This window comes from Podarcis gaigeae (genome assembly GCF_964106915.1).
Source record: "Podarcis gaigeae genome assembly, chromosome: 17".
Classification (NCBI taxonomy): Eukaryota; Metazoa; Chordata; class Lepidosauria; order Squamata; family Lacertidae; genus Podarcis; species Podarcis gaigeae.
In genome coordinates, this window is record NC_139694.1 from 32539496 (window position 1) to 32659924 (window position 120429).

The 120429-nt window shown below is 46.1% G+C and overlaps 3 protein-coding genes and 1 long non-coding RNA gene across 17 annotated transcripts in view; 1 reads left to right on the forward strand and 3 right to left on the reverse strand.

The window, feature by feature from the left end:
- The window catches only part of ELAVL3 (ELAV like RNA binding protein 3), an 85189-nt gene extending 65580 nt beyond the window's left edge, over positions 1-19609 (reverse strand). For 4 of the 7 annotated variants that reach the window (XM_083719527.1, XM_083719532.1, XM_083719529.1 and 1 more), the window contains exon 1: positions 18795-19609. In XM_083719527.1, the coding sequence (XP_083575653.1) occupies positions 18795-18803 (9 nt within the window). In that variant the 5' untranslated portion in view covers positions 18804-19609. The remainder of the gene's footprint in view (positions 1-18794) is intronic. The other 3 variants (XM_083719530.1, XM_083719528.1, XM_083719531.1) reach the window with 2 other exon arrangements.
- A 41188-nt stretch (positions 19610-60797) lies between these two features.
- On the reverse strand, positions 60798-64236 carry LOC310835391. Its single transcript, XR_014559629.1, has 2 exons — positions 64019-64236; positions 60798-61024 (listed from the first exon to the last, which is right to left on the reverse strand). It is a non-coding gene; the product is annotated as an uncharacterized lncRNA (long non-coding RNA).
- A 12141-nt stretch (positions 64237-76377) lies between these two features.
- Positions 76378-90938, reverse strand: ECSIT (ECSIT signaling integrator). 7 transcript variants are annotated; one of them, XM_083719354.1, is made up of 8 exons: positions 90877-90933; positions 88828-89038; positions 87350-87764; positions 85162-85385; positions 83551-83608; positions 80784-80932; positions 78929-79031; positions 76378-77336 (listed from the first exon to the last, which is right to left on the reverse strand). In XM_083719354.1, the coding sequence occupies exons 2-8, from the start codon at positions 89023-89025 to the stop codon at positions 77113-77115; spliced, it is 1371 nt and encodes a 456-aa protein (XP_083575480.1). In that variant the 5' UTR covers positions 89026-89038; positions 90877-90933; the 3' UTR covers positions 76378-77112. The 7 variants fall into 7 exon arrangements, with proteins under 7 accessions (XP_083575480.1, XP_083575479.1, XP_083575481.1 ...); XM_083719353.1 differs by having other exon boundaries at positions 76396-77336; positions 90868-90913; XM_083719355.1 differs by lacking the exon at positions 90877-90933 and adding an exon at positions 90288-90864 and having other exon boundaries at positions 76396-77336.
- A 5887-nt stretch (positions 90939-96825) lies between these two features.
- On the forward strand, positions 96826-118129 carry LOC310835092 (TLC domain-containing protein 4-like). Of its 2 annotated transcripts, none has more exons than XM_083719831.1 (7): positions 96826-97078; positions 105596-105766; positions 106478-106567; positions 109218-109276; positions 111812-111906; positions 115176-115249; positions 116483-118129. In XM_083719831.1, exons 2-7 carry the CDS (start codon positions 105612-105614, stop codon positions 116772-116774), a joined length of 765 nt encoding a protein of 254 aa, XP_083575957.1. In that variant the 5' UTR covers positions 96826-97078; positions 105596-105611; the 3' UTR covers positions 116775-118129. The 2 variants fall into 2 exon arrangements, with proteins under 2 accessions (XP_083575957.1, XP_083575958.1); XM_083719832.1 differs by lacking the exon at positions 96826-97078 and adding an exon at positions 103857-103928.
- Positions 118130-120429: the final 2300 nt, after the last annotated feature.

A 120429-nucleotide genomic window follows, 5' to 3' on the forward strand; every position in this document is an offset into this window, starting at 1 on the left:
AATCTGAGTTCAAGAGGATCCTTCACTCGTATGGTTTCCAGCAACTGGTATGTAGAAGCTACTAGCCATTACTACTATTCCAATGTCAACAATAGAGCATTATCCTCTAAGAATCTGTCTAATCCTCTTAAACAACCAGTCTGTGTTAAATGACCCTGACAATGCACTCCTCCTGAAAAATATTGAAGGGAATACCACATTACATTAATTTTAAAATAAATTAAAAAGAAAATCTAAACAGGACACTTGCATTTTGAAGACAAGCTGATCGGGAGCAAACTCCCAATCTGAATGGGGACCACATTTGCCATCTTCCTGCTGAAAATTGTCCTGTTCCTTTAAGGCACCCTAGTAGCAAGTACGTCAAGCCAAGAAGGTACCATCAACAGCACGTTCCAAATTAGGGGCCCATGTTTCCCTTTTCTTCAGATTAAAAGAAGCCAATTTAAATAGGCTTTTTAATAAAGTGTGAATAGCATGACATAGTCTAGCTCCCAAAGAACTCTGCAAGGCCCACTGCTGCTTCTGTTCCAGCAACCAAGTAGGGGATACGTTGTTGGCATCCGTCTGTCTTGAGAGACACTGGAGTGGGCCTCTGGGGATGAAGTCAAATCACTGTGTTAGCAGCACCAAAGTGACCTCTCCAGGGCGCAAGACGGGCCAGTGCGCGTGGAGGTCCTGGGCTGCCCAGAAGACAAGTCTCTCCTCTTGGCCTTTGCTGGAAGGTGGTGTACAAGCTGCTATCCAACCATCTTAGAGACTCCACTCCAGATTTGTGTAGGGTTTACTCTTTAAGCTTTTCTTCTCCCAAAGACATCCCACAAGCCAGTGGAAGTTTAGGACCAGAGTTTTCCTTCTCCAAAATGGGCAGGCTGGGAACCAAAGGTGGACAACCTACCCCAGAAGGAGCACAGTGTGTCCCCCAGCAGAGGTACTACCTTTCCCCCTAACATCACACATTCCACTAGGGAGTAAGTAAAAAGGTAAAGGGACCCCTGACCATTAGGTCCAGTCGTGGCCGACTCTGGGGTTGCAGCGCTCATCTCACTTTATTGGCCGAGGGAGCCGGCGTACAGCTTCCAGGTCATGTGGCCAGCATGACTAAGCCGCTTCTGGTGAACCAGAGAAGCGCACGAAAACGCCGTTTACCTTCCCGCCGGAGCGGTACCTATTTATCTACTTGCACTTTGATTTGCTTTCGAATTGCTAGGTTGGCAGGAGCAGCGACTGAGCTCACCCCTTCGCGGAGATTGGAACCGTGGCAAGTCCTAGGCTCTGTGGTTTAACCCACAGCACCACTCGTGTCCTTAGGGAGTAAGTAGCCCCCCGGAAACTTGCTAGTACAGTGGTACCTTGCTTGTCGAACTTAATCCGTTCCAGGAGTCCATTCGACTCCCGGAACCATTCGAAAACCAAGGCACGGCTTCCGATTGGCTGCAGGAGCTTCCTGAACTCAATTGGAAGCCACATCAAATGTTCGGCTTCCGAAAAACGTTCGCAAACTGCAACACTCACTTCCAGGTTAGCGGAGTTCAGGAGCCAATTTGCTTGGGAGCCAAGCCGTTCGAGAACCAAGGTACCGCTGTACTCTACTTTCTACCAACTCCTGCGTGTTTTTACCACCTGTTCAGTAGGCAAGGACCCACTGTGAGCATAGGTAGCTGTATCTAGTCCAAATACTGCCTCCTCTGACTGGCATCAGTTCTCCAGGAACTCAGGAAGAGGTTTCTCTCCTCTCCCTCCTTACCTGATAATTGTCACTGGAGATGTTAGGGATCAAAACTGGAGCTTTCTGCATGTGCTGTATCACTGAGCTGTGGTCCCTTCCCAAGCCCATGAGCTGGGCAGAGAATAACAGCTGCACTCCCAAGGAATAATCTATGCGGAGAGCATTGTCTGTGAGACTGAGGTGGCAACACACCCCTAAGCAGTCCCCCTGGAATCGCATCCTGGAAATCGCGACAGCACAGAGGTTAAAGCCAGGAAGGGGCCTGTGTTGACTCAACAACTTGACCGCCTACCACCTAAAAGTCTTCATGGGAAACATGGGGGAAAGCTTTCATGATATTATAAACACAGTTTTTGTTACTGCAAAGCCAGTCATTCCACCACTCCCTTCCCAACCTATTTCTGTGACAGAAGCCCACCGGTTGAACCACTTCAGAAACGTTTTGCCACTTTCCACACATTATTTAGGACCAGCACGTTTGTTCCAGTCTCTCTGTTTGTACAAATGAAGCTTCAGAAAACAACAATCTTCAGAAAACAAGGAAGCTTCAGCACATGACTGCATTCTTTGTGGGACTTTCAAACCAATGCTGCCATGGATAGGGACATGATTTGTGCGACTGGAATATGTGGGGATATTAGTGCCATGATTAGGACAAAAGAACACCAAGCTGGTGGGGACACAGAGGAATTTCTTACAGTGGACCCTCCAGATATGAATTAAATTCATTTCGGGGGTCCGTACTTAACCTTAAAAGTCCATAACTGGAGGTGCCGCTTCTGTGCGCACGAACGGCGTGATAGAGTGCTTCTGAGCATGTGCGCAGGGTGAAACCCGGAAGTATACACTTCTGCCGTGTTCGCAACCCAAAATTTACGTATCCAGAGTGGTACATAACTCAAGGGTCCACTGTACTTTGTTTTCTTTGGAAATTCAGGGTGGGTTCAACTAAGTTGTTGTGCAAGCAAAACGAGGCCTGCTCAATCAAAGGGCCTTTGTCCCCACCCTGGGTAACCATTAAAACTGCTCTGGAGGGTTAGGGGAATACCCCAGGACAGGTTTAGGAGGCGTGTGGGGAGGAGAGTGGGGAAGTACCCTACTTACTGCTATGTTGAATTCCACCCTCTGCATTTCTCCCCAAGCCAGCTTTGGTTCAAATTAAGAGAGTAACCTAGCTGCATTTCAAGCCAGCAATGTGTACACAACCTAAGTTCCTCCATTTCCATTTGAAAAGGATCCAACACTTATTCCAGCAAGGCAGGAAGAACCTGGGGCTATATCAGGCTTGCTCCCTTGTCGAACCGCACAACCTAATAGTTGCTTGGAGACGACAACCTTTGAGTGGCACCTCAAAGCAGAGTGTGTCAATGAAACTGGGGTGTAATGCCTGCTTCTGTCATGAATCTTAGACTCGTTCCATGTGCTTCAGTGGAATACAACAGCCATGTTTCTCTCTGCCCTAGTCAGTTCAATAGGTGACAAAAGAAGATACCAGCTGCTGCAGCCTAAATGTAGATTGGAACTAATTACCAACCTCCAATTATCTCTGGTTTGAGAATCGGGATGCCTGTCTGTGAAACACAAACCATCTTTTCCTGGCTGAGTCAGTCACACCTTTGTCAAAGGATCACCCAGCTCAGCCCTCTAACTGAGAAAACTTTCCCCTTTGGGGTTTGCAGCCAAAATCACAAATGCATATTATTTTACTGTAACTCAGAAGTATTTTTCTGCACACTGCTGTATTTGCTGCCTGCACTGAAATGTAAGTAAATCCTTTTTCTGTTTATCTTACAAAAACGTGGTTCATTCTCAAAACTTCCAAGTGTTTTTACTCTGCTAAAAAGGCTTTACTTTGCTTTAATACTTCTCCCACACACATGGGATAGAAGGTTCAGATTTACACCTACAGATTTAATCCTCAATTCATTTCCCACACCCTCAATCCCTGATATGACTCAGACTCTAAATGCAAAAACTGCATTTAAAAAATGTTTGTATGATTTTCACACTTGCACACATGCCTGTCTTGCCGTGTTTGGAGGCTGCAGCGTGGATGCGCTAATAACTGCAGCACTTTCGCAATGATTCCTCTCCTCCTCCAGTGCTTTCCGGGCTACAATTAACACTAGGGAAATCAAAGAATGGCTGCACTGCTTTTAGCAACGGGACAAGAGTCAAGTCTCCCCAAGCATGTTAACCTGGAGCTAGTGGCTTCTTGCCATTCATGTGCAGGTCCAAGCCACTTCAAAATGACGCCTTGAAATGTGGCCTCCTAAACCACAGCCTCCTAAACTATGCAAGATGGAAACAACTTCAAGACCAAGTCAGCATCTTTTAAAAGCTTCAAAATACATTCCATGGCCTCCCTAAAAAGTTGTGTTCCATTGCCAAATGGCTCTTGCAAATTAGGAATCTTTTACCTTGAACTTCCTCTGCTTGGCTCAGGTATTCTGCCCTTATCCTTTTCGATTTTGCTGGGATGTTTAAGTGCTTTGGCCTTCAGCTACCAAGTGTACTGTAAGCACTACCTGAAACTTAGTCAAATAAGTTTAGTCAAAACTATTCCAGTATAAAGTGGAGAGGGAAGATCCTCCACATTCATGCTCATCCCGTTGGGCTAAATCCCTCCTTGTAGTGTATAGTTCATGAGCAGCCTTGCAAGCCCTTGAATACATCTTACTGGACAACTGATGCAAAACAAATTCAAACAGACATGAGATTAAGCCAAATCTCATTTTACACGTTGCACACAAGGACTACCTATAATGAGCACATCCCATTATAATTTGGTAAATGCCTCAATATAGTACTTAGAGGCTATGCAGGGAGTGTGGAGAAGCTTCTTAGTACTATAAGGGGCCATGAAGCAATTTTTACATATGCAGAACCTTCAACACTTGTTTTCTCCTGCTCTGGAGGGTAGAAGACGGATCAATGGATTCAAGTTACAAGAAAAGAGATTCCAACTAAACATCAGGAAGAACTTTCTAGGACTGTGGGATGGACTCCCTTGGAAGGTAGTGGACCTCCTTCCTTGGAGGTTTTTAAGCAGAGGTTGGATGGCCATCTGTGAGGGATTCCTTAACTGTGATTCCTACAGAGTGTTGTATTAAATGACCACTGGGATCCCTTCCAACTCTACAATAATGAGCACTTGATGGGTGCTGTTGGTACCCAACTACAACATGAGAAGTTAGAACCAGCTCTTCACCACTTTCAAAAGTGGCCTACTGTTTCAGAGTGGCTGCCGAGACCATATAACACAAGTCCTGAAAGACCTTCACTAGCTCCCAGTACTTTTCCGAGCACAATTCAAAGTGTTGGTGCTGACCTTTAAAGCCCTAAACGGCCTCGGCCCAGTATACCTGAAGGAGTGTCTCCACCCCTATCGTTCTGCCCAGACACTGAGGTCCAGTGCCAAGGGCCTTCTGGTGGTTCCCTCGCTGCGAGAAGCCAACCCCCTCCCATCAGATGTCAAGGAAATAAACAACGATCTGACTTTTAGAAGACATCTGAAGGCAGGTCTGTTTAGGGAAATTTTTAATGTTTGATGGTTTATCGGGTTTTTAATATTCTGTTGGGAGCTGCCCAGAGTGGCTGGGGAAACCCAGCCAGATGGGCAGTGTATTATTATTATTATTATTATTATTATTATTATTATTTTATGTTATTTCAAAGCCAAACTAACCAATATGTTAAACGTATGCTTTAGAGCAGGCATAGGCTAACTTGGCCCTCCAGATGTTTTTGAGACTGCAGTTCCCATCATCCCTGACCACTGGTCCTGTTAGCTAGGGATGATGGAAGTTGTAGTCCTAAAACATCTGGAGGGCTGAGTTTGCCTATGCCTGCTTTAAAGTATGGGCATCAACTCTAAGGAACCCAGACCCCTCCACTGCCCCCCCAAATATTTGGGGGGCACCCCACCCCAAATTGACTGTGCCAAGCTGCCTCAGCCTCCTTCTCCACCGCTGCGGCATGATAGCACGGGTAAGGCCCCCAATTGCCTACCCTTCTCCCTTTCTCCCGGGGCTCCTTCCTTCCTCTCCTCTGACGGACTCAGCCTGGACCCAAGCGCCTCGCAAGCCCCCTGCCATGAAGGGGACTTGGATTCTTGCTGGTGTCCAGGAGTGGAGAGAAGGGAGTGTTCGCAGGCTGGGCTTGCCGTTGTCCACCAGTGAGACCCCTGGCTCAGCCTCTCAGCACCAGCCCCAGCCTGAGCAGTGCTGCCTCTCATGTCTGGAGCCAGGCGAGGAAGAAAGGTGGTTCAGCGTCTGCTGGGCCCAGAAAGGCCTCACCCCAAGGGCTGTGCTTGCTTGGCTCCGGCCTGCCTTGATTTCTGTCAGGGGAAGGCTTCCCCAATACAGTGGCACCTCAGGTTACATACGCTTCAGGTTACATTATGCTTCAGGTTACATACTCTGCCAGCCCAGAAATAGTGCTTCAGGTTAAGAACTTTGCTTCAGGATAAGAACAGAAATAGAGTTTCGGTGGCATGGCAGCAGTGAGAGGCCCCATTAGCTAAAGTGGTGCTTCAGGTTAAGAACAGTTTCAGGTTAAGAACGGACCTCCGGAACGAATTAAGTACTTAACCTGATGTACCACTGTATTTTGTTCAAGTTGGCACCACTGCTTTACGCTGTGGTGCTGCAACCATTATTTCCTCCAAAGGAACCTGCTATGGGGCCCGGATGTGCATTAGGACCACGCTATGTCTCCCCTGCCCCTCAGCATACACCATCACCACAATTGCCCTGACACTGCTGTTAACTACAAAGAGAACTTCTGGGGGCAAATCGAAGTACAGTGGTACCTCGGGTTAATAACTTAATTTGTTCTGGAGATCCGTTCTTAACCTGAAACTGTTCTGAATCTGAGGTACTACTTTAGCTAATGGGGCCTCCCACTGCCGCCGCGCCGCCACTGCACTATTTCTGTTCTCATCCTGAAGCAGAGTTCTTAACCCGAGGTACTGTTTCTGGGTTAGCGGAGTCTGTAACCTGAAGCGTCTGTAACCCGAGGTACCACTGTACTGGTGAGGTGATGCTCAGCAGGAAAATGGCATGGGAAGGAAATCCATCTCCTCTCCTCATAGGGTGGTGCTAGCCTGGATTGGGATCTTCCAGGGCTTGCTTTCTGCAACTGAAACATGGTGGCTCATTGCAAACGCACACTTTTATGATGTCCATTTCTGACCTGCAGTTTGACCCTCAGTGCTAATTCTTAGGTTTGGAATGACCAGCAGGAATTCTCATGGGTCTTTTAAAGCACAAGAAGCATCATCATTAATAATGAGACTGTGATCTCTATAGGCCAGGTAATCCCACAATGGATTAATGTGAGGAGGGTCTTCTGCGTTCTTCAATTTTGGTGAAGAGGAAAATAAGAAAGATGGATTTTCCTTCTGACGATGGCTGGCGGCTATTGTTAGCTAAATTATAAGATCTCGCAGTTGAGATGCTGTCGCGCTTCCTCCACAATCCAAGGAGGTTTTCCAGTGTGCAAATGTATTTAAATCTATTCATCGGTTCAAAAAATAGACCGCTGATCCATTTTAAAAAACCTTAATTGGTTGGCAACCAATTAGGATTTTTAAAAATGGATCAGCAGTCTTCGGAAAAAGAGCCATTTTCAAAATCTTCCTGCTGGAAACAAGAGTCAAGTTTTGCACTGTCCATGAGTATTAAACCACCACAGGCCCAAAGAGGTAGAAAAAAAACCACCAGATTATTTTCCCCCTTCCTCCACAAACAGCTCTGCTCAGTGAACTCTGTGCTGCTTCAGGATCCTCAGGAACAGTTTAAGATAATTTGCCGCCAAAGATGGGGAAATGAATGGTGATACTGCCTCCTTGTCAAAACAGGTATTACTAAAGAGGCTGCTCAAGTCATTTCAGCACTAAAGAAGGATAACCAGCCGCTGCCTTTACCCCTCTGCAGTAGTAAATAAATACAGTAATAAATTAAATTACTTGCTTTCATTTCATGAAACCCCAAAGCCTCACTGTTCCCAATGAATTGGCCAACCCAAAGGATTCTGTTCAGACCCACTGAAGTCTTAGCTCTCGGGCCCTGGATTAAGTAACCAGGAGGTTGCAGAAGGTCTGAAAAATGATTTATAGAAGCTTACAGAAATGTATTCCTTGCTGTCATATCTGGTCAGATCCCTTGATTGATTCCCAATTGTGCCCAGTCAACTGACCTTGGCCCAGTATACCTGAAGGAGCATCTCCACCCCCATCATTAAACCTGGATACTGAGGTCCGGCTCTGAGGGCCTTCTAGCGGTTCTCTCACCACGAGAAGTGAGATTATAGGGAACCAGGCAGAGGGCCTTCTCGGTAGTGGCGCCCACCCTGTGGAACACCCTCCCATCAGATGTCAAGGAAATAAACAACAATCTGACTTTTTAGAAGACATCTGAAGGCAACCCTGTATTGTTTTACAATTTTTTTATGTGCTGCAAGCTGCCTAGAGTGGCTGGGGAAACCCAGCCAGATGGGCAAGGTTATATTATTATTGTTATTATTAATGATCAGAAGCTGAACATAGGGTCTACAGTCCTAGTCATGGCAGCTACATTCCCTCCCCTTCCCTTCGTACTCCCAAGTTCTTTAAGGGAGGGAAACCCAACTTCCCTTCCCCCCCCCCACCTATCCTGGGGGAGGAAGTTTGAGCAATATGGGAACAGAGGTGTCAAACTGGGTGGACCATTTCCTTGTAGCATAGCATAAAATGGGGGAGTAGACACCCACTCACATATGGTTCCTGGGATCTTCACTAATCCAGAGTCTTTAAATCTATATAGTAAACAGATTTTTGCTCATCGCATCTGCACAGGAGGTAACTTTCTCAAATAAATTCTATATAGTATTGTTTGCCTTTCCGTCCTTCCACTGTGCTGCCCTTTGGAAAGTTCAATATTATTACACAAGCGGCACAAAAAAAGAGGGAAGGCTGTCTGCATTTTGTTAAGGGGAAATAGCTATGTAAATCTTCTCTTCCAGACCAGCACAAGTATCTGAAAGCAGAAGCAAGGATCTATTTTCCAAGCATACATACACTGGGGGGAGGGCGGACCTATCAATCTCACCTTACAAAGCACATGTGTGCATACATGAATATGGCTCTGAGATTATAATTTGAGAAAATGACATGCAAAACACACTCTCTCTAGGAAAGCTTAATGCCATGCTCAGCATTAGATTGTGCACTAACTTTGTTCATGAGCAAAGGTCTGCAATATGAAATTATAATGCAACCAGCAGCCCATAGATCTGCTCCATCTGAGAAACTTTAGACTGGTAAGAGCACTGACTAGCATTTCAGCTGCTGGACAGGGATTTCGGTAGAGTGTCGGTCAGGTCCCTAGCTTGACTGAAGGGCTTCCGCTCAGCCAAGCCTTTTTAACTTCTAAATATGCTCTCAGTAGGTCTGCAACAATAAACCAATTAACTGGTTGGGAGCAATTAAACCCCTTTCAAGTGACTGGAAAAGCAATGCCCACTTAATCATCTGTCAACACACTGCATATTTTTAAGTATTTAAAACCAAAAAGAAGACACCTTGCAATTTTCTTGTGACGTATTAGCAGACAACACGTATGTCGTCATCATAGCAGAAAGCGGAAGACTTTCACTGAACTTAATTTTTTTAAGAAGCACAAATTGTGCGGCATGCAGATTTTGGTGGGCACACCCCCACACGCTGCTTGTTCACAGCAGCAAAGGGATCATTAAGGCCTAGGCTTATTTGGCTGCATAAGGTTAGTTGCTGGAAGCCTCCGATACTGTGCTAGAAAAAAATGCAGAGTCTGCAATGCATTGTGAAGTTTCAGCCACATGTGCACTAAATGCTGCTTCTGATTCTATGTGCTGCTTTGTGGATACCTGGATTTGACTACAGGAAATGCAAATGGACACCTCATTACTCTCACATTCTGAGCAAAGATTAGTACCTCTCGGATCAGAACCTTCCTTTTCCACACCACCCACTTCTTGCTTTTTTTATTGACAGATCAGGAAGTGCTCTCACCACTGAAAAGTTTCAAAGCCTAGCAATTCTGGGGTCAGTAGAACTGGATTTGGCGCATGCCTGGATCGATATGAAGAGACTGGACATCACAACTGACAGTCTGTCAGGTTAACACACAAAATCACAACCTTGGGGTACATAAACATCTTGTAATGCAACAATGATGCACAAGTGTGTGCTGAGGTATGGTGCCTAACAAATCCTATAGAAATGAGGCATATGGAATTGTGTAGCATCCATGTGCTTCTTCTCTAAGAACTGGAAGCTATGCAGGGCCAATAGGGAACTGTCCTTCAGCACAGAAGAGAGCTCACCCACACACATAATCCATCAATCAGATAATGTACTGGACCCGAGACAGGAGAGTGCTGGGTTCATTCCCATTTGACCTCCAACCTCAGCAAATGACCTTGGGCCAGGCTCCATCTCAGCCTACCTATTTTACAGCCTACCTATTTTACAAGGTAGGAGGATTATATATATACCGCCTCTTATATAAAAGGAGGAGGATTATATATATACCGCCTGCCCTGATGTCCTTGGAGCACAACAAAGGTAGAGCGAATGTACGAGGAGCAAGAATGTAAGAGCATCGCCATTAAATGGACTGCACCCACATGCAGGGGATAGCGACCGCCATCGCTTGCACATCTGTCAACACTTGGGTTGCGATTTGGAGCAGATACCCGTGTTTCCTTACTGTTCAGAGAAGACAGCAGAAGGCAAGCTGCTGAGTCATTTCGATTTGTCCAGTGGAGCTTTGCAGCAGTTATATAACAAGCAGTGCTCTTTCCTTTCCTCTCCTCTCCTCCTAGAGCTGGCAGCAGAACTCAGAGGAGTTCTGGCCCCCAGCCTCGCTCCTGCCAGTGCCCGCCTCCTTGCCCACTGCTTCCAAGCATCCCCTTAGACCCCCCGCTCTCTTCCCTCAGGACACAACCGAGGAGCCCTGGTCACCAGAATTGGCCAGGTCGCTTGCCCTTTAGATTGCTGGTCGTTGCTGAAAGCACAAGGGAAGCCACTGTGATGGAACAGCTGGGGGCGGTAGGTGGGGGAGGAGAAAAGGGAAGAGATTTGAGGGCAGAAAGGAGGAGACCCCCCCCCTTTCTGCCTGTCTGTGAGGCAGGGCCAAGGGACCTGATGAAAGCCGCTGAATAATGGATAGGCAGAAGGCACAGCGGTGGGGGAGGAGAAACGGTGCGCCTGTTCCCTCTCACGCAAACATGGCAGCAAGCACTGAATATTTCATGCACAGCGTGAAATTGAGCATTCAGGGTGCTGTGAGGCCAGGCCGCGATGCTCCCTGCGTGATAAGGCCCAGCTGCCTTGCTCAGTCCGACGGTGCCCATTGAGTGGGTTTTAAAATGAAGGAGGGGCTGCAGGGGGGAGACGGTTTCCAGCTACGCCTCAGGAACCCCAGTCAGCGTCCATCGCCAACTTAGTAGTGCAACTGCCCAACGATGCATCCGTACAGCACCATGAGCATTATGGCCGTTGCACTGGGTGGGATGGGGCTCTCGAAAGCAGCTCTCTCATCACCCTCACTAACGATCTCCAAAGCCCCCAAGGGGGGCAAAATAAACTCTTGGGTCAAACTGGGGTCACGATGAACAATAAGGTATAAGCCTACATTTCTGGAATCTGAAGGTTTGAGTCTCTGGCTACGATCCCATGCACGCTTACCTGAGAGTTAAGCCCTGGAAGAGACTCTGAAAGACCCACGGGTTTATTGTGGCATCCGCTTTCAGGGGCTATGAGAGGCCAACCTGATAAAAAGTGTTGTGCTTGCTTGGAGTACAGAACACTTTGTGCATCTGGTTAAACTGCCTCCAAGCCCAGGGTAAGGGCAGGCTTCAGGCTTGTGGGCTCTACTTTGTTGTTGTTTTTATTCAAATCCTAAGGAGAACCAACCAGAGCCAGTTGCAAAATAGTGGCTCGCTGGTGAGGGCCCAACCAGCTGAACATGGTAGGTCAGGGGAAGGGTCTATTGGGACCCAAGCATTGAGATGATCTGCACATAAACATACAAATCTGTACCGGAGTGAGTTACTGCAGCTTAGGGGATTGGCCTACTTTAGAAGGCTGGAGGGATGCCATTTTGTTGTTGCTATTTAACAATTAAGAGTCAGAAACTCTTGCCAGTCGTTCTGCTGCAAATCATCCAGTGATCCATCAGAAGATCCAGATTTCCTTTATTGCCCTCCCCAGCTCTCGTCTATAAAAAGATAATCCTTCTTGATTCTTTTTATCTTTAAGTTGCCACAGATTTTGTTTTTAATGCAGCAAATATGGCTCTAGGTTTTCACTTAAAACCATGTGGGCAGGATCCAGTTAAACTAAACATCTGAAGCCAAAGGTGGAATGAGTTTCCAGCAGTCAGGGTTGGGTATCAATCAGTCCATCCGTTGCGTAGTCCTGATGCCCTCTATGTCCTTCATGCTTTCTGTTCCCCTGCTCGGCATCATATATAAATCCTGAACACCAAAATCCTGAGCACAGATCCTATTATGCAAAATAGACACATGTGAGCAACTTGATCTTCACGTCATTTGTTTCATTCTGAGAATCTGAGCTTTCATGGTGCTGAATCTGAAATGTTCTGGGACAGAACTTAATGAGTTGTGACTGAAAGCCATGGAACATGGCAGCCCAACGGCAGGGCCAGAGTGCTTTGAGTCGGACTTTAGAAAACCGACAAGGAAGGGAAGGAACAAGCAGTGATGCATCCAGGTGCAAGAGGAGTGAATGGCTTGAAGTTGCAGGGAAATCCCACCAAACAAAAGTTAGCAAGGGCATCCCTTCTGCAAGAGTTCCTGGCAGCTGCCCCCAAAAAGGAATGTGTTCTGGGGCACAATTGGAACAGGGGCACAGCAAGATGATGAGTTACGGGAAAAGACTAACTAGAAACAACTGCAAGTCCTGCAAGTCCATGCATATGTAAGCCCAGAATAGCAACCAAAGGCCAGAAGAAACAAGTGCCCTTTTCAGCCACCAAGACAATGATGCCAAAACACAAAGGGCTGCAATTTATTCATGGAGTACCTATAAGCAGGTAGCTTTAGAAGACACACAGACACAATGGGGGGAACTTCCTAGTGCATAATGGAACCAGCTGCCTATAATATTATTGAGCATATAAAGCACAGTGCTTTGTAGTATTCTGTGTCATATTTCTACAAAAATTGTAGAAACCTTTCAAGGAGAGGCTGAATGGGGCATCTGTTGGATTTGGTTTAGTTACAGAGTGGCCAATCCAGACTACATGGTCTATTGCGACTCTAGCTCCAGGACTGGAATTAACAAGACAACCCTCAGAAAACTGCATCTGCCAAGAACCATCACAACCACTGGAAATATGAGACAGGAGAAGATGATAATCAAAAGCCAACTGAAAAATGGCCCCAAAACACCACCCTGGGCTTGCATGAAACAACTAGAGAGCATGAAGAACTGAATTAAAGACCAGCTGCCCCAAGGAGAGGTGAAAATCACAGGCACATCATTCTCCCTAAGACAAAAAAAATTAAAAATGCACCACACAAAACAGCTAATGGCAACCACAATAATGTCTCAAGAAAGCACAGAGAACATAATCTCTGCACATGATCATGGGGTCCTTATTAGGTGTGGATATTTTTTAGTGGATGTGGAACATCGTCAAGATGTTGTAAGGGTGGAAGACCAGCAAATATATTAGGTTGCTGCAGTGCCAACCCCAAAAGCTCAAGGTGGTAGGCTATGGGGAAACAAGGAACGCTTAAAACCCAATGGCACACTAGGCAATCCAAGGGGTGTGGACCCTAAAATGCATTGTAATGTCACCAAGGAGGTTTCCCCAGTACTGCAGACAGTGCTACAAAACTCAGATATATAAACTAGGTGCCAAATGGTTACTTAAACCAGGTTACATTTGCCAAAACAGAGTGCCTAGTTGCCATTTGGGGGCCGGACAGCTCAAAGGTCATATTTTTTCCATTATGACTTTTCGGTTCTGATTATGCAGATAAAATAAAGGAATTCTACAGGATGTGTTGCTAGTGTGTGAAAACAGTCAAGATCCAAGGATCCTCAGGAACGCACCTCCAGATGGTGATGTCAGGCAGCATCCTGGCGCCTGAACTTGGTCGCAAGTGGTTGACAGGCAGGTGCAAAATGCACCTGCCAAATTTCGAATGCTGATTACAGGTGATGTGTTAAAATTAATCCTGGAGTGTGCGCTGCCTTCCTGTCTCCAAGCGACTTGCCTAGGTCACCTGTGGACTCCTGATGGTCTTAATCAGAAGATGGGGGACACTGCTAAAGAACCCCTCCAAATGTTGGATTACTACTCCCATCATCCCTAGTTGCTAGCCATACTGGCTGTGGATGATGGGAGTCAGAGTCCAACAACATCCAGAAGGCCACAGGTTCCTCACCTGATAATCAGATCCATCCATACTATGCACCAAGTATCCAGGTTCAGTGTGCAAATTTCACACACACAAATAAATTCCAAACTGGCACACTTTGCACTGAAACAAGTATTTGCTTTTGTAGACTTCTGTAGTTTTTGCTTTGTTTTTGCCAAGTGTTAGGAGGAGAAGCCTTAGGAGACATAGCCTAGAATCTAGAAGTAAGATAGCAACACTGGGATAACCAGCCAGGTCAGTGATACCAACTCCATGTTTCCATATGAAAGACCCTCCGAGATTTCAGTGGTGCATTTCTCAAGAACGTGCAGATTGTACCAGATCCAAGATATTGCACAAGATTATGTGCTCTTCTGGCATGTTGTAGTCTAGCCATATAAACCACAAGCAGCCCAGGTGACAAGGTCATTTGTTGGCTACTAATTACAAAGCCATTTGATAACACTGAGAAAATGTCAAGTTTATTCAGCTCAAGTCTTACCCAGAGCAGACCCACTGAAATTAATGGACATAGCTCACCCTGTGAGCTGCTGTGTTCTTCTCCCACCCCACGACACAGGAGCACTTCGTTGAATGCCACACTTTCCCTGCCTGTAGCCCTGATTTACTAGGGTCAGGAAGGGGGGGAGAATGGCGAGGCTGCTGCCACCTTGCGCCTTAAGACAGTGGAGAAACAAGGAAAGCGAGGAGTGAAAAACAGCATGTTTATTTACAGAGCCTGGGCCAGGCTTCAGCCACGCCAACTGGTGAAGCACAGCAGCTGCGACCATCTCACACAACACAATTAAGTCCCATTCCCCAAGCTGCGCATAACGACTCACAGAAACGAGGCGGTCTGGCTCCCAGCCGGCCGGCTGGCTCCTTCCTTGCGTAGAAACAGGGATGGAACCCCCAAAGGGCCAATTTCCTGTCTGAACTTGCTACTCGGGGGCATTCCTGCTCCACCCCACCCACCTGCCCCTGGCTGCTAGCACCACACTAAAAGCTTTGGATGAGGCCTTCTGCCGTGGGAAGGGATTAGGCCCTGGGCAGAGGAAGAACCAGCAAAGAGGCTGAAACATCCTAAGCTGTTTCCTGTGTCTCCTGTGATCTCCCCTTCTCCCTTTGCCTTTCCTTCCCATCCCAAGTGATCCAGGATTGGGTTGTGCCCCTAGGTGACGGGTGGGAGAAAAGACCCAAAAGGGGTCTTTCGGTGGGCAGCTAAAGGTGGGTAGCGGAGAGCCTTAGAAAGCATACGTGGCAAAGAAGAGCTGAAGAAGGAAGAGAGAGACAGAGAGAGCAGAGCAGAGCAGAGCCTTCTGGAATGACTGGCAGACTGCACACTCCTTGCCAGCTTAAAGGACAAGGCTTAGACCATGTACTGGTCAAAGCCATTTTAGCTACACCCTGCAGGATTTCAGTTCTGCTCTTTCCCTGGAGGTTTTAAAGCAGAGGTTGGGTGGCCATCTGTCATGTATGCTTTAGTTGAGGTTCCTGCATTGCAGGGGGGTTACACTAGATGACCCTGCTACTCTATGTTTCTACATGATCGGTATTTCATCTCACAGCCTTAGGAAGCCCAGGTGATAGAATTATTCGCCCAGAGGTTGACTGAAGACACAGAGCATGCAGCTCCATATTAAATAAAAACAACACACACAGCACAAAATCCAAGAGGAGCCGATTGGTTCCAATGGACTGCATGGTTGACCTTGGTTCGGGGTTCAAATCCCAGTCACCATCAGCTGATCAGAAACCAGACTCAGTTTAACCATCTGTGAAGTGGAAACAGCAATGGCCTTACATAAGAGGAAGACCAACCAATTTAAGATTTTGTTAGCCAAATCCCAAGGGGGGGGGGCAGCTGTGACAGTCTGATGGAACAAAAGACAACTAGAAGTCTTGGAAACTGATTTATGATGCCATAAGTTTTTTGTAGGGCAAATGTAATTAATAACTAGACATCACATGGACACCCACACAGAGGCATCACAACAGCGCTGCTTATTTTAAATATGGTGTTGGTAACCACGTTTGTGCCACGTTTGGGAAGACAATACTGCCACTAGCCAAATGTAGAAGTAGCTATTGCAGGTCTCTCTCCCTCTCCCTTTCCCTCACACAATGCCTCAAAATCTAAACCAGGGTGTGAAGGGTTGTAGATGAGTCTCTCTTTTCTGCCCTGTAATGCATATTGTGGAGATTGCTGGAGTTTCACCAGGAATAAGGGATGGTGGCTCAACCTGTCTGGCGTCAAGCTAAGGCCTTCCCCCTCCTGCTCCAGGCCCCACAGATCCCCATCTAAACTGCCTGCAGAAACAGTGTGCCCAACCTTGGCACAGATTAGCCTCCCTAGTGCAGAAGTCGACACTTTAACCTGCCTGAGCGAGTGGGGAAAGGCTATTCAAGCTGCCATTTTCTTGCACTGTAACTTTAAGAACCCAGTTCCCCCTCCTCTCCATCTCTCTCTCTCTCTGCTGCATTGCTGACCCTGTGGCTTTTCTCTCTCTCTCTCTACCACCCCCCTTTCTGCCTTTACACCCACAAGTGAGATGCGGTGCATACAGCTATTACAGAAAGAAAGCACACATGCATCTAAGCCACCACTCCAGCCCTACACACACACCCCACTCCTTTCTCCCTCCATGCCCATGCTTCCCAGAGGGTGGGGTGCACATTGCAGTACGGCAGGAATGCACAACTGAGCAATCGCTACAAGGTCAAAATGGCTTTGTGTCATCTACAAAGGCTGTTTTCCCCTTACGGTGGTCCCCGCCTTTTTAAACCCTAAATGTGGCATAAGCAGGCACTCATATCTGCCCCCACCCCGCCTACCTGCAACCAGGCGCATATTGCACAGAGGGAAGTCTGGTCACAGACCCACCCATGCCATGCTTCCCTTGCACGCGCGCGCACACACACACACACACACACGGAGCCCGCTGGGTCTTGCCACCTTCCTCCCTACTGCTCACCCAACCTCGCCATCTCACACCCCTATTCTCCCGCCGCCTGAGACACGCGCGCGTCCCCTCCATCCCTTTTCCGCATTTCCACCCCGTCTCCTCCTCCTCCTCCTCCTGGCAGCATTTGCAACAGCCTCAGTACAAGCCGATTGTGCGTCGGGGGAGGCACTTAAACCCCTCCCTGAAATGCTGCCGCCAGCTCCTTTTGTTCGCCTGCAATCCCCCTGCCAGCAGACTCGCTCTCCAGCTCGCGGGGGGTGGGTGGGTCGGTGGGTGGGGTGGGGCCCAGATGGGAACGTCTCTCTAGGAGAGAGGACGAGGCTGGGGGGGGGGGGGCGGGAGAGCGCGATGCTGCTTTTCAAAAGGATGGCATTTGCAAGCGCGCAACAAAATGCAACGCGCCAAGGAGGGCGGCGCGTCCCTCCCCCGCTTGCGTGCAGAGGGGCGGCGGCGGCAGCAGCAGCAGCAGCGGAGAAATGCAGGTTCTAGATAGACGAAGCCCCCTTGCAACGGCATCGTCGGCTCCCCCGCCCGTCCCGTGGCAAGCCGGATCGCTTTCATTTCGCCGCTTGCCCTCCCCCTCTCCAAGGCACCGTTGGCGGAGGCAGCGGGCTGCAGCAGCTCCTTCCTCGCCTCCGAGGAGCCGCTTGGAGATGCGCGCCCGAGGGCGGCATGCGGAGAGGGCCACCGCGCGCCTTCCCGGCCCCGTCGAGCACGAGGTGGCCCGCGGGCGGCGATCCCACCCAGCCGAGAAAGCGGCGTGCCTTACGCGCGCCTGCATGGCGGCAGCCAGACGTGCGCGAAGCACCAACGGTTGCCCGCGGCCAGCTCGAGAGAGACACACCCCGAAGCGACCGAGGCGCACAAAACCCCCAGACACCGCCTCCCCTCCCAATTCCTACGAGCAATATCTTTCGAAACCCGTCGGGTTGCATCCAAAATTGCAAACCGCTGAGCTAGAAATCTGGCTTAAGTTGGGCCACTCTGCGGAGGCAACGGGGGGGGGGGGAGCGCAAAATGTCCTTCTCTCCCCTTCTTGCACGACCTCCACGGTGATGGATGCGTGCAGGAAAGGACTGTTGTATCTGCATAACCGTTCCCCTCCAAGGGAAAAATCAACCACACGGATAGGAACCGCCCCCCCCCCATTATAATAGATGCTTTGATGTGTTATGGTCGATTCCATCGTCCTCCGAGACGCAGCTAGCTCCGCTTCGGCCGTGCACTCGAATACGCACACCCTCCCCAAGGAAAACCCGAGGGAGGCTCGCCCTTCTCTCGGACCTGCACAATGTACTATAGCTGACACAATCCAGATACGTGTGTTCGTGTGAACACGCTCTTTAGCCCTTCTCCGCCCGCCCGCAATCTTTGGGTGGAAGGAAGGGCGTCGTATGGATCCTTTCAGGCTCCCGAGTCTCCAAAGAGCCCCCCTTGCGCGCGCGCGTGTCCCTGGCGAAGGGGGCGAGTGCGCCCGCGGAGAGCCACCGCGGCAGAGATTTCGCCTTCCCTTTCACCTCCCCGTTCAAGGCCAAAGCTCCCCCAAACGAGCAGCGGGGAGGGGCAGGGCTCTCCGGAGCGCCGTCTCCGCTACATTTCCCCCTTCCCCCGTTTATCCATCCATCCAGCCCGCCGCCGCCCCCGAAACATACAAAGGAGCGCCGGAGCCGCGAAATACCTACAGTGACCATGCTTAGGGCGCGCCGGGATCCTGCCGGGCAGCGGCGGCGGCTCCGTGGGCGGCTCTAGAATCGGGCTTCTTCGCCCCCTTCTTCTTCCTCCTCCTCCTCCTCCTCGGGTGGGGCGGGTCGGAACGGATTGGCCCCGGGTGCGGGGCGGGGGTCGCCTTGCCTTCCCGATCGATGGCGAGTTGGACCCCCCGGCGACGGTGGCGCATACAAAATAAGGGGGGGGGACCGTCCGGGTGAGGTGGGGGGGAGGGAGGAAGCGAGGATAAATTGCTGTCCCGGGGGCGGGGGAGAAGCGGAGGGAAGAAAAACCCTTCTTTTTATAAAAACAGCTTCCCTCCCGAGGAGAAGGGAGGCGGGGAAGGAGCGGAAGAAGTGCAAAAGGAGAAAGGATGGGCGTCGAAGCGGGATTTAGCCCGGAGAAGGGAGCCGCGAGGAATGTTAAAAGGAGAGGAGAACGGAGCGGAGAAAACAGAAAAAGAAAAGAACGCGGGAGGGGGGGGGGAGTAGAACGAGAGAGAGAGAAATGGGCGGATTATTTTTTTTTAAGGGGGGGAATTAAAAAAGGGGGGAAACGGAGGAGGGACGGACGGGAGGCGAGCGACTCGCGGAGATACACACAATGGTCCTTTAAACGCCCTTGACTATTTACACCCGGGGATTTTGGCGGGGGGGGAGAGGGGGATGGGCGGGCGCTCTCTTCTCCGGGCCCCCCCTCGGGGCCTGTCCTTGGCCGTGAGCAAGGCGCTAGTCCGTCGGGGGCCCCGGCCGCCGCAGCTGGGCTTGCTCCGCCGCCCGCGCAGCCCCTCAGTGGCCCCCCACCTGCCGGGCCAGAAGCTTTTATGAGCCCCCCCCCCAAGACTGACAGGGCCCCCGCTCATTGGCTGGCGGCGGCGAGCCATCACGGAGGCGCGCTCCTCCCTGCTCCGCTTAGAACCCCCCCCCCCACCACACACGGTGGAGAGGCTGCGTGGGGAGGTAACGATGGGCAAAACGAAATGCGCGAAGGAGAGGAGACGAAGCGCCCCCCTCTGAATCTTTGCTTCTTCTCCCTTTCCTTTATCTCCCGATGGTGAACCCGCCCCCGCCCGTTGCAGACGCGCGTTCAGACGGGCATTTAGACCACCCACCAGCCCAGGGAGGAGATAAAGCGAGGAAGGCGCCATAGAAGGCCCATAGAACAGGTGGTAGAGAAATCTCTGCGCCTCCTGCCCCAGAAAGCGGGGTGGGGGGAGATAAGGGAGATGGTGGAAGGAGGAGGAAAGAGCTGGCATAGCTCCGACAGTACAGCATGGCAACTCTTAATCTCAGGGTCGTGGGTTCAAGCACCACGTTGGGCAAAAAAAATCCCTACATTGCAGCGGGTTGGGCTAGATGACCCTCGGGTCCCTTCCAACTCTGAAATTCTATGATTCTAAGAGAGAGAGAGAGAGAGAGAAGACACCCCCCCCCACATACGCACACTAGCTTCCTTGGAACAATGAAGAAAGTGCTGGAGCAGAACTATCAAACCATGTGAAGCTGCACGGGATCGCAAGTTGCCCCCCACAGCAGCATCCCTGCAGCAGTGGTGGACAATTCTTTAGTTACCCTCCAACATCCTCTGCAATATTGGCAAGGGACACTTGGAATAAGAGCCATCCATGCCAGGTAAACTGATTCTGGTTGCAAAGGAAATTGCTCCAACTGAAATCCAGAATGTATATTCCAGACTCCGGTTCTCTTGCAGGGCTTTGAGGTGGCGCCCATACACGCATGCTGAATTGGCCAAAGGGAGAAAGGGCAGATATCTCTCACGAGGGAGCCACGCTTAGATCTGAAGCTGAAAGTTGATTCCCTGGTATTCAAGAATCAGTGGGCACAGACAGCAAGATGGCGTCTGTGGAGTAAGCAAGTGTTCACAGCTAGGTCAGGGAACTCAAAAATAGCTGTCCTCACAACTGAACTTTCGCTTGCCCATTTTGCATGTAAAAGCATTACATTGGAAGTTGCACACCCCGGTGCACAAATCTGAGTTATTTAATGGCATATCATACCCAATCAGGGTAGAATCATAGAATCAGAGAGTTGGAAGACACCACAAGGGCCATCGAGTCCAACCCCCTGCCAAGCAGGAAACACCATCAGAGCACTCCTGACATGGTTGTCAAGCCTCTGCTTAAAGACCTCCAAAGAAGGAGACTCCACCACACACCTTGGCAGCAAATTCCACTGTCGAACAGCTCTTACTGCCAGGAAGTTCTTCCTAATGTTTAGGTGGAATCTTCTTCTAGTTTGGAACCATTGCTCCGTGTCCGCTTCTCTGGAGCAGCAGAAAACAACCTTTCTCCCTCCTCTATGTGACATCCTTTTATTTATTTGAACATGGCTATCATATCATCCCTTAACCTCCTCTTCTCCAGGCTAAACATGCCCAGCTCCCTTAGCCGTTCCTCATAAGGCATCGTTTCCAGGCCTTTGACCATTTTGGTTGCCCTCCTCTGGACACGTTCCAGTTTGTCAGTGCCCTTCTTGAACTGTGGTGCCCAGAACTGGACACAGTACTCCAGGTGAGGTCTGACCAGAGCAGAATACAGTGGCACTATGACTTCCCTTGATCTAGATGCTATACTCCTATTGATGCGGCCCAGAATTGCATTGGCTTTTTAAGAATATGCATTGGTGTCATATTCCTGTACAGTTCAACTTAGACTCTAGTGTCCTGGGTGATCTCTTGGCACCAGCTTGGTAAACCCCCAGACAGAATTACTCATCCAACTAAAAAACAACTGAGCTCCTTCTATTATAAAGAGACCCACAGTTTCTCCAACACTGAGGGCTTCTAAATGAAACATACCTGATAGCTGTTTGTTTGCCTGAGGCAAGTCTGAACTTGGCTTTGTTTTTTAAAAAATATATAACTGAGAATATTTTTTTTGTCACAGAGGTCCTGAACATTATTATTTCCCTACTCTAGCAAGTATCCCAGAGATGCGTTGTGCACCTGAGAATCCATTCAGGTATATTAGAACTAAGGTAGGGTTACCAGATGTCCCTGGTTCCCAGAATGTCCCCAGATTTGCAAATCTGTCCCTGGGAAACATGGCAATGGCACCCACAGCAGCCCAGAGCCAGCCTGGTACTGTAGTGCAGTTGGCTCTGGCTAGCTCCAGGAGCTGCTCGCTGCCGTGGTGCCCGCCATTTTTCCTTGGTGGAAGTCCCCATATGATGTATCTTGTGCGCGACACATCATATGGGGACTTCCAGTAAGGAAAAATGGCTCCAGGCTGCTGATTGCCCCTGCTGCCACCACTGCCAAAGGGGAACTGAGGATGTCCAGCGGTACAGATCTCCTGCCCCCTTCCCCCTTTGTTTTGACTGATTGGGGGAGGCTTGGGAGTTGCGGGTTTTTTAAAAACTCTGCACATTTATTTTTCACAGGGTGCGAAAGAAGAGCTTTGCACCTTTATACAATATGCATGTGTGCTTGGGCCCAGGGTCTTTTGCCTCACCATCCCCACTACTGACTCCCTGTTGCTACTCAGCTTAAAAAATAATAATTAAAGAATGTCCCCGGAATCATTGAAAAAAATCTGGTAACCATAAACTAAGTGGGGGGGGGGGCAGACTGGGCAGCTACTGCTTAAGGATCCTACCTGCCTAGACAGCTCCCCCCAGAAGAAGCCCACCCTCAAGCAATTTCTTGGTCTTCCCTTAAATAATCTTGAAATTTGTAGTTTGGTGAAGATGCTGATGATTTCCTTCTTGGTGGGGTTGCTAACCCCCTTCACACAAAACTATCATTCCCAGGGCTCCCCATGGTGAGGGAATAGCTATTGAACCCATTGAAATCTGTAGTGTAAATACACTTCTCTTGGCTCCATGTGAAACAAGGGTTTCCCAGCCCCTTAACCTCTGCACTCCAATAAAAATATGGAAGTGTAGGAAATACCACTGATTGAATCCATCTAGCTTAATATTGACTTGCAGCATCACTCAGAGGGGTGGGATCATTCCTTGACCTACCTGAAGATCCTGAGGATTGAACCTGGATCTTCTGCATGCCCTTGGTGCCATGGCCCCTCCTATCAGTGTACTTTGTTAGAGTGCATGAGAACCATCCAGACTTGGGGATTGTCCTTAACAGCCCTTTCCTAATCTTCCAATTGACTAATTTCTCTTACAGCGTCAGAATTTTGCTGCCAAATTTTGATCCTGGGTAATGTCCTGGACACAAGTATTCACCAAACTGGAGTCGAGCATGTGGAATTGCAGGGACTGCAGAATTTCTAATTTCAGCAAGGGGGATGCATGTGTTTTCATCTCTCTGTGTGCCTCTTGTCACTTTTCCATTGGCCTTGGTACTGCCGTGTTTCACCAGGCGAGGTCGTCTGTTTGCAAATGTGTCCCAGAAATTTGTTGGTAGGCTTGTTTTAGGGTGGCTTTTTTTTTGTCTTTTCAATGTGTTGTTTGTTGCTGTTCAGTTTGATGAGTTAAAAACGTGGCTATTTGTAGACTCAGTTGCTTGTTCCAGGATTGGCCAGCTCTTGCATTTTTTATCTTTAGAGGTGGCCTGTGTTTTTACTTTAACTTGTCTCAGCCTCTCTTTCTTTGACTTGTGATGTTTTGATTTGGGTAGCACTAGATAACACTAATCCTTTTTATTTACAAGGAGTCGGCAGGAGGGAAGGGCACATCCCAGTTCTGCAGCCCTTGTAGATGGGGTGCATACAGAAAAATCTGTGGCAGAACATTAGCAAGATTTGTACAATATGATCTCTAGTTCTTTGTAGAATAACAACCATGTGCTGATTGGGTTTCTAGTAGTTCTACCGTATTAAGCCTTTGAAATCATGTTCTCAGTAGGTCTGCTGTACAATTATTCTGTCGTGGTTCTGTCATTTTGTTTTTGCCAGCATGGCCTTACCTGCAATTTTCTCTTCTGCAGGCCATGCATACATATTTCTACCATCTCTTGCTTGTATTATTTACCTTCCAGTACCCAATGACCTTGGAAATCTCTGAATTTATCCCAATATGACCACCCTTGCTTGTCATTCAACCTACCGCTAAGTGGGTCTGAAAGAGGGCCTCAGTGTTTGCCATGATCAGCAGACCAAATTGTACAAATCGAAAAATGGAAAGCCACTGCCCGCCGCCATCAAAGTCTTCCCTCAAAGAGCAGAAGGTTAATAACTGTTGAGAGAGCCATAATGAATCTAGGCTGGCTGGCACTGACCAGATTCATTCTACCAGACCTGCAGACCTGCAGTCAGGGCTTCTTTTTCTAGAAAAATAGGTGCTGGTTCTCACCATGAAGTTGTTACATTAAGTGCCACATTTTTGTACATAATGGAAGATCTTGCTCCATACTCACACTTATAGGGTGTGGCTTCTGGCTCCCTTACCCCATCCTTTATCATAGTGCCTACACAACATCACCTTAGTCCTACTACCAGCCAATTGCTATCACTCTTTATATAGCACTTCAAGAAGAAACCAAAAAGTTCTACTGCAATAAACTCAATTTCCCCATGCTGTGGAAGGCAATGGGTGCTTTGTTCCCATTTCCACAAATGGGAAAACTGAGGCAGGTTGGAAAACAGGCTGCCAAGGTAGTTCTGCAAGTGGGAGTTGAACATAGCTCTTCCACCAAGTCGTGATTCTGAAACTGCTGGACCGTATTGTCCTTCTCCATGGCCCATCATGCAGTTCCTTCTCACGCAAGAGAAGGTTGAACTGGGATGGAAGAGAGACCATGGCTGTAGGTCAGAACACAGGGCCTTTCGCAGATCTTTGCTCCTTCCCCTATAAGTACTCATTTAAACCACAAGGAGAACAATCACCCCAGACTCAGGAGCGTGTTCCAGAAGTCCTGCACCCCGAAACGTCCTTCCCTATTATCATGTGACTTCCCTCCAAAAGTAGCCTCTCCCTGTATCGGTAGATCAGACTCCACATTCTGAGCTGTGGTTGAGAAAGGAACGAAAACAAGGCTCCCTGCTGCTCTCTTCCACAGACACACACACCTTGCCAAACTGAGATCAGCACCCAGGAGTCATGTTCCAGCAGAAACAGCCTATCGGACCTCTGGAGAGCTTTTGTTTTGAAATCTCTCTCTCTCTCTCTCTCTCTCTCTCTCTCTCTCTCTCTTCTGTTTCTTGGAAGCATCTTTAGAGGTAGGTCACCCTGCTCCTCCTTCTTGCCCTGTCTTCTGCTTTGCTATGCAACATTGGTCAGACTGTTGAGGAGGGTTACACATAACAACATCCTTTCACCAAAAACCAACAGCTGTTTTCTCCATCTAGCTTCCCTGTGGTCGGTCTCTTCAATCCTCTGAGCCTGTGTAGCCCTGTGATTCCTCTGTGGTGATCAACAGATCTCCCTCCCTCCCCACCCTCGCCCTGCCAACTTCCACCTACCAGAGGAACTCCTGTGTAGAGAAAGCAGCCAGCAAAAATGTCAAGCTCTCATCTGCAAAATTCACTGCTTCCCACCATTTTGGCGCCCTGCAGCTGAGCTTCTAGCCACTCGGAGGATCAATGTGAACCATTTTAAACAGATGCCATCTCTGGCACCCCCTGAGTCCCGACCTCTGCCCCTCCAGCCCCTCTATCTTCCCCCCTCCCCAGCTTTCAAGTGGGTGGGGACATTTGCCACAACTAAGGGAAGAGGATTGGTTTTCAGTGAAGCCCCCTACCTCATTTGCACTCAAGAGGTATCGTGCTGTGTCTTGTGGGCATCTGCTCATTTTCAGCAGCATCGCCATTTCTGATGGAGGGTGAGAGAGAAGAGAAGATTACAGTTAGTCTCAGCGGAGGGAGGGAGGGAAGGGAGAGACACACACACACACACACACACACACACACACACACACATAACTAGGTAACGGTTTTGTATCCACGTCCGGTGATTTATAGCTGTGCCGGGCCTATTCCACTGGGGAGATCTGCAAACCACACAGCTTGCGCTGCAGATGAGAGGAACCCAAACCAACCACGCCCACCCACCCTCTTCTCGCATGTTTTTTGCTTTCATGTAGGAAGAGAGGCATTCAACAGAGTCCTTTAAAGGGAAACTCCAAGGGGGAAATCAAGGAGAGAGGACTGTCAGCAGGAACCCCTTACCATCCACCCAGCAGAGGCCTGGAAAATCACTTTCAGTTTCAAGTGAGAAGGTTAGAGCAGTTGCCAAGATGCAGCTGGAGCTGGAGTGGGTTCTGTCAGTGATGCTAACAATCCAAACACCTCTGGGGAGCAAGGTAGTTGCAGAGCATCTCACCTGCTCATCATGGAGGAGAGTGATCCCTTTGCTGCAGAGGGCAGGGAGTTGTGGAGTGGGCACAAGGAAAGGTAGCTTTCTGTGCAAACATGTCACCAGGGCCCTTGTCGACCAACCTCCCACCTCCATGATAGGCTTAGCAACCATCATCTTGGCTGCTCACCTGGGTTCCTTATCAGCTTAAAGCTGACGGGCAATTTGTAAGAAGCTGTAGCTGAGTGACAAAGCTTATGCCTTGCATGTAGAAGGTACCAAGCTCAACTGAAGCGGCTTCACTTAAAGGCATATCAAGTGACATTGCTCAGAAAGAAGTCTACTGGAGACCCTAGAGAGCCATTGCCAATCAGAGAAGACAGCACTGTGTCCTAGAGTGACTCCATATAGCTTCAAATGACCAGATCCCAGAAAGTTCAGTAGGACTCCTCCTTTAACTATGTTCCACCAATTAGTGTAAATGTTTCTATTCTGAAAAGCTTTTGTCTTCCCTAGCACATGACATGACAAACTCCGTTTAGGTTTTTTTTATCTGCTGAGCTTGTTTCCGTTGTTATGTCGTTGTTGTATTTTTTATTGATTCTTCATCATCTTCGTTGGACCGGTCATGTTGTGTGGATGCCTGATTATCGTCTTCCAAAGCAGCTACTCTAGTCCAAATTTAAAAATGGGAAACGTAATGCTGGTGGTCAACAAAAGAGGTTTAAAGACTCTCAAGGCAAATCTTTAAAAATGTAGTATAAACACTGACAATTGGGAAACACTGGCCTGCGAGAGCTCCAATTGGAGAACAGCCTTTACCAAAGGTGTCATGGGCTTTGAACTCAGGATGAAACTCAGAATGAAAGGGAGAAGCGTGCTAAGAGGAAGGCACGTTTGGCAAACTCTCACCGTGATCAACACCTGCCTGGAGACCTATGTCCCCACAGTGGAAGGACGTGTGGATCCAGAAATGGCCTCCACAGTCACTTACGGACTCACCATTAAGACCATGGTAGTTCATGGAAGTTCATGGAAGACAATCTTACTTGACAACAAGTGATCACAGGAGGAGGAGGAGGAGGAGGGATGTATTTTTTATGTAAAATCACTGCATTTTAATTGTTGTAAGCTGCAATGTGAATGCATTAGGAAGGTGGGATACAAATTTTCTAAAGAAAAAGAAAGATGAAACCCAAGTTTTATGAATCAACAGAGGGATTTTGGAATACTGAATTTCTCTGTGAACGCTCTGCTGCATATTCTCCAGATCATGAGTCACCCCAACATGAAAGCATCTTCTACAATGCAGATGGATCAGGACATTTGCTCGGTCTTAACAGCTACTTCCATGGCTGTCATTCCTAACGGGGATGCGGGTTGCTTCTCTGATCTTCAAACCCGAGTGGGATTTTAGCCAGTTACCATATTTTTTGCTCTATAAGACTCACTTTTCCCCTCCTAAAAAGTAAGGGGAAATGTGTGTGCATCTTATGGAGTGAATGCAGGCTGCGCAGCTATCCCAGAAGCCAGAACAGCAAGAGGGATTGCTGCTTTCACTGCGCAGCAGATGATCCCTCTTGCTGTTCTGACTTCTGAGATTCAGAATATTTTTTTTTCTTGTTTTTCTCCTCCAAAAACTAGGTGCATCTTGTGGTCTGGTGCATCTTATAGAGTGAAAAATACGATAAATCACTAAGCCTCCACATCTTCGGGACAAGTAACAGCACTATGTCATACCTCACAGAACCATTAAGTAAAAATCTCCCTTTTTGTGTATTTATAAAAATATTTGATATTGGCCATAGAAATAATGCTTGATTTATACTGAATTGCCAAGCTGAGTCCTCTTATTTTCAGTTCACCAAGGGTTTTGCATGCATTCCACAGCCATTATCTTCTGTAGTTGGACCAGACAACTCCCTTCAGGTATCCCCAGTAATGATGATCACTTTCTCTTCTTTCAGACCATAATGACTCAGCTGCATAGTCTCTTTGTCTAATTTGAAATGTAACTGGCCTGCTTTGTTTGGTTTCCAAAAATAACTTGACTTAGGAGGTCATTCACTGTACCTGAAATCATGTGTTTCTTCCATGAGTGATGGTGTGATTTTTCCTTTTGGGAAATGCCAAGCTGAGAATGTCCAGAGATGTCAATGCCTGGAACCCCAAGTTGCCCTTGCTTTTACTCAAATAAGCAAGGCATGGCAAAAATGAGATGATATCTTCTGCTGGTCAGCATAACTGTTCAGTAAAAGATAAAGGTAAAGGACCCCTGGATGGTTAAGTCCAGTCAAAGGCGACTATGGTGTGCAGTGCACATCTTTGCTTTCAGGCCAAGGGAGTCGGCGTTTGTCCACAGACAGCATGACTAAACCGCTTCTGTCACAACAGAACACCATGGCGAAAACCAGAGCACACGGAAACACCGTTTACCTTCCTGCCACAGCTGCCACACCGTTTACCTTCCTGCCACATTTATCTACTCGCCTTGGTGTGCTTTCAAACTGCTAGGTTGGAAGAAGCTGGGACAGAGCAACGGGAGCTCATCCCGTCGTGCAAATTCAAACCGCAAACCTTACTATTGGCAATCCCAAGAGGCTCAATGGTTTAGACCACAGTGCCACTCACTCCCTAACCTTTATCTATTCAGTATCCTTCAAGTGACTGAAGTGAATGCTTGGGTGTGCTACTCTAGCCTGACAGCTTTCTTATAAATCCTACTTCTCCTATCTGTTTATCTTTTCACTTGTGTTCTCCTTCCTTCCTTCCTTCCTTCCTTCCTTCCTTCCTTCCTTCCTTCCTTCCTTCCTTCCTCTTTCTCCCTCTGTCCTTCAGTCAATCCTTGTCCCTAGTTGTACCCTCAGCCTTCTGCTACTTGTTGGTAACACCATGGCACCATAGCGCCTCTCTTCCCTCCCCTCCCACTTCCATTCTCTGTCTAGGACTGCCATTCTCTCACTCAGCAAAATTCTGTGTTCTGTGTTCTCTTGCTTGCTGCAGCTCCTCACCTTTACTGAAGCCCAGCTTGTCTTCCTCTGACATGGTTACTTCTCTCTCTTCATTTGAATCACTTTTCCTTTCCAGAGGGGTAGCTGTGTTATTCTGTTGCAGCGGAATCAATCCTGAGCCTTGCAGCATCTTAAAAACTAACAAATGGCATAAGCTTTCATGGACCAGAGTCCAGTTCATCAGAACTTCTACTTTTAGTGTTCGTTCTCATATGGCTTTCTTACACTGCTGCACTATTATTCGAAGAGCTGTGAATGCATCAATGAATTGGATAGATGTACCCAGAAAAGAAGGACATTATGAGAAGCCCCAAAGCACCTGCTTTAACATACAAAAAAAATGTATCATGGTGGTTAATGAATCCCTGCCTCCCAGTGCATAACATCTGGAAGAACCTATGTCTCAAGAGGAGCTCAGGCATCTCTCTGTCTTGAACCCAGTGCCAACCAAGTGTTACCAGCTCATACCTATTTAGGTAAGTAAACCAAGTGGGTAGGGCAAGAGTGGGGAACATGGACATCTGGACATAGCCAGTGGTCAGGGATGGTGGGAGTTGCAGTCCAATAACATCTGGATAGCCAGAGGTTCCCACCCCATGGGGCAGGGCTTGTATATACCCCATTGTCATCAAGCAAAAGCTCTATTGGAATGCATGGTCTGACCACATCCCTCAGCAGAACAGGAGCCTACGCTGCTCCCCAACACATCAAAATATGGGTGTTTATTCCCTAAGCACATGACACTTAGCATTTGTGGCACAAGCACCCAGTTCCACACTTGTAGGTAAAGTTATAGTGCAGCTAACTTTCCCTGCACAATGTTGAGTAACTTAACCTGTTGTAACATACTTAAAACAGGGGGCAGGTGATGCCTCTCTGCTACTTGCTCCTATGGCTCTGGGAATTGAAGAAGAGGATGGAGTGGGGCACATGAATCAACAATGTCTGGGGCTTCCAAACATGATTCAGCTTAACTCAGGGTGCCCATGGGGGTTTCTGAGCAACAAACATGCCTTGAGAGGAGGGGGAGAGAAGAGGGTCCCAGTGGTGCCCCCTCCCCCAGCTGCTGCCATAGGGGCTTCTGAAGGACCACCTCTCCTCCACCCACCTCAGAGCAAGGATAGAACCAGAGGCGATGGGTCCTCTGCCATTTTCTTGCTCACAATCAATTTCAGCACCAGAGACAGCTCCCAGTCTTTGGTTTATCCCTTGTTTCTTCTTGTGCAGGTAATCTATTTCTCACTGAATAATAGGCACTCTGCTGTTGCAGAATTCTGACTTCCTTTCCATGCTTCTTGGCAAAGGGGTGGGGTGTAGACCCCCCCTCCCAAATCTGCTGCTGCTGTAGTTAACTAGATCACTTACGGGTATTCCATGGATTCTGACTCTCCCTCTCTTGGAGAAGTTTGGAGCTTAATTCTGTAGCAGCAGCTTGCTGGGTTTGGGATGAGCTTTACCTGTTTTGATGATTAATTTGCCCGCAAGGCTCATACTGAAGCAAAGTAACACATTAAAGAAATCGATAGAAGTAAGCCTCTGATGTAACTCTTCTGCCTGAGATGAGAACAAAACTCAGTAACATTCTACTTCTACTTCCCATGTTTCTAAAGGAGCCCACTCAAGATAATTTCACGCAGAATAGCTACACTCACAGTGCAGTCTTAGATCTAGAAGTGGGGTGGCTAACCAGCCTCACTCCGTATGTTCTTGGGCTTGACTCCCATCGGCTCCAGCCAGCATGGTCAATTGCTAGCGATGGCAGGAGCTGCAGTCCAAGAATGTCTGTTGAGCCACAGGCTCCTCACCCCTGCTCCAGCTAGAACTTATGACAATACGTGGAGCAGGTGGGGAGAGAGGATCTCTCCCTCTCTCTTCCAGTCAACAGTTTATAATTTTCTAACCTTCGATTGTGATAGATCTGCAGTGTGTGTGTGTGTAACTATACTTAGCTCACAGGGAAGAAGAAGAAGAGGAGGAGGATGAGTTTGGATTTGATATCCCACTTTATCACTACCCTAAGGAGCCTCAAAGCAGTTAACATTCTCCTTTCCCTTCCTCCCCCACAACAAACACTCTGTGAGGTGAGTGAGGCTGAGAGACTTCAGAGAAGTGTGATTAGCCCAAGGTCACTCAGCCGCTGCATGTGGAGGAGTGGGGATGCGAACCTGGTTCACCAGATTACAAGTCAACTGCTCTTAACCACTACACCACAATAGGTGCTCCAAATCCTCAATCTTTTCTCTGTTCTGCACCTTTCCAAGCTCTATATCCTTTTGTTGATGGTTCCACCAGAACTGTACAGTATATTGTACCCAAAGTGACCATAGCATAGTTTTCTTGGCATTGCAGTTTTATTTTCACTTGCAGTTTCACTTTCCATCTTCTAATAATCCCAGCATTTAGCATGCCTGTTTCGTAGCCACAGCAGATTGACACAGCATGTTTTCAGTTAGTTTCCCACCACGATTCCAATACCTCTTTCATTGATAGAAGTGGGGATATTTTCTCCAAGACTCCCATCACTTTGTGAATCACAACTGCCTTTTAGTTGCCTCTTGGAAGAGGGGGCTTGCCTCTTATTCCTTTCCCTCCCCTTGCTATGGGCCCCAATTTCATCCTTAACACACGGGAACCTTTCCTCCTTGAGACCAGAGTCTAAACATCCATGTTTTCCTTCTTTGGGGGCAGCGGTGTGGGCTTCCAATTCCAGGCTTATTGTATTCTGTCTATGGGATGCTGACTTTGTTTCTTCCCTCTGAAGCCTGGATGTTGGAGAGAGGAAAACATATGCCAGCAATTATCCCAGCAAGGGTTCATCTGCCCCTAACTCTTGGGGCTTCTCTAGCCAAACTGGGGGCAGGAACATGTCTTTTCTCTAATGAGGAGGCTGGGCCTGTGCCCCTTGGGTCATGTCAAGGAGTCAGGTGCTAGCTGTGACCCCAGAAACTGGCTTGGGGAAAGGTGTATATTCCACAAGGAGCCATATGGCTAGACTGGGGAATATTACAGGGGATGGTTGGGTTAAGGAACAATGGAGAAGCAGCCCTACCTGCAATGGGGCAGGGAATGGAGAGGATATAAGAGATGGGAGTGAGGGCAGTCAAATTTCAGAGCTGTTGCAAACTAGCCTTTCTCGGTGGGTTAGCGAGTGACCTTACTTTAATGTCTAAATGGTCATTTTCACACATTTACTTGCTTAAAGAATCATATGTCACACCTTCAATGCAGGTTTATGTTCCCAAGGGTGGCTTATAGAGCAATAAGAAACAAAACAAAAAACCCAGCAGTGAGCAGACAACAACAATATACAAACTAATGCTGCAAACTAACCAAATATAACAAGACCAGCCAAATTAAATAGGCAGTCAAATAAATCTAAGTCAAAGAATGCTTTAACTTAGCTTAATTTGACTGCCTATTTAAAGTTAAAGAACACTTTAACATAGAGTCCTGGAAAACATACATGATTTGCCTAGCACTGAAGTGATAACAATGAGGTCTCCGGGCTGGTGCCCCTTCTGCGTTCGGCAAAAAGCTTGGCAGCATCTATAGTTCAGCTGACACAGTGGTCAGAAAGGGTTCCTTCTCCAGTTTCCCCTTGCTACACTTCAGGACAAAAATGACATGGAAAGCATGTGCTGTGTTTCCCCCTTCCATGATGTCAATGTAAAACCTGTTAAAAAGGCTGGAAATTGGTTTGTGTGATGTGATCTAGTTCAATATTCTGTTTCTCAAAGTGGCCGCCTTGATAGCCCCAGGAGGCTTTCCTTCCCCTGCTCATCTCCTTCATAGACCTGGCTCTTTCCCCTGTCCCAACAACAACAAATAATAGAATTGCAGAGTTGGAAGGGACCTTGGAGGGCATGTAGCACAACCCTAACCCTGCCCCTGCTGAAAGCAGGGTTCTCCAGGGCTGAAGGATGCCAGGTGTACATCTAGCCTCTGCTGTAAATACCACTTGCCTTTCTAGTCCCCTGTGGTTGGGTTAGATCATGCGAGGGATTTCCCTGCCTGGCCATCTGCCACAGAGTGTGGGAGGTCAGGCAAATCCTGAGTTAGGTTACTGAGCCCCTCAGGGAAGCACAAGAAATGGGAATGGGGGGGGGCAGCAGGCCTCCCCCTCTCACTGTCTATGCATCATAGTAAAAGGTAAAGGGACCCCTGACCATTAGGTCCAGTCGTGACCGACTCTGGGGTTGCGACGCTCATCTCGCTTTATTGGCTGGGGGAGCCGATGTACAGCTTCCGGGTCATGTGGCCGGCATGACTAAGCCGCTTCTGGCGAACCAGAGCAGCGCACGGAAACACCGTTAACCTGGAGCGGTACCTATTTATCTACTTGCACTTTGACGTGCTTTCGAACTGCTAGGTTGGCAGGAGCTGGGACTGAGCAACGGGAGCTCACCCCGTCGCGGGGATTCAAACCGCCGACCTTCTGATCGGCAAGCCCTAGGCTCTGTGGTTTAACCCACAGCGCCACCCGCACCCCTATGCATCATAGTAGGGACAGCTTTTCCTTTTGACATGCAAAGTCTTTTACCAACCACTGGACTCGTGTGTGAGAGGGGGTGGGCTGGAGTCAGGAGTAGGTCAGCAATAAAACACCTGGTGTCAGTGGAGTTAACCAAAACAGTGCAGGCCTAGTGATCACAGCAACTCTTTCTAGTAGGTCTTATCCCAGGAGGCAGCTGCAAGGATTGAAGGTCCCCCACTTCCCACTGCTCTCTGAGACTCCTCCCTAGGTTCGTTCCCCAGCAGCCTATGGCTATGTTTTCTTGTCTCTCTTTGCTCCTCTCTCTTCATTCCTCTCCATGTTCTGGGAGACCAAGCAGGAGGGGAGCTGATCATAGCAGAAGGGGGGAGATTCCTTGACTTCTCAGCAGCCTGCCTCCTCTCTGCCTCTTGATACACACACCCTCTGCTTCTGCCTCCAATTCCGGACTGCCTTCTGCCACAGCCTCTTCCTGCTCACTAAACCCTGTTATCTCTTCAGCTTCTGATACCTCCTCCTCCCAGTCTGCTCCTTCTTCTCCCTCTGACCACTCATTGTCATTTCACCACCAATCCCCTGGCTCTGAGCCACCTTCTCCTGGGGGTTTCCCTTCTTGCTTGCCTAGCTAGTTCCTCCCAGTATTCCTCTGCATCCAGCCAGGCCATGGCAGTGTGGTACAGGAGCTAGTGCTTGTGTAGGAATGGCTGTTCATTGGTTTCAGTTTCTTATCTGAACATAACCCACATTTGCCAATGCATCCAATTATGAACGTTAGACCATTTTACTAACATCAGCTGGGAGACCATTACTGGTCAGGTGTCTGAGATAACTACCCATAATCTTTCTTCATCTCTGGCTCTGTTAATGAATTCCAGTTCTGCAGCTTGCTGTTTCAACTGTCCCTTCAACCTACGTTAACATGCACTAGAAAATTTGTGGTGCTGCAGAAGCTAGTGACTGTGGTTGGCTGAGCTGCCCTAAAGTCACAGAGAGGTGGGGCAGACAGAGGGGTCTCTGCCTTTCACTGCCTGAGCTGCTCAGATCTTGGAGAATAGATAGAAGGACCTGGGAAGATGGGGAGAAAGGGGTTGCAGGGGCTTGCAAAGGCAGAACTGCAAAGGAAGGGGGGCTGATCCGGAGGAATGAGGCAGCAGTCTGGGAGGAAAAAGGAACCTGGAAGTGAAAATGGTCAGAGAGGCGACGGGCACATGGCCAGGAGCTGCAGAGGTCCATGCATTGATTCAAAATAACCAGCCAAATCTTTGACTGCAGGACTTTGATGTACAGGACTATACATTACTATGGCAACCTTCAGGTCAAAGGCAGAATACCCAAGGAGATGTTACTGCTCTCCTCCTGCTATTAAAATCTGAAATGTATGTATGCTCACCTTCTCATGGCAGAGGGTGTTCTGCCTATGCATGGGGCAGAAGAGAGCTTTGTTAGCAGGTGAGGGCTTGCACGACCTCACCTTGAGTAAGCCCAAGTTGTGACTATTGTGGATAGTGATAGGTTTCTTTATGGAACTGTGAGCAGAGTTAAGCTGGCTTGTTGGTTTTAGTTTTGTTTTGTTTTAGTTTGCATTCAGTTGCACCACTGTAGGTTTTAATTTGTTTTGTCTTTAATGACATCACGTAGAGAATTTATTTCAGAGATGACAAAGAGATGTAAATACTTGATTGACAGCTAGCTGCATGTCAGCTCTTGTGGGTAACCAGCCTCCCACAGCTGTCCTGATCACAGCCCTAGCCAGCACACGTAGGTGAACACTGTCACCAAGATCAAAGGAAGGTGACTCAAGAATCCCTGCTTTTGCCAGGGCTTGCCAACTCTCTTTCCACTTGCTTCACCCCCTTGAACATGAAAATAAATGAGAATAACTCAGAGGTGTGATCAGGTGGTGTTCAGCACCCTGGACAGGGGGCCCCTGATCTGGCCTGCGCATCATCCAGCACAGGTGCTTAGTCCATGCTTGAAAACTAAGCACATTTTAAAGCACATCAAGGCTGAAGATTCCCACCAGCATGAATCTGGTCTTGGCTGAATCCTCAGCAGCAGAAGCAGCAGCAGCAGCAGCCCCTCCTCCAGGGCCATTTTCGATTGCACAGGGAATCCAGCTAGAACTGCCTCTTGTGGAAAAAGCCCAGCATCCTCCTTCAGCTTTGTCAGCAGACTGTGGTTTAACATTAGCGTCTGGCACTAGCACTGGGGCCTAATTTCCATACAAAGCTGTCCATGTTTATTCTTCCGCTGGCAAAGATGAGCAGGCTGAGCTGAGGGCTAGCGGAGCAAAACCGCCAGGAAGGGCTGGGATGCAACGGAGGCTGCAGCACACTGCAAGCGGGCCGAGAGGGAGGCACCATGGCCCCAAGCCTGCAGATCTGCAGGGAGGCATAAAGGGGTGCAGCAGAAACCTGAAACAGGCTAGCCTGAGGGGAATGAGGTTAAACTGTTTCCTTGCCACCACCCCTAACCCCTGCCAATCACTCCTGGATGATGTTATTTCAGCACAAGTTGGGAGCCTGCTCTGCATATTTTTATGAGACATACCTGCAGCACATCTACCACACACACTAGTAATTAACAACAACAACTGGTACCCAAGGATTCCATTCAGTCAGAGCTGCAGGGTGCTGCGCATTGAAACGCAGGTCGTGTCACACAGTCAAGGAGAAAGGTGATGCATCAGGAGGTAATTGATCAAGGCTTGCTGAGAAGGTGGTGGCTACATTAGGGAGACTGTGCATGGGAAGATGCTAAAGCAGTAGAACAGTGGAAGGGGGAAGCCTCATGAGATTCATGCTACTGACACAAAGGCAGAGCTGCAAAGGGCAGCTGAAGAATTGGCATCCAGACTCTTGCTGGGTGGCGGCATAGCAAGCACTCTATCAGAGCACCTTGGGAGGCTGCGAGACCATGCCCAGGTCTTCAGGGACAAAAAGACCTTTGGTTCTGCAACAGACCTAAGAAAGGGTGTTGTCAATTGGCTTTGAGTCAGATGGACTTTGACCTCTTAGCCAAGTCTCTCTCCTTTTTCTTCTTCTAAAGTTAGCCTTGACAATAGGCCCCGACATCTCTCACGGAGGTAAAGGAAAGGCTACTTTGTCATTTGCCTTCATCGTGCCATTTATAATGTTTAATTAATCAGCTAATATCTCTTCAATTGGGTGAGTGCTTGAGAAAGAATTTAAAAAACAACACTTGCTCTATGCTTTTGCTCTAAAACATCACACACACACACACACAAACAAACACACACACACACATTTCCCTCCTTTCACAGCAGTTGCAGCAGGATGCCACAGAATCTTGGTTCAACCAGCAGTCAAAGGGATGATGTCCCACCAACACATTCTCCAACTGGCCTAATGTTCTGCAGTCTGGACCTGAACTCCTCCATAGATCAGACAATCTCCACTTCTTCCTTGGGGGTGCAGATCAACTAATAATGGAAAAACAACCACCAAGACTCTACTTCTGTACAATACCAACTACAGGTGAATCAATCTTCCACACCCAGGCAGCTGCTGCTACAGCATCACCCATCACCTGTATTCTCCCATCACTGCAACCGTGCATTCAAAAGGGTAGCCAAACTGTGCAGTGGGAGGGAGGCATGCAAATACATCAGGGACCTCTCTCCTGGCTGGGCTGTCCTCCTTTCCTACCAGAGGCAGGCAAAGGCACCAAAGAAAGCAAAAGAGGCAAGGAGAGAAGGCCTGTTTGGGCTGCTGGTGACTGTGGCTTGCTTAGCTGCAGTTGTCAAAGCAACCAGGATGCAGCACTGAAAAGGCAGAGGCTGTCAGAGGAGGAGAAAGGCTGGGCAGAGGCTTCCATTCCCTGCAAGGGGTGGTGCTCATCCTGCACACACACCCTGGAACCCCAGCCCTGGCCACTAAGTGGTTCTGACAGCTGCAGCTCCAGCACTGATGTTCGGAGACTTAAAATAGTCACAGGCAGCCCAATTCTGTGCCTGGGGTTCTCTGCCACCGACCCCCTCCTTTCTCTCCTCCCGGGGACCAGGGCGAAGGGTGGGCCTCTGCTCAGGCCTGCCAAATACGCTAGCTCTCAAAAGTACTGGCTCCTAACATGACAGACTTATTATTTATATCTAAAGGAAAAAGGGCATGACATTTTCGGCTGGAGTGAAAGTTGTGGACCATGCACATCATCCGCAGTGTGGGCAGAGCCACTGGGGCGCTTGTCCTGGGCGCAAAATTCTTAGGGGCGCAAAATTTCAAAAGGAAAACGAGAGGAGTAGTAATAAATTTAAAAATAGCACGCCCTCCCCCTAGCACAGAAAACCTCCCAATGTTTGCGTGGGAGGACTAAGGAGCGGATTTGGGTGACAGCCAGTTGCCAGGGTGCCCTCTGCATGGATTTAGAAAGATACCTGTTCGTGACGAATCCTGTCTCAGTCTCTGTCATGCTCAGTGCTCATAGGACGCCACAGCTGCCACTTGGGTAGGTCACCGAGCTATTGCCCCTTTGTTCTTGCCAATCAGTTGGCGGTGCCATGGAGTCTTGCCACTTGAGCCCACCCCCACCATCCTATGGTGGCTCCAGAGTGTGACAGCTTTTAATATCTGATTATAAGAGTGGGTAGTAGGGATGAGGGGGTCCATGCTGGGGGGGTCCATCCTTTGTTAAGCTAATTGTTCACTATCCAGGAAGAGTGATGGGTGTTTCTATATTACTGGGAGCTAATGAATTAATAGCTGTCCTTATGCTGAGGATTAAGATTGTTATATGGAATGTTTCTATTTTTCTTCTTTTTTTTCTCCAAGGTGCTCATCTCTTGGCACAACTCACAACTGATTTCAGAAGGGTACCACACTTAAACCTCTGAGAGGTCCATGAGAATCAACAAGGTTGCACTGCTTCCAGGAGATTTCAGGGCACACCTGTGGCAGAAGCTGAGTTAAAGTCAATCCAGATGAGAACAGGAAGCGCCATCGCCTCCCCCGCATATTGAAGGGTAGTCCAATAGGATTCCAGGGGGCGTGGCCCTGTCCAAAGCCTATGGAGGTGAGGGCCTAAGGCACGCCCCTGAGCGGTGATCCCAAGGGAGTTCCTAGTTGATATGCATCAGCAGGACTCCCCCTACTGGTGGTTAACCCTTCCTGGACTTCAAGCAGACGGGCTGAAGCCAGATAGTAGGTTAGGACCAATGCCTAAGCCAATACCGCTCATCACCTGTAACCAATAAAGTTGTGGCCATATTTAGCTCATTAACCTTAAATAATTGTGTCAGGTGTCTTTATTTCCACGGGGGTGGGGGGTGGGAACTCGCCGCGCAATGGCCAGCCAGATGCATATGGGAAGCAGGCAAGCAGGATTCTGCCCTCTTACAGTTTTGGGCAACCGGTATTCCAAAGTATACTGCCTCCAACAGTGAAGGTAGTAATCACTGGCTGTCAACCAAGTGTGCCTGGAGTTGATCCCAGCCCACCTCCTTGCACACCTTGCCTTAATGGATTTTCACCACTGGCTGATATTTGGAAGAACGATCTGGATCCAATGAGGGCTTCTTGGAAGTGGCTAGCAAACACCTAATCCCCCCTTTTTTATTTGCATCTTCAAAAACAGGAACAAAGAGCATATTTAACCCCCCTCCCCTCTCCCTGTCCCATTTACAACTTTGTACCAAATACAGCCTGTATACTTATACCATACGACTTCCCTTCCACCCTTTTCCTGGTTCCTTTTGCTTTTCTACTACTCCACGTAAGCCACATCATTTTAATCATCCAATTTGTTATCTATTGAAAACTCTTATCTATTTCAACTCTGCTGGATTTACTCAAGGACTGCTAAGCTATGTATTTGTTTTAAAATATTTGATAAACAAATTAGCAAATGCCTAATTCAAGGCTGCTGGGACCATATCCACTTTCATCTTCAGACATGCAGGTGGTAGACTGCACCTCGCCAAGGACATTGTCTTTGTCCTCAGGCCAGAAGAACTGAAAGAAATTCAAGCAATAGTGATGAGATGCCTCTAGTGGGCCATCTAGCAATTGTACCGTCACTGAGGTGGTGCTCAAGCTGGAATGGATGCAAGCGATTTTATCTGCAAAGTGCCAAGCAAGTAGATCACAGCAAGCTGCCAACAGTTCATTAAGATCACCCCAGGGGGGCCAACATAAAGCAGAGTGTGTAGCACTCTTAAAGAGTGCTGCTGGACAGCACTGTGGGGGGGGGGGAGTGCTTTCTCTTTGCCACCTTCAGTTCAGCAGAATTAGGAGGGACCCCAATGCAGCAAGGCATAGCACATCTTGGAAGTAAGTAATACACATTGCATCTAAAAAGTGGGTAGGACCATGAGGTCCAGAGTCCAACGTGGCCTGCATGCAGTACTGGTAGGGTCCCAAATGAACATTTGCACCTAAGAAAAAAGAATACAGTTGGACCTTGGATACTGAACGCCTTGGTACTCAGACGTTTTGGCTCCTGAATGCCGCAAAACCAGAAGTGAAGTTTGCAAACGTTCTTTGGAACCTGAACGTCCGACGGGGCTTCTGTGGCTTCCTGCACCGAATCAGAAGCCGTGCTTTGGTTTCTGAACATTTTGGAAGTCAAACGGACTTGCAGAACGGATTCCATTTGACTTCCAAGGTACGACTGTATGTTGCACGACATGGATGGGGAAATTGCCTCATGTGATGTTGTTACAACACAACTCCCATAATCCTTGGCCACTGGCCATGCTTGTTGGGACTGTCGGGAGTCCAGCAGGTCCGTGTTGCCTCATGAAAGTACTAGCTGGGGTGATCGGGCCTTCTCTCACCTCCACCGCTTCCCTTTTCCAACCAGCAGCCTGACACTTGGGCCCTCATGCTCAGGAAGCAAATCATTCACTCTAGAAGGGAAGAGTCCCTGTTACACACATGCAGAATCAGAGACTTGTAGAATTGGAAGTGACCCTGAGGTTTCACCTAGTCCTGCGATGCAGGAATCTGTGGATCTGATGCTCATTTTGTGAGCATGGGCAAGGCAGGAAATGAGCCCCACCCTCTCACCCACTGAGAGCCAGTGTGGTGTAGTGGTTAAGAGCGGTGGACTCGTAATCTGGTGAACCGGGTTCGCTTCCCCGCTCCTCCACATGCAGCTGCTGGGTGACCTTGGGCCAGTCACACTTCTTTGAAGTCTCTCAGCCCCACTCACCTCACAGAGTGTTTGTTGTGGGGGAGGAAGGGAAAGGAGAATGTTAGCCGCTTTGAGACTCCTGCGGGTAGTGATAAAGCAGGATATCTAATCCAAACTCTTCTTCTTCTTCTTCCACCCCCTGCTCCCACCTTGCAAAGATGTCATTCCTCTTCTGGGTTGAGAGAAGCAACCGTCTTCCAATACAGGGTCTCAGTTGTCATTCCATCCCCCATCCAGCTCTTCATTTCCACTTCAAAGAACCACTTTGCCGGTTCAAAAACCCATTGAGGGCTGAACAGGCCTTCCCAAGCTCTGCTGTGAATGGTTGCTGGCTACTTAGGGCTATCAATCAGGATTAAGGGAGGTCTGCACCAGCCAAGGGCAAGTGGTTCTGGAGCACCTGCTGGTGGGGCTGGGAAAGGAGTAGGGAAAGGAGAGGATGGGATTATGGCCAAGGGGATGTTGTCATGCTTTTGTTTTGATCTCTGTAGCTGAGCCCAGCAGTTCAGAGTGAGCTATGTACATATTTCAAACTGCGTGTTCATAAAATGCTGTTGTCTACCAAGCAGTCTTGTAAAATCAATATATTTAGGGGCTTTCTAAACATCACATAGATTGGGGGAGATTGAGGGAGACGCATAATCTTCTCCCTAATGTACTGAGCTGCTGCAGGCAAGGAACTCTTTGCATGGAGAAGATTACACCCCCTCACACAATGCAGTATGAAGTGGATCAGTCCAGAATCCTGCCCCACTCAATCTACCTGTGATGGCCTGGGATTCGGACTCGGAGGCAGAACCTGAGGAATCCCAGCCTGCACAGGATTCCCCGCCTCCAGAACCAGCTGAGCCAGGGCTGGGGCTTGAGCCTGAAAGGTCCTCACCTGTGCTGGATCCTCAGGTGCAGGCACCAGCTCTGGCTCCTGAGGTGATGGAGGACCCATTGCCTGCAGGTGCTCCACTCTCAGCCCCGTCAAGGGAAGAGGAGGTTGCCTCTGGGTCCGGTAACCCTCCAGCCTCTCCTGAGCTGCAGAGGCTCAGGGCAGAGAGGCGGAGGGAACTAAGTTCCCGCAGGAGGAGTGCTTGCCTCCAGGCCAGGAGAGGCGAGTCACCTGTGGACCGGGGCCGCCCTATGCCTCGGGGCAGATAAAAGCCAGCCAGCCCCAGTCCCAGGTTGCGGGAGCAACATTGTTGGTAGCTCGTTCCTGCCTGCACCCTGTCCTGCTCTCCTGTCGGAGTTCCTGACCTCACCCGACTCCCTGCCTTGGACCCCACTTCAGCTTTGACGGACAGCCTCCATACCTCATCTTCGACCTCAGACTGGACTCAGACCTTGACGCACGGTTAACCCTCGGGACCAGCACACTACCCCACCCTATTGTACATCTCAATGCACATCTTCTGTAAGAATGATTCCAAAGCACATCTGCAGGGAGGAGGGGTGGGGACAGCAATTGGGCCAATCCTGTCCTGACAGTCATAGGCTCTGTGCTATGGTCACCGACATGGAGCCCAAAGAGTCCTCTTAGTTTGAGTTGTCTCAGGAGCTAAAGCTCATCTGGAAACTGAGCAGGTCGGGGGATGTGGCTTCCCACCCCCTATGCAACACAGGGAATAACTAGGACAATTTCTTTTCTGTATTGCCGCATTTATGTCTCACTTTCCCTCCAAGGAGCTCATGGTGAACTACATGGCTCTCACATTCCAGTGGCATACTTTGGGCTTTCAGTTTTCAGCGGTGCCTTGTGTGATGCCAAAATCCAGAGGAGAATGCAAAAATATAGTATATCAAGGTTAACCTTTTTTTTAGGATGGAAAGGATTTGCTGAAATTTCTAATCGAACTAGAATACAAAAAAGGGAGGTGTGAGGAGGTCAAGGAAATAAGCAAAGGAAAGAAAGTTATGTAAAGGTTGGATTTGTGTGTTTTTTCTTTTTCTTTTTTCTTTTTTCTTTCTTTTTCTCTTGGATTGTTTGTCTTTTTTGTAATCTTCAAAATTGGAATAAATATTATTTAAAAAAACAAAAACAAAATCTAGCACCTCCTCAACCTCTTGCCCTTCATTGTTGTAGCCCCCCTCTCCCGCAGCACTCTCTCGACTCGGTGCCCAGTACGGGTGAACCAGTTGCACTCCCCTAAATCCTCCTTTGCCCACTGAAAGCTAGACTGAGCTAGAGACTGGCCCCAGGTCCCCCTGTGAGCTTCAGGGCTAAATCAGGATTTCAGCCCTGGTCTCCCAGATCCTAGTCCATTGCTCTAACCACTACATCGTATCGTTTCCCTTTGCTGTAACCTGCCCAAATAAATAAATAAATAAATAAATAAATAAATAAATAAATAAATTTTTATTTATATCCTGCCCTCCCCAGCCAAAGCCAGGCTCAGAGCAGCTAACAACAGTAAAAATAGCACAGTTTACATAAAATCGCAGTCAGTTAATTGAAATACAGTGGTACCTCGGGTTAAAGACACTTCAGGTTACAGACTCTGCTAACCCAGAAATAGTACCTCGTGTTAAGAACGTTGCTTCAGGATGAGAACAGAAATCGTGTGGCGGCATCAGTGGGAAGCCCCTTTAGCTAAAGTGGTACCTCAGGTTAAGAACAGTTTCAGGTTAAGAACAGACCTCCAGAATGAATTAAGTTCTTAACCCGAGGTACCACTGTACATTCTAAAATCAGTTCAGAATCAAATTAATGGCAACCACTGGGCTAGAGTTCTATGAAGATTACAGAAGGAGAGAGAGGGTCAAACTGTGCCTTGGCCAAAGGCCTGGTGGAACAGCTCTGTCTTGCAGGCCCTGAGGAAAGATATCAAGTCCTGCAGGGTCCTAGTCTCTTTTGACAGAGCGTTCCTCCAGATGGGGGCCACGGCCGAAAAAGCCCTGGCTCTGGTTGAGGCCAGCCTAACCTCCCTGTGGCCCGGGTTCTCCAAGATGTTTTTATTTGAAGACCGTAAGGTCCTCTGTGGGACATACCAGGAGAGGCGGTCCTGTAGGTACGAGGTGGTCCCAGAGTTGTTAAGGATCAATGGCACGTCCTGCTGAAGACAAGGCCCACCTGGTGCCTGTCCCAGTTTCCAGAGCTGTGTTAGCCTGATGCAGCACTGGGGGTTCCAACTTGAATAAAATATTGGGGGGCTCAGGTAAGCCACACCCCACATAATCCATCACAAAATATGGCACACGCATACTATTTGAATGGCAGTGCCCATCATCTTTGGCGGGGAGGAACAGCTCCCTCAAATATTTTAGGGGGGGGGCTGAAGAGACCTCAGCCCCTAGGCCTTTGGCTTGGAATCAAATTGATCCCCCCCTTCCTTTTTCCTTTCCCCTTCTATGATGGAACTCCTATTTAGGGACTTCCTTGGCATTTTTCTGGCCCACGTAGGACCAGACTGGATAGTTGGCCTTGGTGAAGACTTGACGTTTTTATCCCCCAAAGAAGTTTTTGATTTGAGTTCCTACTGAAATGAGGCTGCATTTTCATGTTGTACAGTCATATCTCGGGTTGAATGTGCTTCAGGTTGAGAGTTTTCAAGTTACACTCCGTGGCAACCGAGAAGTAACAGAGGGCGTTACTTCCGGGTTCCACCGCTCACGCATAAGCAGATGCTCAAAATGACGTCATGCGCATGTGTGGAAGCGGCAAAATGCAACCCACGCAGTCGCATCTTACATTCTATTCAGGATGTGAACGGGGCTCCAGAACGGATTCTGTTCGCATCCTGAGGTACCACTGTATTTTAAATTTGTTTTTACATTGTATTTCAATTGATTGTTTTATACCAGTGTCAGCCGCCCTGAGCCCGGTCTTGGCTGGGGAGGGCAGGGTATAAATAAAATTTAATAATAATAATAAGCATTGGTTCCTATGTGGAGCACAAACAACTAAGACTTGGCGGCTTGTGTCAAAGGGAGAGTTTGCAAGGTTTCCTTACAGCTTCCATACATTTCAATGGGCCTTGCACCAAAGAGCTTTCCAGAGGCTTGTGCAAATGAGATTTTGGGGCAGGGAGCTGGGGTTTCAGCCTGAGGTTCTGAAACACTCCAGACTGCTCCCAATCTCAAGGAAGCGGAAGGCGGAGATGGCCAGAGGAGGGCTAACTCTCCGCAGCTGTCGCGGTGGGTGAATTATTGATAGTGGCTAATGACCGGGTAATTGAGGCTGAGCCGAGAGCAGCAGGTATCAATTATACATGGGGGAGTGGGCAGCTGGGATTGAGAGGGCGAGGAAGATGGACTTTGGCGCTTAGCACCGGCCGATGATCACCTTAGAGGAGCCAGGAAAGCCATCTAGCCTAACCTCTCTCTCGGAGGCAAGAGATGCCCGTCTGCCATTCACAATATAAAAACAAAACAAAAGTACATAACATGGTAGCAAACAAAAACTAAAGCCCCTGCCCCAGTTTAAAAGGCCACAGATAGTTTGATTTCTATTCTGAAGGAAATCAGCCCTGAGTGCTCACTGGAAGGACAGATCCTGAAGCTGAGGCTCCAATACTTTGGCCACCTCATGAGAAGAGAAGACTCCCTGGAAAAGACCCTGATGCTGGGAAAGATTGAGGGCACAAGGAGAAGGGGATGACAGAGGACAAGATGGTTGGACAGTGTTCTCGAAGCTACCAGCATGAGTCTGACCAAACTGCGGGAGGCAGTGGAAGACAGGAGTGCCTGGCCTGCTCTGGTCCATGGGGTCACGAAGAGTTGGACACGACTAAACGACTAAACAACAAAGTTTGATTAGCCAAAGGCCTGGGAGAAGAGAAATGTTTTGGCCTGGCACCTAAAGATATGTACCGTAAGTAATGAAGGTGCCAGGAAAGTCTCTCTGGAGAGAGCATTCCACAAGCAGGGAGTCGGTGCAGAAAAGGCCTGTTGTCACCCTCTAGACCTCTTGTGGAGGAGGCACACGAAGAAGGGCTTCAGAAGATGATCGCAGGGTTTGGGTTGGCTCATATGGGGAGAGGTGGTCCTTGATACTTCAGAGCCATAGCCATGCCTGAAGCCAGACTAGAATGGGTCCAGATAATCAGTGTTCGTTCTCCCAGCATACCTAGAGTGCCACCACCCTCTCATACACTTTGCCCTCAAATTAGATGTTCACCCACTGAGCTATAATAGCCTACTACATCTGGATCCCCCTAAGGCAGATGTTTTCAACCTTTTTGAGTCCATGTCTCCCTTGACCAACTCCATTCTTTCTGCAGCACCCCTGTGGGGCTCAGGAGCCCAGTTATGTCACCCCTTGTCAGCAGCCCCGCACTGTTTTTCGAACACCCTCCCTTGTGGAGGGTTCCCTCAGCCTCCTCTCCTCTCCCCTCTCCTTGGGGTCCTTCAGGCAGCTGCTGCTGCTGCCGGTCCTGGTCTCTGAGCTGCCCCGCCCTGCCCCAAAGAAAGGTGCCTCCTCACACTGCCCCACAGGGGCCTGGGAAGCTGGGAAGAGGATGCCCCCAGCCTTAGTGGCCCAACGGAGACTTGCCAAAGATGAACATGAGGCCAGCAACTTACCTACGGAGGCAACAGTGGGCACTGCCAGGCCTATATGGTGGAAAGCCTAGCCTTCAGCACTGGGCACTCAGCTCCCAGGCAGGCCTTGCACACAGCAAGCACAAGAAAGGCCAGCACAGAGCCTGCCTGCCTGCCTGGCCTCCCACTTGTCTGTCCACTCCCAACAGCAAGCGCTGGTGGACTGACTGGCTGGCTGGGCTTGCTCACCTGCTTGCTTGCTTACTCCTGGCACCTCCTGACCAGCTCCAGAGGCACCATTTGCCTGCAGAGCTTGTAGTCAGGGTTGCAACAAAACTGTGCAAGCCTTTGTGAGTGTCAGGTGTGCGTGCAGGAGCCAGGTGCTGTGACTAGAACTGGGGCTTTCCTAAGTTTGTTCTGAAGAGGCAAGGTGCAGCCTCACAGGTGAGGCCGATTGGTAACTCACAGCACCTAGTGGCAAGAGCTGGGAAGAGATATAAGGTCAGCATTTCCCTTCAGCTCTTTGCCACAGCAACACGTTCCCTACCTTGCTGCGTTTGATTCCTTGACTCCTTGCTCCTTGGACCCTTGACTTTGGACTCCTTGCTTCCTGACCCTCGGACCCTTGGCTTCTTGACTCCCAGCTCTCTGACCCTCGGAGTCCTGGCTTCCCGACTCCCGTTCCTGCTCCCACCCCGCCATCTTGCCCCCAGTCCCGACGTCCCCAGCTGGGACTTTGATCACCCATGAACCAGACCATGACAGTGAGGCAAAGATGTGAGAGGGCATCAGAGGAGGGAGGGAAGGAAAGAGGGACAGAGGCCAGTGTTGCCCACGGCACCCTTGACCATCATTCAAGGCATCCCAGGGTGCCATGGCACAGTGGTTGAAAACCATTGCCTTAAGGAGCAAGGGACACCACCGCCATCTCCTTCAAGGTGGGTGGTTCCTTCTCCTCCTCCAACAAAACATTCTTCACTCCCTGGACTCACCCAGCCTAACACAGGACTGGTTCTAAAGTCACAGCATGTCAGGCACACAACTGCCCCAACTGCGCAAGCAATTCACATGCTTGCTTTGGGCAATAGTATTGTCAGAGACATCAGCGAATCAGCTGCATCCTCTGCAAGACTGCAAAGATACCAAAGCCCGCCTTTCAGGTTGACCAGAGCAACCACTTTCAGGGGAGGAGAGAGTACAAAATACTTGTGCCAGCTTTGAAACTTCACAGCTGTGTGTGTGCACAATAGACTGCAATTTTTTTGTGCCTATCAAATTATAGGACGATGCTCACCACAGTCTCCAAAGGAAGTTCAGCCTCCTCTGAGCACCACAGAGAGGTGTGTTCCACATACGGAAACAAGATGGAACCCATAAGATCACAGACACGAGTGAGGCAAGACCCACATGATATGGGGAACCGGAATGGGCCGGCCCTAGCATTAGGCAATGAGACAGTCAGCACAGGCAGTTCATTTTGGGTGTAATGAAAAGGCAGCTAATTGCTACTTGTTTGATTTATTATGCTTCTTTTGTTTACTGTATTTAATTTATCATGATTGTCTTTGTTAATGTTACTGCATTTAATTACTTACGGTTGTATTTTTGACTGTATTTTTAGGACCTTGTGAGATTTTCTACTGCAGATAACAAAATAACTTGACTGCCCTTGGGTGCACCTTACTGAGAGGAGCAATGTGTGTGAGAGAGAGCAGAGGCATTTGCTGTTCCAACAAACAAAGTGTCTAGACTTTGGTAGGGTTGCCATATTTCAAATTCTGGACACAAAAGTTGTTGACCGATTCTTCAGGTAAATCACCAAAAATCAACCCTGCTCTTGGGACAACCCTAAGCAATCCCACTGTCATGTGCCAACCTAGCCTAGGGACTATTTGTATACTTTTGTCCAAAATCCAACAATGGAGTAACTTAAAAAAGAAACCGCTCAATCCCTTTTATTTATTAAAAGATTTCTACCCTGCTTTCTCTGACCATATAAAGAACCCTCCTGCCTAAGAAGAATGGCAGACAAAATTAATGGAGTACGCAGAACTGGATAAAATGACAGGAAGGATTCGAAACCTGCAGGACCAGAGATTTGCAGAAGATTGGAAAAAAATATACGAACTATTTGAAAAGCAACTGTAATCAACAAATTACGTTAGTAGGACTACAAGAAGTTTTGTAAGGAAAAATATATGAAATATTGCAAAATAGAGAAAGAAGAGAGATTAGTTATGAGATTTAAAGGTAATAGTGAAAGTAAGAAATGTATATTAAGTGATTAGATTGGAAAATTTTCAGATGTGATTGATGGAAGTCCAAAAATATTGTATAAGATGTAAAAGTACTTGTTTGAAAATGATATGTGAAAAAACACACACACACACACACACACACACACACACACAGTGGTACCTCGGGTTAAGAACTTAATTCATTCTGGAGGTCTGTTCTTAACCTGAAACTATTCTTAACCTGAAGCACCACTTTAGCTAATGGGGTCTCCTGCTGCCACCGCACCGCCAAAGCACGATTTCTGTTCTCATCCTGAAGCAAAGTTCGTAACCCGAGGTAATATTTCTGGGTTAGCGGAGTCTGTAACCTGAAGCATCTGTAACCTGAAGTGTATGTAACCCAAGGTACCTCTCTCTCTCTCTCTCTCTCTCTCTCTCTCTCTCTGTGTGTGTGTGTGTGTGTGTGTAGGCAATCATAATTGAAACAATAGAGACAGCATCACAATAAAATAAAGAACAGGCTTTAAATGGAAGACAACAGTCAAAACTCAACAGCAGCTGACAGAAAGCAAAAGGAGACACCTCTCTCTCTTTCTCTCTCTTGCCTGTGTCAGAAGAACACTGAGGTAGCAGCTTTTTGACCTGGCACCTGAAATGAGATTCCCCCTCAGGGATGAGGGGACTAAGTGGGGCTGGAGAGGAAGTTTTCTGATGACACCAGATTGTTCAGTGTGGCAAAAGCAAAAAGGGATTGTAAATCACTGCCAAAGGATCTCTTCAGCTCTTAGCCTGGCAAATATGATTCAATGTAAGCGAGTATCATTTGATGCACAACGGGGCAACCCCCAACTTCTAATATAACTAATGGGGCCTGAATGGGTGGTGACTGACCAGGATAGCTGCTGGATATGCTTGCTGAAAATGTTATCGCAGGCAGTAGCAGCTATGAAAAAAGGTTATTTCCATGTTTGGGATCTTTAGGGGAGGGATTTAAAATAAAACTGCCGATACAGTGGTACCTCAGGTTAAGTACTTACTTCGTTCTGGAGGTCTGTTCTTAACCTGAAACTGTTCTTAACCTGAAGCACCACTTTAGCTAATGGGGCCTCCTGCTGCTGCCGCGCTGCCAGAGCACGATTTCTGTTCTCACCCTGAAGCAAAGTTCTTAACCTGAAGCACTATTTCTGGGTTAGCGGAGTGTGTAACCTGAAGCGTATGTAACCTGAGGTACCACTGTACTGTAATGCTGCTTCTGAATACCTTGAGGAGTTATGGTTGCCCACGCCTCAAACAAATATTCTGTAGAGCTAGAAAATGTTCAGAAAAGCACGATCCAAATGATCCAGCTGCTGGAGCAACTTCCCTCTGAGGAAAGTGTGGGAATGTTCTGGGGTGCAGGAGAGGATATATTGACTAATTATATCCTTATCTAACTTGTGCTAACAAGTTCCCAAAATATCAGTTTATATACATTCCCCTTTATATACATTCCCCTTTAAGTTCGCAACGGTAACGCTTGCACAGGTTCGCTAGAACCTCTATAATAATTACTCTGGTAATTTCCCCTTTTGTTCCCTCTTAAAATACAAGACACGACACAGTCTTTATAAAAGTATAAAAGAGTTTACTCATGTTCTGTTCACAATATGATCCCAGAAGGCATACAGCTTTAAAAAGGTTACATACACTTAGAATCTATCTTATAGGAAGATAGTACTGTCCTCTCTTGGCTGAGAGCCAAGAGGGCATGTTGCTCCTTCAGAAGATGAAGATGAGAGAGAGGCAAGAGAGAATTGCTGCCTGCCCTGTGCTTTTATCATTACCTGCACAGGTGAGGCCACACCCACCTCTGGTCACATGCGGAGGAAGTCCGTCCCCAGGAAGTTTACCTGCTTGCTGGACAGACATCCCTCCCCATGTTCTAACATGTGCACTCTAGGAATGTTGTCATTGACTGCTCCTGTGTTTACATCCCACAGAAAGGTTGTGATGTATGGGGCTTTTTAGTTTAGAAAAACTGCAGTTGGAGATGTGACAAGAGGCTTGTAAAATTAAGCACAATGTAGATGCTGCACCGTGAACAGACAAAAGGGTCTCCCCAATCTTTCATAGTATTAGAACTCAGGGTGAGATTCAGGACAGACAAAAGGAGGCACTTACTCACACAGTCCAATAGTTCATCAATGAAATTCACTACCGCAGGTGGTGGGGATGACCACCAACTCAGGTACTTTAAAAGACAACTTTGTGAAGGATAATATTATCAAAGGTTGGTAGTCATGATGGCCATTTCAACTCCATCATCAGAGACAGTGTGACCCTGTACCTGTCGCTGAGGTTCAGGAGTTGGACAGTTGCGCTGCATTCATGTCCTGCTTGTTCTGATTGGCATCCGATTGGTCGCTGTGAAAACAAGGTGCAAGACTAGACAGGCCTCGGGTCTCTTCTTATGCTCCTGGAGGAGAAAGTTCCACAGCCTCCTAGGTGCCACGTCCAAGGAATCTTGGGACTCTTTTGCCCAAATGTTGGTGGTAGGGCACAGAGCAGGGCTCCGTTAGGGGGACCCAAGTGATAAGGTAGGTTCATATAGGGGAATAGTCTTTAAATGTTCCAGCCTCAACACTGTTTAGGGGCTTTAAGAGTAAAAAACAACAGATTGTACAAGATCAGAGTAACAGAATTTGGAAAATGAGCCCATCAAATAGAACGGAGAGAATTTAGTGGTTTGGTCTGGTTTTAGACCCCTCTAGCTGTCTAATTCTGCAGCACCTGGAATTATCGTGATGTGGGATTGCCCTTGGAGTGCCCTGCAGTAATGCAGTGTACCTGTGACCAAGGTATTTGCAACATTTCTTCAGGAAACAGTGCAGCCAGCCGATTAAGGTGGGCAAAGGCACTCCAGGACACAGCAACCGCTCGAGCACCAAAGACCAGTGCTGGATCCAGGAGATTTCCCAAGCTGTGGAACTGGTTCTTAAGAAGAACTGTCTGGAGGGCACGCATCTATTTCACACTCAGAGCTGTGCCTCGATAGCTCCAGGGGAAAGAGAAAAACTCCTTCATGCATGGAGGTTTATTCCTTCTGGCCCAATGGACCCCGACTAGCACAGAACAGCATGAATTACAATGAACGGGGTCTTTGACTAGGGCAGACGCAGACCTTAGCCTGGGGACTGGGGCAACTTGGTGAAGACTTTGCAATGGCCACCCCCTGCAGGTTTCTTTGTCAATGAACCCAAAGCAATATGCTGCTCCTGTCTGAAGAGGCTTCCCTAGTATGCAGCACTCCAGAGACTCACTCAGCTTGCCTCCAGTTGCCTCCAGCTGGGGTAAGATCATAAGGGGCTGGTGGCCTGCTTTATCCCGTCTCCTGGCCTGGCACTCAGAGCCAGTCGATTCTAACGCTCCTCCTCTGGGAACGATGAGCCATCTCCCTACCCTGGTCCATCCTATTGCTCAGCATCCACAAAGCTGCCAGGCTGAATCAGGAGGTGATCGAATGCCCTTCATTCGCCCGCTGCCACGTCTCTACTCTCTTGCTCACTGCCTCCTCCCCTTCCCTCCTCGCTCTTCCCTGCAAAGGAAATTACAATTGTGATTTATTCAAACTCACCCACCCACTGCCTCTAATCTCTGAGCCTGCAGCACTGGGAGTAAATTCAGTCAGGGGAATGTTTTATAACCAAGGAGAGGCTCTTGGCTAGGCGGCAGCGGCAGCAACAACTCGGAAGCCTCTCCACCCTATGGGACATGGGAAAACGAAACCCACATCTTTGCCTATAGGCCTCAAACCCTATGGAGCTCAGCCGTTCATTCTGCGCAGCCAGGAGCATGGAAAGCACAGGGATGGAAAGAGTGCCTCAGTCCCGCGACCGCAGCTAATTCCCTTCTCTAGTGTGGACCGTCAAAGATAGGGCTGGTGTGGTCAGTGTGTCTGGATAGGAACCCTGCATTATCCACATGTGTGTCCCATTCATCAGCTGTGCTTTCAAAGCCTCCGGGAAGATTAATGCTCTGGGTCACTGCATGCAGTGTGCCAAAGAGAACTGCAGGATCCAGCCCAAGCCCGGAAGACGTCCTCCTCCAGTTGGGACTCTGGAGCCTCAACTCCCAGCTCTGTACATGGAGCAGCAACAGTGAGGTCATCCACAAGCCAAGGAGCAGATGCCTCTACCTTCCGGCCTGGTCCATTTCCCCTTCTCAGCCTCTTGAAAGCATCCAGCAGATCGGAAGGTGGGGAGCAGAAACATCCGCTGGGAGGTGGAAATCATCTCCATTTTCTCATCCTCTGATCCAATTTCCTCCCAGAAGAGGCAGCGTCTGGTATTCACTAATGGCCCAATCCGTCTTAATTAGCTAAAGGGGAGGGGAACCAGCGAGGGGAGGGGAGCGTGCAGTTCTCCCTTCATAAAAGAGGGAGACAAAGGAGAGTTCCTTGCCCATTGCCGGCTGGAATTTGTGTTCTGCGTTTATGAATGAATAGGCGAGGGCAGCACCTGCTTGTTCTTTGTTCCCTTAACAGATTTACTTTCTCCTTGACAGAAGCCTGAACAGGATGAGGCTGGCCAGTAATTTGGAGGAGAGGCTGTGGATGTGGGGAGGGAAAGGCAGCTTCAAAGTGACGCCACCGTACCACACTATGGGATGATGCACTGCAAGAGTGTAAAAGGAGCCCTGGCGGATCACAGCGAGACCAGTAACAGCCAGTCATATACTTCTGGGAATCCCACAAGCAGGCCATGGAGACAGCAGCTCTCTTCTGCTGCTTACCTCCAGCAATTATTATTTGGACGTATCCTGCATCCAAACATAAGAGATTCCATTTGGTTGCCATAGGAGCTAGCCACTGACAGGGTTATCCCTCCACAAAGGTGTCTACTTAGCTGTCCAAGCCAACTGCCAACACAGTCTATGGTAGTGCATTCCACATACTGTGTTTCATTTGAAAAAGACCTTTCTTCTAAGTGCCCAGAATTTACCACCAGCTATTATGGGGGGGCGGTGGCCCTGCATTCTATAAATTTTCTCTGCACACTGCAAAATTCTGCCTCCTGCCCCCCCCCCCAAAACTTGATCTCAGTGAGAACAAACAAACTCTGGACATGCTCCAAAGTCTCCAGCCCCCAGCAGAAGAAAAAGTCAAGCTCTTATTTGGAATGGATAACCTTCTAACCTAGCTGGCCCCCAACTTGAGGGGGGGGGGAGCCATCTTCAAAGGCTACAAAATACTGATCTGATTTCCAGTCAACGTGGTCCACCAAACACAGTTCCAATACAGCACTGGTTGTTCATACACTAGTGTATGTACGTATGAGATGCTTGTGTAGCTTGGGTTCCTCTCTTTTTTCAAACGAGAAAGCTACGAGTTTAGATTTCTTTTTGTTCACCCCAGGGAGGTGAGTGTTTGCTTGCAACAGGTGCCTGCTTCCCCTTTGGTTGCTATAAAGGCTCAATCACAGAGAATCAGTGCTGGGTTCCCCTACTGGTAGCACAGGTAGATATGCACTACAAAGCGTGGTGGGTACTTGCTCTATTGTACCTGCTAGCGAGCTGACAATGTATTTGGCATTTCCTTTGTAACTACTGTCTCCTTTGTTTCACTTCACCCTCATTGGGAAAGTCTCACCAGGGGCAACACAGAGCCCTTGCAGTCAGGATTCCACAATGCTGTGGGAGTTGGTGTGGCTGCATCTTCAACCAGAGCTTTCCTTCAGGAAGAATAAAACCAACAGCCCCACCTGCCGGCTGGCAACAAAATATGTAGGCTAGCACATGCAATTAACTCTAATGTACATTGAATGAAGGAAGCCATGAAGTCTAGAAGGGGAGTAGGGAAGTGTTTACTAGGCCTTCCATTTAAAGTCTCCAAGGAAGAGTACTGCTTTTGAGTTGCTAACAAGGTGTTAATAGCTTTGGAAGAGTAAGTGGCTGCTAAAAAGCTCTTTAACTAGGATGCAGCATACCAGCCCCTCCAACTGCAATAATTGCACACTATTCTGCTCATCACTGCATCCCCAAACCTTCCTATAATGAATACCAACGCAAATCTGGGCGCTGTTTCAACTGAGCTGAAGTGCCTTCTCCGTTTGGCTACAGAATGCCAACAGTCACTACTGCCAAGCCAGTCAGAGACTGCAGCTGAAAAACTCCAAAGATACCCATCGACACAAGGGTAAGGCTGGTGTTGTTGCTGTTGTTTAGTCGTTTAGTCGTGTCCAACTCTTAGTGACCCCGTGGACCAGAGCACGCCAGGCACTTCTGTCTTCCACTGCCTCCCGCAGTTTGGTCAAACTCATGCTGGTAGCTTCAAGAACACTGTCCAACCATCTCGTCCTCTGTCATCCCCTTCTCCTTGTGCCCTCCATCTTTCCCAACATCAGGGTCTTTTCCAGGGAGTCTTCTCTTCTCATGAGGTGGCCAAAATATTGGAGCCTCAGCTTCATAATCTGTCCTTCCAGTGAGCACTCTGGGCTGATTTCCTTCAGAATGGATAGGTTTGATCTTCTTGCAGTCCATGGGCCTTTCAAGAGTCTCCTCCAGCACCATAATTCAAAAGCATCAATTCTTCAGCGATCAGCCTTCTTTATGGTCCAGCTTTCACTTCCATACATCACTACTGGGAAAAACATAGCTTTTACTATACGGACTTTTGTTGGCAAGAAGGCTGGTGTTACCAGGGAGGAAACAGCTTAGGCATTGGGGCAACGGACCCATAAGCCAGTTCTGTTAGAGATAGGGCATTTCCACATGTTCCCACTCCCTTTTGCATCATTCAGCTTGCTACCATAAAACATGCAGGACACATTTTCCTTTAGCAGAGATTTTTTTGGATGTGATGCTTGCGGCGTCCAAACACCAGAACTAGACTTCTTCCCCGAGCGTGAATCAAAGCTGCAATTGCATCTTGGTTCATGGAAAAGGGGGCAGGTGCCGTGAACTGGAGGCAGAGCCTGACACTCTGCAAGAGGGAGAGAATCCAGTTTGCGGCCAAAGGAGAGCAGCTTTTGAGGTGCCCTTGGTGCTGAGAGCAGCAGTTCCCTGAGCCTGCATTATTCATGTGGCCTTGTCCGGTAGTGAATTATTTATTCAGCACTATTTGCAGGGAGTGGCGAGAGGCACCAAGGTGCTTTTAAAGCAGAAAGTGGGTGGGAGGGGAGAGAGAAGGGATGGCATGGGCTATTAACCCCATCCCTGCAGGAAAACACTGCGCAGGAGGCGAGAAGAAGGATGGAACCGGTTAACTTTCAGGACCACTGCAGAGAGGATGAGAGAATAGCTGGCAAGCACGAAGCTCGGAAAGCAAACCGCTAGCAGCCCTGGAACAGTGGCACATGGGAAGGAGCAATACCTAGTGGTTAGCCTCCACAAGAGGCCTTATAAAGCCTGCTATAAGGGACAAAATACGTCTCATGAGCTCACTTATCAACAGCATACCAGGAAGCCTCTCTTGCCCAGCCCATCAGGTGAAAGGATTTATACAGGTTGCTTGCTGAAAGGACAATTAAGGGTGCAGAAATGCCCTCTTAGCCTGGAAGTGGAATGAAGTTGGTACAGCCCAGCAGGCACACGCTACATGCCACAGCTCATCTATGGAGCTGCGGGGTGACCTCCGCTTTGTAACATGAGGGTTAATAATACAAGCCTGCCTCGGGACTGTTGTTAATGTTGCTGAGATAATGAATACAAAGTGCTGAGAGCACTTAGGGGGAAATGCTGTGTAAAGTTTATTATTCATAGAAACCACTCTGTTCCTCCATTCCAGTTGAGAACAGGCTCAGGGCTGTGGCCAGGTTTGGAGTAGAGAAGCGCCATGATCACCCAGGCTGGTCTAGACAAACACTCAAGAAAGGGGATTTGAAGGGCAGCAAAACGGGCCATATCCAAGTATTGCCCTATATGAAAGTTACTGGGGTCTAAAGACAGGGGTGCTTTCCTTTCCAGACGCAGGGGTTTCACCAAAGAACAATCATTTGCTACAGCTCAGGGCTTCCAAAAGTTTGGAGCCTTCCCAAAGGGAACAGAATGAGGAGACTGAAGAAGAAGAAGAAGAAGAAGAAGAGGAGGAGGAGGAGGAGGAGGAGGAGGAGGAGGAGGAGGAGGAATCTGGATTTGATACCCCACTTTATCACTACCCAAAGGAGTCTCAAAATGGCTAACATTCTCCTTTCCCTTCCTCCTCACAACAAACACTCTGTGAGGTGAGTGGGGCTGAGAGACTTCAGAGAAGTGTGACTAGCCGGGCAGCTCCACCCAACATGGCGACGAAGGTAGTTACCAAGTAATTTTGCTTACCCTTATCAAAGTTTTAAGTGGTTTTAAGCGGTTTTTACCCTCCCCTGTTTTTATCCGAGAGTTTTAATGATCTGCTGGCTGTGCTGGCTTTTATCCGAGTGTGACTAGCCCAAGGTCACCCAGCAGCTGCATGTGGAGGAGCGGAGACGCGAACCCGGTTCCCCAGATTATGAGTCCACTGCTCTTAACCACTACACCACACTGGCTCTCTAAATACCCCCAAGGTCAACTGCAACACCAAAAAGGCAGGAAGGTGGCAGAGGGCCTTACATGATGAATGGGTTTTAGAAAGGGGTGGGGAACACATGCAAAGAACACTTCAAAAAAGAATTGTGGCGAGGGATAGGGAAACCTGTGCTTGGACTCCAGCTCCCCCTGGCCTCAGGCAATGATGGGAGGTGTAGTCCTGCAATATCTGGAGGGCCCAGATTCCTTGTCCTGGGTGTCAAGGTTCCGTCATAGAAAAGCTCAGCCCCAAAGGAAAAGGAGGAAGCTATGCAAAAAAAATCAGAACCCATGCCTAAAGAGCACAGCAGTGCTCAATCCACAATTCCCAGGCCGGGTGGGTGGGTAACTGGGGATAGTGGAATTCCTTATCCACTTCTCTTGCTAGCATCTTTTCTTAGCAAAGCAGCTGTTGCTCTGACTCCCCCAGCTGGACAAGACTTGAATTACACAGGAAGAGCCGCTTGCTGTCCTCCTTGACTGAAATAGGATGGAGACTGCTGAGAACTACGGGGATACAAACTTGACTTCCAGAATTGGGGGGAGGAGGCAGGATATAAATGCAGACTGCGGCTGCTGACACACATGTTCCATTGACATGCAACTGCTGACTTGCAGTCCCGAAGGGGGCAGAACAGACTTACACACACAAAGACCCAGAATGCAACCCCTGAACAAATGGGGAGTTGCCTGTACAACATAGAAAGTACCGGTAGCTTTGAGAATTCAACAGAGCAAAAAGGCCTAGTCTGGCAAGGTCACTTTTCTCCTGCTGGAAACTGGGGGTGGGGAAAACCTGAAGGGTAACCAATCAAGGCCCTGAACCATTAGATTCAAGGTACAAGAAAGGAGATTCCAACTAAACATCAAGATGAACTTTCTGAAAGCAAGAAAGTGTCTGTTTGACGGTGGAATGGACTCCCTTGGAAAGTGGTGGACTCTCCTTCCTCGGAGGTTTTTAAGCACAGGTTGGAGGGCCACCTGTTGCTGATGTTTCACTTGAGACACCTGCATTGCAGGGGGCTGGTAAAAGGTAAAGGGTCCCCTGACCATTAGGTCCAGTCGTGGCCGACTCTGGGGTTGCGGCGCTCATCTCGCTTTACTGGCCGAGGGAGCCGGCGTACAGCTTCCGAGTCATGTGGCCAGCATGACTAAGTCGCTTCTGGCGAACCAGAGCAACACACAGAAACACCGTTTACCTTCCTGCTGGAGCGGTGCCTATTTATCTACTTGCACTTTGACGTGCTTTCGAACTGCTAGGTTGGCAGGAGCAGGGACCGAGCTCACCCCATCGTGGGGATTCGAACCCGCCGACCTTCTGATCGGCAAGTCCTAGGCTCTGTGGTTTAACCCACAGCGCCACCCATGCAGGGGGCTGGACTAGATAACAATTGGGGTCCCTTCCAACTCTACAGTTCTATGAATCTTATAATTCTATCCCACTCGAGTACAGGGAATAACACAGCTGTATGTGCAGGAAAACACAGGGAGAAATGATACCTGAGTCACAGATACCAAAGTGGAGTTGCAGTACTGTCATGAACAGGGTGGTGTGAAAATGACCACAAGCCAGGCAGTTTTGTTTCCTCCAGAAACAGGCTTTTCCATCTACAGCCAAGGACCAGAACTGGGACACTATGGAAATATATTATATGGCACTTAGTCTGCATCCAAAATATGGGGTTTTTAATCAGACATGTGGGAATCTGTGTTTTGGTAAAGGAAGAGTTGAGGACCTCCCATCAACCCCAGCCAGTATGGCCAGTATGGCCAAATGATGGGAGTTGTTGTCCAACACACCAGGAACAACTTTTCCAGACACTCTGCCATGCTCATGAGTACATACAAATAGGTACTACTAAAGAGTTTCTCCATGTGAATACCAGACCTTGAGAGAGACCCCTAACGAGCTTTATTATTTAAAAACCTATCACCAACCTTTCCACCTTTTTCATATTTTTACTGAGGGTTAAAAGTGGATTTTTCAAAAAACGATGGCTGAGATTCTCAATACATGCAAATTCCTACAGCTCCTATTCACAAAGGAGACTCTGAATATAGCAACCCACAGTGCATGGGTACAGAGGCCCACAAGTCAAGGGTCTGTCTTGTGAAAAGCTGAAGCATGAGCATATACATCAGGAAAAACCTGTGCTTTAGCGGGTGCTACAATTCCAGAGAAAGGGGGATACGAAGGCCAAATCTGGCTTGCCTTCCAATGCAAGAGCCCTGAAGGATAAGGAAGAGGCAGTCTCCAACAGCAGATTTATGACTCTTTTTATCAACCCACTTTTGGCAAGATATGACCTTTCACGAGAATGGTTCAAAAAATGCAGATCAGCCGAAGAGTCATCTTGAATTGTAGTCAATAGATACAAACCGGTCATGTGAATCCAGTATAGTTTTCCCACTGAAATTAGCCTCTCTGTAAATAGTGGTAGGCGAATAGACCCTCAAACCAAGCATCAAATTGCCAGACAAGCAAAGGTGCTGTTTAGCAGTAAACAAAGTACTGGTAGTTTAATTGGCTAAGACTCTTCTTGCTATTAATACAGCATCATTCCTTCTCCCTTGGAGAGATGGACAGCTGTAGCACCACAATCTCCAGTTACAAGATGAGCTGATTTGATGCTGTTTTGAACAATTCCCCACCGCTCTGCCCTGATACCTGAGAACACCTGCACAACAGAACTAAAACTTGTTGAAGTCTGTCGCCATCTGCTCTTAAAAAGCTGAGGCACAACACACCGATGATGGGCTGCAACCCTCTGCTGCAGGCAGCACACATCACAACTCCAGCTGTGAATGTGCAAGTAGTGCCCTTCGTTGGTTAGGAACCTGTAATGGGGCAACTTTTTATCATATGTGGTGGGATTGTAGTAAAATTTTAAAAATTTGGGAAATGATATATAATGGGTTGAAGAAAATGTTCCAATTAACATTTGTAAAAAAGCCTGAAGCTTTCTTGTTAGGGATTGTAGGAAAAGACCTGCCAAGGAAATGAAAAAACATTTTCATGTATGCAACAATGGTGGCAAGAGTCTTAATAGCACAAGGATGGAAGAATGAGGAAATCCCGACTAAAGAACTGTGGCAAGAGAAACTGATGGATTATGCGGAATTGGCAAAATTGACACATAAACTACATGACAAGGATAACTGTGACTTTAAAGAAGAATGGGAACCTTTTACGAAGTCCTTAAAGAAACAACAAAATGAACTGGGCTTCTTGGCAGGTTTTGAATAAACATTCACAAATTCTTTATTGGTAATATAAAGGTACCCCTGCCCGTATGGGCCAGTCTTGACAGACTCTGGGGTTGTGCGCCCATCTCACTTAAGAGGCCAGGGGCCAGCGCTGTCCGGAGACACTTCCGGGTCACGTGGCCAGCATGACATAGTTGCATCTGGCAAGCCAGAGCCGCACACGGAAACGCCGTTTACCTTCCCGCTGGTAAGCGGTCCCTATTTATCTACTTGCACCCGGAGGTGCTTTTGAACTGCTAGGTTGGCAGGCGCTGGGACCGAGCAGCGGGAGCGCACCCCGCCGCAGGGATTCGAACCGCCGACCTTTCAATCGGCAAGTCCTAGGCGCTGAGGCTTTAACCCACAGCGCCACCTGCGTCCCTTATTGGTAATATACTGATAGATAAATTGAGGATCTTTACAACTCTATAACATGGAGAGAATAATATGTGTTGAAAAACCAGAGAGAGGTGCTGAGGGAAGTCTGGGTTTTTGTTTTTGTTTTTTTAGGGGAGGGGGAGGGGGGAAATGGGGGGAATGAGGATGATGTATTTTTGATAAATTGTTTGTTTGTTTTTTCAAAAAAAATATTTTTGATAAATTGTTAATTGTTGAAATTCCTAATGAAAATGTTTTTTTTTTTTAAAAAAAGGAACCTGTAATGGGGCATTCAGTAAAGAGGATCATAGTCAGGATCAGGCAGCTTTGTGATCCGGGTGGCTCTTTAGCATGTGGAACTTGACACTGTCCAGTTTCTCAAAGCGCTTTCCGCAGTGCTCACGAGTGAAGTTGTACTGGGCTTATGAGGTATGCTTCCTCATGTGCCAGTTGAGAGCAGCTCGCTGCCGGCATTGGTATCCACAGATCTCACACCTGTAGAGAGAAGCCGTCATCACCTCGCTGCATTCAGGAACATGGCAGCAGCAGAGAGCCCACAGGCAAGGCAATATGCCATCACCGCTTACTGCCAACCTTTCACACTGCATGCACACAGCACCCTTGAAAATCAGAGACTGGGTGTCAACCAGTTACTGTGTCTGACTTCAGGTGTAGCCAAAGAGGGAGCTGTGTCCACAAGAGGGAGCTTTTGCCAGCAGTTTCCATCAAGAGGTGGGACTGTTATCATACCCAGACACCGTCCTGTGCTACCTCTCCAAGGCACCTTTAACATTACGTTCTTAACAAGGTTGAAAGGAAACAGCCATTCAGGTTAATTCATTGCTTACATCCAGCCCCAGATTTTAGCTAGCGCTGCCCTTTGTAGAGGGATGTGGGTGGCGCTGTGGGTTAAACCACAGACACTAGGACTTGCCAAGCAGAAGGTAGGCGGTTCGAATCCCTGCGACGGGGTGAGCTCCCGTTGTTCGGTCCCTGCTCCTGCCAACCTAGCAGTTCAAAAGCATGTCAAAGTGCAAGTAGATAAAAAGGTACCGCCCCGGCGGGAAGGTAAACGGTGTTTCTGTGCGTTGCTCTGGTTCGCCAAAAGCGGCTTAGTCATGCTGGTCACATGACCCGGAAGCTGTACGCCGGCTCCCTCGGCTAATAAAGCAAGATGAGCGCCGCAACCCCAGAGTCGAGCACGACTGGACCTAATGGTCAGGGGTCCCTTTACCTAATTGGACTCCATTAGGCTTGTATATGTCTTTGCTACAGATGTGGTAAGGACAATGCCTCCATGATATATATGCTTGTGCAGTCGTACCTTGGGAGTCGAACATTTTGGCTCCTGAACGCCGCAAACCTGGAAGTGAATGTTCCGGTTTGCGAACGTTCTTTGGAAGCCAAACCTCCATTGCGGCTTCCGACTGCATACAGGAACCTCTTGCAGTCAATCGGAAGCCACGCCTTGGTTGTTGAACGTTTTCAGAAGTCGAAAGGACTTCCGGAACGGATTCTGTTTGACAACCAAGGTACGACTGTAACGTGTTCTATACTTACTAAGAAAATACTGAACTGTATAACTATGACTGTGCAGAAAAAGCTAAAACTTTCAGCGTAGAATATTTGTTTGAACTATACACCTATTGTATGGAAATTAAGAACAGGACAACAAAAATGGATTCTATGTGCCCTAATGGTGGCCAGGAGACTGATACTGATGAATTGGAAGAATAAAGATATGATCCCCTTCAGTCAATGGATTGACAATACGACAACACTCACAACTTATGAACAAACTACGTATAGATGCAGACTTCGTTTGCGTAGATATGACATTTGGAATGAATTTTTTAAAAATGTAGTAGGCTATTAATATTTACATATGTATTAGGATAATAACATCATGTCTATTTAGGTAAGAATGTATGGGACTATATTACATTTTATCTTTGTATATTGCTTCTTTCTACACATTTTTGTTCATCCCTCCCCCACTTCTTTTCTTTTCTCTGTATCACTTTATTTCTTTATAATTGAATTCTTTCAGTAAATTATTAATACCAAAAGATCCTGTAATAATGATTATGTGGTTTGCTCAGATTTCATTTAGCAATACAGTCGTGCCTTGGCAGAGACGTGGGAAGGTCAGGTGGTACCCAGTGTGGAAAATTTCTTGTTACCCCCCCCCCCCACACACACACACATTGATTTTTTTTTTGCCTGCAAAAATGGTTTTTGTTGTTGTTTAGTCGTGTCTGACTCTTCGTGACCCCATGGACCAGAGCACGCCAGGCACTCCTGTCTTCCACTGCCTCCCGCAGTTTGGTCAAACTCATGCTGGTGGCTTCAAGAACACTGTCCAACCATCTCGTCCTCTGTCGTCCCCTTCTCCTTGTGCCCTCCATCTTTCCCAACTTCAGGGTCTTTTCCAGGGAGTCTTCTCTTCTCATCAGGTGGCCAAAGTATTGGCACCTCAGCTTCACGATCTGTCCTTCCAGTGAGCACTCAGGGCTGATTTCCTTAAGAATGGAGAGGTTTGATCTTCTTGCAGTCCATGGGATTCTCAAGAGTCTCCTCCAGCACCATAATTCAAAAGCATCAATTCTTCGGCGATCAGCCTTCTTGATGGTCCAGCTCTCACTTCCATACATCACTACTGGGAAAACCATAGCTTTTACTATACGGACCTTTGTTGGCAAGGTGATGTCTCTACTTTTTAAGATGCTGGAAAAATGGTTTTAGGTTATTTCATATTTTCTTACAAAGGAATGTGGATTCTGGGCCTCTGATAACAAGTAGGTGACTGTGGACAGATACTTAAATCTACAGGATGGATTGTGTTTTGGCTCCACTGAATTGAGGTGCCTGGCGTTCTCTGGTCCATGGGGTCACGAAGAGTCGGACACGACTAAACGACTAAACAACAACAACAAGAATGATGTTGGACAGAAACTAAGTGGTTTCCAGCTGTAATGCTTAAGAGACATGAAAAAAAAAGGTTTAGAAACAAGTAAAAAGTAATGGTTAGGATTTGCTGAACTAACAATACAAGAGAGGAAGGTATACAAGAGAGGGAGGTATGAGGAATACAAGAGAGGGAGGTATGAGGAGGTCTGGAAAACAAGAGAGGGAGGTATGAGGAGGTCTGGAAAATAAGTTAAAAGAAAATAAGTTATGGAAATTTTGTTTGTTTTTAAATGTTTTTATTTTTGTTATTTTTTTCCTCTTTTTTGTATTATCTTTGAAAACTTTAATAAATATATCATAAAAAAGATAATTTGTTACCCCCTCTATGATGGCACCCAGGGCACACATCCCTGCCTCCCTTCCCACGCCCCTGTACCTTGGTTCTCGAGTTTTTGGAATTCCACAATTAAAAACAGCTGGCTGCATGTGGCAGTGATTAGTAGAAATTTATTTCTTTTCATGGGTACAGCTAGTAGCCTTTAGGTCACAGAAGGAGGTGCCAGATCTCCCAACACTCACCACTGTCACACTCATTCTCAGAGTCACTGAGCGGCTTAAGAAGCAAGCGCAGTGTTCCTGGAAACAGTGGTGCCCTGCTTCACACTGCCACATAGCTGTTGTGTACATCTCAAAGGTGGGGTCCAGCTCTGAGAGATGGGGCTCACAGGGACAGCGGTTTTTGTGGTCTCCATACCAGATTACTATGTTGTTCAAGCAGTTCACATTCCGCCTTCTTTCTTGTGACACGGGAAGGGGGTTAGGGAGGAGGAGAAGAACATAAGTTTGAGAAGCAGAGAACAGAAGGTCCCTTCAAACAATTGAAATAAAAAGCACACGACACCAACCCCTGAAGAAAGACTCCAGCAGTCACCCATGTAATATTTGTTAAATACTCATTCATTTTAAATGCAAGGAAGGCTATAAGGAGCCCTAAGAAAGTCATTTTAATTCAAATAAATTAACTTCAAAGATGCTGAGACTTACATGTTCACCTGTCAGGGGACTGCCATCGGAACAGGGGAGGGAGGCAAGGGGGCCTGCTGGGATACAGAGAGCCTCCAAAGCTCCTGAGGAGCAGTACCTCTTCCAGCAGTAGAAAAAGCCACACCTCCAGTGGAGAAGAGAGGGAAGGGGCCAGCCAAGCGAGGAGAGGGCTCAAAGATGCTGCTGAGAGCCCCAGCGCCTCACCTCGCCAGGCTGGCCAGGAGGGACGCATGCCACTTCCATCGCCCAGCTTGCGCAGAGGCGTGAAACACAAGGAGGGGAGGAGGAGGCTTGGGGTGCCGAAGATTATGTTGGGGGAGAAGCCGGAAGGGGCCCCTCCTGGATTCTGCAAGTGACTGAGACAGTCCTGAACTTGGTAGATCTGCACTGTTAATAGTTTGCACAATAAAACCTTTAAATGCCAGGTCGGAGTCCTGTCTAGTTACTCACAAGCAACCAGCACCAGCATCTGACATCACCTCTTGAACATGAAGCTTTTAAAATAATATAACTGAACACCACATCAAAATACCAGTTTATTACCATACCACAGGCTGCACTGTTAATGACAATAAAATGTGGGGTGCCTACAGGCACCTCTGTGAGATATTTCCATATCACAGGCAGCAGTAGCAGCTAAGCCAAGACATGCTCCTTGGTCTCCCTTGCAACATTAGTAGTCTTGGAGCAACAAGTACAGTTATACCTTGGAAGTCGAATGGAATCCGTTCCGGAAGTCCGTTCAACTTCCAAAACGTTCGAAAACCAAATTGCAGCTTCTGATTGGCTGCAGGAAGCTGTGGAAGCCCTGTCAGACGTTCAGCTTCCAAAAATAGTTGCAAACCGGAAGGAACAGTCATTTCTGGGTTTGTGACATTCGGGAGCCAAAATGACACGGTATGATACGATAATCTTTATTGTCATTGTCCCATACAGAACAACGAAATTGAAAACATTTACATCAGACATTCAAAAGCCAACAAGCCTCCTATCCCAGCTATCCCAGCCTGGTTAACCCCAAAAACTCTGATACCCCATAATTAAATACAATATACTCCCACAGAGACTACCTTATACAGTACTGTGTTTAAAGCCAGAATTGTATTTGGGTAGAAACTGTTTCTCAGGCGGCTAGTCCTAGTCTTAATAACCCTCTACCTTCTTCCAGAAGGCAGAAGCTGAAAGAGATCATTTCCGGGGTGCGTACTATCCTGCGCTATCTCTGCAGCTTTCTTATGGCACTTGGAAGCATAGATTTGATCCAAGGTAGGGAGAGTGCACCCAATTATTCTCTTCACAGTCTTTACAACCCTGGACAGCGTTATTTTTCCCCTGGCCGTTCGGCTCCCAAATCACACACACAGACCGTAAGTTAATGCACTCTCAACAGTACAATGGTAAAATGCCATCAACAGGTCCTTTGAGAGATTGTTTTTCCAGAGGGTTTTCAGAAAATATAACCTCTACTGTGCTCTCTTCATCAGGTCTGTACTGTTTTCTCCCCAGGTTATGTCATACAGTAATACCTCCACAAAACATTCAGGAACTAAGCTGTTCGAAAACCAAGGTACAGCGTACCTTGTTTTGCGACCGGGATCCATTCCGGGTCCCATACCTTGGGTTACATACGCTTCAGGTGACAGACGTTTCAGGTTACAGACTCCGCTAACCCAGAAATAGTGCTTCAGGTTAAGAACTTTGCTTCAGTATAAGAACAGAAATCGTGCTCCGGCAGCGCAGCAGCAGCAGGAGGCCCCATTAACTAAAGTGGTGCTTCAGGTTAAGAACAGTTTCAGGTTAAGAACGGACCTCCGGAACGAATTAAGTACTTAACCCAAGGTACCACTGTACTTCATCATCCTGCCAAACTCTGTATATCAGCACTTCTTCCAATAATAACCCATTTTGCTGTCAAGCCTTTCTTTGGCCCAAAATATTATACAGAGAACTAGAGGCTATCTACCACCCCACAGTTAACTATTGGCAAGCAACTATTGGCAAGCAACTCTAGAATACAGACTTCAAGCTTTCGTAAATGAATAAAGGAATTACCTACTCCTTTTGGTTTCCATGGTAATTTTGAAGCATGAGAACAATGTGCCAAGCTATCTTTAGGGCAAATAAAAGGTCTAATGCAGCATTTCTCAAACCACACAATTTGCTAAGGCCAATTCATGGCATTAGAACAATTTTTTAAATTTTTGTTTTTAAAGAAAGAAGAACCACACAATTTTAGGATTAGAACATCAGCTAATGTGCCACATTTTCTATCTATTTCAGCTTGGCGTTTACCTCTTTAACATTAGGCATCATAATTAATGTAAAATATAAAGAGGTATTTGTAAAGCATACTCGCCTCAAATTATTTTTGAAATTTGTATATAGCCATCATCTACTATAATCAGAGAAGACTCAAAGCAGGCACATTCTGTTTCAATTTTTAAATGTCAGCAGAAAACCTTTCTAATCTGTCAGGCCAATGTAGGCCTACTGTTAAATATATCTTTCCGCAATAGTTGGCTGATTTCTGATTTTAACATTTTTATGTGGTTTTTATTCTATGACTTTACATACAATTGTTGTGAACTGCTCTGATTTCTTCTATGAATAGCAATACAGTGGCACCTTGGTTCTCAAACGCAATCCATTCTGGAAGTCTGTTCGATTTCCAAAACATTCGAAAACCAAGGGGCTGCTTCTGATTGGCCCCAGAAACAATGCCAACAGCCAAAATAGATGTTCAGCTTCTGAAAAACGTTCACAAACCGGAACACTTACTTCCGGGTTTGCAGCCGATTTGTTCATCAACTAAACTGTTCAGGAACCAAGGTACCACTGTATATAAATATATTTTGTTAATAAATTATAAGCCTACAAGCAGGAATAGTTAAATATTTTTTTATATATAAAATTTTATTAATTTTCCAATTTTAACAACAAAACAACACCAAACAATGCAAACAACAACAAACACAGACACAGACATACATTTTGCTTTCTTAACCTCATTTTCATAAGCCTCTTTTCTCGGACTTTCCCGTACCTTCCCCTTTTTGCATCCTAGTTTCAAAATTTTTCAGCAACCCTTTTAGCCAATTATAGTTTAACTTATTCTCCTTTCAATTACCCTTTGAATCAAAAGATATATAAAGCTGTAATTATACATCTTCCTTTCCCTTAACACTTTAACACTCCTCAATTTTATAGCAATTTTAAAGATATGCTTTAAACTTCTTCCAATCTTCCTCCACAGTCTCTTTCTCTTGGTCACGGATTCTGCCGGTCATTTCTGCCAATCCCATAAAGTCGATCACTTTCGCCTGCCACTCTTCCAGCGTGGGTAACTCTTGTGTCTTCCAATACTTTGCTAGAAGAATCCTTGCTGCCCTTGTGGCGTACATAAAAAAGATCTTATCCCTCCTCGGCACCAATTGGCCGACCATACCCAAAAGAAATGCCTCTGGTTTCTTATGAAAAGTACATTTAAGTACTTTCTTAATTTCATTATAAATCAGTTCCCAGAAGGCCTTGATCTTTGGGCAGGTCCACCAAAGGTGGAAAAAGGTACCTTCGGTCTCATTACATTTCCAGCATTTATTATTGGGCAAATGGTAAATCTTCGCGAGCTTGGCTGGGGTCATGTACCACCTGTAAATCATTTTCATAATGTTTTCTCTTAAGGCATTACAAGCCGTAAATTTAATACCTGTGGTCCACAACTGTTCCCAGTCAGCAAACATAATGTCATGACCTAAGTCCTGTGCCCATCTAATCATGGCTGATTTTACTGTCTCATCAATTGTATTCCACTTCAACAGCAAGTTATACATCCTTGATAAATTCTTCGTATTGGGTTCTAGCAATTCAGTTTCTAATTTCGATTTTTCCACCTGGAATCCAATTTTCCTGTCTTGTTTAAAGGCCTCCATTATTTGAAAATAATGGAGCCAATCTCGTACCTTGGACTTTATCTTCTCAAAGCTCTGTAATTTAAATTCACCACTTTCTAGTTCTAAGATCTCAAAATATTTTGGCCAATTAGTTCTCATATTAAGTTTCTTCACCTCTTTAGCCTCCATTGGTGATAGCCACCTGGGCGTTTTGTTTTCCAACAAATCCTTATACCGAATCCAAACATTATATAGTGCTTTCCTGACAATATGGTTTTTAAAACCCTTGTGCACTTTAACCTTGTCATACCAGATATATGCATGCCAACCAAACATATTGTTAAAACCTTCCAAATCCAGAATGTCTGCATTTTCAAGTAGTAGCCAATCTTTCAACCAGCAGAAAGCTGCCGCTTCATAATACAGTCTTAAGTCCGGCAGGGCAAAACCCCCTCTTTCTTTTGCGTCAGTAAGTATCTTAAACTTTATTCTGGGCTTTTTGCCCTGCCAGACAAATTTAGATATATCTTTCTGCCACTTCTTGAAACAATTTAATTTATCCACAATTTGTAGTGTCTGAAACAAAAATAACATTCTAGGCAACACATTCATTTTAATCACTGCAATTCGGCCTAACAAGGAAAGCTTCAGGTTCGACCATATCTCTAAGTCTTTCTTTATCTCTGTCCAGCACTTATCATAATTGTCTTTAAATAAATCCACATTTTTAGATGTCATATTAATTCCCAGATATTTCACTCTTTTTGCCATAGTTAATCCAGTTTCCTCTTGGAACCTCTCTCTTTCCACATTTGTTAATTTTTTCCCCAAAACCTTAGTTTTTTGCTTATTCAATTTAAATCCTGCAACCTGACCAAAAACTCGAATTAATTCTAAAACTCTTTTTGTACTAGTGTCTGGCTCTTGTAAAGTCAAAACTAAGTCATCTGCAAAAGCCTTCAATTTGTACTCTCTGGCTCCGACCTGGACCCCTTTCACCAGCTGGTCCCCCCTTATCATATTCAACAAAACCTCCAGGACTGATATAAAAAGTAACGGGGAAATTGGGCATCCTTGCCGTGTCCCTTTTTCTATGGAAAGTTCATCAGTAACCACATTATTTACAATTAGTTTTGCCTTTTGTTCCGAATATATTGCACCTATACCATTTTCAAACCTCTGGCCTACCCCCATCCCATGGAGATTCTTCTTCATAAAATTCCAAGAGATATTGTCAAAGGCTTTCTCCGCATCCACAAAAATCAAAACTGCCTTTGTATTAGTATTAACTGTCAGCATTTCTATAATGTCAATTATATTCCTTACATTATCTGATAAATGTCTACCCGGGACATTTTAGATCTCAAAGTTATCAGGCAACAAGCAGGAATAGTTAAATAGAAGGGGGCATTACACCCTGAAAATGTAGCTACCGTATTTCTATCTCAGTGTCAACTTTATGCTATTAAACAGAGGTGGACAAATGTTATAGAGCAAGGACGATTATTGATTATAATATAGGTACCATCCAACTCCTTGGCTTCTTTTATTGGATCATGTAAAGGACCTTATAGCCAAGAAGGATACATGTTTGGGGTTTTGAGTTCAGTGAGCAAAAACAGAGATTATGGGAAATGCTAACATCCCAACAAAAACATAACACTATGGGAAATATAAACAGCATCGTTTAACAAAATTAACGAATGCAGTTTGGTTCAAAGTGGGGAAATTCTGAATTTTCATTTTATTTTTGAAAACTGGAAGCCATCTATCAATGGGAAATATTCTATGTAGACCTACCTACTGAAATTAGTGAACCTACTCACTCATGTTCATTAATTTCAATGGGCGAGTAAAACGTCATTGAGCGCCAGCCAATAGAGGAATCTGCAAGCGCATGTAAAGCATGATTCTATGCTGGTTCAGTGAAATTTACTCTGTTAAGAAATACTATCAGAATTCATTTCTTTGATTTCTTTTTGGAATATGTTAAGTTGTGGGTGAACATATCAGACGACACAGTGATTCTTCAAACAGCTCTTGTTTATTCACAGGCCAGAACAGAACTGAACTGAAGGATTCAGCCAGCCTGCTTATATATAGCTCCACTAGAACGCAACAGTAACCATTTTCTGTAACTATCCAATCACTGAACATCACTTTCAATCCCTTATTTGCATATGTGGACCTGAGTGAAAACTATCTACAGTATCCCCCTGCTAGCCCAGGGTGAGAACTTCCGTACATAACAGAATATTGTATCTGTAATTTGCAGAGTTTACTGCAGTAACAAGTAACTGAAAGTAAGAACTCATTGCAATTCACTAGCTTCTGACATTGGCACACACTTGTGTTCAACAAGCTGCATTTTCCCTGCTCAGGATTTCCAAGCATTGTAATCCTCAAGTCTCAATCTGTCACCAGACACCCTTGACCAGCAAGGAGCACGGGCTCCAAACAGTGGGCTAGACATTCCTGCAGTCATTCGTTTCTGTTCTTTGCTCAGAAAACAATTCAGCCAATGTAACAGAGCAAGCAAAACACACCACTACAAACATATTTACATACTTTTCTTCCTTTGTGGCTCATAAGGCATCTGCTCCCAAAGCTTCCTGGAAGAAAATATAATAGCCTATCACAACATGCACTCAGAATCTTAGAAGTGGATACCATTATTTGTTTGTTAAAAGAAAGCCTAATCCAAAGAAGATGATTTTCAAATGGTCCCAAGCAAGATAAATAACTGAGACTCTGAAGATTAGATAGATAGATGATAGATAGAGATAGATAGATATGGATAGATATAGTTTATTAATTAAGTTTACCAATTTAATTAATAAATAAACTACCTATATCTATATAGATATATATTGCCCTTCATCCAAAGGCCACAAGGCAGTTTACAACATAAAAATACAAAACGAGAACACAAAATACACAATAAACTAAAAACAAACCAGTAACACCCCTCCCTAACACATAAGAGTCAGTTTGCTCTTCGGTCCCTCTCAGAAAGTCAAGAGCTAAAGTACCACAAAATTCAATCATCTTAATCATGTTTCCTCAGCCACAGAAATCACTACCACTGGGAAACTGAGGATCCCATCAAGAACACCAACAAATGCATTGATTTCTTAATCATAATTATGACCTCTTAACATCTAAGCTCAGATGGATACTGTGAAATGTGATTTCTGGTCTCTTAATGCAGAGAAATACAGCAACTGTCTCAAGCTTTCTGTTTGAGATTTCTGAAAATCTTGAGGTTTTTTAAAAAAAGTTTTACATTAGGCAATTGCCTGTCTTGATTCTGTTAAATCTTTCTGTAATAGTGTTCACCATAGTAAAGGTAAAGGGACCCCTGACCATTAGGTCCAGTCGTGACCAACTCGCTATTGTGATAACTTGGCTGTGGAACCAAACGGATATTGAAAAAGCTGCCCCTCATCACTTCAGAAGTTCACAGAAAAATGTGATGGACAAATGCTCACCCTTCACTCTAAGACCATTCCTGAGTTTCATCTTATCCTCACCACCTGTCCAGTATATATGAAGCCACTAGCTATGGTTAAACAGAAGTTTGATATCAATAGACCTAGTTTTGAGTAGCAAGAAGAGTAACCCTTCCATATATTATCTCCTTTGCCTGATCCTTCAAAGGTGCAAGACTATGATCATATGCACATTTATTCAGAAATACCATCTCTGAAGGGGCTTACTCCTGTTTTTGTTGTGATTGTCTGCAAGGTTTTAATTGTTCTTGTTGGTATCCATCTGTCTTGAGAGACAATGGAGTGCACCTGGGTGCGGGGAGTCAAACTGTGGCGTTAGCGACACCAAAGTGACCAGGGGAGTGTGTATGGAGGTCCTGGGCTCCCTCTTGGCCTTGCTGATGTGGTCCAAAGGAAAGCAGAGCAATATGCTTAGCACCAATTGGCAAAAGTTACCGGAAGTAGACATACAAGGCACCAGCCAACTGTCTTAGGGACTCCACTCTGGGTTCACACCTTAGCCTTTCCTTCTCTCGAAGACATCTCGCAAGGCAGTGGAGCCTTGGGATCAGAGTTTTCTTTCTCCCTAGATGGGCTACCTTCCTGGGTTGAGGAGTCCCATCTTTCCCTCACGCCCCTCTACAGCATGTGCAGAAGCCACCTTTTTTGAGCACGGGCCCCACTCTTGGTTTCATCCGCTCCATCTGCTGGAGCTGCCTTCACATGCAGTGGGACTGCATAACGCAGGGTTTGAGGTCCATTGGCTACCCTCACCTGGTTTAGCCGGCCAGTTGAAGCCATTTCCCACAGTGTGGCTGCTGTCACATGCTGACAGCTTCTGGCAGCCACAGGTGAGAGCCAAGTGGAAGGTGGGGACCAAAGGTGGACAAACTACTGCAGAAGGAGCATGACGTGTGTGTCCCCCCCCCTCATTGTGTACTATCCCTCCCCAAACACCCCAATTTGATGATTTAATAGATCTCATGGATATATTAATGTGTTGTTTTTTTTAAAAAAAAGTTAGGTGGCTATTTTTCTATGTTTTACCTGTTCTTATTTTATTTTTATTTTTTTATAAGATATTTATTAAAGTTTAACAATTACAAAGAAAGAAAAACAGACAATAACAATAAAAAAGATTACAATACTTCAAAAATACAATGCTAAAAAAGGGAAAAAAAGAGAAAAAAAGAAAAGGAAAAAGAAGAAGAAGAAGAGTTTGGATTTGATGCCCCACTTTATCACTACCCTTCAGGAGTCTCAAAGCGGCTAACATTCTCCTTTCCCTTCCTCCCCACAACAAACACTCTGAGGTGAGTGGGGCTGAGAGACTTCAAAGAAGTGTGACTGGCCCAAGGTCACCCAGCAGCTGCAGGTGGAGGAGCAGGGAAGCGAACCCAGTTCACCAGATTACGAGTCCACCACTCTGAACCACTACACCACACTGGCTCTCCAGTGTGGTGTAGTGGTTAAGGGTTTTTGAGAAAACCCAAAAACAATACAGTTAAACAATAACATTTAAAAACAATAACATCCAATATTTTCATATCTTTGTCTTTCATTTACTTATTTCCATGACTTCCTCACACCTCCCTTTTTGTATTCTTAATTCATAATTGTTTCAGCAAGTCCTTTCCCTCTTTCTCAGATTTTATTCCATAATTTATCTTAACGCAATTTAACCTTAAATTTTACACTTTAACCCATTAACAATCCATTTTAACTTAATTTTTATAACCTTTCTGCTAAGACCATGTAGGTTCATTCCAGCATCTTTCTAACATTCATTAATTTTACAATACTTTTTTAAATATACCGTATTTTTTGCACCATAACACTCACTTTTTTCCGCCTAGAAAGTAAGGGGAAATGTCTGTGCGTGTTATGGAGGAAATGCCTACGGGTGGCATGCCTACGGATTTTCCTCCTCTAAAAACTACGTGCATGTTATGGTCGGGTGCGTGTTATAGAGCGAAAAATACGGGTACTTTAAATTTTTTCCAATCTTCTTCCATCGACTCTTCTCCCTGGTCTCGGATTCTGCCAGTCATTTCCGCCATTTCCATGTACTCCATCAGTTTCATCTGCCATTCTACCTGTTCTTATTTTAACCTGTATGCTGACTCGAGTCCCGCATCAAGGAAAGAAAAGGCAGGCTCAGATTCCTCCCCTTGTGTAGAATGTGAGGTGAAATAAATATCTAAATAAATACCCACATTCCTCCCCTTGGGAAGAATGTGTGTGAGAGAGAGAAAGGATGAGCTCCTCGGAGCAGACTAAGACCGGCCACCTTCCCTCTATAAATCATTTAATGTGTCCACACGAATAGAAGTTATTAATATTGCATCAGTTGTATAAGGGATTATTATTTTGACTGAAATGTAACTGAAATGAATAAGATTTTGGAACGCAGAAATAAATAAAATCATCAAGCCATCAAATGTAGCACGTGGGAGAGGTGCACCAAAATTATATAATTTGGTATTTGAACGATTGGCAATAGTAACTGTATTATAATTTGGTATTCTTATAATGAGGATATTATTGGACTGTAATTGAAAATAAATAAAAATTATTGCCGTACTTTTCTGTGTATAAGACTGTTTTTTTACTTTAAAATTATGTGGAAAACTGTGAGTCATCTTATACCCATATAGTGAATGGTGAGGATTTCTTAAATTGGAGTCCCTAAAAATAAGGGGCATCTTATACATTGGGGCGTGTTATACGAACCTTCTCAATTTTGCCTTTTAGTCCAGTGTTTCCCAACCTTGTGCCTCCAGATGTTTTTGGCCTACAACTCCCATCATCCCTAGCTAGCAAGACCAGTGGTCAGGGATGATGGGAGTTGTAGGCCAAAAACATCTGGAGGCACAAGGTTGGGAAACACTGTTTTAGTCTGCTCTCCTTTTAATTCGTTTCTCCCGTTATTCCCCTCCTTCGAATCCCTTCTTTGCTTTCTGTCAAATAAAGCATTTTTCTTTCTTCCTTGCAATGCCCATTACCCCATTTCCTGAATTTACCCTATCTCTATAATTGTATCCAAGTATTTCCTTGTCTGGGGTTTTAAATCAACACTGCTACTTTATAATTGCCCTCCTCCTCTCCTGCCACACTAGTGTGGCAACACCACATCCTTAGGAGAACCACTGCATTTAGGGTGTGATTATGCAACAGGCGTGATTCTCTCCCCCCCCCCTACTTGCCCCCCCCTGCCCCCTACTTGCAAAAAGAGGAGTTTTGCTGGGTCTCATTTTCCTGTGAAATTTGTGTTTTTAATGATATTTCTAAACAATTAAACAACAGTATGTTTGCAATTGGGATGCAGGTGGCGCTGTGGAGCCTAGGACTTGCCGATCAAAAGGTCGGCGGTTCGAATCCCCGCAACGAGGTGAGCTCCCGTTGAGTCCCTGCTCCTGCCAACCTAGCAGTTCGAAAGCATGTTAAAGTGCAAGTAGATAAACAGGGACCACTCTGGCGGGAAGGTAAACAGCGTTTCCGTGCGCTGCTCTGGTTCGCCAGAAGCGGCTTAGTTAAGCTGGCCACATGACCTGGAAGCTGTACGCCGACTCCCTCGGCCAATAAAGTGAGATGAGCACTGCAACTCCAGAGTTGGTCACGACTGGACCTAATGGTCAGGGGTCCCTTTACCTTTACCTATGTAGAGGGGGCATGAGGGAGATGGGGCTGCCAAGGAGATGCCTACCCATGGGGTAAAGTGAGACGACTTCCTCAGTCCGCAGGATCCACAAATTATCCATTTATGAATGTTGTAAATAGCTATTTTAAACTGTTTTTACTGAAAACATTCTTGTTTTATTCTTTTTGTAAACATCTTGGAGGTTTTTCTACAATCAAGCGATGTATACATTTTATTAAATAAAGTAATAAATCACAATTCACATCCATGCTCATTTAAAAGCCGTGACTTATAGTCTACACCTGACTTTTATCCAGTTGAATATTAAATTAATGTCCTTTCCTCTCCTGGGGCTGGAGCTGTTGCTTTACAACAGGGTTTTAACTTGTGTGGCTTCTTGTTCATTGATCCCTAGGGTCTCTTCCACTATTCTTACTCCATATGGTAGAGTTTTCTGAAAACTGAAACTGAAATGGAAGTGACTCTGTATTAGGGTCACTTGCTTGTGGTCAAAAGCCTTGCTCAAACCAACAACTACAGTCGTACCTTGGATCTCAAATGCCTTGGCTCCCGAAAAAATTGGCTCTCAAACGACTGAAACCTAGAAGTGAGTGTTTCAGGTTTCGAACGATTTTCGGAAGCTGGATGTCCAGCGTGGCTTCTGATTGGCCGCAGAAGCTTCCTGCAGCCAATCAGAAGCCGTGCTTTGGTTTCCAAACGTTTTGGAAGTCAAACGGACTTCCGGAACGGATTCTGTTCAACTTCCAAGGTACAACTATACAGGCATTTACACACGTTCCACTCATGCCCGACCACGTGTACACGAGGTGCTAGGAAATAATAAAATAAAATAAACATAACCAGCCTGTATTAAAGCTTTAAATTAAATTCTACACACACATGAGATTTGACTTTTTTTTTTTAATGCTAGCATATATTACACAAAGACAGTGGTGCTGGGAGGGAGGTACAAAAGCAGCATCACATCAGGAAAAACAACCCACAGACTTTTTATCCTTACCACTGACAAATACTCATAGAGTACCAAACCTTCTAATTCCAGCATCAGGTCAATGAGAGGAAGAAAAGCTCAGTTCATCTAACTGCCAGGGCTGCAGTGATAAGGAAGTGAAGAATTGTAGTCAAAGAATGGAGGCTCTGTCACTTAAAACGCTGTTACAAAACCATCAGAAAGAACTCAAGGAAAGTGGATTTCTAAAAAGAAAACGCCACAGAAGGGAACACAGGGAAGCTCACTGCAGCCTCTCAGACAATTGAAAGAACAGCAGCGATTTTTAAAGGTATCAACTTTTGATCTGAAAGTTTATCTGGGGGAAAACTTTTCCAAAAGGGGATGCAACATTCCTCTGCTGCTGTTATAGCAAAGGTGTCAACTCTGTCCACAGGTGTTTGATGTTAAGTGTTGCAGCTGAGAGGAGAGGTGCTTTGTTGAAGAGCAGGTGCCCTCAATACACCAAGCAATCAAGACTGAACCCAAAATTCCTCCGATCATTTGTAGGAATGATTGCACTAGCATCCTGGGATTTAAAGCACGAAGTTAAATGAATTAATAAATTAAAGACCTCTGTTGAAAACTAAAACATGTGCTCAAAGATCTCTGTTGAGGCGTTGAGCTTCCGCCATCTCCTCTTCACTATCGTCATCCAAGTTGGTGCCTGACTGTAGCTCCCGGGGCCCAGGGGTGAGACGGAAGACAACCGGCGTCTGACGCAAAACTGGGTTTGTTTTCTGAAGACCCACAATCCACTTGGCCAAGGTGGCCTGGTCTCCTGCCCCTGCCATACACATGGCAAATACAGGGCCCTCTTCAACTACGGGGAAAGCACAAAGAACAGCGTCATTATTTTGAAACAGGAAAAGAAATAAGAAGTGAAAGCAAAGAATCTCAGCAGTGATCTTGCATACATTGGGTAGAACGAGAAGCCCTGCTCAGCAACCAGACGTGAGACTCCAAACATCCCTAGCTCTGTTCTTTATCCAGCCCAAATGCCTTAGTTACTTTCCTATCTGAGCACCTACCTTTCAAATTAATTCGCCATGTATTGCCTCCAGATGTCTCAAGTGTGCTGCCAAATCACCACCAGGCTGCAAAATTCATCTGGTACAGCTGCTTGAAAAACGTCAATGCAGACGCCGACTCTTTTCTAATATGTACTGCTGCAAGACTGTCCCACATTTCTTTGGCATTTTTCTTATTCCTTATACAGTGGTACCTCGGGTTACATACGCTTCAGGTTACAGACTCCGCTAACCCAGAAACAGTGCTTCAGGTTAAGAACTTTGCTCCAGGATAAGAACAGATATCTTGCTCTGGCGGCGCAGCAGGAGGCCCCATTAGCTAAAGTGGTGCTTCAGGTTAAGAACAGTTTCAAATTAAGAACGGACCTCCGGAACAAATTAAGTTCTTAACCAAAGGTACCACTGTATAGACTACTTGCTGGTCGCTGACTGCCAAATTAATTATAGCTCTGCCCAATCAAAGACTGTAACAAGATTGTAGCCTCCTACAGTGCCACGTGCATGGGAGTCTGTGCAGAATTTGACCCCATGTTTTCATTAGAGCCAACATAAGATGAGAGGTTGAGCAACTTCAACAGAATACAAAAGGGAGGAATTTGCACGGCTGGCAATAGCTCCTGTTTTCAAGTCCACTAGCTCCCAATCAACACCATGTTCCAAGATAATCTCAGAAAATGTTGGCAGCATATGGAAGATTGGCAGATGAAGATGATGGACTTTTCGGAGCTGGCCGACCTGACTGGAAGAGTCCGCGGCCAGAAGGAGGAGGAGTATCAGGAAGAATGGATGAAATTTAAAGACTATTTAGCTAAATATGTTACGATAACTTAACTGGAAAAGCTTGCAAATAATAGATAGGCTTAGGATTCAAATATGTAAGGATAAGATTTAAGTTTAAAGTTAAATTAGAAAGAATGAAAGATGTTAAGTGATCAAGTTAATTTTTTGAGAAAATGGATTTTGGAAAACTGTTATGCTGATATAAAATGAAATTCAACCAAGGGGATTTGGGGAAGTCACTTAATAATGTTACCAAGATTTAAACAGGATGTATGTATGTCTGTTTGTCTGTTTTGAAATTCTGAAAAACAATTTAAAAATTTGGGGGGGGAAAGAAAAAAGAAAATGTCAGCAACACGGCTAGCTGTGATGGTGTTGCAGGTAGTATGACACTGAATACCAGTTGCAAGAACTCACAAGTAGGAAGAGTGGTGTTGCACTCATGCCTGCTTGGAGGCTTCCAGTAAGCATCTCATTAAGTCACTTCTGGTCTGATCCAGCAGGGCAAATTCTTATGGAATGGCCCAAATTGTCTCCTCTTACCCTGGAGCGCTTCTACCACATTAATGATAAAAAAGAATAAAACGACAGGAACGGCAACTACCTTCATCTATGTCAAATTCATAATCATCCCAAAGATCCCGTTCCAGATCAATATCCAGGTGCATAGGGTAGTAGAAATTCCTTTCTGGGTCAATCACTTCTTCCTTTTGTGAAAAGAAGCAGGGGGAGAGAGAGACTGTATTACTTTCATAGCCAACAAATTGACCTAGCTGCAAAGAACACGAACCCTGGCGTTTCGAATTAGCACCCACACCCCAACAAGACATATTCCATAGAAGAGCAGGATCAGGCCTACTTGTGCATAACATATCTATGCACAGCTTCTGAGGATACTACAGTGCAGTTAAGAGTGATATGTTTCTTTCTCATTCACTTCCAATGGTCAACTTGCCCAGCCCAAACCTTACTTGACTGGCAGTGCTTGAACTGTCCTTGCTGAAGTCTGTATAACTCCTCAAATATGCTCTCTCAGTACAGTGGTACCTCGGGTTACACAGGCTTCAGGTTATATACGCTTCAAGTTACAGACTCCACTAACCCAGAAATAGTACCTCAGGTTAAGAACTTTGCTTCAGGATGAGAACAGAAATTGCATGGCGGCAGCATCAGGAAGCCCCATTAGCTAAAATGGTGCTTCAGGTTAAGAACAGTTTCAGGTTAAGAACGGACCTCCAGAACAAATTAAGTACTTAACCCAAGGTACCACCTTATTCTGTATTATGAGGGGAGGGAATCTTCTCTGCATTAAGCAAGCAGCAACTCCCCATTTGCTTTCTCTAGATCACAAGACTTTCCCTTGTTAAACTAAGTTTGCAAAGTCAGGCTTCTTGTTCCTCTTCTGCTCCTGCAAGTGGAAACCCTCCTTTCCCCACACAGCCAAGATTTCTCTGTCTCTTTCTGTTCCTTCCCGCTGCCATATGCACCAGCACTTTTGGCTGTGCTTGCTCCAGTGCATATTCAATGCACATTCCACCGTGCAGTGAACACAAATGTAGAGATGGCTTATTAAACAGGGCTAGACTTAATAATACAGTATTTGTTTAACGTGTTCAATTTCTGAAAAGTCCCATTGACGATCTTGTCTGGTTCCTTAAATTCAGCAAAAGCACCCAATACCCAATTTCCTTTAAAGATGCCTCAAGTGAGATTACAACCATTTCTTAAATCCTTTCTAAGCTGCAGAAAGTCTAAAGCACTAGGAATATATTATCCATTTTATCCATTATCCTTGTACCTACGGGACCGCCTCTCCTGGTATGCCCCATGGAGGACCTTAAGGACCTTAGCAACACCCTAGAGGTCCCGGGCCCTAAGGAAGTTAGATTAGCCTCAACCAGAGCCAGGGCCTTCTCAACACTGGCTCCAGCCTGGTGGAATGCTCTGTCTCTTGAGACCAGGGCTCTGCGGTATCTGATCTCTTTCCGCAGGGCCTGTAAGACAGAGTTGTTCCACCTGGCCTTTGGCTTAGAATCAGTTTCATTCCCTCCCCCACTTTCTTTTCCCTTTCTCCTCCTATGAAGAGATTGCACCCTAATATTTTAATGTTGTATCTTAATCTTTTAAATTGTATTTTAATCAACTCGTTTTTATTACTGGTTGTTAGCCGCCCTGAGGCCGGTCTTGGCTGGGGAGAGCGGGGTATAAATAATTTTTTTTAATTATTATTATTATTATTATTATTATATTATTATTTTAAATGTTCTGAATCACCAACCTCCCCAACCCACAGACATATCACCATCTCTCCCCCCAAAACAAAATACAAACAGTACTATCCCAGCTCTCAGTTTTCCCAAGGCAAGTTCCTTTTCTGCTGAAGCACTACAGCACAGTGATCTTACAGGTCCTCCAACAGGCCTACAAAGGGGAGTTGGGAGAAAGGACATGCCATTTACCCTTTCTTCTCGAGGCAACAGCTCTGCCCTGAGCACATAGTAATAAACACACATCTCCTTCAGCCACAAGCGGAAGGGGCCTTCAACAAAAACAGGCCTGTCTGTATTGTGGTGAGCCAGGAGCGATTGCTGGTCAGGGCTCTGGATTCCTAAAAGGGGAAAAGTATAGATAAAGGAAAAGGTTATAAACCAATGGTTAGGTATCACAGTAATATCAAAAATAATGCTTGAAAAGGACATGGTTTCACTGGAGGGAAAGGTGGATCTGATATGCACATCTGTTATGAACTAAACAATAGCAAAGAGTCACCGCATGGCTTTTTTTGGTGTTGTTTCTGATGAAGAATGGAAAGCAGGGAGATGGAAGCAGAAGCCAAGGAACTTGGGCAGGACTCCTACAGGTTAAAGGGTGGAATTTCTAGACCCAGGACTCTTAAAACTATTTCCACCAATAACCAAACGCTGGGCCCATCCCTCCCTTTGGGGTTCTTTACCATGCTTACTGTTACTAAAGTATTCTGGCAGGCCAAGTATTGTAGTTTGAAGAAATTTTGTAAACTTACTTTTTTCCCTCCTTAACACAGCACTTTTGCAATAGAATGAAAGAACAATACCCCCATCTCTCTCCCCCCCCCCAACTGTCTATGACAAAAATGTCTCACACCAAATGTAAACGAACTGCGAAAAAAGCTATGAATTGAAAGTGGAGACAACAGAGGCACTGGTCCCTGTTTATCTGTTTGCTTTGTAACACAAAAACCCCCAATAAAAACTAATTTAAAAAACAGACAGCACTTTTGCCATCAAACAAAATGTTGTATTCACTTGGGTTTTTGATCCTAGTTCACTGGGAGAAGAGAAGTTGCTGAGATAGCTAGAAAGCTTAGAAGGATTTCCCCAAGTGTTAAGTTGTCTAATGTCATAGCAGTAAGAAGTGGAGACATGGGATGCATGTAAATGACAATAATATTCTATGATGACCATCTTGGCTGCGAGACTTGGAATACCTGTTCCCTGCCTTGCTGGCCTTTTCCCACCTGGTCTGGGAGGATGTGGCTCTGACTCCAACTACAAAAGCTGAGATTACTGAAGAGGCCAGAGACCCTTTTGATGGTCTCTCAGATCATTGAGCCTCCACTGGCAGGTATGGCAGCAACAACAGCAGCAGCTATGTTCTATGCTTATAATACTTTATTCTCTTGCTAATTATGCTGTTTTAAATGTGCATTTTATATCTGATTTCTTTTGATAATGTTTGCTTTGAAAATCTTTAAGATAAAATTTATTGCTAACTTTGCAGCATTAAATGTGCATTCTGTAGCTGACCTCTTTTGTAATGTTTTATTTTGAAATCTTTAAGATAATATTTTAGTCTCCTGTTAAATTATGTTGCTTTGAATGTGCACTTGACTTTCTTCAGTAATGTTTTATTCTGGATTTTTTTTTATTTGATGTTTTAATGTAGGTTGCAAACTGCTCTGAGATTTAAAAAAACAACTATAAAGTGATATAGAAATGAAATAAACGATGATGATTCTAAAGTTGATTTATTACCCTCCCAAGCTTTGGAATTTCATGCCCTTCAAGATACAGAAGTCACTCAGTGCATAAAAGGATATCACACAGCCCCAAGGAGTCAAGTGATGGTCTATATGAAGACAACGGGCAACACTTTGGCTGGTCCACCCTTTGTTCAATTCTGAGTTACCGTATTTTAAGGCGCACCTGACCATAAGCCGCACCTAGTTTTAGATATGGACAAAACAGTGGATGTATGATTTTTGTGGTTCATGCTGTGGCTACAGACATGTGATTTGACGGTGAGTTTGGGGTAGCCCAGTCCTGAGAATCCATGTGGATCCGTGTTTGTAACCACGTTTTTGCGCCATTGCGGCCCCACAAAACAGTGGACGCATGATTTTTTGATGCAGGCTGTAGTCATGGTCATGCTATGTGATCTGATGGTGAACTTGGGGTGACCCAATGCAAAAACCCTGAGGATCATAGGATCCATGTGGATCCGTGCTTTGTAACCACGTTTTAAGTGGGGAGGGAAGGAAAAACACTGAAGGGACAAAGAGCATGTGTGGGGTGTGTGGAGAAGGAGCTTTTCAGCTTGCTGAGTCGGGGAGGAAGAGAGGGAAAGAGAGCACGGTTGCTTTAAAGGAGCCAACCGGACAGGAGCAGCTTACACCTGTGTAAGTGGCTCCTCTCCTCTCCTGCTTTGCACCTTTAAAGCAAGCAGGCTCTCCTTCTCTCCCTCCTCCCCGGCTCAGCGAGCTGAAAAGCTTTGCTGCTATTCAGCCAGCTGAGCGGGGAGCAAAGTAGGGAAAGAGAGCATGCTTGCTTTAAAGCAGCCAACCAGACAGGAGCCACTTACACTCATGTAAGCCGCTCCTCTCCCGCTTCGCTGCTTCAATGCAAGCGACAGAGGAGGGAAGGAAGGGGAACCATGGATCCTCTGCTCGCGACGGCAGCAGATCCCCCCGCCATCCGTAGGCATCCGCTCCATAAGACGCACAGACATTTCCCCTTACTTTTTAGGAGAAAAAAGTGCGTCCTATGGAACGAAAAATACGGTAAATATTAAGATAGCATAATTCACACCAGAAACACCTGCTCTTCACAACCCTGTTCAACTGAAGCATACCATAGCCCTATGAGTGCATCCATTTCTGCCTCCTTTATAGCTTGCCTGCTCCCTTCCGCTCCAGAACACAGCTATTATCCACTCAACATAAAGGAATAATGGAAAGGGGTTAAGTACCTACAATATGCGGGTGGTCAATTGTTTTTCCAGAGTCCAAAATCTCTGAATGAGGCAGCTGAAAACATTAAGATAGCTTTATTATTAATTGGCCATTTCCTCCTCCAGCCAAGAACCCTCCCCAAACCAGGAATTATACAAACAGTCTGCCCTCACTGCTCTAACAAATTAAGTGTTTAACAGCCAAACCCCAAGTTTACGAGCTCTAAATTAACAGAGACATTTTTAAAACTTCTAATTCTGCAGTGAAGAGGAGAGTGGGAATTCCACCGCCTATCCAGCAGAAATACAGCCAGGTATTTTGTGGTTAGGGATATGGAAATATCAGCAGAGTGGGTTAAGCATACACTATAGTGAGGTTTCAAAGTGAGTACGAAACAGGAAAACCTAAAAACACAACTCATCCAATGTGTTTAAAAATAAAATAAAATATTAATTTAATTTATATACATCAAGAGATCCCAGGGCGGTTCACAGAATAAAATACAGAGATATATAATTAAATTTAACATTAAAAAAAAAATCAGTGCCTAAGACTTCAGTTTTTTGACACTCATTGAATGGAGCAGGTTTATTTCTTACTAAGAAACCAGGAGAAGAGGAATACTGGCTGCATGGCTTTCCTTACCCCTTTGTAAGCAGACTGACAAGAAACTTTTTTTAAAAAAATGAAACCACAAACATTCTCACAAAACTCCTTTGGGAATCTGTGCAAAACATTAAGAGGAAAGTGCTTCAAATAAAAGGTGTCAACTAGAGAAAGCCTAACCAACCCTTTTGAAATAACGTGTTCCAAGTCTCACTGGTTTCAATGTGATGCAAACACACAGCATATTTTTTTCCCAGGAGGGAGAAACAAGACATAGACTCCTTCGCCAAGTTACTTTTTGCAAATGCTTCCTGAATATTTTTTTTTCAAATTTAGTGCCCAAAGGACTGGACCTGCACTATTAGCCTGATAGACCACAAATGCCAAAGGTCTGCCCGAGTTTGAGGAATCCAGCTGCACAGAAAGAGATGGGGATGTAGTTACAGTGTTGCCTCGCAAGATGAAAAGAATCCGTTCCGCGAGTCTCTTTGTCTTGCGGTTTTTTCGTCTTGCGAAGCAAGCCCATTAGCGGCTTAGCGGATCAGCTGATAAGCGGCTTAACGGATCAGCTGATAAGCGGATCAGCTGATAAGCGGCTTAGCGGATCAGCTGATAAGCGGCTTAGCGGCTTAGAAAAAGGGGGGAAGGGGGGGAACCGCAGGAACTCGCAAGACATTTTCATCTTACGAAGCAAGCCCATAGGAAATTTGTTTTGCGAAGCACCTCCAAAACGGAAAACCCTTTCGTCTAGCGGGTTTTCCGTCTTGCGAGGCGTTCATCTTGCGGGGCACCACTGTATTACAAAACGCCAAGATCCTAACTCACAAGATTCTGTGTTTTCCTATTACAAAATTCGGAAGCACTGGCACACAATTATAGGGACACCTCATCCAAAGGAACCAGTGCTGGAATGAGATGAGCTGATACAGCTTTCCATTCTTCCCTCGCAATGCTATCATCATTTCAGGCTGCAGAGCATAGGGTCTCTTGCGCTGCCAGGATCTCAGAGTGCCTCAACCTACCTGGTATACGGTCACCTTGCCATCCAAGTCAGCTGCAATTCTCTGCAGGCCCAGCCTTGCCAGGTCTACAGGGTCCTTTGGCAGAGGATCTGGAACTGGGTGAGGGTTGATGTGCTTGAATTTCGGAAACCAGTACATGATCCTCTGGTATTTCCTCACCGGGTGGCTCTTGTCCCCAAAGATCCGGAGGAGCAGAAGCTTTGTCTCCTTGTTCGGCATGATACCTTCAGAGCAAGAAGAATGACAAGCCTGTGATGAGTGTGGCAGGATCTCCCTTCCCCACTCACGAAATATGACTCCAAGTGTCTGGACCCCGGACTGGAGGCTGTACTTAGCGATTCAGCGGGGGACCATTTTAATTGCTGAAGCTGAAACTTAAGGGCACATGATCTATACTGCTTGGTCCTTCAGAGCTCACTATGAGACACAAGCGCCACTTCCCCACCACTCTCACCCCATAATGTTCCAGTACCACACATTAACAGTATAAAGAATTACACTGGGCTATGGAGACTTTGCACCTGCCCATTAGGGGAAATAGGAAGCCTGGAACATATATTTTTTTAGCTGTCCTTTTTATGTTGAGATTCTTAGAGACACCATTGATCCTTTGCTGAAAAGGCTCGCCGATCTTTCGGACAAGTCTAAACTTAATTCTCTCCTCTTAGGCAAAGATCATAAGACGATCTGGCTGGTAGCCAGATTCTGTGCCCAGATTTGTAGGCACATCCTCTGGAATAAAATAGCTTACTAGGGAAATGCTGAAGTTGCTATTGAGCTATTGCTGCAATCTGTATATTTTATCTTTATGAACACTGTTTTTATTGCGTTATGTTATGTGAGCTGGTCTTTGACCGTAATAAATTATCTACTCAGAGTAGACCCACTGGGCCATGTGTGGTTCCCATACCATCACACTATGTTGTCCACAATCCCTCCAAAGTAAAAAGACGGGACTCCTTCAAGTGAAGGAAAATCTCTCTGCTAAGTTCTCCAGCTATGTTTGTTCGGATGGCGGTGTTTGACACTAGTTCAGCAGGCTCTGCTGATTGTGTAGAAAACCTATGCGGCATTTTGAAAATATTTATGATCACCCTAGGCTGATGGAAAGGTCCATGTTTTCATTATTTAAGGGACTTAAATGTCCTCACTATCCCTAACTTTTCCATTTGTATTCCATTGCCCTCAAAGTCATTCAGAGTATCAAACAGAAATAAATTCCAAGTACTACCAAAAATAATACTGATTTGCTAACCAATAATTGTCAGGAGTAACAAGAAGAAACCTGATGAGGAGATAACTGTTTCTTTTATAGGACTAGTAAAAGATAGCTTTGAGATGTGCATGATTATTCATCATAAATACAGAATGTATACATAACTTAAAATGTACATCCCTTCACTAATAGCTCCCTTCCTACAATGTGTTGACAATATTTGAGATTCATGCAACACAAAACTATTGCCAAGTTCTTCAGCCAACTCATAGGAGTCTCAACATCACAAACAGCTATTCTATCTTTAAAAGACATCTGAAGGCAGCCCTGTTTAGGGAAGTTTTTAATATTTAATGCTGTATTGTTTTTAACACTCAATGGGGTGGCTGGGGAAACTCAGCCAGATGGGTGGGGAATAAATAATTAAGAAGAAGAAGAAGAAGAAGAAGAAGAAGAAGAAGAAGAAGAAGTCCATATAGTTAAAGCTATGATTTTCCCAGTAGTGATGTATGGAAGTGAGAGCTGGTCCATAAAGAAGGCTAATCGCCGAAGAATTGATGCTTTTGAATTATGGTGCTGGAGGAGACTCTTGAGAGTCCCATGGACTGCAAGAAGATCAAACCTATCCATTCTTAAGGAAATTAGCCCTGAGTGCTCACTGGAAGGACAGATCCTGAAGCTGAGGCTCCAATACTTTGGTCACCTCATGAGAAGAGAAGACTCCCTGGAAAAGACCCTGATGTTGGGAAAGATGGAGGGCACAAGGAGAAGGGGACGACAGAGGACGAGATGGTTGGATAGTGTTCTCGAAGCTACCAGCATGAGTTTGACCAAACTGTGGGAGGCAGTGGAAGACAGGAGTGCCTGGCGGGCTCTGGTTCATGGGGTCACGAAGAGTTGGACACGACTAAACAACCACATTATTATTATTAACACACCCCTTGGAAACTACTGACACTCTTGCATGCCTACCATAGGTCTCCATCTGCTCAAGCACCTGGACACCACACTCCTGTTGTCGAGGGTAGTGATTGAACATCCTCTGGATGAAATTGCGAGGCACAAATACTTCCTTGGGGAAGACATCCAAGATTTTGTTGTAGACATTAATGTCCTTCTCTACCCCATACTCTGGCATCTTCTTCAGCGCTGCATAGATGAATTCCACGTGCCCCCTGTGGCGAATGTCCCGCTTGCAGAAGATGTCCACAGCTTCCTGAAACGTGGCTTTAGTCTTTGCAGTTTCAGTAGTGCTCTCAAAGATATCTTCAACAGTCACCAAGGCTCGTTGGGTGGATTCTTTGTCATTGTCTCCGTCGCCCTTTGAAGGGGTGGTAGTGCAAAGTGCTGTGCTTACCTGAATGCTCCTCACGGTACCCAACCTGTTCTAAGAAAGAGAAACAAACAAAGGGCTTAGCCACACTTACCTTTCCTCCATGCTTTCTAGCAGAGTGGATTTGATTTAAACCAAATCGTTTTAAATCACGATTTAAATCACTACTCAGTAAGATTTGATTGAAATCTTCTTTTTTAACAGGAAGACTCATTCTTGCTGGTATAATCTTAATATGATGAAGGTTTCATTTTTGGAATAATAAATTTTCAGAGTAGTTTTTACAGTTATATCAAAAATTATTGATTTGGTTATACAATTAGAAAGCCAGTGACAGATAATTATGAAATTATTGTGAGGTTTAATAACTGTTTATATTTGGACAACTTCTCAGCTGTATTTTATTGGAAGGAGAAAAATAATCATTTCCTTAATAATAATTTAAACCATTTATTTAACTAAAACAATAACATTATAACATATGTATTTATGTTTGTTAACTGATGTGGTTAAATGATTTTTAAAAAAGACTTTTAGCACACATGAAAAACTTTTTAAAAATTATTATTTCCTGATGAATTGCTTTGGACTATAATGTAACTTAAATAAAAAACTATCTTTAGAAAGATTTTCCCTCCAAAAGCATTTTATTTTAAAAATCCAATTTAAATTTAAAAAAAAATCTGATTTATTTATTTATTTTTAAAAATCATTGATTTTTATCCACCCTGCTTTCCAGGCACGATTCACACTTTAAAATTTCAATGTCTGAGTGCTTTGTTTGGGGGCTTTTTTGCTCTGAAACCTTCCCTGTGAAAACCCACTCTTTACCCCTGAATGCTTCAGCTTTAAAGAGTGGGTTTTAGTGGGGAAACCTCCAGGGCAGAAAAAAGAGCACTCAGAAACTGAGCTTAAAAGTCCAGACCTGTGTCTAGAAAGCGAGGACAAAAGGGAAGTGTGGATAAGTCCAAAGAATTATGAGTCGGGAAACTTCACAGAATCACAGGCATCAGACCCCAAACAAATTAACCCAGAACCTAGGAAGCGGCACAGATTTCTGTGAATCTGAAGTATACCGTCAAGAAGGCAAAAGGGAACTGCTTAGATACACTTTTACCTGGAGACAGTCGCTTCTCAGAAGCTGTCGGAGATCCCTCTTAGAAGCAGCCTTCATCAGCAAAGTGCCCCTTCCTGCAGAGAGCTTCTGGGCCAGCAATAACGTCCACAAGCAGTTCATGGCGGCAGCCTGTCTTCCCTGAACTGGGCAGCAAAATACAGCAAAATGCTGCTTCTGACAAAAGGCTACAGCCCACATCCATCAGCTACACCTGAAACACAGAGTTTGGGAAGGACAGGAATCTGCTCAGTGTCAGAGATCGTAGGATAAAAACATTACTGGGAAAATAACTTTCTTTTACTCTCATCTACCACAGTTACCCCCTTCATGGATCACTGCCTTGCCGTGGCGAAGGGGCTTGAATAACTCAGAGAAGCTATGAACTATGCCAAGCAGGGCACCCAAGAAGAACAGGTCATAGTGGAGAGTTTTGACCAAACGTGATCCACCTGGAGGAGGAACCGGCAAGCCACTCCAGTATCCCTGCCAAGAAAACTCCATGGACAAAGACAACAGGCATATAAAAGTTATGAGGCTGGAAGATGAGCCCCTCAGGGCGGAAGGCGTCCAACATGCTACTGAGGAAGAGCGGAGGACAAGTACAAGTAGATTCAGAGCTGATGAAGTGGCTGGGCCAAAGCCGAAATGACGCTCAGTTGCGGATATGCCTGGAATGTAAGTAATGCTGTAAAGAAAAATATTGCATAGGAACCTGGAATGTAAGAACCATGAACCCGGGTAAGTTAGATGAGGTCAAAAATGAGATGGCAAGAAGCTACCAGCATGAGTTTGACCAAACTGTGGGAGGCAGTGGAAGACAGAAGTGCCTGGCGTGCTCTGGTCCATGGGGTCACAAAGAGTTGGACATGACTAAACGACTAAACAACAAACCACAGTTACAGAGCTAGACTACATTATGTTATGACAGCATGCCAACATGTACAAAACTTTCCCATCTGATATGCACCCCTCTTTAAACATGTCAAGTGTAGGTAGCTTGATATGTTAGGCACCTTCCGATACGATATCTTTATTGTCATTGTCCAATACAGATCAATGAAATTGAAAATCTACATAAGACATTCAAAAACCCCTAAAAACTCTGAAACCCCATTTTAAAATACAATATACTCCTACAGAGACTCCTCTGCAGCTTTCTTATGGCACCTGGAAGCACAGATTTGATCCAAGGTGGGAAGAGCGCACCCAATTATTCTCTCTGCAGTCTTTACAACCTTGAACAGCACTGTTTTTTCCCTGGCCATGCTGCTCCCAAACCACACACACAGACCATAAGTTAATACACTCTCCACAGTACAATGGGAAAATGCCATCAACAGGTCCTTTGAGAGATTGTTTTTCTTCTTGCTAGAAGACAGCTGGAATTCATTAGTGTACTATACACATTCAAAGCTAACTGGGGCAAACATTTATTTATTTACCTTCCTACCTCTCCTTACCTCCTGAGAGGAGCCACAGGGCATTCACAGGCCAAGTTTGATAATATGAGGAAGCAACCAAGCAGACAGGAATATTCAAAGACAGTTAAATAGCTCCCACCGTTATCATTACTTATCCATTTACAGGTCTGTATAAACTCAGCCTCCCACAACTTTGGGTTCCCCACGTGTCACTGAATGACAACTCCCACCATCCCTGACTATCCTGCTATCTGGGGGTGATGCGAGTCGGTAGCCCAAAACCACTTGGAGGACCCCAAGGTTGAGAAAGGCTGGTCTTCACTTGTGCAAGGCCACTATTCTCATTTTTAAAACCGGGGTATTGAGATTTGAGGTCAGTTTCTGCAGAAGCGCTGCCACATACGAGGGGGATTCGAAGCCGCTGCAACACACGTGATCACAAACACGTGTTTGACATTCACACACTACTTTAAAAAAACGAACCCCAACAACCCGGTAATGACATGGTAGGACATAATCTATGGGGATAACCGCCACGGCTGTCAATTATTCGGAGCTTCCTGCTTTCTCCTTCCCCGGAGCCACCCCCCTACCCAGTAGCCCCTCACCCACAACTGACCTCCCTTACCGGGCAGCGCCATCTTGAAAAGCTCTCCGTGTGACGTAGAGTTCGCAAGCTGCCCAATCAGCGGGAGAGGGCGGGGCCTCGCCCTCAAGCTCCTCCCTGAACGAAGCAGCTGGTTCGAGGCGAGCGAGGGAGCGAGCGGCGAAATCTGGGGTTCCTTAGGACCTGCGCGGTCGGCGGTGCTGCCCCGCGCGCCGCATCCGAAGGGGCCCCAATTCAGCTGCGGCAAGATACCCCTGCGCCTTTCCCGCAAGGTGCATGCAAGGCGGGAAGCCAGCCGCTGATGCCGGGTTAGCGATGGGGGAAAGAAGCTCCCAGTGCTGGTCCCACGCTATTTTGCGCCCCAGTCCAGGCGAACTATTTGCACGCACACGAACTTCTCCCCCCAAAAATGGCTAAAATCAGGTATCCTGTTGTTGTTGTTGTTTAGTCGTTTAGTCGTGTCCGACTCTTCGTGACCCCCTGGACCAGAGCACGCCAGGCCCTCCTGTCTTCCACTGCCTCCCGCAGTTTGGTCAAACTCATGCTGGTAGCTTCGAGAACACTGTCCAACCATCTCGTCCTCTGTCATCCCCTTCTCCTTGTGCCCTCCATCTTTCCCAACATCAGGGTCTTTTCCAGGGAGTCTCCTCTTCTCATGAGGTGGCCAAAGTCCTGGAGCCTCAGCTTCAGGATCTGTCCTTCCAGTGAGCACTCAGGGCTGATTTCCTTAAGAATGGATGTGTTTGATCTTCTTGCAGTCCATGGGACTCTCAAGAGTTTCCTCCAGCCCCAGAATTCAAAAGCATCAATTCTTTGGCGATCAGCCTTCTTTATGGTGCAGCTCTCACTTCCATACATCACTACTGGGAAAACCATAGTTTTAACTATACGGACCTTTGTTGGCAAGGTGATGTCTCTGCTTTTTAAGATGCGGTCTAGGTTTGTCATTGCTTTTCTCGCAAGGAACGGGAGTCTTTTAATTTCGTGACTGCGCCCTAGTCCAGGCTAACTATTTGCACGCACACGAACCTCAGCCCCAAAGATGGCTGACTTCGATTTCTAAAAGCAGGTATCCTGTAGGGGGGGGGGGGGAGACGACAATCACGAAACTGGAAAGCACTGCACTTATTTTAAATTGCAATCACAAGTAATGCAACTATCTTTGACTGCCTTTCTCAAATACTATAAAAGAAAACGTTTTCGTGCGCAAACGTTTTGAACAATCTTGCGAATGTTAGTGTTAAAATGTAAAGTCTCTGAAAAGTTCTGATTTCAGGCATTTCCCTTTGCAAATTTTGTCAGCGATTCCTTCAGGTGTGTTCCTTCCTTCTCAGGGTATGTTCCGAGTTCTCCAAGCCAGCTGGTCTCTTTGGCAACATTGTTGAGCTTACGTAAGTTTTATAACCCCCAAATGAGAAATGGATAACTCAAACTGGGAATACAAACTGACACCCCAAAATCCAACTTTGTATGTGATATAAAACACTTCTTTGGAAAAGGGTCCTTTAAAAAAAGAAATGGACCTTTCCTTTCTCTCATTTGTTAAGTTATTTTGGCCATTGAGGCAGGGCTGGCCCAATACATTTTGGCACCTGAGGTTTGCCCACCACCACCAGGGAAGAAGGAGATCTACTGAAGATCTAAACCAGGAATAAAGGGCAGTACAGTTATACTCGGCCTCAGTCCAGTATACCTGAAGGAGTGTCTCCACCTCCATTGTTCTGCCCAGACACTGAGGTCCAGTTCTGAGGGCCTTCTGGGCATCCCCTCGCTGCGAGAAGCCAAGTTACAGGGAACCAGGCAGAGGGCCTTCTCGGTAGTGGCGCCCGCCCTGTGGAACGCCCTCCCACCAGATGTCAAAGAGAAAAATAACTACCAAACTTTTAGAAGACACCTGAAGGCAGCCCTATTTAGGGAAGCTTTTAATGTTTAATAGGTTATTGTATTTTAGTGTTTCGTTGGAAGCGGCCCAGAGTGGCTGGTGAAACCCAGCCAGATGGGTGGGGTATAAATAATTTATTATTATTATTATTATTATTATTATTATTATTATTATTATTATTATTACAACATTGGGAATAAGGGTGGGAAAAGACCAGCAGCAGCTCCTCTTGGCCATAAGGCCAATGGCAAGTGCGGGGGGGGGGGGCGCTTACAAAGAGGAGGTGGATCTAGCCTCCATTGAATGTGCCACAGACTGTGTGGATGTCTCTATGGCTGTAGCAATAACTGAGGCAGTGGGAGATAAATTCCTTACAGCCCAGATTTGTTGTCTCTGTGGATCCAGCTGCCCAAGGCCTCGCTTTGCTGACCCTGCAATTAAGGCAACCACTCAGAGTTGTCCGCACCACTCTTCCCTTAAATTACAGTTTACCTGTCTCCAGTGTTTTGCTATCATTAGCTCTTAGGAAGAATGAAAGCTTTCGAAATGTGTTTTTGTTAGGAATAGTACTCCTGCTTTAGTCCTCCAGCTATTGTATTGTATTGTTTTATATACTGTGGCTTGTCGTTGTTTTATTGATTATGGTTTATTGTAACTGTTGAGTGGATTTCTGTTTAACTTTTATATGTTAATGTTATTTTATACTATTCTAATGATTGTTACTTTTTTATGTAGGTTGCCTATTTTAAAGTTATGTTTTATTATCACATTTTTGTATTGCATTAGATTGTTACAGGGGACGCGGGTGGCGCTGTGGGTAAAACCTCAGCACCTAGGACTTGCCAATCGCATGGTCGGCAGTTCAAATCCCCGCGGCGGGGTGCGCTCCCGTCGTTCGGTCCCAGCGCCTGCCAACCTAGCAGTTCGAAAGCACCCCCGGGTGCAAGTAGATAAATAGGGACCGCTTACTAGTGGAAAAGTAAACAGCGTTTCTGTGTGCTGTGCTGGCTCGCCAGATGCAGCTTGTCACGGTGGCCACGTGACCTGGAAGTGTCTCCGGACAGCGCTGGCCCCCGGCCTATAGAGTGAGATGAGCGCACAACCCTAGAGTCTGTCAAGACTGGCCCGTACGGGCAGGGGTACCTTTACCTTTAGATTGTTACAAGATGTACATTTTTTGTTTCTTCAGCTTGAGTATTGTAAGTTAGAAAGACGGTATACAAATTAAAAATGATGATGATGATTAAACATGGCTTGTGTAAATCTATTTTGCACGTGTATTCCTGGTCTAAATGTCATGCTTCAAAAAGGGGTGCACTGTTAATGGGATCCCCTCCACAGTGTCCACCAGCTCCCAGGCTGCAAAGGCACCGTGAGGACACCCAGGGAGTAGGGGTGTCACCAGGATTTTTGTTGGGGGGGATCGTCAGGACTTTGTGGGGGGGGGGGCAAAGCCGCTGTGATTGGTCAGTTAAGTATTTCTATTGTTTTACTTGATGGGGGGCAGCTGCCCCTCTTTGCCCCCCTCCCCTTGGCTATGCCCATGCCAAGGAGAGAGGAAGGGAGGGGTAATGCAGGGCAAATGATCTCCCTTCCCACCACCCCAGCAAGCCAGGTGCCCTTGGAGGAAGTGAGCAGTGATAGCTGAGCTGCTTATATGGCCGGGCATCGGTGCCTTCATTCCCCCATGGCAAGAGTGCCAACTAGGCCCTGCGACCGTGGGTGCCATGCACTGTGCATGGCCCTTGCACCAAAATTTGTGGATGCCTAGCCCCTTCATCTCCTGCCAACCTAGCAATTCGAAAGCACATCAAAGTGCAAGTAGATAAATAGGTACCACTCCGGTGGGAAGGTAAACAGTGTTTTCATGTGCTGCTCTGATTCGCCAGAAGCAGCTTAGTCATGCTGGCCACATGACCCGGCCAATAAAGTGAGATGAGCGCTGCAACCCCAGAGTCAGCCATGACTGGACCTAATGGTCAGGCGTCCCTTTACCTTTAGCTCCTTCATGGGGAATTTTGTGGGTGTTCAGGCACCCAAGTCCCCAGGGAGTTAGCACCTATGCCCCGTGGGCTGAGGCAGCAGGGGTGCTTGGGAGAGCCTGAGGGCGCAACTGGCATGCGAAGGGGCTTGCTCATCTACTTCTTAAACTTTCACCTTGAAATAGAAGCACGTTTTAATGACACAAGCTTTCATGGAGCAGGGGCCCACTTTGTCAGCATGTTCTGACAGTTGATAAATCTCTGCATATATAATAAAATTCCCCACAACAGCCAGTGTGGTGAGCCAGTGTAGTGTTGGACTAGGACCTGGGAGAGAGAGACCCGGGTTCAAATCTGCTCAGCCCCAGGGAAGCTTCCTGGGTGAACTTGGGCCTGTCACTCACTTCCCAGCCCAAACTACCTCACAAGGTTGCCGTTATGATAAAATGGGGAGGAGCAGGAGAAGGACTATGTCTGCCACCTTGAGTTTCTCGGTGGAAATTTAGTACTGTAATTTAGTACAGTATGTAATGAAATAAATAGAGAAATGCCTGAGGGAGATTGTCTACGTATGAGATCAGAGGCCAATGCAATGCAATGAAAGCAAATGGAGACGATTCCTTGGGAACTAAGCAATTTGCCTTACTTCTTAAGCCCGTTCCTTGTAATTGCTACTTATGCTATTTTAAAGATCCTTTCCCATTCATTATCTATCATTTCAATTCATTATACAGTGGTACCTCAGGTTAAGTACTTAATTCGTACTGGAGGTCCGTAGTCAACCTGAAACTATTCTTAACCTGAAGCACCACTTTAGCTAATGGGGCCTCCTGGTTCCGTGCCGCCGGAGCACGATTTCTGTTCTTATCCTGAAGCAAAGTTCTTAACCTGAAGCACTATTTCTGGGTTAGCAGAGTCTGTAACCTGAAGCGTATGTAACCTGAAGCGTATGTAACCCGAGGTACCCCTGTATATCATTTTATCATTTGAAAAACAAACCAAAAGCCTTTCTTTTGGCAATTATAGGGACAGAACTACCGAAACTGTATAGAAACTTATTCATGTACAGTGGCAAGAATGTTACTTGCCCCAAAATGGAAAGAAGCAGAAGTCCCAGCAAAGGAAGAATGGATACAAAAACTTACAGAATATGCAGAAATGGCGAAACTTACTAGAAGAATAAGAAATCAAGATAACAAACTTTTTTATATAAAAGAATGGAAATGGTTTATTAAATATTTACAGATAAATTGTAAGCAGATAACAACATGGGCAGGATTATCGGCAGTTTGAAAGTAGATGAATAAGTGAGCAAATTAAGTTAACTTGGATATGTAGAAGATATCAAAAATAAATTTAAGGAACCGCAGAGAGAGGAGGAAAGAAGTCAAGTTCTGAAATGTTCATTTTAAAAAAAATAATATTTATTACTTTTAAAGCTTACAAGAAAAAGAAGAAGAAAAAAGACGAGAAGAAAAAACAAAAGAGAGAAAAAAAGACAATACAATACAATATATAAACAATACAAAACACAACCTTAACACTAAACAAAACAAAACAACAACAGTTTAAAAACATACATCATACCATTTCAATACTCTATCTTTCATTCCCTTGTTTCATCGACCTCCTCTCACCTCCCTTTTTGTATTCCACTTCTGTTAATTGTTTCAGAAGTTCTGAAATGTTCAAACGACTGTAAAATTAGTGAAATGTATAAATCTGAAAAGTATAAATAGAATTTAATAATAATAATAATAATAATAATAATAATAATAATAATAATAATAATAATAATAATTGGTACTCATGCTGTGGATTTACTACTAACAAGCTGCGTGGGGAGGCTTATTTGCTGGTAAAGTAAAATAAAACACCGCCAGCCTCAGCTGATTGACTAGGCTGGCCTCGGAGAGCTGCTTTCCCTCCGGGTTCGTGGCACCGCGCGCCCGGCCGGGTGCAACGACCTCGCGCCCCCGCTCGCTTTGGTCTGCCCGCTTCCCACGCCCCTTCGCGGCGTCCGCGGGGCGGATCTGGGCGGGAGCGAGGGCGGCGCGGAGGCCGCCGGTTGGAAGAGGCCGGGGGAGCGGGCGGCGCTGGCCTCCTGTGGTCCGGCTGGAGGAGGAGGAGGAGCCCGGGAGGGGGGGAGTGTCGCCTGCCTGGGGCCCCCGCCGCGTCGCGGGCGTCTCGGTGTCCCTGCGCCAAGCAGCAGGCGCGGCCGGAGGGAGGTGCGTGCGCCTTTGCGCGTGGCGCCCGAGGCTGAGGCGCGAGACCCCGGGCAAGCGGGGACCTCCAAGCGGCCGGACTGAAGCTCGGACGTCGGGCAAGCGGGAGCTGGAGGGGCTCGGCTGGGTGTCAGGTGGGTCCCGCGAGCTGTTCGCCCCGGCGGGGCGCGAGCAGAACCGGCTTTTGGAGAGGCTCTGTCCGTCGCCAACCGTCCTGCTTTGGGGACGAAGCGTCTCCAAGGTCCCTCTTGGAACGGGCAGCGTTTAGTGGGGAATCCAGGCTGAAGCGGAGCTCCCCTTTCCCCCAAAGCGAAGGACATTTTGTTTTCTCGTTATTGCGCAAGGAAGGCAAAGCGTTGCTGCGACATGCTGTGCGTTTCCGTGGCTGTCGAGGGCTACCGGTGGCTACGGTGGCTGGTTGGGGGGCTGTGCGCTCCGCCTCCTCCACAGCTGGAGGCGCACGGGCAGCTGTGCGTCTGAATACCAGTTGCTGGAAACCGCGGGAAGGGTCTCTCGGGTTCGGATCCTGTTCGCTAGTTTCCCATAATGGGCATTTGGTTGGCCACGGTGAGAACAGTGGGTTAGGTGGGCCATTGGCCTGATCCAGCACACTCTTCTTAGGGAGTCCAGTTAACGATCCTTCACCGGCCCGGGGGCATATTTCTTTGGTTCTACGATAATATCTCCTACCTCCCCATCCCGTTTGAATGAAGAGAAGCCGGAGATCTGGCTCCTCGACCTTTCTGGTAAACTGGGAACTTGGGGTGAATTACTATGGCAAATACGTGGCAAGAGGGAGACGCGCCCGTGGCAAAGGGAACCGCAGCCTCAAAAAGGGTGGAGAAGCCCAGAGTATGTTTTGCCTGCATGTGTGATTCAGAGCATCATTAACAGAGCAATCCAGCAAGTAAAGTCCTATAGAGGCACAGGGAGTATATTTTCTAGACAAAATAACTTAACTGCTGCAGTTGTACGGTTGAACATGCTTTCCACTATGTATCTGGAATTCTTTGGCAATGTAAATAAGTCTGAGATCACTTGCTTTGTCACAGCCAGCACCATGTGTAGGTGGTTTTAAGCCTACATATTTAGCTTTAACCAGTGGTGTCCAAACTTTTTTCAAAGAGGGCCAGATCCAAAGGGCCAACCAAAGTTGTTGACTTTTTTTTAGGATTGAGGTTGTTGAGGTTTTTTTATGATTGAAGTTTTTAGGACCGGATTAGACCCCCAGAACAGACTTTGAACATGCCTGCTTTGAACATGTCCTAGTCACACTTTCCTGGGAGTAAGAGCCTTTTAATTCAGTGGGATTTACTTCTGGGCTGGCATGCACAGAATTGGACTGTATGTCAACGATTGAGTAAGTTTAAGCCGACTTGTTGAAGTGTATATATGAAGGCTCATTGCACAGGTTAAAACTTCCATCTGAGACCTGCAAGACTGGAAGAAATTCCAAAGGTTATTAGGTGACAGGTACTGTGATGTGTCTAAGAACATAAAAAAAATCACCTTCTGCTGAGTCAGGCCGTTGTCTATAATGCTAGGAATTCTGCCTTGATTGGCAGCAGCTCTCTGAAACCTTGCACATGCGTTTTCCCCAACCCTGCTTCCTGAGATTCTTTGACTAGAGAGCCACAGGCTTATCATGTGCCATGGTACTGAAGGAGGAAATTCCTCAGTTGAAGTGCCATAGCCAAAATAGGTGCTCTTTGCTTTTATTTATTTATTTCTGTTGCAATATCTATATACTGCCGCCTTTGATGGCAAAGCTCTCCCACAGTGGCTTACATAAACATTCAAAACCATAAAATATAACTGAAAGCAAACCATTAAAAAAAACCAAACGGCAACCTAGGAACAGTACATGGCCGAGCTGAGCAATTCTGATGAAACGGTTTAAAACAAAAAACCAGCAGCAGTTTACACAATTAAGTAGTTAGACCAGTACTTCAGTTAAAACTAGATTTTATTTCATGGGAAGGTGGTATGCAGAGCCGGCCCTCACCTGTAAAAATCTTCATGCAGGGGTTTATGGCACACCTGAGCAGCAGCTGGAAGGCATGTGGGTTTGGATACGGCATAGAGCCATGCTTGCAGTCCCACCTGTCTCTTGGAAATGCATGGCTCCACATCTCAGTAGATCACAGCTAAACCACCCCAGGGTATAGGGACCTGCATATGTGGTGTAATATACATAAGAATGTCCCTGTCATATCCCTTGGGCTTGACTAGTGTCACACTTGCTTAAATGGTTGTTGGACTACAACTCCCGTCATCCCTGACCACTGGTCCTGCTGGCTAGGCATGATGGGAGTTGTAGTTCAACAACAGCTGGAGAGCCAAATTTAAGAAACATTGTTAAGCTCATGCAAGAACTTCTGCTGGCACAGTGGGGCTTTCTCTCCTCTTCTTCCCCTGTGCTCCTCTAAATTGTCTGGGGGGTGTGTGTGCCGGGAGACCCCCCCCCCAAAAAAACAGCACACAGGGCTAATAGTGAGGAGAATTTTGTATGGCGAGATGAAAAAGCTTCTGTTGATGGAATGATTGCTATAGCACTACACCAATTTCCTCCACTCAAATTCATATATACCTCCTACTGGAAAGGGACATGGCTTAATGGTAGAAGACGTGTTTTGCATGCAGAAGGTGTCAGTTAAAGAGAGAAAACTGTAAAACCTTTTGGGAGATGCGTAAGTAGTGGTGGTCAGCTTGTATGAACAGGAGCCTCATTGCACTCATTTGAGAAGCAGAACAAATCTCTTGCAAAATTCAGCACTAGCAACACAAGTCAAAGCAGGATGCTGACAAATTAGTACAGTGGTACCACGCAAGACGAATGCCTCGTAAGACGAAAAACTCGCAAAACGAAAGAGTTTTTCGTTTTTTGTGTTGCTTCGCAAGACGGATTTCCCTATGGGCTTGCTTCGCAAGACGAAAACGTCTTGCAAGTTTGTTTCCTTTGTCTTGCAAGTTTGTTTCCTTTTTCTTAAAACCGTGCATTCACTTCGAGGAGCAACTCATAGCACGTGGTGTGGTAGCCTTTTTTGAGGTTTTTGAAGACTTTGGTGATTTTTGAAGCTTTTCCAAAGTCCGTGCTTCGCAAGACGAAAAAATCGCAAGGTGAAAAAACTCGCGGAACGAATTAATTTCGTCTTGCGAGGTACCACTGTAGTTAAGAAACTGCCTTATATGAAGCCATACCATCACTTCAGCTGTACTTTCAGATGCCAGGGATTAAAGCAAGGACCTTTTGCACATCCATCACTGCCTATTCACTCAATGAGGGCAGGGGAACGGGCAGCAAGAAGGAGCAACAGCAGCAGGATGGAATACCTTGGGAATGGCAGTGAAGCCTTGGCCTAGGCATGAGCCTCTGAGGGAGTCCAGCAGTTCCAACCCTTGCTGCCTGCCCTGCTGTGAAAGAAGGACCAAAGGCACTCTGAAATGTTTAGCCTGGAGGAAAGAAGATTAGGAGGGCAAGATTAGGCTGTTTAGTTCAGAAATATTTTAAAGGATTTCAGAAAGAAGAGAGGGAACAGCCATTCCCTATGTGAACAGCAGCAATGGCCATGAATCACAAGGAGGTTGGTTTGGGTTCAGTTCAGAACAGATATCCTAGAGAAGCTGTTGGTCTTGCTTGAATTTTTTTCAAGGAGGGGACAGTCAGAGAAAGATTGAACAGACATGTGTTGGGTAGTTAACAGCACACCTTGTTGTACTGTTTTAGAACCAGTTCAAGGTTGTTTTTTATTGTGATCACGCTCACAAATTTGTCGTAAAGTAACTGTACGAGCGGGACACGGGTGCTGTGTGGGTTAAACCACAGAGCCTAGGACTTGACAATCAGAAGGTCAGCGGTTCAAATCCCCGCGACGGGGTGAGCTCCCGTTGTTCAGTCCCAGCTCCTGCCAACCTAGCAGTTCGAAAGCACGTCAATGCGCAAGTAGATAAATAGGTACCGCTCCGGTGGGAAGGTAAATGGCATTTCCGTGCGCTGCTCTGGTTCGCCAGAAGTGGCTTAGTCATGCTGGTCACATGACCTGGAAGCTGTACACCGGCTCCCTCAGTCAATAAAGCGAGATGAGCACCGCAACCCCAGAGTCCGTCACGACTGGACCTAATGGTCAGGGGTCCCTTTACCTTTACCTAACTGTATGAGCTAATCCTGGGTCTGTTTATTCAGAAGCCACTGAATTAAGTGAGAGTTACTAACAAGTAAGGGTACAATCCTCTAGTATGGGAGTAAACGCCAGTGAAATCAATGGGACTTCGGAGTAGTCACTGTTTAAATGTGCACAAGGTTGCAGGCCTAATCTCCAGCTGCCCTGTCCTGTGGCAGGCCTTAACAACTCCTTCCTGGAATCTGGGCTTTGAACAGGATGCACCTTGATCAAACAATTCAGTCCAGACCAGCAAACATAGAAATAAAGCCAGCCAAACACATTTCTGCTCTGCATCCAGATCTCTGTGCGAGATGCCCTTGAGAACTGTGCAGAGACCAGGTGCAGTTGTGTGACCTCTGCATATGTGGGGGGAGTGTTTAGAAATCCTGCAGCCATTGGAAGTCTGTGAATCAAGAGCAGGTGCCCATTTCCTCATTCTGCAACACACATGTTGGTTTCAAGGCAGTTTCATGTTCCTTTGGTTTCCAACATGAACATGTGTTTTTGAACACCTGGCAAGTATTTTGTTGTTCTCAAATACACTTGCCATATGAACATAGGGAGCTGCCTTAGACCATTAGTTCTGACTAGCTCAGAACTGCTCACTCCAACACTCATAATTCATTCACACAAAACGTTCTTCCTATAGGCTGTAGCTTCCGTATGATTTGGAGTGCCTCTCTGCATGATAACGTTCCATAGTGCCTTGTACATCTCCACTTATAGGAGCTCCAATAGCAGACTTGGGGAAGACCCCAGTACCTTGGACAGAAAAGTAGTGGACTGGACTAGGCAGGCTAAGAGTCTGACACCAAGCTATAGAGAACTGCCCAATGTAGGAGAGAGGGAGACCTGGGCAATCCATTGAGAGGAACACTCCTGCCCTTATTTGATGGACCTGCTTTTTGGAAGGACAACATGACTACCACACTACCAATTTAATTCTGCTGTGTGGAGTATTCCATGCCACATTCACGGTTGATACGAAATAGCGGTGCGATTGCAGATACCTGGCTTGTGCTGTGCAAGGACTGATCATGTGCTCTAGATTCCTTTGGAACGAATGTGGGTTCTGATCTGAGACAGACAAGCTGGTGTGGGGCAGCATGTTCTCTAAAACGTTGCTTTTATCTGATAAGATTTGTCTCTCTGCTACCAAGCTTGATTTAACAGCCTGGCCAGAGATGGAAAAACAAGTTATTGCTTTCAGCTACTGGAGGGCACTTAATAGCCATCAGGCCGCTCCTCTGCCTTTAGCTGGCTAAACTTTCATCAACAACTTTTTCTTCCAACTCACAGAGCTCTATAGTGGGGTAGGAGAACTGAAAAAAAAATTAATGCCTGCCAACCAATGCACCCCTTTGGTTTCATGTACAGTACTACCAAAGGGGCACATTGGTTGGCAGATGAGAAACATATTTGCATTATTTTCAGCTCTCCTACCCCCCTACTTGGTAGTCAGACTCCCAATTGCCCCAGTCTCCTTCCCACACACACACACATATATTTTCTCATATTATTTTCCTTCCATGAAAATTCATTATTTACTCCCATCCTCTTGTAGCTATTGTCTGCTGACCCCTTTAGTCCTGTCTCCTTATTTCTGTCTAGTTCTGAGAGAATCACCTAATACTCCTGTCTCTCTTCCTTCTTGGGAGTTTCTACATGCAATTTGACCACCCAGCCTGGTACCCCCAGATTCTCTTTCCACACAACTTCCTTCAGCAGCTAGCTTTGGTCAAATTCTCTCCACATTGTGTGTTTTTTCCCCATAAGATATTTATTAAAGTTTTATAGACAGTAAAAAGTTACAGGGGAAAAAATAAAAAAATAAAAAATAAAAAGGTACAAAAATACAAATGAAAAAATACAGAATACATGAAAAATAGAGAACAATTAAAAACAGATCAATCTTTTCATGTCTTATATTTCGTTTACTAGTTGCCCTGACCTCCTCACACCTCCCTTTTTTGTATTCCAGTTCACATGATTAATTCAGCAAATCCTTTCCCTCTTTGTTTTTATCTTAATTCTATATCTTAACATGTTATAGCTTCATATTTTCATCTAATTATCAATCCATTTTTACATATTCTTTTTAACCTTGTTGCTAAAGCCGTTTCATTTCAATCCAAACATCATTTTAACATTCATTAATTTTACAATGTTTCTGCAAATAGTCTTTAACGCATTGTGACCCTCTTGATCTTGTGGAAAGAAAGGTTGCTCCAGACAATCTTTTTATTGAGCATATAACCCGATTTACTTACACTGGTGTTGTATGATATCAGCTCTATCAAACATTCACCCAAGTCTGTTTGCACAAAGGTCTTCCCATCCGTCAGTCATGAGCACACACTTTTTAGTCCATTTTGCCATCAATTTCCTAACTGCACAAAGCCTGTGTGTTTGCTGTTCTTTTTTACAAGTGGATTTGTTGTGACAGTGCTTTAATCCACTTCAATTATGCAAATCTAAATTTCCAGTATACGTCTGACTCTTTCCTGCTAAACAGTAGCAGTCTGGAGGCAAATTCCTTCCACCTCTCCATCAGCCTTCTCATCTCTCTTATTCAGTCACCAAGATAGTTCTGGAACCTTTTGCCTCTTATCCTCTCCTTCCTTTCCTTTCCCCCTTCCTTCAGTTTTGCAGCCTCCTCTGCCCTTCACTCCTTCGCTCCTCCCTCTCTTAGCTCCCTTCATCCCACTGATCCTAAGCCCAAGCTCACTTCTACAGTATACAGTATTTCACTTCATCTGTTCCTGTTCGTGTGCAGCTCAGGAAGTCTCCTGACCCTTGCCAGCTGCTCTCGACACTGCAGGTTTGTTTTCTATGCATTTTAACGCAGCTGATTCTTGCTAACCAAAATTACTGTTCTTCGCCATTTTTAGGTCTTCCCACCCAAACTCCGCGTTTTGGATATTAAGAAATAACCTGTTTTCCTTCTCTCCACCCATTTTGCACCAGATCTTCCTCCTTTACATTTTAGAGGCTCTTTTCTTGCCTGGTCTTCTTAATCTCATTAGTCTTACAGATCCCTCTTGTCTTGCCTGATTCCCCTTTTACTTCTTTCTGCCAGTGTTTAGAACCTGTCATCCAATTGTATGTCACCAGCTATCTTACCTATATTCTCTGTGTGGGGGTCATCAGTGTATGTTCCCACCTTTGAAAGTTTCGCCTGTCACTTGCTGCTTAGATTGTTCTGGGTACATAAACCCCTGAGGGAAATCTAGTGACACTTATCCCTTTGGCATACTTGCAATTCCTTTAGATAACACGGCTGATCCCCTCCTAAGCTGCCACATAGTTGTGCTACTTGTGCTTCCTATATAGTGCATTTTACACCATGTGCAGCCGCTTAATCCTTATGGTGTTATGACGCGCTGGTCAAGCCTAACTTTGTCCCATATATCAGAGACTGAACTTCTTCCCCACCATCCCCACTTGGTCCATGCAGTGAATTGTCAGCCCAGTAGTGGGCACTCCCACCCTGTTCTTAAAATGGGAATATATGTGCCATAGCAAAGCATATAACCAAATGTTCCTGCCTTGCAATTCACAAAAATTGCAGATCCATGGGACTGTCTAGGACCGGCTCCATATCTGTGGCTGCATCAATCAATGAGTGGGACAGAAGCTGCAGTCCTTCAGAGCTTGAGATTATGAGTCATTTGCAATATTGCCTGTGGCAGAGTAAACTGGAGAGACTGGGCTGTGTGTAATCGACCCTATAATGCTCTCAACCTAGGCAGCAGTTCAGTGCCCTTTGCTATATGGCTTTGAGACTAAAAATACTTCGTCTGCTACCCCTAGTGTAGCAGTTCTCAAACCTTTTTTTCCCTTTCTTTCTTTTTTGGCAAACCACTTGACAATTTACTGGGCCTTGACTGACTCCTGGATGGGTCAGTTAATCCTGGATAGCTCAGATGGTGTGGTGCTGATAATGCCAAGGTTGCAGGTTTGATCCCCTTATGGGACAGCTACATATTCCTGCATTGCAGGGGGTTGGACTAGATGATCCTTAGGGTCCCTTCTAATTCTGTGGCAGGAAGGTAAACGGTGTTTCCGTGCGCTCTGGCTTCTGTCACGGTGTCCTGTTGCGCCAGAAGCAGTTTAGTCCTGCTGGCCACATGACCCGGAAAGCTGTCTGTGGACAAACGCCGGCTCCCTTGCCCTGAAGCGAGATGAGCGCCACAACCCCATAGTCGCCTATGGCTGGATTTAACTGTCCAGGGGTCCTTTACCTTTTCTTTACAATTCTATGATTCTATGACTATTTAATAAACTTTTATTCAATGTCAAGATCATGGTCAAAGCTAGTGTCACTTCAGAAAAATCAAGTGCAGGGCCAAGTGAAGATATTATTTCCTCCAAACACATGATTCTGGTGAATTTGTAGAGGGCTCCCCATCCCCAACTCTGTTCTGTCTCTCTCCCCCCCCCCCCCCCGCTCTCCACACACACCCATACACGTTCGTCTTCTTGCAGGTGTTGCTGAGACCCAATGGAGGACTCCACCCGCCTGGGCTACTGTATTGTGGCTGGCAGCTTTGTGGCCTTCCAATTCTTCTTCTCCGCTGTCAGCCCACAGTTATCTTTGTCGCTGAGTTCCAGATACTCCACCCTTCCATCAGTCAAGCAGAACGAATGGAATTCCAGGTACAGTGGTAGCTCGGGTTACAAACACCTCAGGTTACAGACTCTGCTAACCCGGAAGTAGCACCCCAGGTTAAGAACTTTACCTCAGGATGAGAACAGAAATGGCGTGCCGGCGGCGCACCAGCAGCGGGAGGCCCCATTAGCTAAAGTGGTACCTCAGGTTAAGAACGGACCACCAGAACGAATTACTGTATTTTTCGCTCTATAAGACATACCAGACCATAAGACACACCTAGTTTTTGGAGGAGGAAAACAAGGGGGGGGGAATTCTGAATCCCCGAAGCCAGAACAGCAAGAGGGATCGCTGTGCAGAGACCCCTCTCGGTGTTCTGGCTTCTGGGATAGCTGTGCAGCCTGCATTCACTCCATAAGATGCACACACATTTCCCCTTACTTTTTAGGAGGGAAAAAGTGTGTCTTACAGAGCGAAAAATATGTTACGTTTGTAACGAGAGGTACCACTGTATAGTACCTTTAAGTGGTCAGGTAGGGGGGACGTGGAGAGTCTTGCAGCTCTCTCTCACACTCTGAGCTAGTTCAGTGAAAGAACCGCTCCCCGCTTAGCATGTGAGAAGCCTTGGAGCATCGCTTGCTTTGCGGGAAAGAGATGAGAATGTGTACATGAGTGCACATGCGCAGGGAGGGGGGAGAATATCTGCATGACACAGGCACTGCAGTCATGGGGTAACCCTGTCTTATCCTCCTCCCTAGATGTGTGTCCACCCTCCATGCTGTGATAGTCGGCCTCTTCTGCCTCTGCATCCTTTGGTTTGACGATGCTGTAAATGCCAACCCTATCTGGTAAGAAGGAAAGGTCCTCCTGGCTTGCTCGCACGCTTCCTCTCATCACTTTGCTGTCCAGGCTTGCATGTGCAGATTCGTCAAGTCTGCCCTCCCCAGAGAGAGAGAGAGAGGGGAGGAAGAACTGGTGCATGTGAGCTTGATGGGACACATTGTGCTAGGAAGGCATGAAGGGTTGTTTTGTGTCGGGGAAGAATAGCCCCTTGTGTTTCTTGAGATTTAGGATTGCGGGAGGGGGCGGGCACAGCTTCAGGGCCAGGGCTGGCAGTGGGCCTAAAGAGGTGTTTATGTTGTTGCCCAAGCCATATCCCCCTGCTCCCTTCCTCCCTCCCACTCTGCTTGCAATGCGCATATCCATGCCTTTCTTTCAGTTAGCCTTACATTGCTCCGGAGCTGAGCTGGCTGAGTGAGTCCTTAAAGTTCAGCAGGCATTTTGGTCTGCACCCTGCTATTTCTGTTCCTTTCTTACCAACACATCTGTGACCCTGACTAGTCGACTTCACCGTCTTGGAGCACGCAGCCCACTGTCAACTTATGTTCAATCCGGCTTAGATTCACCAGCTACATGTGGGATATTAGCTGTGTACATCTTTGTGGTAATATAAGGCTGTATTCAGACCAGCCCTCAGCCTGAGGGTTGTGCGACCACAGTCACCGGCATCAGGGTTGTCAGTGATTGGGGAAAGACCATGTTTTGCTCCCACCTTCTTACACCTTCTCTCTCTTTTTTTAAATAAATTTTTTATTAGATTTTCCACAATGATAACACAAACCACAAAGCAAAATGATACACAAAAACAGAAAAAGAAAAAAAGGAACAATAAACAGATAAACAATAACAACAAACTTAATTCTTCACAAATCCAACCTTTTAAACATCTTGGTTGACTTCCTTAATTCCTTCCCTTCTGAGTTTCCTTGTAATTAAAAGTAACAGTTTTCCAATATCATTATTAAACTAAAACAATTTCCAATTATAGTCCATCTTATTCTCTTTTCTTAACATCCTAAATCCCATTCATTTAATTATAACTTAGTTTAATCCTAGGCCTATTTGTTTCTTTCAAGTAATTTCTAATTTTTTATATTACAATATTTATTCAAATAGTCTTTAAATTTCCTCCACTTCTCTCTTTTTTTGTTCTTTCTCCCACAGAAGCAGCTAGTTCCTATTGTCTAGTTCACATCAATCCTTACGGTCAGTTGTAATCTGTGAGGGAAAATCTTAAAGACCCATGGGTGTGTTTTATACAGTTTCAACAACAAGGAATTGGCTGGGGGGGGGGGACTGCTAGAGACACAGCCTCCTTTTCATCTAGAGATGGGGATCCTATGACCTTCCAGAAGTTGATGGACTGCAAGTCCCATCAGTCCTGACCAGCATGGCAGATGGTGAGGGATGAGGGGAAATGCTGTAGCTTGACACTATATAGAGCACTAGTCACCAACCTTTTTGGAACAGTGCGTACATTTCAGATTTGAGAGAGCTCTGGGTGTCCCAGACAGAAAATAGCTGCTGTGGGGAGAGGGTTTGCCGTAATACAAAATAGCTGCCATGGGGAGCATAGCATAACACATTATTATTATTATTATTATTATTATTATTATTATTATTATTAGTACCCTGCCCATCTGGCTGGGTTTCCCCAGCCATGCTGGGCGGCTTACAGCATATCTAAAAACATAAAGCCTTAAAAACATCCCTAAACAGGGCTGCCTTCAGATGTTTTCTAGAAGTCAGATAGTTGTTTATTTCCTTGACATCTGATGGGAGGGCATTCCACCACCGAGAAGATCCTCTTCCTGGTTCCCTGTAACTTCGCTTCTCAAAGTGAAGGAACCAGCAGAAGGCCCTCAGAGGAGGACCTCAGTGTTGAAGATAAAGTCACTCCTAACAATCTTACACTTTCCATGGGAAGTCACCTATGTCCTGCTGGTCTTGATTGTGGAGTTCGCACAGTATTGGTTACACACACATACACACACACAGAGAGAGAGAGAGAGAGAGAGAGAGAGAGAGAGAGATATGCTGTTGCTGTTTATGGAACAGGGAGCATTTCTCAGTACCAGGAAAAATATTGAAGGTAGCTACACAACATTCATTCTTATTTGAATGAAATTTCTGAGGTGGTACCTGCACATTTTGCCTCATAACTTTCTTCATGGGGGGGGTAGGATTAGAGACTTACTTGATTCTTAAAAAATGAAAGCTCAGAGTCTGGGGCACCAGTGAAGCCTTTTTAGGCACAAGTTGGCAACCCTTGGTATCGAGGGTCATAGGTTACCCATCCCAGCTAGTTGTTTGTCATCACTTAGTCTAAACCAAACATGTAAAATACAAAAGCATGGCAAAAAAGAAAGAAAGTCCTGAAGATGTTTCATGGTAATGGAGCAAAGCAAGGGCCTTGTGTCTTTTTTCTGCACGCAGACGGTATAAAAGACTGCTGATCTGGATACACCCATAGTGCATTGTAGCGGACAGTCCATTTTTGCCCAGCCTCTCTTAATGAGTTAGGGAGGTCTTTTCCATCTAACACCATGTGGTGCTTCTTGCATGGGAGAAAGAAGGAAACTGGCACCTATTGAAGTACGGTAGATTCATCTCCCAGAAGCAGATCTTACCATTCTCCCACTCTTCCATCCTTTGCAGGGGAGACCCGTGGCTTGTCAAGCTGAACATAGCTGTCACGTGTGGATACTTGCTGTATGGTAAGTATCATGGGCCCCATTTCATTGGGCAGGCTAGAAAGGCCAAGGCTGGTAGCAGAAGTTTTCTGGAGAAGCTTGCCATTCCCCTCACCACAGCCACAGATTGCCTTTCTATTCCTTGGCCTGCTGCCATCAGATGCCACTGGGGATATCTCACCCTGACCCAAGACCCATTAAAGTGAACAGGAAAGGTGCTTCTGTACTGAGGCATTCCCAGTGGATTGGGCCCCAAAGAATCACCCTCAAACAAAACATAGGAGCTTGTGCTTCCCCACTTCCCATCTCATAGTGAAGGGGAAGTTTGGACTGCACAGAAAGAAGAAAAGCTTTGCAGCTGAGGCTGTGTAGGAAAAAAAACATACTGGTGTGTGTTATCTGCTGCCCTGTTTGCTTGTTTTATGTTTCTTATTTTGTTGTTTTGCTGTTTATCTATTGTTTTTATTTATTGTGGTTATCTATAGCTTCACTGTAAGTCATTTTGAGCAGCTTTTAGGTGCAAAAGTGGAATAAAAGGTGTCTAAATATATTTTTTTTTAAGTACGCAATCACTTGTGATGTACAGCATCTTTTTTGCTGCCAGTTGGTGAATTTCATCCAGCAATTTAGTTCTGTGAGAAGTGAATTTGAAGCCCTGTTTCTTCTGCCAGGGAGTCTCTTGCAGCCTCCATCAATTCACTCTCACTCTTCTCAGTTACCCATTAGTAAAGTTTTTATTTACTTACTTACTTGCATCCATATCCTTCTTCCCAAGGTGGCAAACATGCAGTTCCCAAGTGATCTCTCCTCCAGGAAGTGAATGATGGCCTCATGTGCCTTCAGACAAAACTCTGGAAATCACAAGTTATGTCAATCCAATAACACATAAAAATGATCATATAGCACAGAGGTCCTCTGAATTCCATTGCAGACCCAATCCACACTTCTCAGACCAGATCAGAATGCAACAATCTTTCTGATTTGCACTTCTCTGAGTTTTGCAATTCAGTCCTTACCTAGAAACATGCCACAGCATATTAAAAATGTGTCTTTTAGGATAACATATACCGTATTTTTCGCTCTATAACACGCACCCGACCATAACACGCATGTAGTTTTTAGAGGAGGAAAATCCATAGGCATGCCACCCGTAGGCATTCTCTCCATAACACACACAGACATTTCCCCATACTTTCTAGGAGGAAAAAAGTGAGTGTTATGGTGCAAAAAATACGGTATTTAGAAATGTGTATATTGAGATAAAATATGTATTTAACCCAATAACATTTTCAAACACTTTAATGGGGAGGTTTTTGATGTCTGACGTTTTATTATGTTTTTATAATCTGCTAGAAGCCGTCCAGAGTGGCTGGGGAAACCCAGCCAGATGGGTGGGGTATAAATAATAAAATAATTTATAATTTTATAAATAACCAAAATTATCCAAATCTGGTATAATAATAATAATAATAATAATAATAATAATAATAATAATGGAGACATTTGGTGGATGCAGTGGGAATGGGTTTGTTAGCCAATGAAAACAAAAATGGAAAAAAAAAACCCAATATGTTGTTTATGGAGTTCTGAGAGGCTTAATTTGCAGAAATTCACATTCCGGTTTTTGTCAAGGTCATTAAAGAAAAGGGAAAACTGCTAGAAAACTGTGGTCCAGGGTGAAGCAGGCCCATAGAGCAGAGGAGAATACAGTGGGGAGGATGCAAAGTTCTGGGTGAAGAAAGCTCATCCCAAATACTGGGATTCACGCTTAGTTCTGGAAGAAGGCTGAAACACCCTCTGTATTTCAAAGGATTATTATGATGTGATGGGGACTATATAAGGTTTCTAGGTTTCCTCAGCGGTAGGTAATATGTGAGGGGGGAGGGAGAGAGGTAAATGTCTCAATATAAAGATAGTGTAATGGTTTTTTTTTAAAAAAAAATGGTTGTATTGCTGGATGCTACTGAGTAGCTGACATTGGGGCCCAGAATGCCAACACTCTCCTGTACCACTGCTGGCAGATGGACATAAAGCTACTAGCTGGTCAGTTCGAATCCCTGCGATGGGGTGAGCTCCCGTTGCTCTGTCCCAGCTCCTGCCAACCTAGCAGTTCGAAAGCACACCAGTGCAAGCAGATAAATAGGTACCAGTGTGATGGGAAGGTAAATGGCATTTCTGTACGCTCTGGCTTCTGTCACGGTGTCCCATTGTGCCAGAAGTGGTTTAGTCATGCTGGCCACATGACCCGGAAAGGTGTCTGTGGACAAACACTGACTCCCTCAGCCTGAAAAGTGAGATGAACGCCACAACCCCATAGTCACCTTTGACTGGACTTAACCGTCCAGGGGTCCGTTACCTTTTTAACCTTTTTTCCTACCCCATTAAAATCTTCCCCTTTTAAATCTCTGCCTGCAGATTGGCTGTTAAAAGAAGAATCACGGGGTCAGGGGTGGAAATATGTCGGCCTTGCTCTGTTACATGCTTGAACCTTGTATCCCGCCTGCTCATCTCCCAGTAAACCTTCCTTGTGCGTATGTTGTGTTGTGTTCTGAATTCTAGATCTGTTGCTGCTAGTGCGGTACTGGAGGACATTGGGAGATTCGCTTTTCGTTTGCCACCACTTGGCAGCGCTATACGCTTATGGATACGTGTTGGTTAGTTCCAGAGTCCTTTAGCTATTGGGGAGGAGGGAGGGGGAGAGGTTTCCTCTTATTCTTCATTCTTGTTCCTTTTTCTAAAAGAAAAAAAAAACCATTCTTCATCAATCCCTTTGCTTCACTCCGCTCTTCTACAGCTTTCAGTGCTGCATCGTTCCTTCCCAACCCACAGAAACCGGCTGTCATCAGGGCAAAAAAGGACATGGTCTGAAATCTGGACCAGGGAAAATAAAGAGAATTAGCATAGCACAGACTGAAATCCCCCCCCCCCCCCGCTTCCAATGATCGGTTGGCTGAGAAATATAACTTCTATATGTCTGAGAACTCCTGATTTACTTTTCATTTCCATGCTCCAGGAACTTTTAAAAGGTTTTTTTTTTAAGAGAGGGAGACAGAGAGCGTGTGCCATGGGGAGCAACCATAAGCATGATTACTCAGAAATTAGTCCCGTGAAGTTAAATGGGATTGACCCGCTAATTTGTGTGTTTAGGATTGCAGCCTAAAAAGGTGTTGTATGGAAATGAAGTATAAAGTATAAAGATAGTCCCTGCCTCTGGGTTCACAGTCTAGAACAGGAACGACAAACCTGTGGCCCTCCAGACGTCGCTGAACTACAACTCCCATAATTCCTGACCTTCAGACAAGCTGGGTGGGACTAAGGGCAACAGGAGTCCATCAACATCTGGAGGACTACAAGTTATTCATCCTTGGTTGAGAAGAACAAGATATGCTAGGAAGGGAGAAGGACAGACATTTTGGAAACATAATGAGAAGTAGCATTGGTATGTCACATTAAAGAGGAGGGGGAATGTAAAAGTTTTTTTATCTCGGTTTAACTTTTTATTCCATCACTAAGCTCTTTGTGAAATGGTGGAATTATTTTCCCCTCGTCAGAAATAACCACCACCACCAAAGTTAATTTATTAATCAGCTTCCTAAGCACAGTCTTAAGGTGATTTACACATGAAATAATGAAAAACTCAAAAACAACAAGCACATTTAAAACAAGACTAGAAGTCTTAACACTCGTGGGGAAGACCTGTTAATTCAGCTGATAAAGCCAGAACAGAAATATCTTCAACTGTTTCCGGAAAGTGCAGACACCGGGCGCCTGTCATATCTCGTATGAGGAGGTGGAGAGTCCTGTTCAAGAGGAATCCATGTGTGCTTCTAAGTTGTGTTTTTCCTGCTCAGCCATTGATTGATTTAGCAACCTTGGAGGAAGTAGTGTTTCCTCAAGACTCCTTACCTCATCTGCAGAATAGCCATTATAACATAGGCTGCCTTCTACATAGGCATTTATTTACATGCTGCTTATATGCCAAAATGGCTTCTAAGCACTTTGCAACTATAAAGTCAGTCCATAATTAAATGCACAATAACATGGAAACATTCTTACTTAAAATATACAGTAGAGCAAACAATTAGAAAAGAAAGCATAAAATTAAAACAGTTAAAAGCAGTTTAAAAAAACCAATCACATGTTGGATTCAAGGGAATGTTTACCTGGCTAGAAAATGATAAGGAAATGTGGGCATCACATTGAGCCTTGAGGTTAACATAACAGCAATCCTTTGCACACTTACATGGAAGCAACTCCTGTGAATTCAGTGGGAAGAAGAGTCCACCATCTCCTGGATGAGGTTATGCTGCAATCTTGTCGTACTTGGTAGCTAGTCCTGCTAAATGAAATGGAGATTTTTCACAATCAGTAGCAGAGTTTGTGTTACTAGTAAATGGGTTTAGAGGGTGGTCAAGCCGCAACACCATTTACCCCAGATTAATATAACTTCAGCCCACATCTGAGGACTCCTGCCTCCACTGCTGATTACCTTGCCCTTTCTGGCTCTTTCTCTTTCCTGAAAGCATTAACTCTTGAATCCCCTGTGGTCATTCTCCTTGTAACAGCCCAGCCTGCTTCTTCATAGCAAATGGAGTCAGCTAGAGCAATACTTCTGCTGCAACAGATGTCCCTAAAATTCTCAATTCATTTCAAGGGGAATTGAACAGGTAAATGACCCATGAGATTGTGCCTGTCTTCTGACATGCAATTAGGCATTTGTAAGGGACTTGCTAGGGACGTGGGTGGCGCTGTGGGTTAAACCACAGAACCTAGGACTTGCCGATCAGAAGGTCGGCGGTTCGAATCCCCGCGACGGTGTGAACTCCCGTTGCTTGGTCCCTGCTCCTGCCAACCTAGCAGATTGAAAGCATGTCAAAGTGCAAGTCGATAAATAGATACCACTCTGGCGGGAAGGTAAATGGCATTTCTGTGCGCTGCTCTGGTTCGCCAGAAGCGGCTTAGTCATGCTGGCCACATGACCTGGAAACTGTACGCTGGCTCCCTCGGCCAATAAAGCGAGATGAGCACCGCAACCCCAGAGTTGGCCACGACTGGACCTAATGGTCAGGGGTCCCTTTGCCTTTACCTTTAAGGGACTTGCTTGGATGGGTTTGCAACCCAGCCCAGTCAAGTTGCTTACGTATTGCATGCTAGTCATGTTGCTGAACTGGTTCAGTTCACATATTTGGAACACAAAACAAAGAAGCGGGTATTGCAGACCAGCTTCTATTGGTATAGATATACACAGGTTAGGCAAGGTCCTGTTGGATGGACAGACATTAAAAATTGTTTTGCATCATTCACGATGGAAAATACCAGCGACCAAGGCAGCGACGCAGGTGGCTAGGGGACGCAGGTGGCGCTGTGGGTTAAAGCCTCAGCGCCTAGGACTTGCCGATCGAAAGGTCGGCGGTTCGAATCCCTGCGGCGGGGTGCGCTCCCGCTGCTCGGTCCCAGAGCCTGCCAACCTAGCAGTTCGAAAGCACCTCTGGGTGCAAGTAGATAAATAGGGACCGCTTACCAGCGGGAAGGTAAACGGCGTTTCCGTGTGCAGCTCTGGCTCGCCAGAGCAGCGATGTCACGCTGGCTACGTGACCCGGAAGTGTCTTCGGACAGCGCTGGCCCCTGGCCTCTTGAGTGAGATGGGCACACAACCCCAGAGTCTGTCAAGACTGGCCCGTACGGGCAGGGGTACCTTTACCTTTACCTTTAAGGAATGGGTGGCACCAAGGAGTCTGGCTGTACTGGTATTCTGCTCTGCTGCTCTCTAACACTTTCTATGCTTGGCTTCCTGGCTGTTGAGAGAAAGGGAGGTACCTGAGAGCTGCCTGAATCTTCTGGCACTGGAAAAAGTGAGGCCTTTGGCACTTTCTTGGGGAACAGTGAGACCAGCATCTCAAGGTTTCTCTTTCTGTCCCCACAGAGCCGTGGAGTGCTGCCCTACTTTGCCAATTTCCGTCTCCTCTCGGAACTCTCCACACCCTTCGTGAATCTGCGGTGAGTTTTCTGATGGAGTAAGTCATGGGTTTTTATGGTTTCAGGAGCTTCTTCACATACCTGTGATATCCATTCAATAATATGGGTCTGCATATCCTTTTCATAGCAAAAGAAACAGGCTTGTGGAAAGCAGCTGTTCTCCAGGCCCCTCACAAGGAGCCACAGTAAAGCCCCCCACTTCCTAAATGGCCTCAGCCCAGTATACCTGAAGGAGCGTCTCCACCACCATTGTTCAGCCCGGATGCTGAGGTCCAGCTCTGAGGGCCTTCTGGCGGTTTCCTCCATGCGAGAAGTGAGGTTACAGGCCGAGGGCCTTCTCGGTAGTGGTGCCCGCCCTGTGGAACACCCTCCCATCAGATGTGAAGGAAATAAACAACTACCTGACTTTTAGAAAACATCTGAAGGCAGCCCTATTTAGAGAAGTTTTTAATGCTTGATGTTTTATTGTGTTTTTAATATTCTGTTGGGAGCTGCCCAGAGTGGCTGGGGGATAAATAATAATAATAATAATAATAATAATAATAATAATAATAATAATTCCACAGTCAACATCTTAAGTCCTTTGGGTAGCTACCACTAAGGAAGCTCAGCTCACTCCTGATCCCTTAATCCTAAAGGAATTACCATAGGTGGCCCTGTGTTCCACCAACAAGTGAAGCTTAACGGGGGATGCAGAGGGCACCCCCCTTGAATTCATAGCACTGACCCCATTCAAAGCTTTCTTCTCAAGAAACTGCTACATCGTTCTATCTGGGAGAACCATGGCTGATTTAATGCTGCTGAATTCTTGGTTCCCCATGCCTCACTAGAGGTCTGGAATAAGCCTGTGGATGACTTGTGGTTTTGCTTTCTTCAAAGAGGTGGAAGGAAGGGGTGGCATCTTCAGGGCAGCCCCCCATGTAGTTAGATATATATATATATATATTTGCTTTCGTAGATTTTCACGGGTACAGGAATGCAGGTTTTGGTGTCCTCGGGTGTCTTCCCGTGTAAAAGTTGGGGTGTCTAGGCGACGTTTCGACGAGGTCTCACTCGTCATCGTTCGACGAGGTCTCACTCGAAAGCACCAGCCTGAAGATGACGAGTGAGACCTCGTCGAAACGTCGCCTAGACACCCCAACTTTTACACGGGAAGACACCCGAGGACACCAAAACCTGCATATATATATATATATATACACACACACACACACACACACACACATTTGACACAATACTTTTGCCTTACCTCAGATGGTTCCTGGATGCAGTTGGCTGGCCACGCTCTTCCTGGGTCGTCTTGGCCAATGGCCTGGCCATGATGGTGGTCTTCTTTGTGGTTCGGATTGCCGTCATCCCCAGCTATTACATGCAAGTCTACTCCTGGTATGGGACTCCTGAGTATGAGCGCCTGGGCCTGGGTGTACAGCTGGCTTGGATCGGGCCCAGCCTAGCCTTGGAAGTACTCAATATGGTCTGGATGTATCGCATCACCCGGGGCTTCTACCGAGCCGTCTGCCGGTCTGTGTCTCGCAAGGCAGCATGAGGATGTTGAGAACGGGGCAGTATTTGGTCAGGAACACAGAGACTCCTAAGTACTTCTGGACCATGCTGGATACTCCCCCTTCTAATACCCTTAGAAGCCAGTAGCCATAGGAACTGCTTCTGACCATCCCCTTGGCCCAGGCAGACAACCCTGGATCCACACAACTGGAGCATTTGTGTGTTTTTTCTTCCATCATCTTGGCCACCCTGAACAGAATGAGCAACTGGAGAACAACATCCATCTCAGTTTTGGGGATGGACTCTCTGGGCATCTAACATGGTTTGAAATGTATAGTTTAAACTCTCTCTGTGTGTGAAGCAAGCACAGGAATATCCTTTGGCTCACATGGGTGGGTGTTGAGCAAAGAGAGATATAGCTGGATCAACAGTTGTCTGGTCTTTGTGGCTTTGGGCTTAGACTGTGACAGTGTGTCTAAACAGCTCATTGCCTTGTTTCAGCTACATGTCTATCAGTTGGAAGGAAAAATATGCACCATTGCCTCCAGGGTAGAGGGGCCTGGTTTTCTGTTGGAGGGATACTTTAGAGGAAGAGAGAAGGGACGAATGGAAACCGTTCTGCCACTTTGGCCAATGGCTCTTTGTTCTTTTATAGAAGTATGTTGGGAGAATGAAATAGGCTGAATGCATAGAGGAGGAAACTGTGTCAAGCGAGGCACTGAAAATAGAGGATTGTCCATGCTTGGACGGCAGTAGTAAATACTGGAAGACAGTGTTTGGAAAAAGGTGTTTCCACTCTAACAGGTTGGGGTGGAACTTGACATTCCTTCATACCAGGGTCCTCAGAACGCCGTCCTCAGCAAAACAAGGATTCATAACTCTCTTCACTTGGGCATAACCATGACACTACTCTTGGCTGTGCTCGCTTTTGTTCTGAGAGCTTGAAAGTAAAGAGGTTGACACAAAGAGGCCTGAGCAGAACTAGTTCAAAGCAAACTGTGAGGTTGTTGGGGGCGGGCGGGGCCGACCCAGTTACCTTTCACGAGAACTACTCCAACAGGTGTTGGCTGCCATTCTGAACCCAGGTATCTCTCCTTGAGACAGCATCCTTCTTCAGAGGAAAATTGCATCATTCCAGCACAATACTGCAATATTCTGTTGTACGTCAGTTGTAATATTGAGTGCAGCAGCGTGGATTATCGCTTCCTAAAAGTCACTGATAATGTCATGTGTCACATGTGAACATAAGAAGAGCCTGCTGGATCAGGCTCATGCCCCCCCCCCCAAAAAAAACACACACACACATTGTGTGCATGACAAACTGTGACAGCAAGGCCCCAGCTGTGGAGATCTGGTGTTGTGAGCGTCACATTGCTGCTGAACGTGGGAAATAGATGTGTCCCATTCAGTGGCATAGCGTGGGGGGTGCAGGGGGGGCCGGCTGCACCGGGCGCAACATCTGGGGGGGGCGCTCGCACTTGCTGTGCTAAAATCAATGCTAAAATCTACAGGTTAGGGGGCGCAAATTACTTGCCTTGCCCCGGGTGCTGACAACCCACGCTACGCCACTGGTCCCATTCCTCTGTGGTTACTCATAGTGAAATTAAGATGCAACTGTGAAAATGGCCCAGGTAGATTTCTGTGTGGTTTGTATCTTTGATTCGCCTTAAGGACCAACAGTAGAAGAACAGTTGCTTCTCTCCCGCCCCTCTGCACACACATTCTGATGATACAGTGATTACAACAAGTTGTCTGGGGTTTAGCATTCTGTTTGCAAGGTTCATTGCACTGATGCTATTACTTCCTTACTTCTTCTCTTACGCTGAATCTTCCCCTGTCCCCCCCACCCACAGCACTAATCACAACAGAGTTATTCCATCTCTAAGGCTGAGGGGGGAACCCAGGAAGTTTACCTGTGCTAAACCAGCTGAAATGGAGCCCCCATTAATTTCCGTGGGTTTGCACAGGAGCCTTTTCTTGGGAACTCTGCTTCTAAGGTTGCGCTGGACCAAATATACCAACACCAGGTGCTTAACGTCTTTGGGTAGACTTCAGTAAGAATTTATATGCTCTGGGTCAACCTCTACCATTCCTCTACCTGGCTGCTAGGAGAGCAAGCTAATTTTTAAGAAGCTTGTGAAAGCATTGTTCCCAAATCTGTGCCTTAAGATGCTTCTCCAAGCACTCAGCATCACCCTGGAAAAGTACCCTCCAGTTTGTGGTAAGGGTACAGCTGCTGGCATACATCATTTCACTACGAACAAATTTATGCCACAAATACAAGCAGTGGAAATTCTGTTGTTGATTTTCTCTGTTGTTCAGATGGTTTAATCCTCAACTATGCAGCATTTTTTAATTTTCTAACCTCCATTTATTAACTGGAATCAGTGAACATTAATATAATAAATAAGATTAATTTATTAAATTTTGGTTTCCTCTACTCATTCTTGTCTCTCTGTGTATGCGTGTTTATGTGTTGCATTTGGTGGATGTTAGGGCTGCAATACATCTGAAATTTCCCAGACATAGCCAGGATTTGGCTATTGGAAACAGTGCCCGGGTGGAAAACACTGGGGAAATCAGGAAGTATGGCACTCCAAAACTCAACAACTTTTGTGTTTGGATTTTCACTTTTTGAAATATGGCAACCCTAGGCATGTTATTGGCAGAGAAGTCTGCACCACATATGGGTATCTCAACCCTGAAGCCTTCTTCCCACTGTGCCTCCTTCCACGTCTTCCCCTCTGCGTTTCTCAAGTACTACACCTGATGCAGTGAGCCATGGATAGACACCATTCACATCAAAATAACTGGGAAGCTGAGATGACCCCAAAACAAATGTGTCCAGGACCCAAGAACAACAGGCCCAGCCTGGCCTCCTGCCCAGCTGGAAGACTGCAGACTTTAAAAATGTATGCAACTTCTTCCATTGAGAGGTAAAGGTAAAGGGTCACCTGACCATTAGGTCCAGTCGTGGCCGACTCTGGGGTTGCGGCGCTCATCTCGCTTTATTGGCCGAGGGAGCCGGCGTACAGCTTCCGGGTCATGTGGCCAGCATGACTGAGCCACTTCTGGCGAACCAGAGCAGCGCACGGAAACGCCGTTTCCCTTCCTTGCACTTTGATGTGCTTTTGAACTGCTAGGTTGGCAGGAGCAGGGACCAAGCAACGGGAGCTCACCCCGTCACGGGGATTCGAACCGTTGACCTTCTGATCAGCAAGTCCTAGGCTCTGTGGTTTCACCCACAGCGCCACCCGTGTCCCTCTCCATTGAGAGAGGTGTCTACAAATGGATTAGGAACTGGGTGGCAGCAGGGGATATGGACAGAAGCAACTAGGAACAAAAGGAATAGCTCTTAAACCAAAATGAACAGCTAGACAAGACACATTATCTGGCCAAGTTGATTCCTAGAGTGGATACTATACAAAGGAAGAAAAGTGGTAGCTTTCGCTAACGGCGCTTTAAGTCTGAATAGCTGGCAAAGCTTTTGAGCGATGGAGTCGTTCAACTAAAAGTTCTGCGTAAGTAATAGCAGCAACTGCATTTATATCATAGGAGCCAACTCCTTGGGGTCGAGTTCCCTTTGGTCCCCCAATAAAATATTTGAGGGGACTGCTGCCCCAAAGTTGATGGGCATTGCCATTCAGGTGGTGCATGTATGCTGTGTCCCATGTTTGATTATGCGGGGTGGTGTTTAC

Excerpts from the sequence above, each read along its gene's own strand:
- LOC310835092 (XM_083719831.1), top strand. The coding sequence starts at position 105,612 with ATGGAGGACTCCACCCGCCTGGGCTACTGTATTGTGGCTGGCAGCTTT. Across the intron at positions 105,767-106,477 it reads CAGAACGAATGGAATTCCAG|ATGTGTGTCCACCCTCCATG; the intron begins GTACAGTGGTAG and ends CCTCCTCCCTAG. Across the intron at positions 109,277-111,811 it reads GTGTGGATACTTGCTGTATG|ATCTGTTGCTGCTAGTGCGG; the intron begins GTAAGTATCATG and ends TCTGAATTCTAG.
- ECSIT (XM_083719351.1), bottom strand. The coding sequence starts at position 89,025 with ATGTGGGCTGTAGCCTTTTGTCAGAAGCAGCATTTTGCTGTATTTTGC. Across the intron at positions 85,386-87,349 it reads TGAGCAGATGGAGACCTATG|GTATCATGCCGAACAAGGAG; the intron begins GTAGGCATGCAA and ends CTTGCTCTGAAG. Across the intron at positions 83,609-85,161 it reads GCAAGGTGACCGTATACCAG|CTGCCTCATTCAGAGATTTT; the intron begins GTAGGTTGAGGC and ends TAATGTTTTCAG.